The sequence below is a fragment of the Stegodyphus dumicola genome, chromosome X1, assembly GCF_044657685.1.
Source record: "Stegodyphus dumicola isolate Sdum_Otavi_A_Nest chromosome X1, ASM4465768v1".
Taxonomy (NCBI): Eukaryota; Metazoa; Arthropoda; class Arachnida; order Araneae; family Eresidae; genus Stegodyphus; species Stegodyphus dumicola.
The window spans coordinates 216084719-216228897 of record NC_140780.1 but is presented as its reverse complement, the minus strand read 5'-3'; the positions used below and the strand labels follow the sequence as shown (position 1 = coordinate 216228897).

The 144179-nt window shown below is 32.2% G+C and overlaps 1 protein-coding gene across 1 annotated transcript; it reads left to right on the top strand.

Moving 5' to 3' along the window:
• Window positions 1-23681: 23681 nt before the first annotated feature.
• Window positions 23682-141982, top strand: Axs (Abnormal X segregation). Its single transcript, XM_085808460.1, has 15 exons — window positions 23682-23887; window positions 32733-32930; window positions 56155-56290; window positions 65709-65846; window positions 72867-72974; window positions 75662-76008; window positions 81818-82037; window positions 86913-86968; window positions 92129-92203; window positions 95052-95219; window positions 103077-103268; window positions 110238-110369; window positions 121706-121822; window positions 124843-124924; window positions 131424-141982. Exons 2-14 carry the CDS (start codon window positions 32733-32735, stop codon window positions 124906-124908), a joined length of 1953 nt encoding a protein of 650 aa, XP_085664586.1. The 5' UTR covers window positions 23682-23887; the 3' UTR covers window positions 124909-124924; window positions 131424-141982.
• The last annotated feature ends 2197 nt before the right edge of the window (window positions 141983-144179 follow it).

The window sequence follows — 144179 nt, the reverse complement described above, 5'->3', positions numbered from 1 at the left end:
CTGAATTTATTTTTACTTTAGGGAAAATTTTCGGGCTGTACTTGAGTTACCTCCTCAAACATTTTTCTTCTTAATTTTTAATTGTAATGCTTCAGTGTTAAAGATTTTCGAAATACTACAGTTATTATTGCACACTATATCCTAAATATATTATCAGTTATAACACGTTTTATTTCAAAGCATAATGGAAACAGATTTGTACAATCCTCAGTTATAGCCTAATTGCACTTTAGTATAAGCTGAGGTGTTTGATAATCTAAAAAATTTTATTAACTAGATCAAATTTTCTCTCTTAGTCTAGATAATCGGCATTCTGCAATAAAGACGGAATTCAACTAATTTTTTTAATTATTTCACACAACTTGATAATGAGAGCTTCGGAAAAGCTATTACTTATTTACTGAAAATAAAATAATATGCAATGTAACTTAAAATATGTGATATACTAGTTTTTAAAAATACAAAAATTAATAAACAGTTTGTTTTACAGTTAAGATATTTTCTGAAATTCCGTCCCGAAAATGTTTTCCTAGGTAATGACCAATGACATAGCAGAAGTTTGAAAAATTACGGCCATCTCTCTTCGTCTTAAGAATTAGATTAGAAAAAATATATGTAAGTTCATTATCAACAGATTTACATGAAATGTTGGCAATAAGCTTCAGAGCTGCCTAATAAATTCTTACTTTGAATATAATTAAACGTAAGTTAAGGTGTCCAACTGCCATACATTTTTTACCTGTTTTTCTGTTTCGTGCAAGTTTGGTACTCTAAATCTCAAAACAGAAGAGATATGACTCTATACTACTTTAATATTAATGGAATATTTTTGTGCCATTCTCTTATACTGTGAATTAAAGTAGAAAATCTCTTTTCATGTGAAAGAATGAAATAGGGGGAATATTTGGAAGTAACAACTATGTCAAACTGTAAATTAAGAAGTAAAAAAAAAATGAGATGCAACCTCTGATTTCTGATTTTAAAATAAAACAAACAAATTATGTTCTCGAATCAAATGCACAGACGGATTTTTTATCTAATCATTGCCAGAATATTAAGAAACGATTATGATTACTAACAAAGGGCATTAAATCATTTTGACAGTATTTCGTAAAAAAAAATGACTATTATATTGCATTCTGTCTGATAAAAACGTTTACAAACGAACAAAAATCTCTTGCCATAAAATAATACTTAAATTGAAGTGTGTGTATTATAGTATAATAAAATACTATAAATACAAATAAGTATTACGTAAGGCTATCTACTTTCTACTGTGTAAGTGAATACAAGCCAGTTTGCTTCTAAAAGTCCTTCACGAAGGCATTCCTTCCCTTAGGCGCCCACGAGCGGCTGAGTGCTAAAGCCGCTAAATACTGGTAGTTCGGTCCGTGGTTTGAATCCTGGCGAACGGGCTGGCTGCATGGATCATTTCGTGGTTTTCCGCCTGTGTAACTTCTGTACGAGATAGTTCCGCTAAGAAAATCCTCCACAAAAGTGTCCCTTCCCTTAGGCCGATAGTCATCGAATGCTTTGCCGTAATCAAAAGAAACTGAACAAAACCTTCCCATAGGCAGATAGGCCTCGTGTACTTTGCCACAATCTAAATAATCTAATCCAGTTTAACCCATCCGGTTCTGTAATAAAAAGTATCGGGGGGGGGCTGGGATGGGTCAAAAGACAAAATTACATGCCTTAAACCTTTTCATCTGCAGAGAAGCCATTTAAATCAGTGATAATGAAAATCTGAATTATACTAAGCAGGAAACAATTTTTAATTTTAACATTTCAGCAAATGTAAATTTGAAATCCATACTTACGATTTCCTAGCATAAAGGTGTATTTCAAAAAATTGCATTAAATTACCTCAACTTGTTACTATTATAAATTATCTTAAGCTTCGAATCATTGTGATCGTATGACAATGTATCTTTTCTTTTTAACCTAGTTCGGATTCAAAAACAGATTTCTTATTGACATTTCTTTTTTATACGGTTAAGAGTAAAAACCAAGCCCCCCCCCACACACACACACAAAGCTGAATCATACTACTAGAATTATCTATAGTGTGAAATCACATTTCATTTATTTCACTTACTTGAATCAATACCGCAGTCTACGGTCACACATTCATAAGATATTTAATCATGCAAACATTTTATAACACTTTTTGCAGGTTTCCTTAAACTTATTTGCGGCTAAATGTTCTGCCTACACTAGGTGGTTAAAAATATCTGGAAACTAGAATGCAGTTACTGTGAATAAACATGCCTTTATAGTAGGATTTATTTGAGGAGTGGAATCTCCTTTTGCTGCAATAATAGCTGTCACTCTCTAAGGAACACTATTCGGTTACTCTCTAGATTTTGTTTTGTTGTTGCTAGAATACTTCTGGATCTCTCAGAAAATCTATAGTCGAATGAAAGAGATAAGATTTTTTTTTCCTCCTGAAAAAGAGGTTCTCGTGTTTGATCTCCCACTAAATCTATAACGTTTCATTCAAAATCTATGCTAAAGTTTTTTTTCCCCTCCCTAATTTTCAAAAAGTAGTAGTAATTTCTGTCAGCGAATTTGGGACCTTGTGGCTTGGTTCGTAAGTGGCGTTTCAGCTCATATCATAAACAATCTGTAGGATTTACATCGTAGCTCTGATTCGGCCAGTTCGTTTCTACAACATCCATATAAAAAAAAATTATATTAACAGCATGTGTTGAATGACCGCAGCCTAATCGAACTGAAACAGAAATGGCTCTATAACCAGAAAGTGTCCAGAGAATAAGTAGTTCTGAGTTGTTTTAAGTATTAAGATAAGTTCTAGGCTCAAATGTTTCTTCAAAAGAACCAGGGATCAGGATTATCCTACGGAAAAAATAACATTAACAAACACCCATTTTATTTGAAGAATAAATATATTCTCATAAATGTCGTTCGCTTGGCATTCTTCGTGCCTAAATAAGGTCATTGGACTTCCAAGAAATGTAACAGGATGTTTTTGTTGGATATAACAGGTCATCATTTATCCAAGCTCAAGTTACATTTCGCTTAACATCGTGTTAAGCGATGCTTGGCGTTAGCTGAGTTAAAACACGAATTTTACGGTTGTAGATGAAATACTATTGTGCTGACTATACGAAGCATTGCGCACTTTTTCACTTATGCTTCCACTGCTTCTATGCTGTTATGTTTCACGACTTCAAGAAACATTCTTCGGCTCATATCTGTGAAACCACGTGTCTAACCTGGTGTTTATTGAACAAATATAACTCCTTAAGCTTTTCACTTCGCAATACTATCATTCATTTCTGAATGTGAACCATGAACATAGTCGAAATTTTACAAACGTGTTTTTCACGCTAAAAACAGAATATCTTTTATCATATTTCAAAATTGTTGAGCTGATATTTCCCACTCATTTCGCATTTTAAAATTTGCTTTGATGTCTCTGAAAGTGACTGCTTCCATTTATATCCACTGTTACATCCGTGGGCAGATCTACTGCTCCCCAAGGCTGTCCAGATACTATTTTTGATCATGTAGTGCATGTGTACACATTATACCTAGAGGATATGTATATCCTTTCGTATGTCTATGTACTCTAAAATTTCACTTCAGCTGCTTTCAAGTTTAACTAGTTAAACTGGTTTAAGAACTATTCTTGGTAACTAATCCCCTTTTTTCTAAGTATTTATAAACTTGTAGGGTTTATATTTATTTTAACTAACATTTATTTTAAGTTTAAACTATCTTTCCTGTCAAGCCTTACTTTCCCATGGAATTGCCAATGCCAGAGTATGTAAATTTTAGTAGAACGCGCAAGGATTCAAAATAGTCAGCGGAAGTTTCTGAGTTAAATAGAAGGGAAACGAGTTCGAAGGTGTGCTTTCTTGCTTCACGAGCGTGGAGGTGGCTAGTTAGAAATTGAAGAACCACGCGTTTCGGCCTGTGTGCTTGCCTCGGCAGATTGTTAATCTTTCAACGTAATATTCAGAAGTTTGCTGAATTATCAGCGGTATCTTAGAACGCGGTGAGGTTAGTTACGTTTAGACAGCCTCGTACTTAGTCACTTGTTATTATCTCTTTTCAGTTTCTTATTTTTATTTTACCGCCGGGTCGGCGTATTTTGTGAGCGTCAAGTGCACGCATGTGAATAAAAAGGGATTTAATCCCTTCTCAAGACTTTGTCTACTTTCCAGTTCTTAGCAGTCACCACTATTGTTGCGTGCAGGTTGGAAGCGCGCAACATTACATTGGCGCCCGAACACTTGTCGAACTGAAATGGCCGAAAATTGGATGGAAGTTGCTGGACAACAACAAGAAATGGCAAGCCAATTGGAAGGATTTGGATACCTGGTCCAGACGATGAGAGCGTCAATCAAGCCAAACGTCCATTTCGACGGAAAAAATTCGGTGGCGATATTTCTAGAAGGCCTCGACAATCATTACCAGCTCTACCCTGTGCCTGAAAGACAAAATGTTGCCATCGCCACATCTGCACTAAGAAGACAGGCCGCGCTATGGTGGAAGAATATAGGCAAATTTTTATTAGGGGAATTCGGAGGCCAGACATATACATTTGAAAATTTCAAAAAATCGTTATTAAAGGCCTTCCCCATAGTGAAAGATCGAGCAAGGCTAGAAGCCGAACTATATAGTTTTTATCAACGGAATATAGAAGTGTTGACGGACTTTATTCTGTGAAAAATTAAGCTGACGGATATGCTGTATGGGAAGAAACCCGACGCGGAGATTATTGAAATAATCTTACCAAAATTGTTACCTGCTGTTCAAGACTACTTCGAAATTAGAAACCCAAGCACATTGCAGGAGCTCTTCGAATTGGCAGTCAAGTTTCAAAATCGCAGAATAGCGGAAAAAGCTAGAGGAGCATCGTATTCTCAAAGTATCCGAAGGCAATCTTCAAATGAGCAGACCAGAAATGCAAACCGCTCTTATGGGAGAAAGATCTATCAAGCTAACTAATCGAAGCTCGAAGGTCAAGGCCCAAAAAGGAAATTTGAAAACAACCGTCCGCGTACCCAGAAGGCAGAAGTTGAAAGGAAAGCTTTAAACGAGTAGAGGGGCCTGTGAAAGCGAGGGTTCAGACCCCGGAAGTTTTGAAAAAACCCTCAAAAAGATACTTAAATACGGTCATCGTAAAGAACTCACAGTTACCAATTATACAAGTCCTGGTTGGCGATGTATCAGTAGAAGCCCCCATCGATACAGCAGCAGAAGGTAATTTTATGAGTGATATTTTTTTTAAGAAGAACATTAATAAGTTTCGATTATTTAAAAATAAAAACACAGAAATCATAGCAGCGCAAGGACAAACTTGTCAATGTATCGGAAAACTATCTTTAAAGATACAGGTCCAAAATGAAAGCTTTAAAGTATTAATTTTTGTAGTAAAAAATTTGCAAAGTCCACTTATTTTAGGTATGGAGTTTTTAAAAGCCGCGAAGGCCAAACTGAATTTTCAGGACAGTTCTATTGTGCTGGCGATGGACCGGAGGGTGGTGGAACCAGTGGAACAACCGCAAGTCGACCTTAGCCATTTGAATGGCCATGAAAGTCAAGCCATCCACCAAGTGGTGAGTACTTTTTCAAACTTGTTTTCAGAACGGCCTGGTAGCTGTCAAATAGTTACGCATGAGATACAGTTAGCTGCCGACAAACCCTGTAGGACTAAACCTTATAGCTATGATAAACAGAAAGAGCTAATCATAGAAGAACATATTCAGGAAATGTTAAAGAACAATAACGAAAAATTCAGGAAATGTTAAAGAACAAAATAATAACGCCCATAAATAGTGAGTACGCGAGTCCAGTCGTACTATGTAGGAAAAAGAACGAGTTTCCTCCTTCGGATAAAAGGGCTTGGAGGTTTGCTATCGATTACAGAAAACTTAATAGTATTACTAAATTCCCAGTTTACCCTTTGCCGGTTATAGAGGAAATTATTAGAAAGATTAAATCTACAAGATACATGACTACTTTGGACTTAACGTCTGCCTACTATCAAATAGCTATGAGACCCGAAGACATGCATAAAACCGCGTTTATAACAAAATCGGGCACTTATGCATTTTTACGCATGCGCTTTGGGTTGTGTGGGGCCCCATCAACATTCCAGAGAGCTATGGACATTGTTCTAAAGCCTGTCCTAGGAAAATCGACTTTAATCTATCTAGATGATATAATTATAACGAGTAGTACGTTGAAACAACATATTAAAGATCTAGAAGAAGTTTTTAAATTATTAAAAGAGGCCGGTCTTACAATTAACGCCTCAAAATGCAAGTTCGCAACTAAAGAACTTAAATATCTGGGTTATAAAATTTCGCAAAAGGGTATAGAAACTCAAGATTCAAAAATAAAAGCAATCAAGAATTTCCCACCTCCCAACACCGCCAAGAAACTTTCTTCTTTCCTTGGGCTATGTTCTTATTATCGGTCATTCATAAAAGATTTTGCTAATATTGTTGAACCCTTGTTAGTAATTAAAAGAAAGAAAAGTAAATTCACGTGGACAGCAGAAGCAAATACCGCATTCGAAAGGTTAAAAGAAGCGCTTATCAATGCACCTGTTTTGAAATTCCCGGAGGGGGACGAAAACCTGGAAATTGCAGCAGATGCGTCGGACTATGCTGTGGGTGCGGTTCTTATGCAAAATGGCCATCCTTTGGCATTTTTTAGTAAAACGTTGAATCATACACAAAGGAATTATACAGCTACAAAGAGAGAATCATTAGCCGTATTAATGGCTGTACACAAATTTCGAGTTTATTTCGGCAAAGCGCCAGTAATAGTCTTTTCGGATCATGCGGCTGTTGGTAGACTTTACTCGGGGAAAAACCTAACGCCCAGGTTAATAAGATGGGCTTTAAAACTCCAAGAATATAATCTAATAATAAAATATTAACCGGGTAAGGAAAACAATGTAGCTGACGCACTTTCTCGTATAAAACTGGACGATGAAGGTAATGAACTTAAATACGCTGTGTTGACTTCAAAAATTTTAGATTCTAGAGATACAATTATTGCTGAATTGAAAGCTGATCCTGAATTTGGAAGTACCTATGCATATTTGAAAGACCCCGAAAGTTTTGAGCACACAGATATCGATGCGATAAGAAATAGAGCAGAAAACTATGAAATAATAGATAATTTATTATTTTATACGAAAACAACAAACGAAAATCTCGAGTACAAACCAGTCATCCCAGCCTCGCTTCGATTAAGCATTTTGAAGGAATTACACGACGCGAAAACAGCGGGTCATTTAGGGGTCAGAAAGACTTTAAAAAGGGTACGCGAGGCGGTATATTTCCCGCAATTATACAAAATAGTAACTGCGTATGTCAGGTCCTGCAATCAATGTCAGTTAATAAATGATATTAATTACAGCCCGGCCGGGTACTTAAATAGCATTCGCGCTACATTTCCGAATGAAATTTTAGGCATAGATCTTCTTGGTCCTTTTCCCCAGAGTTAGTTAAATAAAAATCGTTTTCTTTTAGTAATTGTAGATCATTTTTCAAAATGGACAGAAATTGTTCCACTTAAACGCGCGTCAGCCAAAACAGTCGCAGATGCATTCTTACACAGATACATTTTAAAATACGGTGCACCGATAAAAGTCATTAGCGATAATGGTAAACAATTCGTTAGTCAAATATTTGAAAACATATGCACTGGACTTGGCATACGCCATATCAAAATGGTTCCGTATAGACCACAGGCAAACATAGCAGAAAGAGTTAATAAAAACATTGTAAAAACAATTCGAAGTTATGTTAGCACACATCACAAGCGCTGGGATGGCTACATAAATGAGTTAGCTTATGCTTTAAGAACGGCAAATCACGATACTACGGGGAAAACCCCAGCAGAATTATTTTCAGGACGAAAGTTAATTACGCCATTAGATAAATTATTCTTTGTGCAAAAAAGAGAGCAAGAATTTAAACAGAAAGACGTGCAAAGACTTATTGACCAGGCGGTTTAAATCTCGGATACGGCAAGAAATAGACAAAAGTTATATTATGCTAGAAAACGCCGTGAAGCAGATTTTAAAGTTGGAGATAAAGTGTTGAAGCGGAAATTTTCTTTATCAAGTGCCCCAGACAATTTTACTGCAAAGTTAGCTCCAAAATTTGAAGTCCCCTATGTAATTCAGGAAATCAAGGGAGTCGTATTGTACCTTAAGAACGAAAGAGGGGAAATCTGTAAAGCAAGTCCCGACCAGGTGAAAAATATTATAATCAAAATGATTTTGAAATGCTTAAAAGTTTCTTGCAAGACTCAAGCGTAAAAGAAGTAGAAGGTCCAGAAGTAACGTCATCCGTTCCACCACCCAAGAAGCAGAGAACTGAAGAGAAACCTAGCCTTTCTACAACCCATGCGACGGTACCGAAAAGAAGAAATGAAAACTTTCAGACTCCAGCATTTAAGAAATACAAGAAAGCAAAGCCGCCGCGTAAAGAAACCTTGGTAAAGAGGAAAACACCACTTACAACGTATCGCAGTAAAAATTCTACATCGAGGAGAACGCTTCCAGGGCCAGAGAGTCAGGTGCAAACAAGGCCGCCGTTCCCGAGAACGAAAAGACAGCAGGAGGAACGAAAAGACCACCACCAACAGAAGAAATTCAAGCATGACTCCAGACCGGAGGACGCCAAGACCAGCCGTCCAGGGGAAAAACGGAAAAGACTGCAACCAGACGACTACCACTCCAAGAGGCCAGCATGCAGAGGGCGAAAAGAAAAAGCAACGTGGACGACACTCGGAGGACACTAAGGAGAAGACTGACGTCGATGAAACCTATAACGTGGGAGCAGTTCTGCCAGAAGAGGATGTCGGAGTTCCAATCATCGAAAACTTAAAGATGCTGGAAGAAGAGAACAGATTGATTGCTGAAGTCCAGGAAAGGTTGCTGTAAGAAGAGAGAATTAAATAAGTATCTACAGAAATTTATTCTACCTTTTGTGAGATAACAGATTTTTTTATGTAAACGAGGCTCTTAAAATTTAGTTCAGAATTGTGGAAACTTTTCAGCAGGTCGTTTCTAGGACCTGCTTCCAAGTTTACCAAATTCTGGCAGCGGCAAATGTAGGGTTTATATTTATTTTAACTAACATTTATTTTAAGTTTAAACTATCTTTCCTGTCAAGCCTTCAGTACCAGTACGGTCCCTACCGAGCCATACACCGTCCCGAGTAAACTCAGGCACAGCCTGTGAAGACTGATTTGTTACCCTCGTGGTTGAAGACTGTCTAAGTACAGATCCTAGCCAGTACTTCCCAGGAATCCAACAACAACCCCCGAGGGGAATGTGCAAAAGACAGGAATCAAATGTCAAATGTGAATAGATGGGTGGCATATAGGCGGAGGCTGAAATCATCTTCTATGAGTTCCTACTTAAAGTTATTGGCAAAGTGAACTGTGTCGTTGCTGAGCGCTTTGTTGAAAAAGTTATTGTTAATCTTTCCCATGTGAGTTTTGATATCTTCGATTTTTAGATCTTTGTGTAAATCCTTGTTACGTATGAACCACGGTGCGCCCGAGATTTTTCAAAGGAAGATATTTTGGAATATTTGGAGTTTTAGGAAATCAGACTTAGATGCAGTACACCAAGCCGGTGAAGCACACGTGAGCACAGGGCGAAGAATTGATGTATAAATACGCTTTTTCCGTGCGAGATCAAGTTTTGATGATGCATTGATGATCGAGTTGAGTTTGCGAGCAATACCAGTTGCTTTGCTGACAGCAGTTGATATATGGGGGTTCCAAGTGAGTGTTGTATTAAATCACAAACCTAAATAGGTTGCTTTGCTAACTTTCGGAATTTTATCATTAAATAGTATGAGTTCAGTGTGTACGTGTTTCCTTCTATGTCGTTCGATAAGCAAAAGCTGTGGTTTGGTGGCGTTGATACAGGCTCTCCAGGTACGACACCATTTCTCAATTTCTTGCATACGCCCCTGTATGCGTTTACTTTCATTGCCAGGATTTAAGGAACAGTACAGAATGGCTGTATCATCAGCATAACATGCTGTGATGCAGTTAATGTTATCGTCAAAAAGCGGGAAATCCATTGCATAAATCAGGTACAACAGAAGACCTAAAGCCCTGGGCGACGCCGGCCTGAATTTGTCTGAGGGAGGGAGTAGAAATTATTGTATCTGATAGCAAATGTGCGATTGGAGATAAAAGAATAAATTAATAGAATCATCTCTCGGGTGACATTGAGAAGAAGCATTTTATAAATAAGCCCATTATACCAGATGCGGTCAAAAGCTTTGGACACGTCTAGCATAAGAAATGCCGTCGTCTGATGTTTATGGATTGCAAAACTAATGAACTCCACTATCCTAACCAGCTGCATGGTGGTGGAGAGTCCTCTTCTAAATCCAAAGTGCTGATCAGGCAATGAGCTCAGTACTGAATCCAGACATTTATAAATAATTCTTTCGAAAATTTTGCCTAGTGTTGGTAACAGGCTAATCGGACGGTAGCTTTCTACCCGTGGTAAGATCTTTCCCGGGCTTAGGAATATAATCTTTGCATGTTTCCATGCATTCGGGAAGTAGCTCAAATACAGACAGGCGTTAAAAATCCCACATAATTTGGTGATGTAGCGACTCGGTAAATTTTTAATCTTTCTGTTTGAGATATTGTCCTTGGAGGGTGCTTTGTGATTATGCAATTTTGAAATAATGGTGTTTACTTCAGTGGGGACAGTGAAATTTGGGATGTTTCGAGTAGTGGGTTGGAGTAACCATCTTTCGATAGTGTTATTAACATGTTCTATGAACGTAGGATCGGAAGGGTTCGTGTTTGGCTTGAATTGCTCTGTGAAGTGGTCAGCAAAAGCATTTGCTTTTTCTTCGTCCGTGTATAAGTGCTCAGTGTTGTTGTTGTTTTTCAGTGGCATGTTTTTAATTTTGTTTGCTTTTTGTCTTCTAATGTATTTCCAAAATGCATCATCTTCGACGTTAAGATTGTCGATCGTGTGGTTCCAGGTGATGGCGCGGTGCTCGTCGATGAGTCTTTTAATCTGTCTGTTCGTTTATTGACCAATGATTTAACAGCTGGATCATGTGAATAGATGTAAATTTTACGGAGTCTGTTTCATTCTAGGATCATGTTTTTTATGTTGAAGGGGAGTTTTAAATAATTTTTATTTGTTTTTATTTCCACAGTAGCATTTTTGAAGACATCATTTATATGTTCAGTAATATTTTGTATGGCGTTATCAACATCCTCTGTGGTACTTAGGGAACACTTGCTTGGGATCTGAATGTTTACCAAATTTTTGAATTTATTCCAGTCTGTGCTTTTAGAAATGTGCTCCTCCTCCATCTTGTAGATTCCCAAGTGCGCCAGTACAGGAACATGAACATGGTCTGATGATAGATCGTCAATCACTTCCGTCGCTAGTGAAACATTTGTGGACGATAAAAATAAGTCCAGAATATCTGGATACTGTCTGGTATTAGTCGGTCGGAAGGTGAAGTCATTTGGGGGATGAATGTAGAATCTTCCTGAACATCAATTCGTACCCTAGTAAGTTTTAAGAAATGCAACTCTCAAAAATCTAGATTTCCTGCAAATTTCTGACCACGAAGAAAACTACGTTATGCTATTTATTCTTGCAAATCCAAAGTCACTCGCCCAACGCATTCACGGTGTTTTGCTTGCATTGTAATGACCTCAGTTCCTGTTACCATCACATAAGCTGTACTGGCCGAGCGGTAAAGTCGCTGAACTCTGCTATTTTGTTCTGGGTTTCGAATCTCGGCGAACAAGCTGGTTGCATGGACGTTATAAAGGTACCCCATGTGTAACGTGTTTACAAGCCAGTTTCCCTTAGAAAGTCCTCCACAAAGGAATCCCTTTCTTTAGACAGATAGCCTCTGAATGCTTTGCCATAATGAAATAAACCAAACTAATCAAGTAAGAGCACAAATTTTTTTTAAAATATTCGCGCAAAAATTTACTTTGCGATTCTGTGTCCAGTCAAACGGGTTTCCATTCAAGACTATTTGGATACTTGAAAATGAGCCGTTTTCTATTAATATCGCCTTTAACTGAGTCTGAGAGGATGTTTTTCTTTGGGGTGATTTGGATATTCCATCTTCTCTGACTTATAATACGGCTCACCAGCGGCCGATCGGTAAAGTCGCTGAACACTGGTAGTTTGGTCCGAGGTTCGAATCCCACGAACGGGCTGGCTGCATGGGCGTTTTCATGATTTTCTCCATGTGTAACGTATACGAGCCAGTTTTCCTTTAAACGTCCTCCCCGAAGGCATCCCTCCCCTTAGGCAGATAGCCCTCGAGGCTTAGCCATAATTATACAAACCAAAAACCTGACACATAACACCCCTACCTAGTTTAAAGGTTTCTGCTTATAAACAAGCGCTCTCCTTTCATCGAAACTTTGTTTAGATTTACTTTAGCGATCGCCATTAGTGAAAGAAAAATTCTGCCGGCCAATAAAACTGAAAGAGCTGTAATTTGCCACTGCTTTCATGTACAGACTTTTTAAAAGTTTACGATAAATCTTTTGTCAACGACCCACGTATACGTACTCACCGAAACACGCCGACTTTCATATTTCACAGCTACCTCAAAGAGTTATTCTAACGTACCAGGCTTTCTCAAGTCTAAAAGTCTTGGATATGCGTTGACAAGCTGGGCATTTCAATAACTTATAGGGAATTTTCCTATATGACAGATTTACTGCCTGGACGTTTCTCAGAATGAAATCAGTTAACTTATCCGCATTAGTCTGGTGTTTACCATACGGTTCTGATTCCAGTTTCGCCCAATATTTAATATCAGAAAAATTCTAAAACGCGGAGCTTTAATTACATCAATCTGATAACTCTCGTTGCCTAATTCACCTATTAAATATTTTCCACTACCAATTCAACGCTTAATCTCGTAATGTGGCGATTGCTGAAGCACCCTTCTGAAGTCTTGAAACCAGGTGTTATAAAAAGTGGGTTTCTAAGTTCCGATGAAATTCAAAACGGAGTTTCTGCCATCAAATTGCTGAATGGTTTCAATGATTTATGCATTGTGTTTAAAAAATAACTAAATCCTTCGCTTTGGTTTAAGATGCTGTAGAAACTCAGTCTTGCATAGGGCCAGGCTAAAAATTTAACTATCGCCAGGCATGTTCTTGAGAGATTTGAGCGCCAAATGTAGGGTTATAATTGTGTATAATTAAATCGGCATCCTTCAGATCCTTTTAGACTGCCGAGCAAGTTACATTAACATGCATTGCGTCAAAGAACGAAATTGAGCATTTGGCACACTTGAAAGTTCTTTTCGAAAGGAAGTCCTGTGGAGTTTAAAATAGCCTTTTTATTAAATCTTTAAATTAAAAACAAGTCACTACTAGCGCTTATAAAGAGAACTCCGCCATTTTCGGGTGTTTAAAATAACATAACTTCAAATTCAAATCAACCAGTTGAAGACTACGCACAAGTTACCTCAAATATTTTAATGGCGCTTTTTCAAGTCCGTTAGCGGAAGGAGCTAAAGACGGAATAATCTCTATCAAAGCTTGCGACAGGAAGTAAACTGTAGGCGAGGCTGCCATAAGCTCTAAAACATTCCAAACCTCAACTTACCCACGCAACTAATTCGCGTTCTGGTAAGACCGCGAAAAGAAGAATCTATAGTAAAGATTTAAATCATAATAATTGGTTAATTAAAAGGTTAAAAAGGCCCAATGAATATCTTTCACAAATGCTTCTGACAGTGTCTTCAGCTTTGTGTTGTTTTAGAAATTCATATTTTTGCTCTAATGATTTCTCTAATGTTTCTTTACTTCTTGGATGGCGTGTTGGTTAGCATATTCCATGTAAACTTTAGTCTTCTCTTCAAAAATATACAGTCATCAATTTGGCGGATCATGTTTACTCTATCATAATTTGTACAAAAATAAACAAAGTAAAAACAAAGTAGTGAAGATACCGAGATATGAGCACTAACTGTTCAATATTCATATCGCATACCTGCAATATTATTTGGCGTCAGAAGAAACAAGATAGGTTCCAGCTATTAAGAAAGCTATACGATGTTAATCTGTTCAGTAAAGGGGTGTTGAAGCTGTTGTCTTTCTCAGCAGACAGATTAAGTATTGCTTTATAATTATTGGTTAGTGAAAGTATTTATCTGAATGCTATTGGATAAATGGTTTTACCTTTCCTTTCCCGTTGAGTAAAATCGTACGTATCCTGAATGATATAAGAATCATACGAGAACTATTTATTTTGAATGACAACCTTCAGAAACATTTACTAAAATTACTTTTTATTACATTCCGATTAGAAAAGGAAGTAGCTAAATTAAAAAGAGACTGCACTGGAAAAGGAGACGAGTTGTCACAAATAAAAATTTAAACTTTATTGGGTGCGTCTGTTGTGTGTGTATATATGTTTATTTTTATAAAAATAATCTTGAATTACCATGAATAAAAGCGAAGGTATCGGGAGACACTTACTCAAGTATCTTGTAAATTTTACTACCTAAATTGGCTTTTCCCTCAAACTTTCTAAAGAATTAGCGAAAATGCTTCATTCAGAATGAGTTCTTTGATACTCTACTTTAGCTATAAATCCCATCAGTTCACGGAACTACAACTTTGGCCTAACTTAATTTACCAGTTTGGCATCATCATTCTTACTTGAGTAAAAGACGAAACACCTTCGCATTTATTAATTATTGTTCATTGAACGAGAGTTGGTTTGTTCCCCTTGAAAATTCAACTAATTTCCGATCAATAGCGATAATTACTTGTTTTTTAATTTTTAATTTCTTTTTAAAGTTTAAAATTTTGTTATTCGTGATTTAAATTCAAGTCAACTTAAAAAGTTTTTGCATGATTTGCATTCAAGTTCCTGTAAAAAAACAGTTTTCGGAATTAAACTTCCTACTTATGGGTTCCCTAATTTTGATACATTCTACTAAATTTATATTAGGAGATAATACACTCAATATTTCTTTAGTAAATAAATTATATATATATACACAAAGAGAGAGGAAAAAAAATCCTATATATAATTTTTCATTTTTATATCTTTTACATTTACACGTCAGATTTCCTCTCTAATGATTTATTCCTTTCCGTGTTAACTGTAAAATATTTCGTTTACTTCACGTATAGCTTTGGTCATACGTCGTTTATCACCCCTTTCTTATTAACCCCTTCTTGTTCAGATATTTCTTTCAAATTTCTGACCCAAAAAAGAATTTTTTTATTGCTGAAAATTAATATATAGTCTATCCTAAATTCCAAAATGCAAAATACTTTTGATAGTAAGCAGTTTTTGATGGACCTACGGGTGGTAAAGTATGTGATATCCCGCTCACTGATCACCAGTTTTCCCTGCAATGCAACCAAGTTTCAAGTTTAAAAAATAAAATGTGATACTATATTTATTAACTCTATTGTTTATGTGTTTAATATAAATATATACATAAAAATAATTATTAAAATTACGTAAAAATGCTTTAGAAAATGGATTTCCAACTTTACCGTTAAAACAGCTTTACAACCTGCCTTTTACATAAGAGCATAAACACATTTATCACAAAACCAAAATCATTAATTTAAACAAGAAAAATATTTTTTGGCTTACTTTACAAAGAAATTGGCTATAAATATAAAAAAATATCTTGAATGCTTTTTCAGTTGAAATTCTAACAGATATCATGCGGATATTCAATAACAGATATTCAAGGCAGAAAATTGCACTTCGAAAATTATAAAGAAACTAGGACTAGTCGCTCTATCTCTCAGCAATATTCAGAAATACAAAAATAATCGCGGAATTTAAAGCGACGTATGAGTAGCGCGAATTCAGTTTCAAAAATGGAATTTTCACTTCCTTCATGTTTCATTTAGTATGCGTCTCCGACCTTACGAGCACAAAAACGCCGAACGTGCGAGATGCGACGCCGACCAAGAAGGGCTTAAACATCTGTTCATAACATTTCAAATATCTTTCTGGAAAGTATGCTTTTCCTTCGAAAGTACTTGGAAAGTGCACATGAGTATATTACTACTACGCTATTAATCTTAAAGTGCCACTTGATGCATTATTAATCACTGAAGATTGTCAGACAAGTTTCTCATGATATGCGATTTGCATTCAACCCAATTTGATCAACTAAGTTATCTGGAATCAAATTAGCAAAAGCATTCATTTGTATTTATGGCCAAATCCACTTGAGATGTTAAAAAGGAATGACACTACCCTTTGGAAAATATATTTGGAATGACCCCACAGTTTTTGAAACCAAGCAGTTTATTGCTGCTATCGCTCAATTTGCGTGTATTTCTACAGCTCATTTATGGCGGAGAAATTTCATTTACAACTATCCCGAAATAATTTTCAGAGGTGTGTATTTGTAAAATATGTGTATTTAATATAACCTGCCTATGCGAACTTTACCTATGATTATATATGTGTAATTTTATTTTAATGTGCGTCCGAATTTCCATCGCATAAATCCTGTTAAAGCGGAAGATTTTAATTTCTAGAAATAGAAAGTTTGATATGAAAACGGCAGATGCATTAAAATTATCTTTAGTTCATAATAAATAAGATTCTTGTGCAGATGATGCGAAACTAAATATCAAGCATCTAGATAAATTTTGCCAAAGAAGCAACTGAATGATGAACAACTAGAAGACTGAAATATAATCTGTGGTAAGCCACGTTCTCGTCATTCGTTCCACTCCTTTGGTTAAGTGAATTAATTGTTTGCTCCCTCTTCCTCGAGTATACTTTCAAGAATGTTTGGTGAAGAATTATCAGCACTTAAAATTCAGAGTTGGAATTTAGAAGTAAATTGCAAAAACATTTTTTGAAAATAAAAACTCCCAAAAAAGCAAGATCACAATTATTAAGAGCAAAATTATCACTCCCAAATATCAAGGAGGTTAGAATAGAAGGGAGGGTTCGCAGTTTCTTTCACTATCGGGGAATGAAACCCTACCTAACAAGCGGCGTCCCTGTTTGTTCTGTCAATACATTGCATTACGGCAGGGAAATGTACGGGTTCCTAAGCTGTTTCGTCCATGTATTTTCCACTAAAAATATGTTAAATTTATAATGAAATCCTTCACTATTGTTCAATTTTTGTTTTAAAGTAATAATGATATCCATAATTTACTATGTACAGAAAATTATTAAGAAATAGTTCGAAATCTAAATGCATGTGTATAACATTAAAGCCTTTAAAAATGATGTTTCTGCATATTTCAAGGATTTGTTTTGGTTTTATTAGCAACCTGTTTAGTGTACTTTTGCAATTTTTCCTTTAAGAAGTGATATTTCTGATTTATTCACAATATTATCATAATTTATGAAAGAATCATTTTATATACATAGTTTAAGAGATAGGAAAGAAAGTTATTTTATTTAAGTATGCTTAAATACTTCAGATTTAAGTTGCAATACACTAAAACAGAAATTCGCATATTTAAGCAATAATTATCTAAAAAATAGTCACAGGTTGCATTTTTTTAAATGAAAGTTTTAAATATATCCTTTTCAGAACCAACAACCTTATAACAACATGAAAATAAATATTAATAAAATAAAACAGATTTATGTGAATTTAATGATATCAGTTTATCCGTGTTTCATATTTATGAATCTCAAAGAAATTGCCTTGAATTAAGCTGAATTACAGAAATATACCTATATAAATTTTTGTATACGTCTTTCCCACATGTTCAATTGTGTTAATATTTTACTTACTCTTATATCGCTATACTGCCAGAAATTTGTAAGTTTATATAAACAATTTTTAACAACGGAACAGTTTATCTTGATCAAATGCACAAATTATATTCATAACAGTTCACGAAACTTAAAAATGAATAATAATTAATAAAGAAAGAAAATTAGTACTTTATTTAACACCATTACAATTCATAAAAATAGTAACAATTGATTTTTTACTCTTCATGGAAATTATAAAACGAATTCCTAAAACGTTCAAATTATACAGTTATAATCGTAGCATACATCATTGCATGTTAAGGAACGAAGATACCAGCTATAAACATTGAAATGTATTTAACATATTTTGATCAAGTCCTGTTTTTTCACATCTGGAAAGAAAATAGCATGACATTGCAATATGTATCAACATATTTATCAAATTATATAAAAAAATTAATACTTACGCGTGAAAAATAATCCCAGGAATCTTTTTTGAAAATAGATTTGTGCATCCTTATGCAACACAAGATGACATTCTTCAGAAAGGAAAAGAGTTACAATGACAGATTTCCTTGCACAAGTCACAGCGACAATAGTAACATGGCCACCAGGATTCACGGTTTAATGATGAAGATCGTATTTTATTCTCGAGTGTCAAACCTTCCGTCCTTCTATTCTAACCTGCTTGCCAAACATGGAAGTATGTACCGCCCTCTAGTGGGCGTAAAACATCGCCATCATCGTCGTCTTCCCAAAACCGCATCAAAATTCAACGTTTCGATAGAACTACCGGTCAATCAGCCTTCTCAGTCAACTTTCCAAAGTAGCTGAAAAAATTATTCTATATCATCTTAATCAAATTACTCCACAGAGCTCCTACATTCCAGAACAGTTTGGCTTCCCTCATCTTCACAGTTCTAAACACCAGCTGCTTCGTGTCATCAACTACATTACTGACAGTTTCAATTGTAAGTTCCCTACCGGAGCCATTTTCCTTGATATTGTGAAAGCTTTTGATAGGGTATGGCACCGGGGACTTATATACGAAATTATCAAGTTAGACTTCCCCGATCATTGTATTAGACTTATTGCTTCCTATCTCCAAGACAGCATCTTTGCAATGAATATTGGCAGTTATGTTTCTACCAAGAGAAAAATTTTCGCTTATGCCCTAAGGATCTGTACTTTCACCATATTTATATAACATTTGCATTTACGATATTCCTAAAGACCCACAAATTACCTTTGCACTTTTCGCTGATGATACTGCAATTATGACCCAAGCTTCTATTGTTGCTGTTGTCCAGCTTCTTCTTCAACATTACCTCAATCATCTAGAAAATTGACTCACTCTTTGGAGGATTGCAGTTAATACTGAAAATCAAAAGAAATAATTTTTCACAAAGGACAAACAAATTTAACACCACCTAGACCTCTTCTGTTCGATGAAGAAATTGACTGGGTTGACGAAGTTAAATATCTAGGAGTCATTCTTGATAGAAAATTGCCTTTTCAGAAACATCTCAGAGAAACTGAAAAAATGAATATCACGCTTGCAACTATGCACCCACTTCTTGGCAGAAGAAGTCATATACCCGCTTCTAATAAACTCCTCTTATATAAATGTATACTTCGACCAGCATTACTCTATGCTAGCCCTGCCTGGGGCCACGCTGCCAAAACTCCCCTTCAGCACATCCAAGTTCTTCAAAACAAAGCGCTCAGAGAGATTATCGACGCGCCATGGTTCATTCCAAATTAGTATATTCACCGTGATCTCAAAGTAGAAACAATTCAAGATTATATTCAAAAACTTGCCAGAAATTTCTTCTATTCAGTTCTCACTCATCCTAATAACTGCATCAACTCTCTTAGATGTTCTCCATTTTACACAGAAAAGCACAAGTATCAATCTGACATTCTCCATCCTTAACATTTTTTACTCATACTAGATTCTTCAGTTCACTGATTTAGACCTTCGACCAGAAACTCACCTTATCCCAGTGGCGTAGCGAGGGGGGCAAGGGGGTGTATGATGCACCAGACGCCGCTCGCAGAGGAGCGCCAAATGGTCTCCAAACAAGATTTTCATCATATCACTGTTTTTTTCGGGATAGGGGGGCGCAAAAATGGTATTTTGCCCCCGGCGACAGTTATGCTCGCTACGCCACTGCCTTATTCGTCGACTGATGGCGGCCACTTGACTTTTACTTTCGTCTTTTTGTTTTACCGATGTTCTTCACGCAGTGGCTAATCGCACCGACGGTGCGAATAGCCAAGAAGCTATTCACACCACCTACGTGCGCGCATGCGCAGAATCAGCCCAGGTACCAGCATTTTACGCCGATTTCCGTAAGGTAGGCGGTAGCGAGATGAAGATTGTTAATCCAGCAATAGAAAGGGTTGTTAATTGTTCACCAGCAAGAGAATAATTTGCAAATAATAATTATCGGTTACAAAGACGAAGTCAATCTATATACATGATAATATTCAGCAAATGATTAGATGAAAAAGGGATTTAATGATGGTTCTATTTGCAAGAGAGGATGTGTAATTAGTTAAAAAATCTTTAATGTATTGACAAAAAGTCTGCAGAAATTACTTAAATTCTTTTATTTAACAGAGAAATTTTTATGCAAACTTAGACCCTAGTCTTATAGCACTGGACTGTCAGAATTATTATTCAATAAGAAAACTTAGTGATAATTACAATATTCTTATATATTCATCACTTTTTCAGTATCCACTCATGTTTATAGGTTAAAATGCAATATTCAAAATCAAAGTTATTTATGAAATAAAACCTTATAAAATCTCATAAATCATTTGTGTGTGCAAATTTTTAAATCTAAAACTCTTACATTAAATTATTTCTGTCTTTTAAATTACATATCATTATTTGGTTGATCTTTAAATTATGGTAACTTGGCGATTTTTTGGCGAAAATTTGGCGACCAACTCTGCTACAGCAACCCTGTATTTTTTTTTCGCCGCCATTTTGTCTTCACGAAGTAAAGACATGTTTCTTTTCTTTTTATTTACTGAACACTTTTTCCAATAATCTACTAGCCGAATTACACTTATGCTAGAAATTTTATGTAACAAAACTGCTTAATCATAACAAATATTAACTGCAAAATTGGGAAAAAGTGCACAATCGCAAACTCCTTGCGCGTTTTTCAGAATAGCACATACACATAAACCATTTACACGTCGACTTATTTTTACTTAAAAAAATCCCAGAATTGCACAAAAATGGCATTGCACACACTTTTAACTTTATCCATCTACACTGCTATTTTCTCATAAATTACAAAAATTTGCATGGAAATGCAAAAAAAATCTGTGAATCTTTAAACTCGGTAAAAAGCACATATATGAAATTACCTGATCACGAAAAAGTATATACCCTTTCCAAGGATGAACATTTCCACGTATAAAATAAATAAAATATCCAAAAACTTTTACCTCTAAATTATCTATTATATTATAAACGTCACCAACGAATTCATACCGCAAACATTACAAATGGTTACAAATACTTAGTGTCAAATATTTAAATTATTTCCATACACGTTTACTTCAACTGAAACGTATACCAAATTCCTACAAATATAAAATTCACAAAATAACTATCATTTAATTAAAATATCACTAAACCATGTACACGTCGACTTATTTTTACTTATAAAAACATCCCAGAATTGCACAAAAATGGCATTGCGCACACTCTTCACTATATCCATGTACACTGCTTTTTTCTCATAAATTAGAAAAATTTCACGAAAATGCATGAAAATGCTCAACGTATTCTACTCAAACGTATTCCAAAATACTACAAACATATAACTCACAAAATCACGATCATTAAATTAAATTATAATTAAATTAAAAAACACTACTTAAAATATAAATAAGCACATACATGAAATTAATACAAATTAGATTACAATCCTAATTACTTTAAACTAAATCATTGCTAATAACAATTTCAAACAATATCATATTAATTTATTTACTCCTTACATTTAGAACAGTGCATAAAAATAATATTCTCAAATGATTAAAAATACTAACTTACCTAATCTTCAGAATCTTCATTACGTGGCACGCACACTTCCACTATTTTACACAACACACAATGAAGCTTAATACAAAATAATACAGTTTTCCAAATTCCCCCCTTTTCCGATTAAAGAACTGTAATTTGTCCATTAATGTCACATGACATATCTCATGATCTCTCATTTCCCTCACACAAAATAATGCGTAATCGGAACTAAGTACTTCTCACATTATTACCAAAGTCCTAGGTAGTAACCTTTATCGCCTCCAAAATGTCGCCAAACTACCAGTTACCATATTCCAAAGATCAGCCCATTATTTATTTCAATTTAATTTATTAATGTCTTTGTACTAATATTTTAAAATTCTTTGAAGTACCTTTTAGTGTCCTGAAAATGCCAAGTGCTTCTATAAAAAAATAAGCAGGTATACAGAATTGTCAATAACCAGTATTATATGATTCATGTATTAGTTGATTTAATCGCTTTTAAGTCATTTCATGTCTAAATTTTCTACACAGAAATCCTCTGTCTAATTTTTATTATCTTTCCTCGGACGAAAATTTTCAAAGAAGAATGAATTAAAGTCTTGAATGCGCAAAACACATCTTTAAAGCTAAATGTATTCTAAGAAGTACAAAAAATGTAAACAAGATCCCCCCTCCCACTAATCAGTCATTTAAACTATTCCAACCGTTCAGGAAAACGATAAACATTGCGAACATAAAAATCTACTCTTTTTATATATACTTTAATAAAAAGAAATGTTTCTTCTTTTTATGAGAAAAGGAACCCATTTTCCTTTCTAAACATTTGAAAGTCGCCAACGCTTAAAAAATGATAAACTACGCCAAAGTAGTAACCCGCCTTGAAAAAAAGTTTCTAGCAGTTCACGTACCTGTAATCCGTTACGGATCTGACAATTCAGTGCGCATGCGTGGTTAATGGTGGTGCCAATAGCTTAAGCGGCTAATCGCACCACTGGTGCGAATAGCATCGGCCTGTTCTTCACCTGATACAGAGTAAAAGGAGGCGGTGTTTTCTGAAACTCAAATTCACTATATGTTCTTAGTATCAACTTCATATGTTTTTTTAAGTTTTTTAAATCGCAACATAGTAATAAAAAAATATATTGTCATGTTTTACAATTTGACGTTAGTTTTATATTATTAAAATTAGCATAAATCGGTTAATAATATGGCTACTAAAAACAGAATTACAATACTATTATCTTCAACAAACATAAAAAAATCTGTTCTTTCTTGAAACTGTTTTAAAGACGCTATGAAGCAAATTAAATGGATTTATGAAAGAAAAAAGTAAATGGTAGGAAAAGAAATGAATTTTAACTTTCGAATGGAACTCAAACTACACTAAACATTTCGGATAGCTGGACACATGCGATTGCAGCGCCATGTAGTGAAATGTTGGAATTAAGTTACGAGAAAAAAAAAAAAAAAAAAAGAGAGAGAGAGAGAGAGTGAGAGCCGATAATTTCACTATGTCTTCTAGTACTCTGTAGCCTCGCAGAGTCTTAGTTATTTGGCTACATTAGGTCTATTTAAAGAGAAAAATATCGCTATGTTCGAATATTATTTCACTGACCTTGTACGTTTACTATTAAATCGATATAGAACAAGCTAGATCCTTGTGAAATATATATTTTTTTAAACTATACTAATTCGTCTTAGTTTATGCAGTTCTCATGCAAATTTTTCAAGGAAATGTCTTCACATAACTGGTTAAAACTATTTACCTTAGCGTAAGTATACTATAAAGGTTAATATTAAAGTCTGCACAGCAGACCTACAACTACTCCACTTACATTATTATATGAGTTTCGCATTGGTAGCACGTTTTAAATTGCCGTGTAAGCAGACGGAATATCACGTTGGATGTATGTAAATAATGTGAAGCTGAACAAGCCCAGAAATTGTAAATTAAGAAGTTACGTAGTAGATAACATGTTATGTATATTACATCAGCTATTAAAGTCAAACTAGGATCCAAAATTAATTCTTTTAGATAATTAAGCCTGTGCATTTCATTTCGTATATAAAAACGTGAGGTACGTTTGATTATTTCAGATGCTAATTTCTTTTCTGTTTTCTCAAAATAATCAAACATTTTCTTGTATTTTAGAAAAATGAGCCTGTGTATTTTAATTAGCTCATAAAATCTCGCTGCATGCCGTTATGTGAAGAACATTGCAATATCCTCAAAACGTTGTTCACACATATCTTCGACATAATATATCTGCTTAAGTCAGAGACGTTTTCTATCATCAACAGATATATAGATTGCATTTATACTTATTAATCATGTTAAATTCAGGGTTTCTTTATGAAATAGTAAAACATTCAAATTACAGCAAATCTATAAGTAACATTTTCATTATATTAAAATATATATGTTACATCTACATTGTTATCCTGTTAGATTATGTATCAAAGAAGCATCTTTAATTATTAGTTAGCTTAAGTATAATACATTGTCTTTTTTTGTTTTATAATTTTATTTATTTTAGATATGAAACTATGATTATAGAAATATTGAATATTTGTGAAAAATATGCTAAAATTTAATGAACATGGTGCCTTAGAATAGTAATAGCTCTTTAATATTGTACTAATATAAAATCATTTCATTTTTATGGTTATTACTTTTTAGGTGAATGTAAAGGCAGGCAGAAGTTGATCACCTGAATTTTATTATTATTGGTTGATCTTTACATTATGGTAACTTGGCGATTTTTTGGTGAAAATTTGGCGACCAACTCTCCTACAGCAACCCTCTATTTTTTTTTCCCCGCCGCCATTTTGTCTTCACGAAGTAAAGACATGTTTCTTTTCTTTTTATCTCCTGAACACTTCTTCCAACAATCTACTAGCCGAATTACACTTATGCTAGAAATTTTATGAAACAAAACTGCTTAATCATGACAAATATTCACTGCAAAATTAGGAAAAACTGCACAATACCATCCTCCTTACGCATTTTTAAAATAACACATACACATAAACCATGTACACGCCGACTTAATTTTACTTAAAAAAACATCCCAGAATTGCACAAAAATGGCATTGCGCACACTCTTCACTATATCCATGTACACTGCTTTTTTCTCATAAATTCGAAAAATTTCACGAAAATACATGACAATTTTCTCAATCTTTAAACCCGGTAAAAAGAACATATGTGAAATTACCTGATCGCGAAAAAGTATTTACCCTTTACAAATATGAACATTTCCACATATAAAATAAATAAAATATCCAAAAATTTTTACCTCTAAATCATCTATTACATTATACACGTCACCAACGAATTCATACATGAAGCATTACAAATATTTAGTATCAAATATTTAAATTATTTCCATGCACGTTTATTTCAACTTAAACGTAAACCAAATTCCTACAAGCATAAAATTCACAAAATAACTATCATTTCATTAAAATATCACTGAACCATGTACACGTCGACTTATTTTTACTTAAAAAAACATCTCAGAATTGCACAAAAATGGCATTGCGCACACTCTTCACTATATCCATGTACACTGCTTTTATCTCATAAATTAAAAAAATTTCACGAAAATACATGACAATTTTCTCAATCTTTAAACCCGGTAAAAAGAACATATATGAAATTACATGATCGCGAAAAAGTATTTACCCTTTACAAATATGAACATTTCCACATATAAAATAAATAAAATATCCAAAAACTTTTACCTCTAAATCATCTATTACATTATACACGTCACCAATGAATTCATACATGAAGCATTACAAATATTTATTATCAAATATTTAAATTGTTTCCATGCACATTTATTTCAACTTAAACATACACCAAATTCCTACAAGTATAAAATTCACAAAATAACTATCATTTCATTAAAATATAATTAAATTCAAAAACACCACTTAAAATATACATGAGCACATACATTCAATTAATAAAAATTATCTTACAATCCTAATTACTTTAAACTAAATCATTGCTAATAACAATTTTCCCAATAATACCAAATTCCTTTCCACCTTACATTTCCAACAATGCATAAAAATAATTAAAAATACTAACTTACCTAATCTCCTTCAGAATCTTCATTACGTGGCGGATACACTTTTCTTCATTCTCTTTCAGAATCTTTAAAATCATACTTATCTTTCAAAGCAAGATACCACGTAAAATAAATAACATAATAAAACATGTTTATTTCTCTCTCACACAACCTTAAAAAACATTTCTTACTATCCTTTTCAATACCACTAAATACCCATTTCGAATTCACTTTACTTACGGCCATGGGATCCAAAAATTCACAAACACTATTTCACACAACACAGAATAAAGCCAAATACAAAATTCCCAGATTTTTCTCCATTAAAGAACAGTAATTCGTCCATTAAAATCACATGACATATCCCATGATCTCTTCCGATTAAAGAACTGTAATTCGTCCATTAATATCACATGACATATCCCATGATCTCTCATTTCCCCCACACAAAATAATGCGTAATCGGAACTCAGTACTGCTCACATTATTACCAAAGTCCCAGGTAGTAACCTTTATCGCCTCCAAAATGTCGCCAAACTACCAGTTACCGTAATGTAAAGATCAACCTTATTATTATTTTGAAACCTTATTCTATGAAATGGAACTGATGTAAGATATTAAAAGTAACAGCTATTGTTCTGTTTTATTTCTTGATTAGTTATATGCTAGCTTTGTTAGAGAATGAATGCATATCATTATGAATAAATAGCTTTGCAGCTTTTGCAAAATTTACACCTTGACATGGGTGAAGTGCAGAATCGCCCACTTATATGCCGCGTATTGATGTGTACATGGACAAAGTCAATGGAGTGCGCACTGTCAAGTTTGTGCAATTCTCTGATGTTTTGAATTGAAAATAGGTTGATGTGTACATGGATACCAAGTATGAGCAGTTCTTTGATTTATTTTCAAGTTAATGCAAAATTGTCCATTTATATGGCACGTATCAATGTGTACATGGACAAAGGAGTGTGCAGTGCCAAGTTTTTTTTTTTTTTTTTTTTTAAAGTAAAAATAGGTCGATGTGCAATTCTTTGACTTGTTATTTTCAAGTTGGTGATTTTGAGAAATGCGCAAAGCAGTGAGTGATTCTGCACTTTCCCCCTTCACACAATTCTGGTGCAAGATGAATTCTGTTGATAAGTTTTGCTTATAAATACTTTCTTTGCTTTTCCACCATCGACGGAACAGCTGGCCCACTGGGTTAGGTGCTTTTCAGCCTGTTGGATCCCGGCAATGGAATTAAAAATAAATGTAAATAAAAAGCTTAGTACTGTGTCCTCTGGTTATCGATTACATTTAGACCTTAGTGCTGTGTCCTCCAGGAATTGGCCACCCTAAACGACCAACATGGAAAGAAGGCATATGGTGGGGACTGCTGAGGCTAAGGGGAGCGCTTTTCACTATTATGGTACATGTTAGGCATAAAGTTATATTAATGATATGGTATAGACTCAGGTACAGGTGAACAAAATGCATGCTTATAAATACTGTGATTATACTTTTAATGGCACATTTAAAGTAAAATTTCAGCCCACCAGTGGCCATGGATATGAAACTGCTGAAAATTAATATTTGCATATGTGTGCAAAGCTGGGCTTGTGTAGTTTTTCCAATGTGTAGCATGATACAGTCAAAAGTCGTTAATTCGGACACCCATAATTCGGAATGATCTATAATCCGGACCTCAAAACTAAAAACTTTCTGCGCATGCGCCGCGCTAACACATGCGCATAGGCGTTTACGCGTGCGCGTAAGACCTTTTACGACTGCGCATATGAGTGTGTGCAAGTGCAGAATACGTTTTCGCGTGCGCGTTTTATGTATAATAGACGTATAAGCTAAAATTATCTAATTATCTATTTCAGTTAATGTTGATGATTGCGTTGTTCCTTAATTTTCGAATTGGATCCGGCTTATTATTTTTTGCAGACTGTAAGAGCAATTTTATAAAAGTAAGCTTAAACTTTCGATTATATCAAATAGAATTTCCGATATATATTTGTTAATATATAAAGGATCTAAAGCGAAAGTATGTTTTGAAATCCGAAATCTGTTTATCAATTTCACGCTGCTCGGCGGGGGGAACGCAGCGGCGGGCGCGTAATGAATTGGAAGTTGATTTGTCAGTACTATCCTTATCTTCAGCGCAGATGTTTTTATTTTATTTGGCTTATAATTCCTTACCAAATGTAGTATTTCATCTCGATATGCTCCGTCTTTGATATGATTTAAAACAAGTTTCTCGTCATTATAATTCGCTTCCGATAGCGAAGAAAAGTAACAGAGGTTATTGAAAACGAAAAAATTTCGATTGACAAATTAGTCGGTGTTCTTGACACAGCAATTATAGGACTTGAACAGCGGAACTTTGTAACTGAACAAGAAATTATGTTTGTTTAATAGAATTAAAGAGAAAGTATTATCACATGAAACGAAGCAAAACTTAAACAACTTACATTGAAAGAAATGTTTAATAAAGTAAACAAATAAATATTAAGCTTTTTCTTTTTGCAAATTTTGATACCCTTTAGATCATAATTGTTCTTTATTTCATAAATTACGGTTTCATATTTTTAATTTTAGAATTTCTGCATGCCATCTTACGAGATTTAAACTGATGATCTATAATCCGGAAAAATCGATAATCCGGAATCGCCGAAGTCCCGACGAGTCCGGATTAATGACTTTTGACTGTACAAGCTAGTTTCCCATAAGTAAAGACATCTCTCCTTATAGGCAGCCAGCCCTAGTATGTTTTGCTTTAATCTATTAAATCCAAAATCTGAACTGAAGTTTTGTTTAAAAAGCCTATTTTGTTATTGTTGTTGTGACTAATTTCATTTGTCTGAGCTCATCAGAACAAGCCCATGAAATTTATTGTGTCAAGATGTACAAGATTTCATTTGTCATTGGCAAGAGCCTTGGACACCACATAGGTGACAATACAATTCAGCCCGATTCTATCCCAATTTTGAGAGAGAGCATTCCAAGGGTCTCCCACTCCTCTTCCCCTACCACCAAACCACATGAGAGGACTTTTGACTCATCATATATTTAGAGTGCCTACATGCCACACAGACTTTAAACACTTACAAACACCCATGTCTTCCCCGAGATTCGAACCTGAGCCCTTCGGTATAGTAGTCCGAGTCGATAACCAATATCCTATTTGTTCATCAGGTCCTTTTCTAAGATATCTCAGGGCTGGTAGCTCTCACCTACTTTTTTGCAATTACTTGCCTCTCCAAGTCATTCTATGGTAAAAGTATAGTTTAGGGTACCCCTTGGTGAAACTTCGTGATTTTTGGCGGTACATAGATACCGATTTTGTGCAATTCTTTGACTCGTTATTTAGGCTTGTGAAGCAGCGATTTTTGCCCCAAAAATCGCCACTACACAAAACCAAAATAACAAGACAAACAATTGCACAAACTCAGTATCCATGTACACATCGACTTATTTTCACTTTAAAAAAAATCCCCCAATTGCACAAAAATTGCATTGCGCACTCCTTTGACTTTATCCATGTACACGTCGACCTATTTTCACTTTAAAAAAATCCCTGAATTGCACAAAAATGGCATCGTGCACTCTTTTAACTTTATCCATGTACACGTTGACCTATTTTCACTTTAAAAAAAATCCCAGAATTGCACAAGCTTGCATTGCGTACTCCCTTTACTTTGTGTGTACACAACAATATATTTTCACTTAAAAAGTCAAAGGACCACCAAATTCTACAATATAGGCAAACAAAAAATACATAATCTCAATAAAATACATTTTAAACCAAACAATAAAATAACATAAAAAAAGGAAAAACATGTTATACATTTAAGCACTACCAAAAGCAAATATTCACTTACCATGATTTTCGAATTCACTTAGTACACGCAGAGCCACATAAAAATCAAAATATCAATCATACTCAAATGACTTTTTTTCAAACCAGGTACTCTTTCTGATCGAACGCTTCACATAGTGACCATCTGAACCTTTCTTCCTACAAACCCATTCAAATCCATCTAAACGGTTTTTACATTCAACTAGATGCATATCCTTCCTAAATACAGGACACTTATAATGGCTACGAAGTAAACCTTCATTTACACACCAGTCAATTAAAGCTCTTTTCCCCTTTTGCTCCAAATCGTACAGAAACTTCAAATTAATCTTACTATATTCGGCCATTCTACCTTCTAAAGAATCAAACCAACACACACCACAAAAACGCTTAAGAAACATCCCATGATTCAAAATTTCCCAGAATCACGCACCCGATTACGTCACAATAGGGTTTCCATAACATTCAACTACTCAGACTACCATAAATGAAACAACAACTTGGCGATAAATCAAACAACAACATCGCCATGATACAAGGGGTACCTTAAAGTCTACTCTACCCCATTCTATTATACTAATTCAGAAGTCAAACAACAAAAATCAGCATTACATTTTCAAATTTTCACAGGACTAGTTTTGATGGTTTTACCGAACCACCATTCTCAGCTGCAATAGCGCAAATGAACGAAATAGGATATAATGATAAGATAAGAAAGCCTGTACAGAAAATAAACTAGTGGTGCCATCTGTTGATGAAACCAGAACTAAAACATAATTTCTTTAAAAGCCGAAGGCAAAGATGGATTGGAATTAGGATCGTTAACTAGAACAAAGTTGTTTTTTTTAATGTGAAATGCCTCTAGAAAATCCAGTTCTCCAATGAAAGATGTTTTTTTGAATAATTTTGGCAGCAGAAAAATTTTAAATGTGATTTTCGGACCAACAACATTGGGCAACAGAAGACTTTTGTGTTTCCTTTTTTCTAACATATGACTCATGTTCCTTGACGCAAAATTTTAAAGCTCTGTTAGTTTGGCCAATGTAAATTAAACCACACTGGCAAGGAATCCTATAAATACACCAGGAATTCATATCCGGAATAGGGTCCTTGAGTATGGAACTTGGAATTTTATTGATGTGAGAATAAACGATCCGAAAGTTAAATTTCTGCAAAATATATGCAACTTTATAGCTAATTGATGGAAAGAAGGGAATGACAACAGAATTTTTATAATCTCCTAAAACAAGAGTGTGCCTTTTAGTGTGTTGAGATGAGAATTTTTTAACTGCTTGATTAATAATGGATGAAAAGCCAGTGTCAATAGCTATTGCTTTTAAATAATTTAGTTTTCATCAAGGGATAGTTTGGAGGAGCAAACTTGAAGAGCACGAAAAACATAGGAATAAAATGAAGCTAACTTTTGTTTAGTCAGATGACATGATTTAAAGTGTGGTGGAAGGCAAATTGCTGAAGGTTTACGGTAAACCGTAGTACTGAAGTTGGATGTGTTATGTGTGACCAGAATGTCGAGAAACGGAAGAGAATTGCAAGTCTCAAGTTCAAAAGTGGACTGAGTTGAAAGAACTTCATTTAAATCATCTTTATTACCTTCAAATAGGGTAAAAGTATCGTCTACATAGCGGAACCATACCGGGAAGTTTAAAGTTTCAAACAATTTTGATTCAAAATAATGCATGTAGATATCAGCCAGGATGGGACTGAGGGGGCTTCCCATGGCTAATCCCTCAGTTTGCTTGTAATATTTATTTTGGAAAACAAAATGTATTTGTTTCAAACAGAGTGAGAGAAATTAGCTCATCAATTTCGATGCAAGAGAAATGAAATTCGCGAAGTCCGGTTTCTAGACATCTTAATGCACCATCCACTGGAACATTGATGAGTAATGATTTTACATCAAAAGAAACCATGAGTAAATTTCTAGGAGGAATGTTTTTAACCTTTTTTACAAACTCTATTGAATTTTTTATGGTGTAAATATTATTGTCTAATACAGATTAAAATCTAGAAACTAAATATTTAGCTAATGGATATGAGGCAGTACCTAAATTTGATACAATAGGGCAGAAAATAATGCCACCTTTATGAATTTTGGGAAGAGCATATAATCTGGCACAATTTACAACAGATGGGAAATTCTGTTATGTCAAAGCATTCACGGAACAAATTCATTTTTTGATCTAGAATTATATATATATATTTTATATATTTCTTTTTAAGAATTGCTGTATGAGCAATATTAATGGTTTTGTTTGGTTTATTTAAATATGGCAAAGCACACTAGGGCTATCTGCCTAAGGGGAGGGATGCCTTTGTGGAAGACTTTCTAAAGGAAACTGGCTCATATACACGTTACACATGGGGAAACCACGAAAACGCCCATGCAGCCAGCCCGTTCACGGGATTCAAACCTCGGACCGAACTACCAGTGTTCAGCGACATTACCGCTCGGCTGCTGGTGGGCAGGAATATTAATGAAAGTACATGTCCAGTTATCTGCTCTTTATCTCTTTTTAATGAATTTCATTTATGGTTTAGTAATAACTTTTATAAAAAGAAGTTGTTGCTCTATAACAGTTTGTCATCATAGTTACTTTGTAAATTTTATTTAAATGGTGAAAGGATGTTACATTTCCTGCAGTATTGCTCTTTGATATGTATCGTTACTTTTCCTTGTCTATTCATACATCCCTTAATATAATTACATCTTGAATGGTAAATGTTTTAATAAAATAGTTTGGCTTTTTTTTTTTTTTTTTTTTGTCTTAACATCTTTCTTAATATAATAGCGATCTAATGGAAACAGTGTCGAATAAAATTGTTGGCAATTCATATATAAATTTTACTTTAAACTAAGTGTTGATTTAGTATGCATTAAAATTGCTTTTCATATAAATACCAGTTTTGTTTATTGCTTACACTTTATTGTTTGTGATAAATATGGTTTTTAATTGATTTGCCTTAATCTTTTAGATGGTGCTGCGAGAAAGAAAAGTGACAGTTAATGCTAAAGATGATAAAGTTGAGAATGATTTCAAAGCACTGTATATTATAATTTTTGCTAGTTCTGCCATTTCAGAAACAATAACATGGATTTTAGATCTCTTAACTCGTTCACAGCATGATGGTGGTGCTGAACTGCTTGTGCGAGTTACAAAAGTGGAAGGTGAAGTAAGTGTTCTTGCAAATTAAATTTCATTTTTTCCCAAGCATTTAGACTTGTTACTACATGTTTAATATGTAACTGCAAACTGTTTTTCATTTTATGTTTAAAACTGTAATTCATTCCTAAAAAATCTGTTGTATACACCACATGACTTCCTTGTACGGAATATTAAATTATATGCTTTTTTTCTTGCATTTCATTTAAACTTATTGGATTGAATTAAGTCTACTTCGTCGATAGTGCATAAACCACATTAGAATAAATGCACTCTTTAAAATTCACTATATTTTTTTACCGTAGTGATACTCTGGCGCTAGGTTCACTTAACAGCGTTATATTTTGTTCATATTATAACCCAGAATGCACAAAATTTATATCATTTGAAGAATTATCTCATCTTTGTGACATGTTCTATTCAAATGCTATAATAAATCTAGAACGATGTATAAAAAAAATTAAGCAAACAAAAAAAGAAACAGTTTTTCACAGACGATTTAGTATTTCTCATTCAATTAATTCATTTCTCATTTTGCGATAAGGCAAAAATACAGGAAAACTCAAAATATCTATATTAAAAATTATGAAGAATCTTAAACGCTTATTTCCTCGAAAAAATTCCAGAAAGGATTAAGCGAGATTTAATTCGCAATAATAAATGAAGGCGTTATCTTTGTTGTTGCGAAGCTTAGTCTCTCTAGATCGGCAACAAATCTACTGTTCTGCTGTTTCAAGTGTTAACAAACATGTCTGCCGTGTTATTTAAAAATAGGCTTAACTGCACTTAAATAGCTTTTAAATTGTTGATAATTCTACAAATATTGCTTGCAGATTTCCTAAAAGCATAAAAACTTTAACCGTAAGATAAGAACAACATAATTTTATCATTTTTAAAGCAAAAAATGCACAATTTACAAACATATAAGAGTAAAGAAACTGAAATCACTGAGCTGGGTAACAGTGTGGATATATATATAAATATATAAGTTTGGTGCGGCTGATTGCAACCAAAATACGAGGTGCACATCTACATGTTATAGCAGTCCTATATGCAAAATTTCAGTGTTCTGAGGCTACTCGTTTTCGAGTTATGCGAGATACGTACGTACGGACGGACGCCACAAAAAATTCTCTTTAGAATTCATTTTAAAACAGTTTTATAATTTTTTTGGAAGAAAAGAGTCGTTTATTCTATCCTTACATACAGATGTCACGCAAAAACATCATTAAATTGTATTCAATAGGCGTCAAAACAAATATTTTCGTTGAAATATCCTGCCTGAAACTTTTCGCTATTACAGTACTTCCTTTTTACTTTGTACAAGGAAGTAAAAATAGGAAGAACTCATAAACTGATGTAAAAGTAAGAGGGAATTAAATGGTAAAAATGTAGTGCATTTTGAATCCCTCAGTATAAAAGGGAGTACTTTATTCACAGATTCTAAAATTTTACCTGACTAATTTGTAAATGATAAAGTTTGATTAGTCTTCTGTATAGATACGTAAGTGATTTCTCCTTAAACTTTTTATGACTATGTCATAGCTTTGTCAGTCCAATTATGTTATCGTATGGTGTAGGATTCAAAAGTTCGCAGACTGAGTCTATAAAGTAAAACTTTTTGCAGTATGCAACTACAAGAAGTTTTTGTGTTACTACATTCTTTCCCTTTTCTAAAAGTAGTTTGCCCCAAATCACGTGGTCAGAAGCATTTTTATATAGGCAGGTGCATTTAGTAACCGGCAATAGAAACAAATGGCGTCAGTTGAGCAGAGAATCAATATCAAATTTTGTATTCATTTGAGAAAGAGTGCTACGGAGACTTTCGAAATGTTGAAGCACGTGTGCGGAAGTGAAACATTGAGTCCGCAAGCTTTTGAGCGGCATTGTCATTTCAGAGAAGGCAGGGAAAGGGCCAAAGATGACAAATGCTGTGGCTGTCAATTCGCACACCGATGAAAACATTGAAAAGGTGTCTGCAGGGGTACATGCGAACAGGAAGCACAACAATTTACCAAATAGCAGAAGCAGCTGGGATATCAGAGGCCACATGTCAGCGGATACTGACTAAGGATCTTAACATTCGTAGGATGTGTCAACACATTGTTCTCCGCATGTTAAACGTAGACCAAAAGGGAATTCGAATGGAAATGGCAGGAGACTTAATCTCGGCTGTTGACAAAGGTCCTTCCATACTTTTCAGAATCGTTACTGGAGACAAGAAATGGCGTTTTTTGTATGACCTGCAAACCAAGAGAGCATCGGCAACCTGGAAATCACCACAATCTCCACGGAAGCAGAAATTCCGCAAAGATCGCTCTAAAGGAAAGATCATGCGAGAGGTATTCTTCAATATCCAGGGCATTGTGTATCTGGAATTTATCCCTAAAGGATGGGCTGTGAACAAAGAACTCTACTTCGAAATCCTATGTCATTTGCGCGAGTCGGTCCGGAAGAAGAGACCAAAAATGTGGGTTGAGCAGTCATGGGTGCTCTTGCATGACGATGCTCCTGCTCACCGATCCCTACACATCAATGACTTTCTTGCGAAAATGAAAACAATTGTTTTGCCTCATCCTCCTTACTCACCTGATCTCACATCCTACGATTTCTTCCCATTTCCTGAACTGGCAAGATGCTTGCACGTTCATTGATTTTAATCTTCAGATGAAGTTAAATGTGCATCACAGACTGAATTAAAGGACATGGCCAAAAATGGATTCCAGACATTCTTCAATGAACTTTACAGGTGCTGGCAAAAGTCTGTTGTTGCATAAGGGTCTTATTTCGGAGGAAGATGTGTTTCTGCAATTTAATTCATATTATTTTTTACATTAGAGACCCAGTCCAAGAACTTTTGAATCCTACCTCGTATACATACATGGAAGCAAACAGTGCATTGCAGTATCAGATCTTTAACACTAGAACAGCGGGAAAATCTTACCTACTGGAATGGCGGTAAGGAGACATTTTGACCCTTCAATGAAAGTACTGAAGTAACAATGGTAAAACAATTTTAAATGCCATATATTGGCACAAATATGTACTTTATATGTATTTCATAATTTATATTTAATATCGCATAATAATTTATTGAATTTTTTAAAATACTGTAAATGTATCGAGTACATGGCAATCAATTGAATCATACTAAAATTACTCAAGTAACTCATTAATTTGATTTCAAATAAATGTTTTCACAAATTAAAACTAATGTTAACTAAAATAAAACACAATTTATGTAATAATATTTTTTTATGTACCTACTCGGAGGATGATTCACTCTCTAAATCCAGAAATGAGAAAAAAGCTCTCTGATGTTTGAAAATATTGGATCACGCAGCTTTGAACAGCTTTGACCCAAAAAATGTACAGGCCATCGTCTAGAAGCCAATTTAACCGAATATTTTAGGCACGTCTGATCACGAATATTCACACCATACTTTGTTGCATTGTAAAATGCTATTGAATTGAGCAACTTCTTGAGACTGTCTTCAGTTTTTACAGTAGAATGTAATGAGATCAGTAGAAAAACGCCTTTATTTCTTTTGCCTTGATAGATGGTTAAGTATGATATCATGTTCCACTATTGTCGATGAATAAAGATTGCTAAGCATATTTTTCAAAGATATAGGAATTTCTCTTTTGTTCTTTTACATTATGTCAACCATAGTTGTATTTTTTTATTTTAGCATTTCTGCTAATTTAATGCTAGTAAAATAGTTATCCGTGGTAATATTCCTCCCTTTGTTTAGATGTGGCTCCATTAATTTTATGATAACATTTTCAGCCAAACGTAATTGAGGATTTGCTGTTTTATCTTTTCCTAGATAAGGAAATCCTTTCAAGAGGTATTTAGTATCAACATCGACAAATAACCAAGATTTTATTCCAAATTTGTCAGGTTTATTAGGCATATATTGTGTAAATCTACACCTAGTTTTAGATGGGAATAATTGTTCATCAACTGTAATATTGTCCTGGCCGGTAGTATGATTTGCTGTTTTCAATAAATTTGTTCCACATGTCTGATGCAAGAGCAAATTTATCAGTCTATAATCGAGTAGATCTTGTTGTCTTTTCATAGAATCTTAAAAATCATTTTAGTTCTTTGAATCTATCTCTTGATATAGTTTCTTCGCAAAATGGTATTCTCCACGCTTCGGACCACAAGGAATATAAATCTAAGCCCTTTGCTCGTATTACCCTTCGAACATACAATATAGCGACAAAAGCATCTAACACAGCCAGAGATAATTTCCAGTCTTTATTTCCAAGTTGCCGATGAACTTCGGATTCTGTACATTTCTTTATATGCAGCAAGATATCATCATCAATACAAAGCTTGTCCTCGGAAACATGACTCTTTGCAAAAGATGTTGGTCCTGCTGTTTCTTTTAGAACATTATAAGCAGGAACACGGCAGACGACTGAATTTTTGTAATTTATTTCATTCCATATAGTGTTATCAGGAGCTGTAAAAACAGTTTTGCAAATACCCTAATCTGTTTTTGCCCATTTATTTCTGCTGAGTTCTTCTTTGTTTACTTTGCTGTCCTCGGATTCATTAATAGTTTGTGTCTGGAATTCATCTTCAGTTCCTACAGAAAAATTTTCAATTTCACCTCCGTCAGACTCATTTTTAGATAGCTACTGCAACAATTTTTTAATTTGTTCATCCGCAAGGCCTCTTTTCCGCGTATTAGACATATTTTGTAAAAGTTGAGGGAAGTAAAAAAATATCAGACTATCAGAAAACGATAGGGAATATATTTTAGCATATGATTCTCACAGCGTAAAGGAAAGGTGATAATGAACTTGACGGCAGAATTCATATGTACTGAAATACTTATTTGGGATTACCAAGAAAACATCTGTCCTAACTGTTATCACCTGCAGTAAGTAAGCTGAACTAACAAACGAGAAAATACATCTGTAAAATAAACTATTTCTGAAAAGAAATGTAAGCATGAAAAACCCTGCATCTACCTTCCTTGCAGCATTTTCTTCAAATGAATAGATAATTGCAAAGAAAGGAATAACAACTTATGTAGACATTACAAAGTAGTGAGACCACCCAGGTTTTTATCCCTCTGGGAGATAATATGAATGCAATCGAAAAATCCTTATCAATAAATGTTTTTCATGGGTTATTTGACAACGCCTCGAGCAGAAAGATGGATAAAAGTAAAGGGGTCAAAATGACCCCATCTACCGTTCTAGGAATACATACCAGTATTTCAAAAACTAACAAACCTAGAATACTGAAAAATTTTTTACAAATATTTGTCATCTATTTAGGAAAAGTCAAACAATTCCAAATGATTTCTTCCAATAAAGCAAAAGTAATCAACAATCAAAAGTGTTCAGGGGTCAAAATAACCCCTACTGCCTTTATAGTGTTAATGTCTTTCCTACCTGTTATCTGTTCATATTCTAATTACAAAATGTATTGGTTAGAGAAGGGTACCCCCAGAGTCGTAGCTAGGGTTTTCAGCGCCCAGGGACAACTGAAGATTTCGCGCCCCTTACTGCCTGCCAAGGATGGAAAACATTTAATTCTAAAATGTTGTAACATCAGTTTGACGCCCCTTAGATTCTGTGCCCGAGGACAGATGTCCCCCTTGCCCCCCTCTAGCTATGCTCCTGGGTACCCCTTGTATTATTGCGAAGTTGTTATTTCAAGTTGTTGTTTCATTTATGGTAGCCTGAGTAGTTGAGTGTTATGGAAACCCAATTACTATGATGCAATCGGTTGCATGATTGCGGTAAATTCGTAAGGGCTTGGGGGGGTGTTGATTAGGAAGTATATAGCTTGTTTTTGTTTTGTGGTTTAGATGGTAAAATGGCTGAATGTGTTAAGATTAATTTAAAGTTTCTGGATTTTACGATTTGGACAGAAAAGGGAAGAAAGCATTACTTGACTGGCGTGTAAATGAAGATTTACTTAGTAGCCATTATAAAGTGTCCTGTTTGTAGGAAGGAAATGCGTATGGTCGAACGTTGGACGATAACAGCACTACGGAGGATATTTTTGACACATATTTTGTGGATTTATGTGGCAACCCCGGTACGCAGATTCTAGTTCAGATAATTTTAGGAAGTTTTTGGATGCTGTTAAGGAATTTTTTTGACTGAAAACATGTTAATTTGTAAATAAGGACATTTCATTGTGTAGTGCAAAGATGAATTTCCTTTTTTATGTTATTTCATTGCTTGATTTAAAATATATATTGAGATTATATATTTTTTGGCTGCTCCTTTGACTTTCTAAGTGAATGTAGTACAGTAGTACCTCACGATACGATGGGTTCACGATACGATGTGTTCAAGCTATGAAGTGGAATATCGCAAATATTCGTGCTCGTGAAACGATACGTTTTTGCGATGCGATCCCAATATTTTTTGCCGCTTGAAATTGTTTTGAAGTTGGCGCGCTACGGGCAAACCTCACGCATCACTAAGCAAGCCTCAGCAAGCCTCAATACGTCACTATTCAAGCTGTTCTGGTATTGGTCAACGTGACGTCATCTTCCTTTCTCTATAAATCCTGTTCTCCTATTGGTCGGCATCACGGCATCGTAGGATACCGAGTCCACACAAAGCGTCGATGTGATATCGTTCTCTTCTTCTCGAGACTGCATGGCGTTCATACAGTTCATACGATATTCTTGTGATTGTGTGATCGTAGTATTATTTTGTGATAAACTTTATTCGACATGGGTCCTAAATGTGCTTCTAGTGCTGGTGGTGATACGGGGAAAAGAAAGTCATCGATAACCATGGAAGTGAAGTTGGAAATTATAAAAAAATACGAAAGTGGCATGTGCATCATGGCTATTGCTAATGCATATGGACGAAACCAATCGACGATTAGTACCATTATAAAGAATAAAGAAGCCATTAAAGCCAGCAAGTCTGCAAAGGGTTACCACCTTCTCATACAATAGAACTGCCCTTAATGACGAGATGGAGACTCTTCTTCTTATTTGGATAAAAGAGAAGGAAATTGCTGGTGATACGATAACACAAGCTGCTATATGCCATAAAGCCACTGCGATCTTTGAAGACCTCGCAAAAGCCCAGAGAGACGAAGGAGGCGAAGGGACATCAACACAAGAGGCCCCAACGTTCAAAGCATCTCATGGGTGGTTTGGACGATTCAAGAAGAGATCGGGGATACATAACGTGATCAGGCATGGGGAAGCTGCCAGCGCCGATGAAAAAGCAGTGCAAGAATTTATCGAGGCCTTCAAAAAGTTAATCCTCGATGAAGGCTACATCCCTCAACAAGTCTTCAACTGTGATGAAACGGGGCTTTTCTGGAAGAAAATGCCCCGTCGTACATACATCACAGAAGAAGAAAAGAAACTTCCTGGACACAAACCCATGAAGGATAGGCTTACTCTTGCCCTATGTGCGAATCCCAGTTGGGATTTAAAAATAAAACCCCTACTGGTATACCACTCAGAAAATCCTCGTGCGTGCCTTCAAGGCACATAATGTGTCGAAGGATAAGCTCGCCGTCTTTTGGAGGTCCAACGCCAAAGCCTAGGTCATGAGGCTTTTATTTGTTGAGTGGGTTAATTGCTGCTTCAGACCTGTAGTGAAAAAATATTTAGAGGAGAATGGTCTTCCTCTAAAATGCCTCCTTGTGCTCAATAATGCACCTGCTCATCCTTCTGGCCTTGAAGAACAGATACATCCCGACTTCGACTTCATCAAAGTGCTCTATCTGCCACCGAACACCACTTCCATCCTCCAGCCTATGGACCAGCAAGTCATTGCTAATTTTAAGAAGCTTTACAGTTCGGTTATGAACTGTAAAGCACACGAAGCACTTTTTCATTACACGAAGCACTTTTTCAAACGATACTTCGAAGTGACAGAGAGCACGCAACTCACACTCCGTGAGTTTTGGAATAGTCACTACGACATTGTCCATTGCTTAAAAATCATAGAAAAGGCATGGGGTGAGGTCTCAAGGCGCACCTTGAACTCAGCATGGAGGAAACTCTGGGCAGCTGTGGTTGCAGAACGAGACTTTGAGGGTTTCGAAATCCCTACTGAAGAAGAAGCTGTGGATGATCCTGCTCCATTGGAGGAGATTATTTCTCTGTCAAAGTCTTTGGGGCTTGTTGTCGATGAGGCTGACATTGACAACCTACTCGACGAGCACAAGGAGGAGCTCATCACTGACAACTTGAAGGCATTGGAGGCGATGCAAATCAGCGATCTTCAAGAGGAACATCATTCGAGTGTTGAGGAGGAGGTGGAGGTGGCACTGACATCTACGGAAATACGGGAAGCCATCGGTTGGTTTGAAAACTTAAACAGTTTTATTGAAAAAAAGCACCCAGAAAAAATGCGTACAGCTTGTGCAATGGACAATGTGAAGGACATTTGTATGAGTCATTTTCGAAACATTTTGAGGAGCCATCAGAAACAGGCTTCTTTAGATAGATATTTTACAAAGAGATGAACAAAGTGAAGAAGCGAGTGTTTCTAGTAAGAAAACTAGAAAGGAAAGTGAAGACGATACCGTCGATGATGTAGACGATGATGTATCACCTCAAATTTAAGTTCAGTTAGTTAAAAAAAAAGAAAAGCAAAAAAAAAAAAAAAAAAAATTACAAAAGATAAAAATTATAAAAAAAAAAATTGATTTTAAGTTTTCATTACTGTGTCTGTAATTTTACATAAGAAATTTAATTTTAAAAGAAATTTAATTTAATTTTAAGTTTTCATTACTGTGTCTAAGTTTTATAAATGCTGTGCGCAATTTATCAGTGTCGTAATAAAAACTAGCCCTCGCTGACAGTACTTTACGGTAAGTGAAATTAATTTTTCTTTTTATTTTTTATTTATTTATAAGGTTATTTTAATTTATAAATGTGGTATAAATGTTTATTGTGTGTATGTGGTACTTAATATACTATTTTGTGACTAATTATTATTACGTATAGACGATTTTGGTGTTTATATATGGGGCGTTGCATGAATTAATTAAATTACATAAGATTACATTGTTCGTTATACGATTTTTTTTTACGATACGATCCCGGTCCAGGAACGGATTAAGATCGTATCGCGAGGTACCACTGTACTTCGATGTGTGTAGGGACAAAGTCAAGGGAGTGTACAATGCATAGTTTGTGCAATTCTCTGATGTTTTTACTTTGTCATATGAAGTGAAAAGGAAGTATTGTAATAGCAAAAAACTTCAGGCATCATATTTCAATGAAAATATCTATTTTGACTGCTATCAAATGCAATTTAACGATATTTTTGCATGACATCCATCCGTAAGGACAGAATAAAGGACTCTTTTACCCCCCAAAAATTATAAAACCGATTTAAAATGAATTCTGAAGAGAAATTTTTGTGGTGTCTGTGCATACATACGTATCTCACATAACTCAAGAATGAGTAGCATCGAAATTTTGTCTATAGAATCACTATATAGATGTGCACCTATTTTTGGTTGCAATTGGCTGCACCAAAAGTATATAAATATATGTATATCCACTCTCTTACTCGGCTCAGTAATCTCAGTTTCTTTATTCTTATATGTTTGTAAATTGTGCACTTTTTGCTTTAGAAATGATTGAATTATGTTGTCCTTCCGATTAACGTTTTTTATGTAATCTAACGTAAATCTACATGCGATATTTTTAGAATTATTAACAATTTAAAAGTTGTTTAAGTCCCACTAATCCTAATTATTTTTGCAATGGCGCCTATATTTGTTTACATTTGAAACAGCAGAATAGTTGATTCGTTGCTTATCTAGAGAAAGTAAGCTTCACAAAAACAAAGATAACGCCTTCTTTTATAATTGTGAATTAAATCATGCTTAATCTATTCTGGAATTTATTCTAGGAAATAAGTGTTTAAGATTCACTTCATAATTTAAATACAGATATTTTGAGTTTTTATGTATTTTTGCCTTGTCAAGAAGTGAAAACTGAATTAATTGATTGAGAAATATTGAATCATCCGTAAAAAACTGTTTCTTTTTTGTTGTGGTTGTTGTTTGCTTAATTTCTTTTATACATCGTTTTAGATTTATTATAGTATGTGAATAGAATATGTGGCAATGATTACATAATTCTTAAGATATAAATTTTGTTCATCCTGAGTTAAAAAAAATGAATGAAATTTAATGCTGTTAAGTAAACCTAGGGCCAGAATGTCACTATGCTAAACAAATATAGTGAATTTTAAAGAGTGCATTTATTCTATTGTTGTTTATGCATCATGAATGAAAGAAATTTAATTCAATCCAATAAGTTTAAATGAAATGCAAGAAAAAATGCATATGATTTAATATTATGTACAAGGAAGTAATATGGTAACGGGACATACAAGCAAGGAAGTCATGTGGTGCAATGATGTACAAGGAGGTCATCAGATTTATTTTAAGTGAAAATAGGTCGATGTATACATGGATAAACTCAAGGATGTGCGCAATGCCAAGTTTGTGGAATTCTCTAATTTTTTTTTCAAGTCAAAATAGTTCGATATGTATATGGATACCGTGTAAATAGTTTGATATGTGCATGGATATGTATAGTCTACACAAGCCAAAATAACGAGTCAATGAATTGCACAAACTTGGGATCCATGCACCGCCAAAAATCACCAATTTTCGCGAAGGGATACCCATATATGTATATTTGCCAATGTTCCTGTATCTATACATAGAACTATCCCAGGAAAAAGTAATCAACTTGCCTAATCATTTGAAATTTTTTATTTGCAATAAATACTTTGTTCCATATAATATAAAACTGAAGGGAGATTAGGTATGATGGAAAATAGCTTATCATTATGATCCCATCACAAAACCAGTGCTAACTGGTGTGTCTGTACCAGGAGACAAAATTCTCAATGCATGAAGTAGCAAAATTTAAGGATGGTAAAAAATGTATTGCAGGCTCTAACCAGCCACATTTGAAACTCGAAGAATACTTTTTTAACTCGCATTTTGTGAGAAAAATTGGAAATGTTGTTGGCATATAGATAGAATATTTCTCTTAGAAGCAAAAACTATTCTTTTCCTATTTTATGTTTCAATTCTTAAGTGCATTCAGATTTTTAAAAAAGGAGCATTTTTCATTTAACAGAGACAGCAGACATCGTCAGACATAAATGTTGGTATGAAATATGGCCAGAATTGTATTGGCAACCCTGTCAATGCATTCAAGATGTATCATTGCTCAGAAATGCAATCACACATGAATATTTGAGAGAAATGCTGCAAAGTTTTATAAGATTACTTTTTTCCCGAAAGAATTTAATAATAAAGTAATATCATTAAGCAACTGCCATGTCATAAAATCCATCTCTGCTCCTTCATCAAAAATCAGCCTTAAGTAAAATCTCTCACACAAAAAGACAAATCTAGATGAAAAATTTATCAGTCAGAGAGTTTAGCATGATTATGAATGCAAAATTAGTATTGCTGACATGCTTGTATGCATTTTGACTGCTGTCATATCAATGAAATTAGAAAAATATTTAAATTTTAAAGTATTTTCAGAGTAACAAATTTCAGTAAACAAATAAAAAGCCGGGGACTCCTTCAGCTGTGAAATCACTGAAGTTCACTCTAGTCACTCATAATGGTGTTTTCGCTTTGCCTTTTGAGATATTTTCTGTATTTCCTTGGAAAAATAAAAATTCGAATATCTGAAGTTGAAACATATCTACTTCAAGTAATTTTTTACTATGTAGAATGAGTCTTAATTATGAAAATTTTCCCCAGTAATGTATTACTTCACCAAAAATCTTCCAAACTTCATTACAGAATTTGTCATTCAAGATTTAGCTATTTCTAAAATTCCTCATTTTTGCTTGGGTAAAAATGAGTTTTGTAAGAATTGGAAATGATGTATGTAGTATAGCAATATTTAGATTTTTAAATAGAGGAAATTCAAATTAAGGCTATTTATTCTGTACCTAACTCTCTGTCCAGTACTGAAAGCTGTAACAACTTGCCCCTAACGTTTGGAATATAATTCAGCTGAGATTTAAATTTATTTGTTTGCTAGAATTGTATTTCGACCATATCACTTCTGCTATACTTGTTTCATGCAGAAGTATTAGTAATTATTGCCTTGTTCATTTGTTCAGATTAACTCCCATCGCTTCTTTTTGTCATATATGAAAAATTTAATGGTAGATCCAAACAGAAATTGCATAAAATGTTGAGTTGTTAGATTAAAGAAAGTTTGTAGTTTCTTTGTGTTATCAGTTAAGTAGTAATAGTATTTAAGTAGTATATGATATAAAAATATTAGGTATTTATGGTTTTGATGCAAGTTTTATTTATCAATCTTTACATGTATTTACTGTACTTGAAATATAGTGTTATTGGCATTTACTGGACTAGTATTTTATTGCCCCTGGCCATGGCTTTGATGGAAATAGAATCATCCACTGAAAGGCACCAGACCTTTTTGGCTCACATTATGTAGCCATGGCCAGGAGTTTCATCAGTGGTGAAAGGATCTTACTTGATTTGTAGCCCTTTATAATACTGGTTATTTAATATGATTTACAACAAGGTTCAGAATGTTATTCTGTTCATTACCCTGTAACTCGAAATTCCTGTTTCTTATCTGTATGACAGAAAAGAACTTTTAAACACCTACAAAAAATTGATAGTCAAGTGAAAAATCCAAAAGAGAAATGAAGAGAAATTCTACCATAATTAAAACCAAAACTGCAGACAAATCAAATAACATCTGCAAATCCTTTTACATTAGCAAAACAGTAATATGGAAGACAGAGAACAATAAGTTAGAATAATTATTTGAGTGCTTCTGTTCTCTATTGCATTATTGTCTTTCTAAAGTTATAATTAATTATTACAACTGAATATTCAGTAAAATTATTTTAAGGTGTAAATGTGCAAAATACTGTAATAGCTGTGATAAATATTTGAAGCATTTCTAATACTAATTTTTTGCAAAACATGTCTTAGAATATATAAATATAAGAAAAATAATTTCATGAATAGTTATACTGCTGGTGTATTATGTGTAATGTAATATGATAAATAATTAACTGAAATGGATTAAAAGACATTTTCAGTAACTTGTCCAACTTTGTGCTTTGAGAAGTAATTAAAACATTTAAATAAAGTTTCCCTGAAACTAAATAAAGCAGACATGCATATCTGATATATGATAACTCAAATATCCTTGCAGAGAAGAAACATGAATCCATTTACCAAAAATACGAATGAAATTTGACTTTATTACGCAGTATTCTATACTGAGTCATTTTCATAACTTAAGTTCTCAATTTCACTTCTGTCTCTCTGCTGTTCATAATTAATTACATATAAATGAATACACAGAAGCTTTTACATACATGAATGAATAAGACATCTGCAAAATTAATTTATGTAACCTGAAAATTCAAAATTAGTTGGACCACTACTATTTAAACATTAAACCAAATTAGTACATACTGTACAGTTCTATACATAATACAGTCAAAAGTCGTTAATTCGGACACCCATAATTCGGAATGATCTATAATCCGGACCTCAAAACTAAAAACTTTCTGCGCATGCGCCGCGCTAACACATGCGCATAGGCGTTTACGCGTGCGCGTAAGACCTTTTACGACTGCGCATATGAGTGTGCGCAAGTGCAGAATACGTTTTCGCGTGCGCGTTTTATGTATAATAGACGTATAAGCTAAAATTATCTAATTATCTATTTCAGTTAATGTTGATGATTGCGTTGTTCCTTAATTTTCGAATTGGATCCGGCTTATTATTTTTTGCAGACTGTAAGAGCAATTTTATAAAAGTAAGCTTAAACTTTCGATTATATCAAATAGAATTTCCGATATATATTTGTTAATATGTAAAGGATCTAAAGCGAAAGTATGTTTTGAAATCCGAAATCTGTTTATCAATTTCACGCTGCTCGGCGGGGGGAACGCAGCGGCGGGCGCGTAATGAATTGGAAGTTGATTTGTCAGCACTATCCTTATCTTCAGCGCAGATGTTTTTATTTTATTTGGCTTATAATTCCTTAGCAAATGTAGTATTTCATCTCGATATGCTCCGTCTTTGATATGATTTAAAACAAGTTTCTCGTCATTATAATTCGCTTCCGATAGCGAAGAAAAGTAACAGAGGTTATTGAAAACGAAAAAATTTCGATTGACAAATTAGTCGGTGTTCTTGACACAGCAATTATAGGACTTGAACAGCGGAACTTTGTAACTGAACAAGAAATTATGTTTGTTTAATAGAATTAAAGAGAAAGTATTATCACATGAAACGAAGCAAAACTTAAACAACTTACATTGAAAGAAATGTTTAATAAAGTAAACAAATAAATATTAAGCTTTTTCTTTTTGCAAATTTTGATACCCTTTAGATCATAATTGTTCTTTATTTCATAAATTACGGTTTCATATTTTTAATTTTAGAATCTCTGCATGCCATCTTACGAGATTTAAACTGATGATCTATAATCCGGAAAAATCGATAATCCGGAATCGCCGAAGTCCCGACGAGTCCGGATTAACGACTTTTGACTGTACTGTGAAATGATATGCTTTGCTGATTAATTTTTGTTTTGCCTTAATTATTGATGTATAAAGTCATCACACAATGCATACCAACCATTATTTTATAATAATTTTAGTAATATTTGTTCTAGAAAGTAGACAAATTAATTTTCCCATGCCCATAAAAAATTACTTGAGCTCAAATCAATGGAGAAGCCTATGTTATTCTGGGAGAGTATAGAGAGCGAAAACGCATTTTCATTTATTTATCCAAGTGAGGTAACCTGTTCGTGTATAGATCTTGACTTTTACCAACATTTTAGAAATACTTATTGGATGTAAGGTAATATTAAACTGATGTTTTTATATATCAAATGATATCAAATTATGTTAAACATCATAATTTTGTAATCTTGAAAGTAATGTATGTTAACATTCTGAATATTAAGTTTTCTGAATATTACTAAATTCTGAATATTACTAAAATGCTTATTTTGTTTCAAGCACTTAATTTTCTTTTTTATTACAAAGCAAAGCCATATGTATCACAATAACAAGTAGAGAAGTTTTTAGTTTCATGTTTCATAGCCAGTAACATTAAAAAAAAAAAAAAAAAAAAGATCGATTAAAATATAAGGCATCACAAATTGGCTCATTTGCATAGCAACCTAAAAACTCATGTTTAAACACTTTCAGGACAGATGTGTCATATATGCATCAGCCGCCAACTGAATCTCACATCCACGTGTGTCATATATGAATCACCATTTAAATTGACTCTTAGTATGGGTATACCACATATGAATTTTTAGATATAATTTTTAATTAGATCTCTTTATGCCTCTAGTTATAGCCCTTATTTTTGGTGTTATGTTTTGGAATCAAAATGGAAACATGGGCTGAAAAAAATAACAGAGCTGGCCATTAACTGTATCATTTAATGCTTCTGAATACTTATTTTTATTATTTTTTCAGTAACGGTATATATATATATATATATATGTCCTGATATTTTAAAAGTTTCATTCATTCCTTTTAGAGTTTGGATTGTGAATATTTTGTGTATCATTTAGCAAAACATTTTTCATATTTCAAATGGCAAAGAAAATATAATGGTAAAGTTTTAAAATTCTGAGAATTACTAGAGTGCTTCTCTGATAATATGCCAAAAAATTGGAGCAAAATTTGTGGAAATTTTTTTCTGAAGTGAGACAATCACAATAAATTGCTCATCACAATAAGACAGTGCATCTGATTAGCATGTCGTCCCAAGAGAGAGTTTGATAACTAAGATGCCCATCACAAAAGGGTTAAATATTCTTTCTTTCAATATTAAGGTGTGCCATAGCATATACTACATATGCTGTATGAATTGCTTAATGTCAAAACAGGCTTTTGACATTAAGCAATGATGTCAAGAGCCTTGATGACTAGACATTTCTGTTAATGGGATATTCAGTATTTATGAATCAAAGAATCAATTATGTATTGCTTTGCCTTAACTATATGCCATAACCTTCATTATATGGCTAATTATTATATGAAATGACTCATATAATAATTGACAGAAAATTAATGTTAACAGTTTATCTATATTTACAAGCAGTTTAACCTGGAGAATAAGTTGATTTGATTACATAAATTAAATTGCTATTCATAACAAAACAAAAAATTCTAGAAATAGTTAAGGGATAAACATTATTGGATGAAGACATGAATTTATAAAAAGTAGTAAAGAACAATATTTGCAGGACAACTTGAACATTGTCATTGAGATGAAACTCGCATAGAAAAGTTAGCTAGAACTTTTTCGTTTTTGGCAGAGTGCAAATAACATCTACTATCACTACTGCTATCCTGAACACTTTTTTATCCTTTCTATATTAACTATAGAAAATTTGGTTTATGCTGATGCTTTGTCACAATAATTTTTCTGTCATTCCATATTAAACGAACTTAACTTTTTTTGATACATTCTGATTATCCACCCTTTCTCCACTACTGAAAAGTCACTAATTATTATCCATTTAATTTTTTGGCTGTGCCAGAGGCAACACCAATGTTTCAGCAAACTAATGCATGAAAGACAACAGCCATTTTCAAAATGGTGGAATACTAAGAATTCCATATAGGAGCAGTCAATCAATAAAATTTGAAAAAACAAGAAACATTAATAATGAAACAATTACCTTTTTCAAGAAAATCTTTTTTTTTTTTTTTTTTATTTTTATTTATTTATTTTTTTCATTGATGTTCTCTCCATGTGTACATTGATCTATTTTTCTGTAAAAAAAAATCAGATAATACACAAACTCAGCATCATAGTGTTGTGCATCACTTAACAGATGATATGTTTTGCACAAACCTGGGTTCCTACATAAATACTTTTTCGTGATGCTGTCCCAATAAAATATTTTGGCAACATACTGCTTCATCTTTATTCGTGATCTTCCAGTGAGGTGTGGATAATCAAAAAGTACTCCTTATTTTAGAGAGGTTAGTTAATCTTCACTTTTTTAATTAGTAGTTGACTTATTGCAGTTAATAAGATTACAAAACTTTCGAATCAAAGCTTCTCAATACCACTGTGCTAAATGGTTGACATAACTTGTGTCCACATCCATGTGTTATTGAAACAGATTATGATTGTGGTGACTTCTGGATTTTTATTGAATCCAATAAAGGCCAAAGCTAAAGAATTGCTTCATAATGTAAAGAAAAGCTGAAAAATGAGCAAGTATCTCAAGATGATGACACTGTGGATTAAATAAAAAATTAGAATGAGCTTATCTTATCCACCATTAGGAAATAACTGATGATGAAATCATTGATCCAAATTTAGGGCCAGAATATTCTGATCATGGTGATGATATAAAAGATATAATGATATAAATAATGATATAAAAGAGCACTAAATGAATGCCATATGATTTGGCATTAGAGAAATTTTAGAATAAAGTTCTGTAACTTATCAGGAAATATTGGCTGGCTGTAAATTTCCAAAAGAAATTCAATTTACAACATTCTGAGATTTTAAATCAAACTACTTAAAAATACCTGCTTGGAAAATGTAAAAAATAATGTTTTTATATCACTTTATATACTTTTTATCATTATCTTCCTTGGTACTTTCCGATTATCCACACCCCTGGTTTCATCATTAAATTGTCTTATATAAAAATGCATTATTAATGGTAAAAATGTGTACTTGAGGGTCATTTAAATGTTTTATAGTAATTATGAAAAAGGTTATATTTGTGTAGACAGTTAAATATAATAAATCAAATGTTATGGTTATTGAATGTATATCATCAAAGATAACGATATTATGCAACTAGTATATCAAATTCGTTTTCTAAATGAAATTTTTAGCATTGTGAAAACTTGTGTGAAGACTATAGAGGAACAGTCCACTGACTGGAAAAAATACTTGGGACTGAGGAAGAGGGGAGATGCCTTCCCCTTTTTTCTTTATTTGAGTTTGAGCTTTAGACCAATTCCAAAGAGCATATATCTGTACTTCATCATTTTCTGATAACTCCTTTCCCCTGAAAACTTCTTGCAGCAATGTTTATTAATCTTCTGGAATGTTTGCTGCATTTTACATCATGCATTTTCTAGATTTGCAAAGAAATAAAGTAGAAGCATCCCATTATTTCCAGCCTTATATTATCTTGCTGAAAAATCATGAAGGTTCCAGTTTTTGTTCAATGAAACTGTAGATAATGGAAGATATGCGATGAAAATATAATGCCAACAACAGCTGACAGCGTGTTAGATGAAGAATTGGGAAGTAGCTCAAGAGAAGTCACTTACCTTTCTATTTAGCTGAGTTCATATGGAGATAGAGATAACATGCAGAGAACAGCTAATAGATGCGATTGTTAAATGATACATATTGGATATAAAAAATAAATAAATAGGACTGGTTTTATTAATCTGTTGACTTTCAAAACATGTTTCATTGCCAAAAATTGACAGTAAATTGATAGTGTTATGTCAGCAGGTGCTAGTTAATGTACAAGTACTTTAATTATTTTACTGTGCTTTCCTTAATTTGTTTTTATTAATTCTTCTTTTTCTGGTTTAAATTGCGTAATTTTTCTTTTAGGTTAATCAATAGTTCTGTACAGCATTACGTTTTCTAAACTTTGGTTTTATAGAAGATAAAATATTTAAAAACATTTAAGAATTATATTCTAAAAATTAGCACAAAAGGTAGCAGTTTATCTCCCTTAATGATCAGTTGTATATTTTTGATGTTACATTTTGTTGATAAAATTTTAACATTTTCAAGATGTATTGACTTTTGTGTTAACAATTTTTAAATTATGAGATTGAGGTTAAATTAGGTTATATGAATATAGCAAAGCACACAAGAACTATCTGCCTAAGGAGAGGGATGCCTACATAGAGATTTTTCTGTAGCTTGTTCACCTAGATTCTAACTTGCATCAAACTGCTTTTAACTAGCTGACAATTTGACTACTTGTGAGACCTATGGGATTTATGTACTATTAGAAGGGTTTTGGTTTTGGATTTTTTAACCCTTTCACCATCCTCTCCAGTCCGCGAAAATTTTTCCCCAGCAGCCCTTTGCATTTTGCAGCGTGTAATGTTGTTTTCTCTGTACATACATAACTTTCCATGCATAACTTTCATAGCGGATGAATGTAAATGAATATTAAGTAAAATTATAAGGAAATAAAGCATAATAGAAGAAGAAGAATATCTCTGATTATTTCTAACAGGAGGATTAATTTGGTAACATCTGATCCAGGCGATCCACTCCTCCCATTTTGTTGTAATCTCTTACAATAATTTTTTTTTTTTTTTTTAAATTCTTTTCTGTGTTTCAACTTTAATCGTAGAGTTATTATGGACTGTACTCATCAAACGTATATCCTTCTTGTCTTTCCAATTCACAACCTCATTTTTTCTCTTTTTCTGCTGAACAGACGTTGAAGATTTCTCACTGTCTTGTATCTTATGTAAAATGGCGTGAATATTCATAAAACCCGGGAGGAAATTCAATTAGAAATAGAATGCCTGATTAATACTGCCCTCTAGGAGGTATTAGAAACAAACAAAGATAAAAATTCAAACAAGTAAACATTTAGAAAGCTTTTTAAACATTTAAAAGTTTTAAAATGTAGAAGAACGCTTGAAGCGCATTACCGCCGCCCTGCAGAAGTTTCACTTGAACATGCTAGATGTGTTACGAACGACGAAGAGGTTAATGTAGCAGTTTAGGATTTATAGAATGGGACATTATTGACCCACTAGACTTATGCAGTAGGACACATTTTCTCTCTAGTCATTATATATTAGTTTTACTTTTATTAAATTTATTTTGGAATGTTTGTTTATTAAGAACAGTGCAAAAATATTTTATGTGTCTCTCATATATTTTGTGGGGTTCAACCCTTTTATCTAACAGCTAAATGTGGAGGAACCTAATGAACAGTTAAGAGAATAATTGCTTTAGTTCAGGAACAGACACATAAACTTGAGAAGGGTTAATTACCCTTTATTGCTCAAAATAAGAGTTTAACAGATGTTCCCTTTCTCAGGGCGAACAGCAAAGCCACCACTTGGGCTTGAACTTAGAATAATAAGAAATAATGCTTAACTAAAGCGTTTTAGCTGAAACTATCAAAATTCTAAGTAGTTGGCCCCTAATTATCGAATAAGCTAGCGAAGCTATCAAGGGCCTGTAATATGGCCGAGCGTAGTAACAACTTAGAGAGTCGTAGCCAAAAGGTAAACTTGCGCTAGTCAGAAACTCTGAGGCTCTCTCTCGAAGTCAGTGGAACTTCGACTTAAATACTACTCTTTTAAACATGAATCTAAAAACACATTCTGGTAGGAAATTGTAAGCTGAAAATAGGGTGGACAGGAAAGTAGCTTTAACTTAATAACTGTTAAGAACTTAGGATAAACTTTACAATTTAAAATTGAAAAATCAGAGGTCTGTACTTTCCTGCTGAGAAAATTCCTTAAATATTTATGTATTCTATTGGAACATTCATATGTAATATAGGTTACATAACTACTTGCAAGATAAGCAATGATGAACTGCATGCATTGCAAATTAATATTGCTTATTTTTTTTTTTTTTATCCTGAATATGTCAGATCTTCCTTCTGTTGGCATGTAATATCATAATTTGAAAAGAAATTGCCATTTTATAGGTCTTTCTATTCCTCAACTCCTTGCCTGGATTTTTTTTTTTTTTTTTTTTTTTTTTTTTTTCTTTCTTTCTGGTACCCAGCTTCGTGCAATAAAAGTGCAACACTTCCGTTTCATCAATAAATGACTCACTTTAACCTGACAATATATTTATTGAATAAGGATAATTTCACCAAAAGAAATCCCTATTCCAACTGTCTGTTTCTATCACTGCTCTTTAGTAATGTCCTTCCCCTCTTTCTTTTTTCTTTTTGGGTTTTCTTGAAGCTGACGTCCTGCCAGTTGACTCTGAGCAAAGAGAGGAAAATTTTGACAGACTGTAAGAAATCATTACAATTCTAATCATACAGTTATTTATTTAATTTTCTTGCTAGCCAGATTACATGAATACATTGAACAGCATACACACTTAAGTAAATACATATCTAGGTATCTTGAAATATAATACTAAGATACTAAGAATTAAAAACAATTAAGATGCTAAGTATATCAGAAAAAATGGGGGAAGGAAAAAACCATATTTAGCGGCAGTAGCATTTTATAATTATAATTAAGGAAATATCTCTGTCTCATGGTTTCTTTGGAAAATTTGGGATTTTAAAGCCAAGCCATGAGCTATTTAGGAGGATAATACATGTAATTGGAAACTTTCTATGTCATGAAAATTATACCTTTTCCATTATGTGTTTTCACAACTTAATAATCTAATAATTAATAAACATAATAACCTTCCCGTATATGTTTAGTTTCCCTTCCACTTTTGGGGCATCTATCCTTGACTTAATTACATTTTAAACATAGAAAAAGCATATTTTTTCTGAAAGTGTTATGACAGTAAAAAAATTTCAAAGCACAAAGTTGCTTTATGATGTGTAGTGTTTTCTGCAAGTTTTGTCAAACAATTCCTTTTCTCAAGAAGTCTTGAAAATAATCCAAACTAAAGATACATTTGTTTTCATATTTACCAATGTTATTTTAGACATAATATACTTTTTGTTATAAAATAAGGGATACAAAATATTATAAATTTCAGCAAATATATGCTTAAACGCAACTCATGCCATCTAGGATTCCCCACTGAAGCCGGTAGTTTTTGAACGGTAGATGAAGTCTGGTTATGAAGTTAAGAGTGCAGACAGAACTATTAAATATTATAGAAATTTCAGAAATATTCAGTAATGACTGTTTTTAGAATAAATTTGAAAGCAAATATGTGATTTACTGCCTAATAGCACAAATGCTATTCATGCTTTAAACTTATTGGGCAAATGTGAATCACAAAATAAAAGTTTTAAATTACACAGAATAAAAAAATCATGAAATAAAAATAGCATTTATACTTAAACATTATGGCAACGACATTCTAAATCACTAGTGTCAATAAGATAGGGTAAATTAAGTTTATAAGGGCTGCATCTTGTCTGCTTGGCCTTTTTTATGTGTGCTGTATTAACCTTTTAATACAAAAGCAGGTTAACCAGCCTTGCCATTAGATACATGGACATTGGCATCAGACTTTCATTGCCGTTTTTAATGTTTCCTTTATATGCACCATGTTACCCTTTTGTTAATGAATTTAAAATGAATGCGGGCCCACCGTCGGCTGAGTAGTAAAAGTCACTGAATACTTTTAGTTCTGACTTGGGTTCGATTCCAGGCAAACGGGCTGGCTGAATGGGTGTTTTCTTGGTTTTCCCCATGTGTTTACATGTATACTAGCCAGTTTCCCTGATGTCCTTACCCTTTGCCAGATAGCCTTAGTGTGCTATGCTGTAATCTCAATAAATCATGGCTTAAAATGAATCCTGCTACCAACCACATTTATCTGGAAAAAAGTAATAATCATTTGCATGTGGCCAACCAGCGGCCGAGCGGTAAAGTCGCTGAACTCTGGTAGTTCGGTCCGAGGTTTGAATCCTGCAAACGGGCTGGCTGCATGGGTGTTTTTGTGGTTTTCCCCATGTGTAACGTGTATACGAGCCAGTTTCCCTTAGAAAGTCTTCCATGAAGGCATCCCTCCCTTTAGGCAGATAGCTCTTGAGGCTTTGCCATGATCACACACACACATTTGCATGCACATTTAATGCAAAACTAATTCTACGTACAGTACTGCTTTATTATATTGCCGACAGTTTGCATTTGTGCTTCTTACATGGCAAAAAGCTTATCATTACGTGCAGGTCAATCAGTGGCTGATTGGCTAAAATGACTGAAGGCTGGTAGTTCAGCCTGGATTTTGCTTCTGATGATTGGGCTGGCATGATTTTTCGTGTTTTCCCCATGTATAGTATAAGTAAATGCATCCCTGAAGTGTTTTTTGTAATTAGTTAACATGTTTTGCATTCTGTCACTAGGATAGTTATGAGATCAGTGCATTACATCATTTGTCTTCTAAATTTTCTTTTGATGTGTTTATAATTTTTTTTTTTTTTAAATTTTAGATTTAAGCATTTATGTTTCAACTAATAAATCACTTTTCACCTTTTTACAATTGATTTTAGGGAAATATTGTTGAAATTGGTGCAAATGAGATCAGATTACTGGAAGCGGCTGAAGTTTTAGAAATTACTAAAGAGGATAAAAATGGAAATATCAGGGAGTTTATTTTTAGTAGCCTTGACTTGTTTCTCAAACCAGGTATTTAATTTTTAAGTGCTTTATATTTTATATAAGGGAGAAAATATAAACATTGCTCATTCTTTTTATTTCAGTGAGTTAATGCAAACTTTTTGCATAGCTTCTAAGGTAATTACTGTACCTGCCCCCGATAAAATCACTTCTGTTTTGAACATAATTGGGTTTATTAAGTGGCTGAGTTTAATAAATGGCATTATATGTTCTGCAAACCGAGATATCAGTTTTTAACCTTTTCAAGTACAATAATAATTCACAATTAATTTATTAAGTAATCTTAAAATACTAATAAAAATTAATGCTAAAACTAAGCTATTTATACAAATTTCATATTCATTTAAAATTTTTATAAAAATATAATTAATTTTTTGAATAAATTTTTATCTCTTACAGACAACTATTCTATTTGTGTTTGTTTCATGTTGTTCGTCTCAATTTTGTAAAATTGCTGATAGCTTTTTTGATCAGCACCTTTCAGTTCAAGAAATTTTCTTTGATTTCAAGATTTGATGGATGAAAGCACATCATCGCCTTTTTTTTTTCTGTATCACTTTTGTTGTCAGTTTCTGCTGCTCTTTAAACACATTTATCGTTAGTTTTCATGTATGTTATCTCAATATTGTTATGAACTGATACCTATTCTAAAAGTGAATCATCATATATCTGAAACCTCACTTATATCTGAAACATTAGCTATAGTTTGCAATCTCTCTAAGGCTTCTTCCACATAAAAGCCATAGTTTCAAAAACAGGTTTTTAACAGATTTTTAAGAGATTAACCCCTGCATTCGCTATAATGTGCAGGGCTTCTAGCAAAAATATAAGCTTGCTTATCTCTTTCAAAGTGCTTGCATCCTCAGAAAATTCAGTTATGTTTATCATTTACTGAACATCTTTTTTGTAATGGCATTTAAAAGCTTTTATAATACCCTAAAATTAAAGGATGAATGTTAGAATTTGTAGCTAAAGTCTTTTCACTTGACATTTTGACGTGTTACAAGTTAAGCATGCAGCAGTTTAAAAAATGTTTCTTCCAATGATCAATTCAAACTTCAAAATTTACTTTTCTAGTCAGCATAAATATTGCCCTTTGTTTGCTTAGTCCTTCTGCCACTTCATAATTAAAAGCATGACCATTTGTTTTTCCTTCTGCAGTTACCAGTTACCTGTATCAAAGAGATGATTTTGAAGGTGAAAATCTTTAAAAGATAGAATACAGAAGCTGTACTTCCACCTTCTATCAGTTGGTATTCAAAAAGGAACCCTCACTCATTTACAACATTTCTGTGAGACTGTTTTTGTTAACCTTAAGGTATGGAAATTCTGCTCCTCAAAAATCCCATATCCCATATGGGCAAAGAAATCTTAAAACAGTGTCTTGCAAGTACAGGAACTGGGGGTAGGAAAATTTCAATCAGGCCCATTTTGTTGAAGCATTGCATACCTGAATGATAAAGCCACAGTCCACACTATATTAAATGGATGAACTAAAAGCTTTGATAGGTATAAGTAAAATACTCTAGTATTAAAGAAACAGTCTTTCGCCAACCTGAGTTTAATAAATGGCAGTTTTTCTATTGTTTGCATGTATTTGTTTTGGTTCTTGGAAATTTAAATGTAATAAGTGGCTGAGTTTATTAAACAGTGCATTTAGTTTAATATAAATTTGATGTATAGTTATCTAGAAATTTTAATTTTGATTAGCTTCTTTAAATCTCACATGCCAATTCACTAAGCAGTGTTCTTACGAGTTACTCCTAGTAATCAGGTATACTTGAATGGCTAAAGTCATACAATACTGGTAGATAAATGAGTCAACAACATGTATAGATAGATGAGTCAGCAACATGTAATTTTCATTAGTTTTCCCCCATTGTAATGTAAATACTTAACAGGTTTCCTTTAAAAAAAATACCATGATGCTATCTGTCCAATGAAGAAGATCAGTTTACGTCTGAAGAAGATGAGTCTGGATATTTTTTAAATATACAATACATACATACAAGCACAAGTATAATAATCTTCTTATCTAAAAGTGTGCAGCGATTAAAAAATCAACTGCACAAGCAAATAAAATTTGTAAAATGTAACAGTATTTTGTGATGCAGTAATTTTTATGCTTTTCCAGAAATTAAAAATAGTATTTCTTAGGTGCTTAAATGGTTGATCCTCAAAATGGAAATTTAAAGTAATAAACATTTTAAGTATTTTATTTATTAATTATGGTTTGTATTATATTTGTTTTTAGTCGATATTTCTCCACACATTTATGACAGTTTATAGGAGAAGATATGTAGACTTTCTATCAGTATGATTTAACTTAATGATGCTAAAGCAAGAAGAAATTTTAAGGTTTTACCAAAGCAGCCAGAATTCAGTGAATTTCGGAAAATCATCTTGTGATAAGAAGTTCCTTTATACTGTAGATTTCTTGTCTGAAAGCAATATATGTTTCATATGATGATTAGTACTCTGTTTACGAATTTAATCCATACTACTCATGAGGTACAATGACAAAATGATCAAACTACTGATATCTTTTACAACTGCTTTATTAATTAAGTTGAATAAAAGCACAAATTATGTAGGACATTTTGAGAACAGTGAAAAATTGCAGTTTTGTATAAAGTGTAGGGCAACTGTGACTACAAACTGCTTTTGTGTAAATGCATTGTAACTAATAAGGAATCATTAATTTGAGTAAAGCATGTATAATTTGATGACTTTCAATTATTTACACTTAGATACAAGCCTTAAAGTAAAGATTGAAAATTTGATGGTACATTAAAGAAGTGTTTTTAATGAACCTTTAAGTCGGGGTTAGGTTGGGTTAGTGGATTTTCCAATGCATAATCTGAAAGGTTAAAAAAAAAACATATGAAACAAATATGTGGGCTAAACATATTGTCAGCCTATCCCATTTTGTGTAAAACTGAAATTATTTGCATGAATGAAAATTTCATGAATTGCATGAAAATGTACGAAAGTTGCGAACAATGCCCCTCATTTAGTTCAAAATGTTTAAAAAACCCAGCTGCAAAATTAGAATAAGTTGTGTGATTAAAGATATATAAATTTAACTAAATGTGATGATGCAGCACTGTTTTGAAGCTTTTTAAAATTTTAAACTGTCAAATTTAGTAAGAAACTTGTTTCTGGTAATAAAGAGTTCATAATTTGTCACTTTTTATTTATTATCCATAGCAGCTTATTTTAAATAGTATAATTTTGTTTTAGTGTAGAGAATCATCCCTATTTTTCAAACTCATCTTGAGTTGAAGGGTGGAGACATCTTTTGCAAGCAGAGTCTATAGCAGATTAACCTACAAGAAAACTTACTAATCCTGTATGCCAATAATGAAAATATTCCAAAATCTAGAATTTATACTATTTTGTAAAATAGTCCAAAAATTCAGAGATTCTATATGAAGGTATTAAGAAAGGAAATTTATCTCTGGTGTTCATCAATACCAGTGAATTTTCATATTATTCATTTATTTCCTCTGATATATGATATTACATATAAATGACACTATCATCATTTATAAATTATGTGGCCAGATTTCTACTAAATATCAAAATAATAGTATATATAGGATTTGACAGAAATACATATATTGTCTTAATTGCTGTACACTTGCTCGAAAACATTCAATACAAATGTCTGAATGCATCAGTCATTCATTAGTCAGGGTAGTCATCTTATCACTAAGCAGGGCACCTGGCATGCACCACAAGAGATAGACTGGTATTGTACCATTAAGAAAAGGGAAAAGACATATACAAATAAGCCTTACATAAAATTGGATTCACATCTCTTGGTTTTGGGCTAGTAGTCAAGCTCCCCTAATTGTGTAATGTAACGTTTGATGTTAATAAAATCATACCAAAAGCAAACAACTGCATTTTGTTTGTTGTTCTGTACATCAGAAAACAATTACAGGAGTACCATTAGGTACTCCTATAAAGCCTATAAAGTCAGTGTTTGAACATGAGTGCTTTCAAATAATGGCTTCTCTTCATTGTTGGTTTGGGATTGGCATATAAATGATATTCTTTTAAAATTATCTACTTATACTAAAAACACATTATAGTAGTAATATATAAAAAGAATGTTAAATAAAATTAGTCATAAGATACCTTACTGCATCCTACAAAACCATAACAAACTCTCTCTAGATGCCAGATACATGTTTTAACTCATTCTTTTACAATTTAAGAAAACATCAATGTTGCCAAAATATTAAAACTTAAATATTAAATTATTATTAAAACTTAAATATTAAGTTTTAATATATTAATTTAATATTAAAACTTAAATATTAAATTAATAACAAATACTTTATGAACAAATACTATCATTCACTGCACATTCTTAAAAGCAATGTTGAAAGCTGCCCATTACTTGCCATTATATATTGCTTGGAATATTGATGATGTCAGCTGTGATGTGGTCTTTCATTTTGAATTTTGTGGTGAACGTGTTTAGAAAACTTCTTGCTTTAGATACCTGTAAAAGAAATATTGGTACTTTCTGATTATCCATACCCCCCCCAAATATTCATGAAGCAAAGCAGTATATGTCATAAATAGTTATGGGGTAACTCACAATATCACCAAAAAGTATTTATGGGGCATCTGAGGTAGATCACATGTCTGTTTTGACCAGTGTACTAGGTGAAAGTTCTACAGAGCCTCAGATCGTGGTGTAAATGGAGACAACAATAGCACAAAATGTAGAATTTCATTTAAAAAATAAATGTTTCATTACTGATGTTTTTCTGCTTTTTAAATTTTATTGATTGGTTGCTCTTATGTAGAATTCGTAGCATGGTACTATTTTGAAAATGACCATTGCCTTTCTGTCATTAGCTTATCTAAAAATGAGTAGCCAGTGAGTTCGTGAGTACTCTATAAAGCCACCAATAAGTTTGTGACCTTTCGGGTTGGGTGTGGGTAATCAGAAAATTATAAAATAATGGGTATGTGTTATTTTGAGCATTAGGATTTTCAAAGAATGATATCATAAAACAATTAATCTGTATGGAAATGGCTGTCACCAAAATTCTGTGAACACATTGGCTGTGTATTTGATCAACCCATCTTAATGGAACCGTCAGTAGTCTACAGCTATATTCAGCAACCATTAGTGCCATCACCACTATCCCTGACAATATGTTACAATGAGTAGTGGACAGCTTTGAGTGCTGCTTGGAAGAATACTTAGTGCCGCTGGGCTATTAGTTGTCAAAAGTATCATTCAAATAATGATAAATGTCATTTCTGTAACTGCTGTTTGACTTTGAAAGCAATAAATAAAAAGCAGTTATTTTTTTAATGGCAGTACTTCCCAACTGATGAGCTTTCGGTGTGGCATACTAGTCTGCCACACAAAACTTGACCCCCAAAATCCTGATTATGGTGTGATGGTATCAGAGGGCTAGGCTACCAGGTAGTTGCCTTTTAGCTTTATTATGCTTCTTCAGATATGCATATATATTGGCAGTTTATCAGAATGCCATAGCTCCCAATCCCCCCTTTCTCACATTTTGCGAGTTCACCAGTAGTTGAATGGCTAACACTGGTAGTTCAACCTAGGTTCATATCTTGGTAAATGGTCTAACTGAACTTGGATATGATCTAGTTCCTCTTAAAACTTCATCTATGAAAGCATCCCTTCCTCTGAGGGTATCTAGTGAGTTATTTGTGAATGGAAATGTTTTTGGTACAAATTAGATCATACTAGAAGTACCCAATGCCAGTTAAGTTAGATTGACAGTAATGTATTATTTTATTCATAACATCATTTGAATACACGTTATAAGGAATATGATGATTTATTGTAATTCATAAAAAATGCCATGGAAACAAAGTAATATTCAATACATGTACCACAACTGACTACATAATCATAGAATCATATGGTATACATACTCATATGCTATATGGAATTGCCATTTGGGTCATCAAAAATAAGAACAAATACATCATTATTTTGAGCAAAATGAATTATTCTGAGTGATATAGAACCCACATAAAAATTTCTATAGAAAAGTAAACTAATTCTCTCTTATTATATCAGCAACAATGGCTGCGTGCCATTGTTGCTGATATATCACTGTTGCCAATGTTGCTGATACCAGCACTGTTGCAACTCAAAAAAATGAGTGCGAAAATTTGAGTTTTAAGAGTTTTTAATTAATATCGCCTGGAAAAAAGTGGGTGTTGACCTTTTCCAGGACCCAGAAAAGAACTATAGAGAGTTTGGTGATGATAGCTATAGTAGTGACTGAGTTATTAGCAAAAAAACACAGACTTTCTTCTTTGTATATAAAAGTGAAAGGACAATCCATTTACTTGAAGAGAAGTTGGAGGAAACTGAAAATAAGGCAAGTGAAATTGTAAAATTTATGGCTTATTGCTTTTCTGATGTTTAAATAAAGAGAAAATATTAACAGTAATATTTTAAATCAGTTTAACTCTGAACATGAAAGGAAAACATTATATGAAATATTTTAAATAACTTCTGTTTATAACCATTTTTAGAGTGCCTAAACTGTTTAGAAAGTGATGACAAAAGAAAACATAGAATTCTTCCTCTTCAGAATTATTCACCATTTTTCAAAAAATATTCATTTGAAAGCAATTTTTGGTATATCAGAATCACTTACAAAACTGCATATTGTTACGGAATGTCTAGCTGCAGTAAGATAGCTTCCTCACAAAGCGGGTTTAGAGTTGCTAGAAAATGGCAAGGAAAGGCAGGGTTGCCATATTTGACGAGAAACCTCCCATTTGGCAACAAAATTGGCAATATACCGTAGACGGATGGAGAACCTTCTAGAACGAATTCTTACCGGTTTGGACCAAAATTTTCTCGAAGGCAGCCCAGAAGCTCTGTAAACCTTGCTTGCATGCAGAGTCAATTAATAGTAGTGAGTGAGTCAGTTAAGACAAAGTGAGAATTTAACCTAGTCAGTCAGTCAGTGTCTCATCAGAGTCTCTTAGTCGATCGCGAGTCTATTTGAGTTGATCGTCGACAGTATCGCAAGTTGGTGCATTGTTGAGGCTATCGAGTGCATCGTGATTTGTAGCATTGACAGTATGTAGAATTCCGAGAATGACCGAACCAAATCGGGATCTGTACTCTGGTGCTTTGCCGTGAAGCTGTCTGCGCCGTTATAGCCTGATAGTCTCAAGATTGTGTTGCTGATTGTTTCAACGCATTTGTTGTAGTTTTTCAATGCCTGTAAACTTGTTTAGGAGCTGTCCTGAAAAATATCGGCTAATAAATTGTGTTTTGATACTTCATCAAGTGTTGTCGTCAATCGCTCCAAATCCATGAAGCCGTACCAAAATGTAACAATAATAATGTAGTCGTTTTAACACCATAGAAGATTCATTAGCTTTCCTCCCTCATGCTGTGCAAGCATACTTCTAGTACTAATAATATACTTTATGGCTTAAAATTGCAATTGTATTTAAATTAATTTGTCATACTTTTAGAGTTAGTAAATTTTGTCTCGTATTGTTTTAAATGCATTGATTTATAATTTTGTAAATACTTTATTATACCTTTTCAAAAATTCATAATATTGTTCCTAATTAAGCACATAACATTTCATTGCATGTATAGCCACATACTAGTCAATAAGCAGAACTGCTAAATTATATTTATTTTACTTCCGCTAATTAATGCAGCTACTTCAATATTTAATGCTTTATTTAGCAATATTTAGCTACTTAAGGAATTTGGAATTATAGTGTGAAATTTTTCTTGTGTATACAAAACTTTATTGGGATTTAATAAGTAGGTAGATAATATGAACTGGATGTGTGCAGAAAGAATCTCCGTCACCCAGGTATCTCAAATCTACTATGATAATGTAATGGCAAGACAGTCGAAAGAAAAACATATTGAGAATATTTAATGGCAGATATGTGTATTTTATGAGCTGAAATGTATATGTTCATATGTAAATATGTTCTTTATGTTCTGGCCTATGTTTAATAGCATGTTTCATGTCATTTGAAGTACAATTATAATTCATTAGAGAACGTTAATTACTTGATGTACTAAAGAATTACGCTATTTTTAAAACTAGCTATGCTTGATGTTAGACGCTCCTTCTAACTAGTATTAGAACATTAACTGTGCTTTTTAAGAAATGAGATCAATTAATTTTCATTAACCCCTTCTCGCCGACTGTCACGTATACGTGCCAGCAACGAACACACTTACCTACCGGCTGACACGCAGGCGTGCCAGAGCATTTTTGTGTTTACTACCAACTGTCACGTATTTGTGCCAGTACCCTGGAACGTTTTCCAAACTATAATTTCTGCCACAAGATGGCACTGTATGTCCATATGGTTTCAGATGCATGTACATTAGACCTTCTACTCGAAATGAGAGAAGCATGACTCACATACACGTGTTTTTGATTATATAAACAAACGGGGAACTAAATCTTTCCGAATGGCGTGATTTATGACGTCTATTTAAATCGCACTTTATTCGCACGTGGTAGTTTTTTATTGTAAGTAGAAGTTTTATATGTGCTAAAGCGTTGAGTATTTCAGTTTACAGTTCAGTTTTTAGAAAATAATTAGATCTTGTTAGACGTGAATTCTTTCTGTTTTTACCGTTTCAATGTCGAAGCATCGAAAATGTTTAACAGAGCATGAAATAGCAGAAATGATACAAAATATTTCAGATATTGATTCTGAAATTTTGATATTCTGATATTCTGATATTGATTCTGGAAGATTAACTGAAAGACTGATATTGATTCTGAAAAATTGATGACATGATATTGATGAAGACTGATATTGATTCCAAAACTTTATTCAGAAGAGACTGATAAAAAAAATGAGACGATGATGCTTCGTTTGTTCACATTCCCGGAAAAATCCTCCAAAACGGCAAATGAGTTATTACGAGTTCAAGGAATGTAACGTAGGACTGTGTGTAGATCCCTGTTTTCAAATTTTTCATAGGAAAAGAGAATTTTAAGTAATATATTTAGTTTTCAGTTGTATAATGTTAAAAGTCATAAAATGGTGAGTAATTAAAATAAAATGTGTAAAATATGCATTTAAACAAGAAATAAGGTAATTAAAGTATATATATAAAAATATCTATAAAGCATAAGCCGTTTAAATACTCTATAGAGTATTATTAAACAATGCGTTGATACTTCGGAAATTTCATGGATTTAGGCTTAGTAGCAAAAAAGCCCCTGGCCCTGGAGAGACTGCAGGCCTCCACGATAAGCACGCGTTTTCGCTGCCCGGCTCAAAGGGGTTAATGAACTGACATATCTTTATGCATTTTTTATAACTTTGTTTTATTTCTGTATTTTGGAGTTTACTGTAGACCATCTTCTAACCTCGTACACTAATTATCTTTTCTTGGAAGGTATGGATATGAATAATTTATTGAGTACTTCTGAAAAACAGAGAATTGTTTTGGAGGAAATTATGGGAATCAGATCTATGGATAAAAAGATTTTAACTGGATATCCAAATATTCAACTATATCCTGGTCAATCGATCAGTAAGTTAATCTTTGACTTTTTTCAGGTTTTTCCCCTTTTTTATTTATTACTGATAATAATTTTGAAGTATTTATGCAGAAATTAAAGAAGGGTGTTTGAATTCTTAACAATACTTAAAATGTGCATAATAACTCTATATTAAAAAAATAGATGCACCAAGAAGGAATCATCCGATTGCTTTGAAATTTCGCATGCATAAATGTTTTGACCAAATATGCAAATGATTAAAATTTGGTGTCTAATGAGTGAATAGTGCAATCTCCAGAGCATCAGAACTGTGCATCCAGCAGATGTATATAAGGAGCTGTTCTTCAACTGTTGTTAAAAATTTCTGTTGCACTGCGATTTAGGATACCTTTCAATGACTGAAAAAATGCCTCGCCGCAGGGTTTGAGCTCATTACAAGCAACTGTCAGAGTTTGAAAGAGGTCATATAATTAGATTGAAAGAGGCAGGTTGGGGAAATGGGAGAATCACTCGTCATATGAGTCGAAGCAATGCGTCGATTAGAACACGCTGGCAAAAATAGGTGGACAATGGCAGATTTTAGCATCATGATGGTAGCGGTCAGCCTAGGGCCACAACAGATCGGGAAGACATAGTGATTGTCAGATAAGCTGTTACAGCACCTGATTTATCCACTATCAACCATCAGACGTGCAACCCGCATACAAGTGTTCATGTCCATTCACAGAGGGCTGATAGAATGAAATCTACACTCGTACCAACTGTTATGCCACCTGCCACTCATGCCTACGCACTCTACTTTACTACTACTACTCTAGATTACAGTGGTGCTTGCTCGATCAGGTTGGAATGTTGCTGACTAGGGACGTATAGTCTTTAGCGACAAATCCTGCTTCCGTGTTGTGATGATCATCGAAGACGCGTTTGGAGACACCCAGAGCAGCGTGCCAATCCTGTTTTCAGCATTACATGCTACACAGGCCCTTAACCAGGAGTTATGATCTGGGGTGCCATTTCCCTTGATAACTGGACCCCTTTTGTCATCATTATAGGCACACTTACAGCACAGTGGTACGTCAACAACATTCTGAGACCTGTTTTGCTGCCATTCCTTTTTCATTATTCTAGCCTTATTTTTCAGCAAGATTATACCAGACCACATACAGCACGTGTTGCTATTAACTGTCATACAGCTTGTCAAACGCTTCCATGGCCAGCCAGATCTCTTTACAATCGAGCATATCAGGGATATGATGGAAAGGCAACTGCATCCACGAGGGAATGTTGATGGCTTAGCCCAAAAATTGGAGCAAATTTGGCAAGAAATACTGCAGAAGACCATCCAGGAACTTTATCAGTCTGTGCTATGCCGTGTGGCAGCTTGCATCCAGGCTAGAGGTAGGTCAACATCTTACTGAGCTTGTTACTTTGTAACTATGTAACTCTGAAATAAATCATTCAATTTTTCTGAAATTTTAATCATTTTCTATTTTGTACATAATCTTCTTGTCCTTGAATTTTTGTCTCCATCAGACAACTCCTTCTTGGTGCATCTATTTTTTGGTATATAGCAGCGGTTCTCAACCTTTTGACTAATGCGTACCACCTAAACATAAATTGAAAACCTATATTACCACCACTACAATGTACTACTACCACTCTTCAACATACGTACAGTTGTACAATTACTCAAACAATCATAAATTTATACGATCTTAGCAACTCAGATCGTATAAATTTACGATTGTTACAGAAAAAACTCAATTAGGACGTTGGGGTTTTAATTTTTGAATTTAATAGTTAAAAATACTTTTCTTCTTTGTGTACCACTACTTTTCCCTTGCGTACTACCGGTTGAGAACTCCTGGTATAGAGTGTATTTTATAATTATAAATGCAACTTATATCTATTGAAATAATATTTGTACATACAGTTTTGACCCCAATTTCTGCAGATAAAAACTATTAAAAGTCAATTAAAGTCATAAAAAAGTCAATTAAAAGTCAATTAAAGTCATAAAAAACAGGAAAAGAAAGAAAGTAAGTATGTATATATTATTTCATCAAAATAAAAACATAGACATTTACATTGCAAATCTGAGCTACTGGATAAATAAGGGAATTTTTAACGATAGTTTGAGATTAGTATTTATACTGTGTATTTTCCAAATTATTGTATATAATAAGAGTTGATATTTCTTCTCATAGGTCTCCAAAGTGTACATTATCCATTAAATAATGAATAATTATAATATTCTAATTTTATTAATTAGATAATTATCTGATTTTCCCCTGGCCTATTCCTGGTATTAGAGCATAATGTACAAGTGCTTCTGTGGTTTCTCCACATTTAACTTAACTTTATTTTTGCTTTAATTTCTTGAACAAAGGCATTCCATCCTAAGGATATACTCCTGTGTAATGATTTGACTAATTACTTATGCATTCACTGTAAGTTATCAGTTCTAGCTCATGCAATCACTGGTTAATTAGCTGTTGTTTGTTTGGGAGAAATCTGAGCAAAATGAAAAAGATCAGGACTTTGTTTACAGGGCCATGTCATTGAACTGGAACATTAACAAAATGGGAAGTGCTTTAACAAGCTATTTCACACTTTCCAATACCTGAAAAACTGTAATTTTTAAGGGTAGGTAATTAGCATTAATCTTATGCTTATATATCCAAATGTTTCTACTGTGATATACCTCTCTGAGATAGAGAAAATTTTGATATTTTATTTTTCATAAATATAATCTCCTTGTGCCTTGATCCACTCTTCACATCATTTAATGAGTGACCCAGTGCCTTAAAAAAGCAATGAACATTTCTCCTCTAATTCCATAACTATTCCATAACTGCTGTTATCATCACCATTAAATCTGTTTTTGTTATCATCATTAAATCTCTTTTCATCAAGGTCAGATTTCAGTTTCAATAATAATTATTTGAGTTAAGTTTGGGCTGTAAATGGAATGGTCAAACTACAGTTTTTTAATTGCTGAAAGAAGCTGGGGTATTCATCATGCAAAGGTTTAGATCATAGAATATTTTCATTTAGAATGTGCAACATAATTGTTTTAGATACATCCAATCTGCTGCTGTCTCCTTGACTTGTAGTCTGTTATGACTCAATATTTCCAATTGATGAGCAATATTTTCTGATGTCAATACCTCCTTTGTTCTACTTTGAATTCTATCTTCACAAAAATTGTCACCAGATTCTCGGCCTATGTCAAATTCTTTTCCCATTCTTTCACTGTAAATCAGAAAGGAGATATATATAAATAGAAAGGAGCATACATACGATCCAAGCATTGTTTTATTTCTTTGATATTAAAATCTTCTTGAGTCAGAAAATATTTCAGAACAAATTAGCAGTTCAATAAATTAGCTTCTTCCGGTAGACAGTCCTAAAATATTGCCTAACAAAAGCTACAGTTTTTGGGTCAGAAAACAGAGTTCCAGTTAAGAGTCCAAAAATATTGGCTAACAAAAGCTACAGTTCTTGAGTCAGAAAACATTTCAGAACAAATTAGCAGTCCAATAAATTAGCTTCTTCCTGTAAACAGTCCAAAAATATTGGCTAGCAAAAGCAGGCCTGGAAGGACTGCACTTACTGGTAGATTCCATCCAGATGGAGATGCAGTTCAACAATTCATTGATTATAATCAACATCTACAAATATACAAACATATAACCTGTGGAAAAATTAGAATTAGAAATATATTATACATAGTTGGTACAAAGAATAAAATATTTTCACAATGAAACAACTTTATTGCACATCAAGTGAAGCCAGAGATTGAAAAGTTTGAAAATTCTGAAATTTTGTACTATGCCTGTGCCATTGTGTTCTGAATTGCTGTGAAGACTTTGGTTTATTTTGAAAACTTATGCTATATTTGCAGAAAACTGATCCTTACGAGTTAATGATAATTTGTGTAATTTTAACCGTTTATGATCGTATGTCTACTCTCAGCCACCAAATTGTTTTTACCATTCCAGCCATGTATCTTCTGTCATCCACCATTTCTTTCCCCTTCCAGTAATACGTTTTCTGTCAGCCACCAAAGTTTTTTTACCATTCCAGTCATATGTCTGCTGTCAACCACCACAGCAAAGAACCATGCTGATCTTATATTATATTAAGTTGGCAAGCTTCATAATCTTGCATGTTATATATTACTGTTCATTCAACAGATATAAATTCAATATGACCTCAAAAGGTTGAAAACTTATGCTAATGGCAGTTCGTTGCTCGGTTTTGAAATATAAAGAAAAAAAAGGTACTTTTATATTAGCATGTCAAGTATGAAACTTAGCAGAGATCCTGCCGAAATTATTTGCTCCATTGTTTCTGTTGGAAATTGGAGGGAACAGATTGCCCCTTATTTACTTAGACAGTAGCAGATTTGAACTATTAGAATTCAGTAATCAATAGATACGAGCTAGAAAGATGGCATGTAAAAACTTAAATAACTGTGAGCTTAGACTTTGAAATTATTGGTTTTCTGACAACTCATGCCAGCGATATCAACATTCAGTAGAATTACCATATGTTTAACGTATTTTGGAATATATACTTCATAGAGACTATCCAATGCATGCATGTTTGAGTGCTCATGGATTTACATGCTTTATATTTAATTGCTATTTCACCAAATGGTAGACACCTGTTGTAAACATGCAAATTTTGGCCATACAGATTTTTTCTTAGATCCATGGCTTCTTGCTTCCTATAAAATATTTCTTTTTCGTGTTTGTGAATAGAAGAGCATTTGTGAGCCATATAGTCAAATCAAATGTTTCTTTAATGTCAAATTTCATCAGTCAAAAGCCCTAATGGGATATAACAACAAAACTGTCACTTGCTTTACAAACTTGATAGCACATAAATTCATTTAAATATGAATCTAAGTGGTGTTGTGGTTGTTTTATGTTGCACCATTTTACAGCAGTCCAAAGCAAAGATTTTATGAGTGCATTGTGACATCATTCTTATCTATTATTGGCGATAAATTGGCATTGTCAAAAATGGTTGACAGACTTATACATTGTGCACTAATCAACAAAATAAACTAAAATATATTTCAAACAATTCAAAAAAACAACAATAATGACAGAAATTCATACTAAAAAAACAATTAACATAACATTCTACTAAATAAGAACAAAAATAAAACAAAATGCACTTACCATAAATAAATGCTTCTTTGGACAGCAGAAATACCAATTTCATGCATCACCAAAACAATTTCACCACAAATTTGTTAAAAGCATCTTCTCCCATTTCAGAACAACGATGGAAAAATATATAAACCACCAAATAAAACTCCAAATTGCATTTCCGATTATAAGTCGGCAACATCGCTTTAACACACCGCCACGTAATCTCTATTATATTTATATGACAGCCACACTCACTATCCACAAAATTAATACTATGTTTCACAAATAAATGTTCAAAACCTTCTTCTATGTACTTGTAAAATTTCCAGCCACCCGAAAAAATAGTTGTACCAATCACTCGACTAAAATTTTGCCAACACATCATAAATCACTTAATTACCACATGAACCAACTAGCAAATCCAAGTTTCCACATAAAAAGGGTTGCCATAGAAACCAACATCACCCCCCAAAACCATCACAGAACAGAACACAGAATCGCACCAAAAACCAGCACACAACGCATATTGCCGCATTTGGCAACTTTAGGGCACATATAAGAATAGAGTCAATTTTTGTTATATTATTTTTTTGTATTATTGCTATTTTTAATTTTAGACATATAAAGTTTTCAAGAGCAAAACTGCAAATTCTAATTGCAAGAAAGTTCAGTTTTAATTAATGCGATTGCTGCACTGGATGTATCAATGCAATTTTTTTAATTTTTAGCATGAAACTGATTCTCAAATCGCCTCGTTAAAAAGTATTCAACCTATTTCTTGTTTTTTTATCGTAAATTATTGACTTAACTAAAGCCTGCTTCTACTAAGTAAGAAGAGGGAAAAGTCAATAATGTTCTTCAGTAACCACTTTTATTTCCGGATATTTCTCACGGATGACTTTGATTTCAAAATGTAGCGTATGCATGTTTTGAATAAAACTCATGCTTGAACAACTTCTTTCAATGGAATAAATTCTCCTTGCATCATAATATCAAGATCAAATATATCACACTTCGATGGGTCTATGAGCCACATTGACACATTAATATTTCCAATATCTTGGATACAAACATTGAAATCTTTTAAATTTTGCAAACGGCTTGTATATAACAATATATCTTCTGAGGAAATTCTGCATTTTCTGAGTTGTGTTTTTTTATATTACATTAATGCATAGAAAAATTATATATTAAAAACATATTACTGATTTAATAAATAAATTGAGTAACTTTTTTGTGTATTTTCTCCTTATATTTGTGTTATATGATTTTTTCCCTTACTACATGATACAGCTTTATATCAATAAAAATAGTCTATTTTATAATATTAATAGTTTTTTACCATCAGTGGGATCTTCATCATTCCAGTCAACTGCCCTTACATATTTAGCTGTCAACCCCTTGATCTTGATGACCCCCTTTAAAAAGGGTCGATGAAGTTACCATGCATTGTCGATGCGTACATCCCAGAGGTCCATGCTAACTCTATTGGGATCTGATGCCTTAGACAGATATCTCTTATGTGCTTTTCCATATTCAAATGATCTATCCTGTTTTACCAAGAGTATTAATTTGTTGTTTTCTATATTTGGTCTTTAACATTAGTTTTCTAAACTTTTAAACCCTGCTGATATGCCTAGTATTTATTATCCTACATATTGGATGTTGAGTAACTTATGGCTTAAAGAGGTGACTTTCTGACAGACATTATATATCGCTATATTTTGGTGTTTTATTAGATCATAATTAATATTTTAAAAGATGATAATTTTTAGTTTCTTGCAGCTTTTAATTTATATGCTTTAAGTCATTTTGTACTTTATATTATAATGCCAGAATGTAAATTTTGTCTTCAGTACCACTAAGGTTAGTTTTCTTTTTCAGTTCAAGTTTGTAGAGATAATGGAATTATTTCCTATATTTTCCCTTTGCATGAACCAGAAGAATTAAAAACATTAAAAAAAGTCTGGTCACTTACTTCCGTACCACTTGGTAATTATTTCTGTTTTATAACATTTTTTTTTTATATTATAATTGAAGCAAATAAATTCTGGATTTTCTATGTGTATTCTTAAGTGAAATTGAAGGAAGAAAAAATAATGTAGTATTAAATATACTCAGAGAAAATTTACCTTACGTTACGATATTTTATTCCGTTCTAGGATGCCTGTAACTATCAGACATCTGCAAGGTCTATGAAATTCTTAATTTGTTCTGCTACAGATACTTCTTATCAGTCAATATTAATACAGGAAACTAGGAACCAATCAGAAGAGTCTTGTTGTAAGTAGTAGAGCAGCCACCATACTGCGATCTATTGAGACTAGTCCTCTGACTGGATATGGTCAACTGATGATTACAAATGATGACCATGAATAGCTTTATGTTGTATGATTTAAACAAATTTGAATTTAATTTAATGCCTCGAAACTGTGTTTTACCTTTTATCATTAACATTACTTTAATTTGTAGAGACCTTAGGTTATTTCAAAACAGGAGACATGAAAAATTAACAATGCCCAAACCGGGACTCGAACTTTGGACCTCTTGAATACGTTCCGAGTGTGCTGGCCATTAAACCACGAAGGCATGCTAAAAAGGTGGGAGAAATACCTTATATACTTCCCTTTTTAAATGGCGACTGGGGATTAAGAGACACAGTCGTCAAATCCTGGTGATGGAGAATCATCCACCACCACCCTTTTTAGTTTGGGTGCCATTGTAGAGATATTAAGGTTTCTTTTATAACAGAAGACAGGAAAAATATACAATGCCCTTGCTGGGACTCGAACCTTGGACCCCTCGAATGTGCTTTAAGCGTGCTGTCCATTACACCACGAAGGTATGATAAGAAGGTGGGAGAAATACCTTATAAATGTTATTTCAGTATAATAATGTCTTTAAATTATATCTGACTTCCATTATTTTCATGTTGATAGTTTTCATGATACTGATTGCTCCAAAAATTAAAATGTATGCATATGTGTTTGCACATTATCAAGTTATGCAAATAAGGTAAAAATTATTCTCTAATTATCTATATTATATTTAAATTATTATATGACTTTTCATATAAAATTTCAAGTCTACATTTTGCAACATGTAAATATTTGTTGAATACATCTCTGAGAGATCAGCTGCCATTTTATTGGTTTACATAATTTTGAAAAAGTGATCAACATTCCAGTGCCTGTATTACATGTCTAATGTTAACAGTGGTATTCTATATTACTGTCTCATTAATTAATGGTAATATTAGAGTTCACATATTGTGCATATTTATTGGTTAAACTTTAATGTAATTATGTGTCTTGCATACAATTTCATAAATGTTCTAATATAGACTAATTATCTAATATCCATATTAATTGCATTATCCAATATATATGTATATCTACTAGACATATATATATACTTCCTTATATATATTTATGTAAGGGAGTAAATGGAGATTATTTTATATTTTTATTATCCTGTATATTTTTTCCCTTTTGCATTTCCATTTTTATCTTTAGTGTTTGCAATACTATGATTTCTTATTTTAATTTTGATGTGCTTTGGATATTATGTTAAACCTCTTATGCACAGTTGCAATTATTAATATTGTTGAGGAGTTGTCTTGCTTTGACTCCAAATTACTTTTAACTTTAGATGCTTTAAGTTTACATATACATGTATTAGACATATATATATATATATATATATATATATATATATAAGTAATTATCTAATATATATGTATAAAGTAATGGTGTAATCTTATAGGTTTTCATGATTGTCTGTGATTTCACATGCTTCCTGTAAGCTATAGGATGTATGAAGGAGATGCTGTTCTCTGTGTTGAGTAGAATGACCACATTTCCCAGTACAGAAAGCTGTCATGTTTAACCATGTTTCCTCCTTATAAATTTCTAGGATACATTAGCTTTCTTCTTTATTCAATAAATATGTATTAGATACTTTATGTTAATTTGCATAGATGCTGAAATATCTCAGCTGTATTGTGGTTTATGGTTTTGAGAATTCATTGCATTATTTTGCTTTCCATTCAGATGTTGAAATGAATTTCCAAAACTTAAATTTTCCAATTCCACTCAAATATTAAATTGTGAAACTCAAACATTAAATAATTCTTCAACACATCAAGAAGTGTGAATTTTTGCTATGAAACAAGTTCCAGTTATTTCTTTTGTATTGCATTGGCCTTCTGGTGCTGACTGGATGAAACCAGTAGTTTGTCTACAGTTTAATTCTGGATTTAATTTCCAGGGAAGTAGTTTGGTTGCTTTATGATTTTTATAGTTTTTCCCTGTGCTTTAAGCAGACATGAGTTATTTCTTTTCTGAAGTTCCTTATCAAAGATAATCTTTTTTTAAAAGCAAATAGTCTGACTTATTTTATCATTAGCAAATCAGGTATCTAACTCAAAAATCATATTTTTTGATGATGAAGTTAGTTACTTCAGTATATTATAATTATATTATCCTTTTGATAAGTAGTTTAATGAATTTATAGTTATGCTTTAGCATTTTTGTAAATTTGTGATTTTATATTTGATACAGTTAAAAACCAATTGTATTATAATCTGGAATTTAAATTTATATGTTGTGTAATTATTGAAATTTACTGTTATGCAATTTAAAGCTGATTGCAAGTAAATATGCCATTTTTCTTTTCAGGTCATATCCGTAACTACTTCGGGGAATCTGTTGCATTCTACTTTGCATTTATTTGCTTTTACACTTGGGCGCTGTTTCCCCCTGCCGTTGTTGGTATAATTCAAACTATAATTTCATTTGACATATCTCATTCACATGTATTCTTTGCTGTGTTTAAAATGATCTGGCTTACTCTCTTCCTTGAATGCTGGAAACGAAAAAGTAATGAATTGGCTTATCAATGGGGTACACTGAGACTGGTTACCATACCGAAACTTCATCCAACTTTCCGTGGAAAGTATATGGGGATTGATCCTGTTACCAAGCAGCACATTCCCATATACCCTGGGTACAGACGACATTTCAAAGTGAAGTATAACTGTTAACTACATCAATCAACATAATATGTAATATTTGACTAAATATTAAGAGTGAAAGAAATTTTTATGTGGGTGTGTACATGTGTGTATATATTTATGTTTGTGTCTTTGCATATAATAAGTAATTTCTCTCTATATCTGGATGCATATATTTATTAGAGAAAGAGACATTTTGTAAGTTGTACTATTTAATTTCTATATGTTTTACTCATACGTATCGGGTGATTATAAAAAGTAAGCTGAATGTTAAGTAATTATCACCAGTAATAATGCATTGCCCTATTTGATGAACCACTAACCAGTTTTGAACCTACCCTTTTATAGATGTATTTTTCTTGCTGTCCAAAGCAGTTTGATGCAGCCATCTTCCTCTTACTGTATTATTAGAATCAGCATGCTTTCAATGTTGTTTTCTTATTGATATTGGATTGAAAATGTTATAAAAAACTCTCATTACATGGGGTCATGATTTCTGCTTCATCAACTTAACAATGTGACGGAAGGCATTTATCATGTAGTAGGATTACACTTTTATGCAGGTTACCTGGTCATTCATTTTTAATAACGCATCACAACTGTTTATCATGGTGTCATTTTAAAAGTACATGATGGAACTTTTGTGTTCAAAAACATGTACATGAATGTGAGTTATATTCCTTAAAACATCCTTCATGAAACACATCCCTCTCCTTCAGAGCAGATAGTTGTCATGTGTATAACCATAATCAAGTAATCCAATCCAGTATTTTCAAAATGGTCATGCGTTGTCTCATTTTAGATGCAAATTGTAGCAGCAATTCCATATATTTGCCATAGTTCTGTACTTAAGGCTAAGTTCAGTGAATATCTTACTTATTCAAATACTTGGTCACTGCTGTATTTTATTAGTTGACCTTGGACATGATATGGGTTATGTCTAAAGTGAATCCATATAAAGGCCGTTATAAAGCTATCTGACTGCAGTGCTTAATTGACCTGTTTAATTTTTATTTTATTTATTTATTTATTTATTCTTTTTCAAATTTGAGCCACTTTTGTTACTGTATGTTGGGATAATTTCCAGTTGTCACAACATACAATAACAAAAGTGGCTCAATTTAAGTCAATTAGCAACCAATGGAAAAATTATAGTTTCATACTTATTATTTGCAATTAAAATATAAAATATATTTGCATGTTGTAAAATTTGGTGTTGGTCTCAAATATGCAAAAGAAATTTATATAAATTGTAAGCTTGCATTTGAATCAAAGCACTTTTAACTGGTAGTTAATTCCCATTTACGCTTAAAATTTATGAAGTTTGAGTGATGTTAGAAATGTTAGATAGCCATATGGTAAGCAAAGGTACATTTGAATGAGAGAGGTAGAAAGCTAGAGGAAAGAAAGAAGCTAATTGCAGAGGGATGTGGTAACAAAAAATGCATTACAGCTTCACATTCTGACTTTTGAGTCATTTCCAAAGGTATGAAAGAGTTTCCATCAGCTATAGATTTGTCAGAGGATTATGATGAAGTTTCTTACTCTAAAATCAGCCTGGCATTCGAATTCAGACCTTTCTGCTCCCATGGGGAGATCAGTATGTTGACTAGCTGTTTGTTTCATCAGTATTATGAGGGTGAATTGTGTGTCTCTGCCAAGCAAATCAGGCATGGTGCTAGTAAATTTAGGTAGATCAATACTACAGCCTGAATCTGAATCAGTAAAGTCAAATCCTTTTGACTGATAAGTCATGATCTGATCTCTTAATCACTGATAGCAACTTTTTCATTGTAGAAAACCTAGATTCCTGTACAAAGTATTAAATAAGCATCTTAAGTGAAAGTGACTGTAATAGGTGAGATGTTTTCTTAATCATGACAGGTATAGTAATAAATGGGTGCAGAGCTTTAGTGTGTAAGCACTGCAAAGCATTTATTGCTGTCCAGTATCACGGCAAAATTGCACAGCCATATAGTCTCAGATGTTTGTCTTTTTTTCCGAGGGCTCTAGTCACAGATTCCATACTTTGGGAGGATAATCTGTATCGTCACAAAACACATTTGCTTCAAAGATACCTTTACACTCAAAGAATGTTTCATTTGTAATGATATGTTAGAGGATCGGAACTGAATTCCATATGTCATGTATGAGACATATATAAAAATATATACATCCTTGCAAGTTGTAGCTCATTGCTGCATATTCTGAGTTTCAGTCATCTAATTTTCAAGTATGGAGGTTATTACCATAAAATATTATAAATGTCATCATTGTAAGCATTTGTTATTATTACAAAATCTGCATTTTACATCTGTTTCATCATACATTCTGTCAGACTATAGTTACCACTGAAACTTTCAGTCCTATGTTTTGGCCTAATAGAATAAAATAGAATAAAACAAATTTTCTTGTAATCATTTTATGTTTCGGTATAGATTAGGTAATATATCCATACTAATGTCATGTAAATCCATAGAAAAGTGTTTTTTAATTCGCTATAAAATATGTATTGTTTATTTTTTGAGAAATATTTAAATAACTTGCTGGAAAATCCCATGATTTGTCAGTCAGTCATTTAAATAAAAACTATATTCTGGGCAATTTAGTTTATTACTATTCTAATATAATGGTAGCATTTCTATATCAATGTAACTTCTTTATGGCACTTCTGCACAGCAAAAAAACACAATTCAGCAGTATAAACAAAATGCTATGGATAGAGTACCTCTTTATGCTTCAGTATGGGGATTTTACTAGGTACTTCAAGATACCTGGACAGCTATTATCTTACTATATTTTTAAAAGACTAAAACAAACCTGTTTCCTAAACAAATGGAGTGCATAATTTTCATACTTACGAAATAAATGCGAACAAATGCAAAATTTACCAGTACAGTACAAAGTCCGTAATCTGGACGTCCATTATCCGGAATGATCTGTAATCCGGACCTCAAAGCCACAAACTTCTTTTTTTTTTTGTATGCTTTATGCATGCGCGTAATGTGTTTACAATGCGTTGGGAGGATGTGTCTCCAGATACGTTAAAAAATGCTTTTCATAATTTTTGGCCAGCTACCATATTTCATGGTGAGGACGGTGAAGATGATAGCCGTGAATTTGAAGGTTTTCGTACATCGCAAACTAAAGGTGAAATTTTCCAGTTATTGGATTTTGTAAAGAAATGTGGAGAAGCGATAATAAATGAAGATGATATAACAGAAGTTTTTCATTGTAACGACAATGCCCCAATCATCAATCAATTAACTTAGGGCGAAATCTGTAGTATGGTTCTAGATCCAGAAAATACCGCTTCCGATAGTGAAGAAAGTGACAGAGAGTCTATTGAAAACAAAAAATTTTTGATTGACAAGTTAGTCGGTATTCTCGACACAGCAATTACAGGACTTGAACAGTGGAACTTCGTAGCTGAACAAGAAATCATGTCTGTTTATAGAATTAAAGAGAAAGTATTAGCACAAAAAATGAAACAACTTAAACAACTTACATTGAAAGAAATGTTTAATAAAGTAAACAAATAAATATTAAGCTTTTTTTTTTTTTTTTTTTTTTTTGTAAATTTTGATACCCTTTAGATGATAATTGCTCTTTATTTCATAAATTACGGTTTCATATTTTTAATTCTATAATTTCTGCATGACATGTTAAATTGATGATCTATAATCTGGAAAAAACCCTAATCCGGAATCGCCGAAGTCCAGATGAGTCCGGATTACGGACGTTGTACTGTATTAGTAATAAATGACTACTATTGTTTATGAATTCTTTTGAATGAAAATTTGTTCTTGGTGCATAGCTGTTGTTTATTTGGATGTGTATATGGGCCATATTGCTGCTGTTTTCAATGAATATGAAGACCCAGCTCAAGGATTGGCTTCTTAAAGAAATGTCATGAAAATAAAAGTGTCTCATAAAATACATTGAAATAGCTTTCATTTCTGAATTCTGTCCAAAAATTTTGAAACTGATTCAGAATTTAGAAGAATAAAACTATGCATTTGTTTACCCATAGAGTGAGAGTAATGAGTTAAATTATTTAGAGCTTTCTCTTGAGTACCAAAGTGGTGGCTGTTTTGGAGATAAGAGAGAATTCATTTTGTAAAGCGAAAAGGTGAAGTTGGTTACTAACATAAAATGATGTTGGTTGCAGCATCAGAGAGAGAATAAAATGCAAACAGTCAATTTATTTAATATATTGGCTGTTCGCATTTTATTCAGTACAGCAATGAATTCAATAAACTTATATGCAGATTATTTTGCCCATCTGTAGTCCCAAGCATTCCTACATCAGCTTTAAAGCAATTTGTGATTGGAAAATTTCTCTAAAATGCCATTCTTTTTTTGAAAAATTGTAAATGACGAGCTCGCTGATGGGTAGATGCATTTTCATAAACAACTTAGTGGTCAATCGCAACACACAAATCAAATGTCATACAGATTCTCAGTACTACAACAATCTGTCATATAGCTTTGCAAAGGCAGCTGTTTTACATCTTTACAGTTACATTATAGCACTGATGCTCAAAGATATTTTAGTATCTATAAAATCGTAGCTACAGACAGAAAACAGAGTTAAGGAAAAGAATATTGAGGATGTGATATTCTCTTCCTTAATGCTGTCTTCAATCTGTAAATACAATTTTATAAGCACTAAAATCACTCTTTGTCTGCTCTTTGCAAAAGTCATTATTTGTCTGCTCTTTGCTGTTACTGCCACGCTTGCATACTTTCGCATTGAAAAAATGGTTTTAAGTTCATATGTTGATGGAAGATTTCTTGGCTAGTTTCTTTCACAAATTCCTGGCATAGTCTATGCCATTATAGTTGATATTGGCTTTCCATTCCCCCACATATTATTGCAGTAGTTGATTTTATTACGGTAAACAATGATTTGCTTTTTTTTTTTTTTTTTTTTTAAGAACAAATGGAAAATCTCCATTTTGGACTTTTTAGTTTTGCAAAATTGCCTTTATTTAATGCAAAAGTTATGAATCTGTATGTACATGGTTTTGTTCTCTTTTTTGCTTTGAATCATTATCTCTTTTAAGACTACTTAGCTACTTTGCGATAAAATCCTGTCTGTGCACTCTAATCTAGGATTCAGTCTTTTTCTCCTCTTCAGTTTGTTATTTATCAAATTGCAAATGTCCAATTTTATAAAATTCCTCATGTTTACTAATTAGCTTTCAACTTGCATATGCCTACTTTTACACTTTTTTCTCTTTCTTCTGTGTTTATATTTGCTAAATATTAATGTAGTATGATAGGATTTCTATGTTCAGTGTGCAATAATCATTTTTCATGTTAAAGATTTTTTGTAGCAACAGCAATGTATCTCTTGAGAGAGCTTTTGGTTATGATTTCAAATTCAAAAGAGAGAATAATCACGTCGTCTTTGATCATAATGGATTTGAGTTTTTCCTCGGATATTCTTTTTTTTTTTTTTTTATTTTTTATTTTCTGGTTTATTATGATTTGAGCTGGTCCGATAAAAGAAGAGTCACTTTTGAAGCATAGTATTGGTACTGTAACTTGTTTAAGAAGTTTTCTGTTAATTACATATAACTAATTTTATGAACATTAATTGCAACTTATTTTACAATTATCTCTATTTGCATATGATGACATTCATATTTTTGAATTTTCTATTTTGAAAGGTGTTTGAAATGGATGGAAATAATTATTTGTATTATGTATAATTACTTGTAGTTTTATTATTTCTCTAATTCTGTAAATGTTTGAATTATTTAATACATTTTTAATAATATATGCTAAACATTTTTTTGGCTTATCTTTATAGGTTTACTGTGTGTCTTTACCACTAGTCATTCTTTGTCTGCTTTTTGCTGTTATTGTCATGCTTGCATACTTTCACATTGAAAAAATGGTAATAAGTTTATATGATGATGGAAGCTTTCTTGGCTGGGTTCTTTCACAAATTCCTGGCATAGTCTATGCCATTATAGTTTATATTATGAATGTTGTATATGCTTACATCGCAAATGTTCTTACAGAATGGGGTGCGTATGTCTTTCATTTTTAATTCTGTTAATATGCAGGTTGTCCAAAAAATAATGGTGGGATTTTGTATTAGTTTGTGTGGTAATACAAATGACACAGTATTCTATGAAATTTTCTTACATAGTTATCTATCTAACTTTGATTTTGAAACACATAGGTTTGGTTTTTATAGGTATATGTTAAGAACATGGCATACATCAAAAAAGTATTCAAATTTTGAAATATACTTGAGCTAGGATATGCAGACTAACGCGTGTGTGTAATTGCTGCAGTGATTATTTATTTCAGACTGTTGAGATTCTGAATATTTTTAGCTGAAAATCGACATTTTCATATTACACCAAAGGAAGAAATCGATGAGAAACAGTCCAGGCTTCATGGATGCAACAGAATAGCCTTATTTTGCCTAGTCTTTTGGGCTTGAGGAATTGTCATTTAATGTCTGTTGCACAATTGTAAAATCACTGTAAATTGTCCGATGTGTTACTTTGATGTTTATTGTCCCACTTAGCAGCTGTTTCATGTTATACTAACTGTCCGCATATGCAGCAAGCTGCTGTCTCTGAATTTTTTGCTCTATTTAATGCTCAAAATATGCTAAACTGTTGTACTTACTCTGCTTCATAACAATAGGACAAAATGCTGCCATTATTTTTTGGATGCTCATTATAGATTGTTTGCTTAATATTTGCATTATTTTTTATGTAAATAATGCAGCCTACCAGTGGCTGATTGCATAAGATAATTGACTGTTGGTAGTTTGACCTGGGACCGAATTTCTGCATGTTTTCATGGTTTTTCCATATGTGTAACATAGCTACGAGTCAATTTCGTGTAGGAAGGACGGATTGGAAGAATCTGTTTTGCCAGATACCATGCATATGGTTTGTCATATTCACTTAAATTAACTGTAATTGAGCTCTAATTTATATTTTTTATTAAAATTCTGTTCTAAATAATATAAGTCATCTATATTAGAACTTTTTAATCAGTTTATTTGCAACATATTTAGAGTGTCCGAGAAAATTTTTACCAGCCTTAGGTAGCATACTTAAAAGCTTAGAAGAAACAAAATGCTGTTGGAATGGTTTTGGTACAGATCTTCTGTCAGGAGGTATGCAACTTTAAAATTTCATGATGTCATATTCAGCTGGAGAAAAGGATGGACACTCATGTCTTCTCTTTATCTGTTGATCACCTGACTTGATATCAGTCAATTTCTTTGTATGTAGCTATGTGAAATGAATTCGTTTCCAGTAGATTTTGATCATTTGAAAAGAGCCAGCTCATTGTACACATTCAGTTAACCTTAAGAAGCAATTACTTGAGAACTTTACAGTTACTACTGGCATAAGCAGAACTTCATTTCTAGGAAACTAGATCTTGCTATATCACAGAAATTGGTACAAGTATTTTTCCTAAATATTCAGCTTTATTAATGATTTGAGAGCTGACCAAACATAGTAAATCAAGCAAGTGAAAGACCTTTTAACAAATTCACTCATGTGCAAGTTTACTTGCTGAGATTGGCTTTCTGAGATTTACTTTTTGAGAAGTATTAGATCCTGATCAACAGGTGTGAATAAAGCTGTCGACTTTTATACCATATGACTATGACGATTGTGATGCTTGAGCCTCATGTGAACATTCTCTTCAATTACAATTGGATGATGTTAATTGTCTGTAATTCTGTCAGGCAGTCCGTAATTCAAGGATGCAGTGCCGCACATATCGACAGAATGGTTGACAATTTCAATATTTACTATGAAGTATAGCTAACACTATGAAGAGGGGAGATGGAGGACCAATTGTCTGTTCCTGCTTCAAACCACCTTTGCCTAAATAAAAACTCAAGAAACTTCACTCGGGCCTCGATTCTGTTTTTGCACATAAAGTTCACATTTTTAAGTAATTAGCAAGTAAAAAATCTAATAAGCTATATTTTTCAAACATGTCCAATTTCCTTGTAATGGTTTTTATCACTTCTTTCATTTGCCTTTGATATTTACCTTTTATAGGTTTTAGTAGTAGCTTTTTTGTTTTTATATCTGCACTCTAATTTCTTTTGTTGGCAGTTCTGCGTACTCCTTTGAAATGAACACTTGAGCATATGAAACCAAGAGATACAACATGAAAACAATTTTAAAAAGGTTTAGTAACTTAAGAATAAGTATTACAGGTTTTTTTAAATTTTGTATTAATTTTCTTGAAAGCAAATATTTTGTGCTCTTTGCTGATGTATTTTATTTTATTTTTTATCTGTGCTTTTCATTTCATGTAATTTTATTTACCCTGGTATATTTGACCACTTTTTAAAGCTTCTGCATTATCATCTAAGTGGGTATGATTACACATAGAAATTTTTCATTTGTGTTTATTCATATCTTAATGCTTTTTTTTTTTAATTTGTTCCTTTGCCTACATGTCTTTTTAGATTCTTCCACTACGTTAGAAAGTGTGATTAAAAAGCATGTGACCTTAATCCCTAAAACATTATGTAAATATTAAAAAAAAAAAACTCAGAATTTTTATTGAATAACAGTATTTTTGAATGAAATAATTCGTGATAATTGCACTTCAGTGAATTTGGGTTTAAATTTATAATGCCAAAAATAGCAAGTACTGTATTGTGCTTAGGAACTGAACTAAAATTTTCAGATGTATAATATACAGCATTAGTATAATATTTTCGTATAGTGCAGGTGAACTGATATCTCTTTATATCTGATATGAGATCTAGGAAAGTTTCTTAAACTTGATTCCATGGCTTTGAGGAAACCTGTTCATACAGAGAAAATAGTAGTGAGAATCTGAATTTTAAAAAAAATTCTAAGAAAATGTTCAGAATTGAATGAGTATTACCTAGTTAATGTGTTGCATAGTTTTTAAAATATACAAAAACCTAATGATCCATGTAAGCATTTTCTTAGATGCATTTGCTTCATACTTTACAGGAAAGATCATATGCAAATATTGATATGGCTTTAGTAGAGGAGAAAATAGCATCCTTTGCTGTGTTCATCATGTTGCATCAATCTCGTTCCTTCTATCTTAGGAAGTAGAGGAAAGAACTGAAAATAGGTTTGAGACCACTAGTTGTTCAGAAATGAAATAGATGGGTACTTGGATATAAATTATGCCCTTTTGACTGAATCAAATGCAAGATGTTCACTGTGCTGGACTGATCTGCTAATTATTGGACTATGATAGCAAATGAAGGAAAATCTTTCAGTTCCTTGATATAACTGGATCAAATACTATATTTTAAAAATCAAGAATGTTGAAATGCCATTTCTTGGCTCGTGTTACCTGGCCTTTGCATAATCAGTTCAGAAGATCCAGTGACTATGCAAAGAAACCAGTAATTGCTACTCTGGGATCTACCATTCTCAGGCTAGGAGGAATGCTTGTCTTAAATTCTGGAAGAGGGCCAAGTATGATGAACTCTGAATTCTGCCATTGCAGGTTTTTCTACAAGTGCACAAATGGTACAGATGTAATTGCCTAACTCAAGACTATGATGTTGTTACTTTGTCTATTGTATCTTGGCAGTATTATGAACTCACTATACTTGTCCCGTTTTACCTTCGATATCAGAAGAATTATGATGGAAAATGAGTATACAATCAATTATCCAATGAAAGACATCTCGTCACAACACAAACAGTTTAATATTACGATTCTATTTACAAGTCTAATTAAGTGTTAGTTTTAGCTTTGACACCTCAAAGCAATACTCAGAACATAAATGGCATAAAATATTACTCATCAGTTTTTAAATACTCATGAAAAACATCTCAAAAAGTCATTTTTCTCATTACTTAAAACGAAAAGTAAACAATAGAACAAACTCGAAAACGTAGATGTAAAAACTCAACTGTTGCCAATGGCGATTTACTAAATTACATCAAAATAAAGATAATAATCTGGTGGAGGTTCAACTTCACATCCTCCCACCTAAGTTAATATTTTTACCTCAAAAATTTAACTTACAAAAGAAAATTGTGAATATTTTATAATTACAAAAAGAAAATTATAAGTAGTTCATAAGTCCAGTCTTTTAGGTACTTTGATTGTACGACCTGCTCTAGTCTTTTGAATCTGAGGTTCAAGTCCACACACGTTATCAAAGGAAGAATTGGCACAGGTTTCACCCCCCACCTTCGCGGTTCAAAATTTCTCAATAATGGGATCATCGTTGGAAACTTCAAGTGGATACGATCTTTGAATTGGTCTTAGCAAGTGTCCATTAGCTGTTTTAAGCTTGACAAGTCTTGTAATTCCATCTTTTCCTGGAAGAATCTGAATTATTTTACCTAATTGCCAATTGATTCGCTTGGTGTTATCACTTCTTATCAATACAATATCACCAATATTCACTTTCACAGATTTTTTGTTTCCTGCTTTTTGAATAAGTGCTCCTAAATATTCAGACCTAAACCTGTTTCTCAAATCCTTTTGCAAGTTTTTTCTATAGCCATATATCTCAGTTCCTGGCAATTTTAATTTTGCTTCATATTGTTATATGTGTGTTTTTGCTTCATATTGTTATATGTATTATTATTTTTATGAGTTTTAATAAATTATTAAGCTATGTAGGTAACATTATTTTTTCCAATTAAATACAAAAGTATCTGTTCTAGTTGCTGGAGAAACTGCTTTAAAGTTTGAAATTTATATCTTTTTGGATGAAATGATTTGTCTTGTATGCTGGCTGCCTGACTTTTGCAATAATAATTTAAACTTATTAAACAGAACAGTTTTATTTCACAGGATTTTTAGTCTTGTCTTTATTTTCCTTTATTATATTAAATAATAAAGTTAGTGGTTGAGTATACTTATATGTGTCTGATACATTTTTATATAATCTACAGAAAATCACAAGACTCAAGAATCATTTGATAACCATCGCATTGTAAAATTGCTTTTGGTGAGTATCAAGTAAAATATATGAATTATATACATAACATATACAGTACAAAGTCCATAATCCGGACTCGTCGGGACTTCGGCGATTCCGGATTAGGGGTCTTTTTGGATTATAGATCATCAATTTAAATCTGATAAGATGGCATGCAGAAATCATACAATTAAAAATATGAAACTAATTTATGAAATAAAGAGCAATTATGATAGGGTATCAAAATTTACAAAAAAAAAAGCTTAATATTTATTTGTTTACTTTATTAAACATTTCTTTCAATGTAAGTTGTTTAAGATGCTGCCACAAAAAAATTCAAAATGTTCCTTTTTCTTTTTTCTTATGTCATATACAGTTGACTTTCCAATGTCATACTCCTTGCATAATTTTGAGACGGATATGCCTTTAACCATTTTTTGCAGCAATTCTACTTTTTGTTTGATAGACATCGAAACATGCTTTTGCTTTGTAGATATTTTGGCAGCTCCAGAATTGGAAACTCTTTTTGACATAATTGAAAGTTCAAGCTTAATTTTTATAAAATTGCTCTAACAGTCTGCAAAAAATAATAAGTCGGATCCAATTAGAAGATTAAGGAACAGCGCAATATGCAACATTAACTGAAATGCCTTAGAATCAGTAAAGATAATTTTAGCCTAGCGTATACCATCCATTATACATTAAACGCGCATTCGTAAATGCATTACGCACATGCGTAAAGCATACAAAAAAAAGTTTGTGGTTTCGAGGTCCGGATTATAGATCATTCCGGATAATGGACATGTGGACTACAGACTTTGTACTGTATTTTCTTTAAATAACACAATAAAGTATATTTTATCTGTAGCATAATATTTCATGATTATATTTAACTCCTTAAATCTTAAGTGTTATAACACAATAATGACAAAGCAACTGAAGCTATGAAATTTTTATGGCAGCTTAAGGTTCCTGTCACTCTTGCACGTGTACTAGAATTAAATGCCGGAATTCCTTTCAAATATTCTTTTGTAAAGGCACCTGTTCCCTTTAGCATATGGCCTGTATGTATTTTTCTGTAATTTATCAGTCAAACTTATTTGTTTTAAATGTGGTTCTATTTTTCTTTATTACTTGATGGAGTGTAATTAAAATATGTATCTTAAGTTAATTAGAAGAATTTTAAAATCTCGCATGTCATATGCATATATAGCCTGTTAAAAATAACACAGTAAAAAGTCCGAAATCCAGACCTCTATAGATTACCAGCAACTTTTTTTAAGAAGTGTTTTTGCATGCTTTACCCATTTGCATTTGTTATTTTTTCATAATTAAACCTGGAGAGTCCTGATTTTTAATTTCACTTCGACACTAAATAAAATACCTCCATATTGAAGGAACAATCGCTTATTAGCATAAATCTGTATGATCAATAATTAGGCTCTGTAGCCACCTTTTTGCTTGGCATACATCTCAAATTGAAACATTCTACATCATTGATTTTACACCTGCTGAATAATTTACATCCCTAATGCCAACCTAGCGAATCATTTATTTATCATTTTTTTGAGTTCATCATCACATAACTATTAACACATCACTGCAGCTTGAAAAATGGCTTACGCAACAATGTCCAAATAATTTTTTTTTAATATTTATAAATGAAAACCAAAGAACAAGGTTAAATTTTATGTTGGCATTAGGCTTGGCCATGATTACAGACTTCAGAGACCTGCGCTGTGAAGTGTCGCACGTGTTGACGAGGAGAAATTTAACAGAAAATTTTTTCATGTGCAACATTTCTCTTTATTTATGTGCAAAAATCGATTTCGTAAATGTAAATTTACCACGATTTTCATTAAATTAGTCATAGGCCAAAAGATTACATATAGTGTTGTTTGAATTGAGAATAACTGATTTGTTATTCAGATAAGGCGAGGACGGGCACCAGAGCTGCAGAATTTAAATAAATAAAGCATAATTCTTTAGAATTTCGAAAAGCACCTACCAATATATAAAGGGGTGGCAAAATCTTTAGGATTTAGTGCCACTGGGATTAAAAATTTGGGAGATGACAGAATTTTAGAATTTAGGGAGGAGTTTGGTAACAGAATATATGTCATACAGAGACTGCACTGGGCCACAAAATGCCTAGCGCCGGTCCTGGATAAGCCTTAAGTCATATGCAAATTTATTTATCCGGAGTTCATAAGAGCATTTGCGGGAAATAGGCATTAAGTATAATAAATAACTTAACTAGTATAATACAGGCTTAACATCATCAGTGTGTGATAGAAGCAAAACAAGATTTTGCAAATAAACATGTCTTTAGTCGCCAGTCTCATGATGCATCCCCATTAGTGTATGCTATCCAAACTTAATGATGACAGCCGCGAAATTGAAAGTTTTCAGATATTGCAAATAAAAAAGCGAAATTTTTAAAAAAGTGTAGAGAAGTGGTAATAAATGAAAGTGTTTTATTGTGATGACAATGCCTCAATCATCAGTCAACTAACATATGGCGAAATCTGTAGTATGATTATAAATCCAGAAAATATCGGTACCAATAAGCAAATAAAGTGACAGACAAGTTCATGAGAAGGAAAAACGTTTGAATGACGATTAAGTGGGAATCCTCGACATGGTAGTTACAGTACTTGAACATGGAACTGTAAATGAACAAGAAATTATGTCTAAATTAAAGAGAAAATATTATCACAAAAAAAAAAAGAAGGAATTTAAACAACTTACACTATCAGAAATGTTTAATAAAGCAAAAAAATAAATATTGTAATGAATTTTGTGTATATGTAAATAATTTAATTGAAATTACAGTATTTTTTTGTGTAATGTAACATGAAAATCAAAGGAAGCGAAGCTTTCCCGGGAAAGTAAAAATACATTGGTGAGGTATCGCCAAGCTGCTGATAGTATTAGCGAATAATTTTTGTCGACGAAGTTGATGAAAAATCGCCAAATTTGGCAACATTTGGGTCTAGTCTCTGTGTGAGTATTGTAATTGAATAACTAATTGATGCCATTTTAGCTGCATCTGGCCCTCATATGCCTTCTAGTAATTTCAAGAAGTGGAATGTACTAGAAATCTCTTGGTGGCTGGGAGAAAGCTATATAAGACCGGGGAGAGCATCAGTTTCTGAGTTGTTTCTTGGCTCTGCATGAATTCGGAGCATTAACATATTTCCGTGTGAGCTTCACTCTTTAGATACGCTTTGTATTGCAATGCATCTAACATTTTTAGTAATTGAGGTGTAATTATTGATTGTACTCTGTGATACTGTGAAGAGGTGTATGGGTATATTTATGGATATTTCCAGAACTGTTAAGTGCTCCTTTTGGTAAAGTAAATTTTATCAACCTATCAGCAATTCAATCATGTGTGCATTCTATTTTTGGTATCAAATGGGACTAAATGCCAGTGACAAGTGTGACGTTAAGCCAGCTAGTGGCAGAATTCTCTTCATCCAAAGAAGAGATGTGTGTGTGATTATGGCAAAGCCTCGGTGGTTATCTGCGTAAGGGGAGGGATGCCTTCGTGGAGGACTTTCTAAGGGAAACTGGCTCATATACATGTTACACATGGGGGAAAATCACAAAAACGCCCATGCAGCCAGCTCGTTCGTGGGATTCAAACCTCGGACCAAACTACCAGTGCTCCGTGACTTTATCGCTCGGCCGCTGGTGGGCCTCGAAGAAGAGTTGAAAGCAGTACAAAAATCCATTAAAAAAGTGATGAAAGCGGGCCGAGAAAGATTGAAGCAGGTTAAGAAGAAATGAAAAGAGAAATTACCTGCATAATAGAAAACAAATTCGAGACTATGGAAGGCAGAATAGACATAGTTGAACACAAAGTTGGAGAAATTCAAGAAAGGCTTTCTGCTGTCAGTTTGTAGATTTCCACTTTTTCAACTGCATGATTGATAGTATCATTACTTACTGGTTTGTATTAGTCAACATTTACAGTAATTATTTGAGGAATCCTCCCTGCTTTTTTACTTGGAGTTAAAACCGTCATTTGTTGCTTCAAGTTGGATAATCTCCATCTGTTCATGACATGAGAGCATACTGTGTTTTTTGTTGAAATGCTTTGTGTTGCATCATGACTAGATGTGCATCTGTAAGTTTTTATCAGTAGATAAATCCATCTTTTGAATGTTTCTGGCTATTTTTACTTTTTAATCTGGTGTTAGTAGATCGTCTTCTTCTATTAGGTGTATTTTATGATGAATTTTGCATTGAAATCTTTTAGCTACATTATTTGCGTCCGTAATCAGCTCTAGTTCTCTGTTTTCAAGGTGATTAATTTTTTCACTTATCCAATACAGAGTATATTTGAGTTTCTGTAGATCATTTCCACTTATGGTAAATCCAGAAAAAAAAATTGGTTCTAGTTCATTTCCTGTCCATCGTCAATAGGAATGCTGCAAGCTAACATCCCACTAATCCCTTAACTAACAAACCACTAAACCACAAGATTATCTTTCTGTAGATGTGTTGGCTGGAAAATCGCAGATGTCCCTGACCAATGCCTGAAGCGGAGGCTTGGATTCTGTAATTTATCAAAATCCTCAAAAACATAAAAAATGTGTGAGTCTAATGAATTTAGCATAACAAGTGCTGCTTCAGAAGGTCGTATTAGTGAAAAGCAATCAATAGTCTAAATAGTTCATAACAATAGCATTCAACATAATCTTGAGGCCATTTGGTGAAGTTAGCAGCAGCATTGAACGACCGACCATCTCCAACAAAGATCAGTGCCAAATGGTATATGTGCACACACTGTTGTTCAGAAGTATTTATACCTGTACCAACAAATAGCTAGTTACATCATCTCATTTCTGATATGGTAATGTAGATTGTAAATGTTTTGCATTATAAAGTTGTTGATTGGAGCAAACTTAAAATTTGCCTCTATTATCTTATTGTGAGATATATTTTAACTATTTAAATAGCTATGAAAAAGTGCATGCATAATAATTTTATTCTGTTTATATTATTTATTACAGACATTTTCTTTGATAAGATATTAAATATTTTAGCAAATTCCATAAAGCATTCTATAAATTCTATAATAATTTTATGTAGATTTATCAGTTTGTACCTAATAATGCGAGAATATATAATTCAAGCATATTTTGTTTTAGCTAATAAGTGCTGTTGTGTATGTTACAGTTTGAATTCGTAAATAACTTCATTGCCATGGGATACATAGCTTTTTATGAGAGGGATCTGAATATGTTAAAATGGGTAAGATTTTTGATTTACTTTGTATTGCATTATTTAATAGCATTAAAAAGTTGATCTCCTCGTATTCCAACATGAATTAAATTTAGTTGCTCAAGAATTTATGCTCTTTTGTAGTGCATCTTTATTAAATGATTTAGTCATTGAATAGATTGCCTTTTTATTTTCCACTTTAAAAGCATGATACTCACATATTATTAATTTTGTATTTTATATTTATAATTTATAGTTTGTATGTAAATGACTTCTCAAAATTCAGACAAGACCCTAATATTATGTTAGCATGCTACACGGATGACACCACCATCATCGCGAAGTCCAGATGGCACGCCTTGGAAAAGATTCAGCAGATTATTCCTTATATTGAAGCATGGTGTCAACAATGGAAAATTAAGATCAACCCGGAGAAGTCAAAAGTTTTAGTTATCAGAAAATTCAAAACCACAGAACCCCCTCACTTGTAATGTTACGCTCTTCGGGAAAATAGTCCCTACTGTAAGTACAGCAAAATACCTAGGAGTCATTTTAAATTGATCGTTTACCTGGAATGCATACATAAACAGTGTGTGTGGAAAAGCTTACGGCATTGTAAAAAAGCTTTACCCACTACTTTCTAAGGACTCTGGATTAAACCTTGAACGCAAAAGAAGGCTTTACACTGCAATTGTCAGGCTTGTTATCACATATGCCTCCCTGGCTTGAGCAATTGCAAAGTGCAAGTGAAATTCACCGGCTGCAAGTTTGCAAAATAATATTCTGAGAACCATTATGAACGCCCCATACTATATTAGAAATGAAGATTTACATCGCAACCTTCATATGGATTATATCAAAGACTACTTATCCAAGATAAATGGAAAATTTTCAAGAAAACAAAGACCAAGAGTACAGCTAACTTTGAGTACATTCTGAGCTATGAAATCATCCCGGATGATTTGCTCATCCGAGCCTATGCTGCATGCTTAATTAGGCAAGCCAATAATTAATTGGTACTCGTCAGTACTCTGTGCTGACGCTCCGTGTGCATCTTTCTACATCATCTTATCTAACAAAGATTTCAATCTAAATTTCGACCAATCACAGTGAAGCACCAGCAGGCTACGAGCATTTTATGGACTTTTAGGAGTAATTACTTTGGACTTGTTTTTGTTTGGACCAGTGTTGTAAATAGCTCGCGTCAGATCCTGAGCTGTATTCCCTTTTCTCCCTGTTATTTCTCCCTTCAGAGGAAACTCAATCAGGAATTTTCTAATAACAGGCTCCACATGGAACTCTTTGCATGACTGGGAAGTATTGCTCCGGCAATAGAAACTCAGTACAGTACAGTATCCTTGTCAGATAAGATGTCAGTGGAATGTGTTAATGCAAAGAATTTCTTACACTTTTCAAGCATTCTGAGCTTTTATAATTAGCAGATTAGATAACTGCAATTCAGATGGAAAAACCATTGTAAGTCCCAAATATTTATATAACTGAATTACCTATACCAGTTCACAGGCATTTTTATATCTGTATTTACCATAATTCCTGCAACTTGCTGTACTGAATATTATTATCTAGGCTATGAACACACTATCTATGGAATCAGGGATGTTAAAAAGTAGAACTGGAATATTTAAATCCTGCAACTCTTTAAAGATTAAAAAAAACAACATTTTTGTGTTTATTTCATCATTTGATCCTTTTTATCTTTACCTGAATTTTTTTAAAGTTTTAATCCAAAACTGTAAGTAATTTTGTAGGGGTCTAGTAAAGGGTTTCTTTTAAGGTGCGAACTGCAACTGTAGCCTTATGTCATATTTGCCCTGAGTGCTACGTTGTTTCAAAATGCCATGTAATTTTTTTTAATTTTCTTAAATTTCTTGAGAGAATTTCATTTTTTCAGGTTAAGTGTTTGTATTAACTCTTGAAATATTCATCTCTTATCTATGATTGTTTGATTTAAAGTTATTCTGGAAAAATATTAAAACATTTGAGCTATTACTCAAATATTTTTGGTCAAATTATATTCAGAGAATGAGCTTCAAGGTTCAAGATGTCTTAATTTTATATTTATTTACTAAATTCCATTTGTATTTTAATAATGCAAATATATTTTAGAACTATATTAAATTTGTTTTTTATTAAACGCAGATTCCAAATTTTGCTGTAATTAAAATCCTTTAATGTTAATTAATTTTTCTTTTTTCATCTTATTATTCTTATATGAAGGATGAGTTTCAAAAACCTTTTAGCATGCAAATTAGATTCAAGAAAATATAGCATTTGTTCCATGTCTGTTAGAAGTAAATTTGAATATATATAGTATTGCAAAAGCTGTAGTAGGATGGATACCTATGGAAGTACTTTAACAAGATAATCTCTAAGGACTGGGAAGGGGGGATATTTTAGGTTTACAAATAATAAATAATTGTCTATTTTCCATTATATGATAGTTTCCCCCTTGTATTGAGTTTCATAAGCCAATGAATATGGGCACCTTGTAATTTGTGAATAAAAATTGTATAGTAATAACTTTAAATAATTAAACAGGTTATTAATACAAGCTTCCTAACAGCAAAGAACTGTGATACACTATGCCTGTGGATTCTCATACAAACTCATACATGCTCTTGATACTTTTTAGCTCAATATCTGGTGTAATGTTTTTAATGCTTTCTGCACATATTCTTCTATTATGCTTAGATATATTGAATACTGAACTTTGCCACTCCATGGCCCAAACTGCTAATTAATAAGAACATAAATTATTTTGTATAAGAGACTAATTTATATGCCTTTGTTTCTAATCGAATATCTTGTATTGATTACAAAACATGTAGCATACCACTTATCATTTGTTCATTTTCAGCAAATAGCAGTTATGATGGTTGTAAATCAACTTTTTAATCAATTCCAAGAGGCTGTGCTACCATTTTTATTGCATAAATTTCGTCAAAGATGGAAAGCTAAATCCTTATCTATGATTTTACCGAGAATAAAGGATATCTTAGAGCAGCGTGAAATGTGGACATATGAAGTAAGCAGTTTACTTTTATGATTAAGCGTACAGTACTTTACATTAAAAATTTGCTATTTCAAAGAGTTTTATTATATATGCTAGAATAATTAAACTGATGAGATAAGAAAAGATTTGGGTCAGCATTTTCATAATTGCAGTTTTTCCTATGAAGTAGATCCACAAAGTCATGCATTGTGTGTGGTAGGCTTTGCCACAGTTAAAAAAATCCAGTCTGTCACACTAAGAAACTGCTTAAAATTTCCTCAGAACTATTTCAAGAATAAGTGCTTATAATGAGATAAGTAAATAAAAAATACTTGGGGCGATGGAAAGTTTTCTGTGCTGTAAAATTACAAAAAAGTAGTTTGTTTTTTTCTGATTTTAGCAGTTTAGTTATATATTTAAATTTTAATAAACATAGACTAATACTTATCAGCATACACTTATTATAAGCATAAGAGGAGTGTTAACTCCATATCATTTCAATTTAGTCTGCTGCTTAGTCATTTTCATATACAAAATAAGCAGTTTTGTTACCTTTGAACTGCACTGTGAATAAGTTAGTATAATGGAAATTTTGGTGACAAGTAATTAGTTTCAGTAGAAGACTGTCATTTTCACTGGAAGTTTATGCCGGCATTAGTAATTTAAGAACATGCAGTCTACAGCTTTCTAGGGAATGGATTAATGTGAAAACTAAAACTAGATAGAGTTATTTCTAGATTTCCCCTCTCTTATCGCTTTGGAAACTTTATGCTAAGAATCTGTTATGTGTGTATGTATGTGTGTACATGGAAACTTATTAAAGTCAACCAGCAGACAAGCTACTGAATGCTGGTTGTTTGGTCCAGGGTTCAAATCCTAGCGGATGGATGGCTGCACGGCCATTTTCATGGTTTTCTCCATGTTTCAAAGGAAATATGAGAAAGATGGGATTGAATATTGTTAGTGTATATCTATATAGTTTGTAGAATACTGTTAGAGTAGTATTGTGCATGCACTGTAAGTAATGATGCTGCAGAATTTTCTAAAGCAAACTGATCAGAATCTTATTAATTTGATAAATGCAGATTCTTTATTTGTAGTATTGAAATTAACTGGAATTGATACCAATATATAGAAATGAAAATGCAATAAAACAGTGCAAAGACAACATTAGAGTAGGAAATATGCTCCCATTTCAATCAAACTTGAATGGAAATATCATCAGACAGCAGATATAATTACATCTAAAATTCAGTCAGGACTTGACTTTTTGTTCCTACAATAAAAGTCAGTTATAAAGAAAGTAATGAGTAATTTAATCTGCAGATCTTGTAATCGATAAATTCTCAGTATATCCAAACTAATTGAGTTTGTGGTAGCAAATTAAATCTTGAATGAAAATTAAGAAAAATTTCAATAATTCTGAATTTAATGTCATGATAACGATGAAATTTTGAAATAATTAAAAAAGCTGCCATGCATCAGTAAATATTCAAAATTATATGTATTTTACTCTTGCCCATATTAAAATATCTTAATTGTACTTAGAATATTGAATACATTCTTGATATTAAACTTAACATAAACTTCTTGGGATCTAAAACTTGACTCTCTTTATTTTCTGTTAATCACTTACCTTTACTTGAACTTTCTGGAGCAATTTAATCAATTTTTATCAAAATATTTTCATTTGGAAAAATTTTCACACGTGCATTTATTGTTATTGTGAGCTCAGATATTAGCAAATGTTTTCAATATTTATTAACCCATTAGCCGCTGGTGTTGCGTTGACACAACGGTCAAAATAAATGCGTATATAAATATAACTACCTAAAGATATTTTATACCAGCAGAGGATTTTGTGTAGGGAATATTATGAAGATTGTAAAAAAATATTTGCCTTCAACAATCATTTTATTTATAATAATTAATCTCATACTTTAAGCAAAATTTTTGACCAGGTATTTTTGCCGAAAATATTTAACGAAAGAATCGCCGTCTTTATGAGTGATCTATTTTTAGTCAAGTTCACCATTTATCAAAACATTACATCAATCAGATGTTTATATTTGTGATGGGAAGGAAAAGAAAACAGGTGTTGCACTGACGCAACGTCAGCAGGAAACGGGTAATCTTTTTTTTTTTTTTTTTTTACTCATTCCTTTCGATGTCCTGGTTCATGTTCTGGCTGCTTTAAAAATGTCTATAACGAGGTATCTTACATTAAAAGAAGCCTTTTAAAGATTTTTTGATGAAGAAACAGATGATGATAATGTTAATAATGACCAGGATGAAACTGATATTGTTGTTGTTCCCCCAGTAATTGCAGGAGCTAGTGATGAAGAAGAAGGGAATGACAATGTTTTAAACAATGATAATGATATTTTACCATATGATATTGCTGGGGAAATTGGAATTCACATAAGAAATAAGTTTCAGCCTTCTAAAAGCAGTGGTAGTCATACGAAAAAGTTTAAAAAGCAGAAAACTGAAAACTTGAACTTGATAAAAAAGGAACCGTCAGTTATGTTTCAGGAAGAGAGATAGAAGAGAAACTACAAAAGACAAAATAGAAGGTAAAACTAGTGGAGAGATTTTCGATTTTCGTTTTGGTTTAGACATTTACTCTCTTCTCGTTGAACAGACAAATATATACGCTAAGCAAAAAAATCTCCCAGAATTTTATTGCATTTGAAGCCTATATGGAAAGATTTATTGGAATATTATTGCTTACAGGATATCCTTCTTTACCTCAAGAAGAAATATATTGGTCTCCTGATAAGGACATTTCTGTTCCTATTGTATGAGAATCGATATCACGTTTGTAGTACAGGAATATGAAGCAGAATTAGCATTTAGCTGACAATAGTCAAACTGACAATACTGATAAATTATATAAGGTGAGACCGTAGCTAAATATCACGACTTTCTACTACTGGAAATAAAAAGTCTCTTTTAGATTTCAGGCGTGAGATTGCATTATTCCCTTTGCAAACTCCTATTGAGAGTGTAGAATTAGCCAGAAATAAATCAGCAACAGGAAAACCTAGTAAATTCAGTATTCAAAAACCACTGCATGGAGATGGCAGACATTTTATCGTGAAGTTCGATGATAACAAAAGACTTTGTAGTAAAGAGTGCCATAGCCAGACTGTTTATAGATATAACATGTTTATAGATTTATTTACATCATGATTGTAGTGAAGCTTTTCATGCTTGAATCTTTCAATTGAAATAATCTGTATTTGTAAAAGAAATATAATGTATATTTTAATATTAAATATATTACAAGTAAAGTGATTTGTAGATTTAAAACGTTATACAGCTAAAAGGTAATCTAGTGCTCCACTCAAAGGAAACATTGCATAAGTTCGATATTATTCACTAAACATCCGTAGTCTTATTCCGCTGACGTTGCGCGAATGCAACACTTGCTTTTTCTGCAGGTAAGAGCATTTTTTTAAAATTCTCCATGTAAGTGTATGTTATAAATGCTTAATTTAATATTTGTTATTATTTTCATGAGAAAAAAAAATCATTCCTTGTAGTTGTGGCGGTTAATGGGTTGACAGATAATTGTGAATTAACTCAAGAAGCATTCATTTCAGTTTGCTTGATGTTTTGGCTATTTAACACATATACAGGTTGTGCCGTAAATGTTGTGACAAACTTTTATAGGAGCTAGGGCATATCATAAAGATTGAGAATTGCATAGGAAAACTTATTCCCGGAAATGTCAGGGGTAGAAGATGGGAAAGGAAACAAGACAATGATTAATTTTAAACATTTATTGGTCATGAATACAAATTGTGTTTCGACAGCTTGAATGTTACAACAGATGCTCAAAGTTTGCACCATCAGATGCCAAACATGCCTGACACCGATGAACAAATTATTGCCAAACATGTTCAAACACACCGGGAGTTTCTTTGATTGTAACAGCTGCACAGGCAAGTCTTGCCATGAGGTCCATGTCAGACACAATAGGATCGTGATACATGACATTTTTTTATGGCTCCCCACAAAAAGAAATCAAGGCTTGACAAATCCTGTGAGCGTGGAGGAGGGCAGAGAACCGGTTCTACCACACCCAAGCCATCGATGCAGGAAGTGATCTGTTCAAATGGCTATGAACATCCAGTCCAAAACGAGCAGGTGCCCCATCATGTTGGAATCACATGTTGTGCCTCACATTTTGTGAACACCATCAAGCAAGTTGGGAAGAACCTGCTCCAGAAAGATAAAATAATTCGCAGCATTCAAATGGTCCGGTTGGTGTCAGGCATGTTTGGCGTCTGATGGTGCAAACATCGAGCATCTGTTATAACATTCAAGCTGCTGTACACCATTTGTATTCATGTCCAATAAATGTTTCAAATTAATCACTCTTTTCCCATCTTCTTCTACTTCTGCTACCACTTACCCTTGACATTTCGGGGCATGGGTTCCTATGCAATTCTTAATCCTTATGATGTTCCCTACCTCCCCTAGAAGTTTGTTGCAACATTTACGGTACACCCTGTGTAGGAAGCCTTAAGCACCTCTTTTCCCATACTAGTTACTAGTTAGACTGCACTAAAAGTACTGAAAGGAAAATCAAATTTTTAAACGCAGGTAACACACTGGTGAACATACCAGTAGTGGGCATCATATGCAAAATCCGGCATTCCAGTACAAGCAGCATGTTGCACCTTCTGTCTTGTCTGATCTTTTGTCGATTGAGCACATCTGGATGGAAGCTGACATGGCCAGCAGAGACTGCAACAGAAAACTGTGGTATTTTTTAACGTTTATTTCAATAGATATATATATATCTGAGGTTCGAATCCCGCGAACGGGCTGGCTGCATGGGCGTTTTCGTGGTTTTCCCCATGTGTAACGTGTATACGAGCCAGTTTCCCTTAGAAAGTCCTCCACGAAAGGCATCCCTCCCTTTAGGCAGATAGCCCTCGTGTGCTTTGCCATAATTAAATACACCAATTCAATAGATATATATCCTCGATATTGTTTATCCTAAGCTTGTTTAGACAGATGCTGCTAGATATTGCTGAAACACCTGAAAATGAGGTTCAAATTTTATTAGAAAAACTTTTTGAAATCTTATTCTCTTATATAAAATTGAATTAATATTTTGTGGAAATTTGTAATTTCTAATTATTGTTTCTGAGTTTAGTATCCTACTGTGGATCCTTCACTATTCATTCCAGATTTTTTTTTCTTTCATTCCCTCTGGGTGAAAGAAATTTGTTTTTGTGGGTATGTTATTCCCAGTAATGGCACTTTTTGCAAAAGGATTCTGTCATAAGAAAATAAAAGAAAGGAATTTGTGTTACAATCAAGATTTGTTTATCTTTTTATATGTGTTTTGCTCTATGAGAAACTGCTTAACACATTTTATTTATTTATTTCTTTTCGCTTTTAGAGAGCATAGAAATTTTTGTAGGGTTTTCTAATTATTTGCAAATTTACTGATGAAATGTAGCTTTTAACAGTTATAACATTTACTAGCAAATATACCTTTTATCTGCTAAGAACAAAATTCCGGAAAAAGTATTCAAATCATTGTAAAGATAATGTGTAACTTTGGTTTGTTTCTTGTTTACATTTAAGAGTTGTGTGCCTTCAGTTCACATAATAAACTTGCTATTTATATAATATATTTGCTATATAAAGTTTTTGCCAATACCGAATTTGGGTGAAATCAGTGTTTTCAAGTTGTTGTGTTTCCACTACTGATAGGAAATTGCTGAGCTAGAACTATATTCACTGAATCATCTGCACAGATACAAGTCATTTTTTATGCGTAGAAAAAATTCAGTTAAATGTTCTTTGCAGTTTCTTCGGTATTTATATGCAATGAAGAAAAATTCCATTTTACCACCACTGAAAGCCATCCCATGAAATTTTTCAAGGCAATTTTTTTCAGAAAACGTTGTCTTTAAAAGCTCCTAATCTAGGTTAAGGTATTGAAAGGCCATGTTCATTCATTTATGTAGTTCAGCAGAGGTATTTAAGACTTAGTTGATAGGAAAAAGTGATGGTGGTCTTAAAATGAATTTCTGAATTTTTTTATCACAAAAACACATATTTTTATTATACCCCACTGTAAATAAAGTGTTTTAAAATAGCAAACAAAAAAATTATTAATTTTCATCAATTCCTGGGTCAAGTACAGACATTAGTATAGGTATATGTAATTACTGAAAACATAAACCTTAATGTTTTCAAAAAAGGTCATTACTTATGTGGTTAAAAATTGATTAAATTTTAATATTTTGAAATGGGAAATAATCACTTTTTTTGGTTGAAAACGCATTATCTTTCATTCTACACTGCTCACTTAAAAAATCTCTAATATATGTAAAAGAAATATAAAAATTCGCAAATATTAAATTGTAGTTTTTTTGTTGGGGGGTGCAGTAATTAAGTGATAGCGAATTACATATTACAACAAATGTGCCCATATTCCTAGGATTTAAATGCATTTTAGAGTTTGTAGAGCAGGGGTCTCCAAACTTTTCAGCCACGGCCATATTGGCTCTTTCATGAAGCTTCGAGGACCAAGATTCATTTAATTCATTAAACCACAGCATTGCGACTATGATGAAGAGGATACATGTTTTTAACCAAGGTAGTGATATTTTTGTGATTGGATTTATAGCCTATGATCTTACGAACAGCCTTGTTTTTTTAGACTTTCGTGTAGTTTCTCCTAACATAAATTTCTTAAAGCTGTTTTTAAACATTTGTAAAAATATATTTTTGTCCCAGAATATTAGAGATTTCTTCAGTTTATGTACTTTACTTTTCAATGGATCTACCTCCTCGTTGTCATAAGGGGACTTAACTATGTTTACATATTGATCAGGTGCAAACTTTCGCTCATTTCATATTCTGGGCAAGTTTTGTGTGAAACAAAATCTCCAAAATTAAAATTAATTACAACATATGCAGAACAAAAATTAAGATTTAAATAAAATCACTACTGAAAATTTCTATGAACCAATTTAGAAAACTACTATGAAAGTAGGAAAGATAACAAATGAAACCTTTATTCTTGTAAAAAGTACATTGAGAATTTTTTACTTCTTAGTACAAAGTAAAGAATTATAATCTAAAAAAAAATTCAGATATCATATTTTAACAAAAACATCCATCTTGACCGCTCTTGAATCCATTTGAACGATTTTTTGGGGGCATGACATCTATACTTACGGACAGAATACAGGACTCTTTTTTTTTTTTTTTCCAAAACGTAATGTAAAATGGGTTTAAAATGCATTCAGGAGAGTTTTTTTTTACGTCTGTATGTACATATGTATGTATGTATCTCGCATAACTCAAAAACAAGCAGCCTCAAAACATTGAAATTTTGTATATAGGACTACTATAACACATAGCTGTGCACCTCCCTTCTTGGTAGCAATCAGCTGCATCAGAAGTCAAAATATGTGTGTAATTTAAAGGACGTATGAAGAAGTCGTGTGTTCACATGAGATTTTTTATACAGAGTGTTACTGTATTTCACTGATTTTAAATGTAGAAACGGTTGTATAGTGTTTATAATATATTTTATAAACAAGATGCATGATTGACAATGCATTTCTAGATTAGCTATTATATAAAATAGTTAAAGTGTATTATTTGTTACTTTAAATTTTATTAAATTACTTTAATGAAACCTCTGGCAGGCTAGATCGTTAGTGCTCATGGGCCAAATTTAGCCCTCGGGCTGTAGTTTGGAGACCCCTGTTCTAGAGTATAGAAATCTTACACAGTGTGTTCTATTTGTCTAATAATAAAGTTTTAAGTATGTATTATTTCCATTCATTTTTCACTCCTCTCTTGTTTGATTGTTCTGGTGTATGTGATATCGTTTTCTATTTATAGGGAACATATGATGACTATTTAGAAATGTTTACACAGTTTGGATATGTGTTTCTATTTTCTTCTGTTTTCCCTCTTGCTGCTACTCTTGCAATACTAAATAATATTGTTGAAATATGGATGGATGGTTTCAAGCTTTGTTATTCTTACCAGCGACCTCAAGCTCGTCCTATTAAAGGAATTGGTGTTTGGCAGGTTTGTTTAATTTATAATATTTCTTTAAAATTTTTTCTTAAAGAATTTTTGAAATCCTCAAGAATATTTTTAATATTGGAATAATGGAAATGTCTTATTTTTGCTAATTACATTATTTTAAACTTGATAATTAAAAACTGCAGTTTCATTCAAATGAACTGGCATGTTGACTGATTCAAAAATGTAGAATGTCCATTACAGCAATATTTTGCTGTCATTAATTTAAAAAATATAATATCCATTTTTTTCATTAACTGTTTTCACGGCCCTTTAAGAATTTTTAAGCTAACATGGTAATTTAGCATAAATTATAAGCAGGGTTGGGTATAATTCAGTTACAGTGTAACTGATTAATAACTGAATTGCAGTTATAAGTAATTCAATAACAGTGTAACTCAGTTGCATTGTAATTGAACTGTTAATATTTGTAATTACAGTGTAGCTTCAGCTGCAATTACAATTAAAACAGTTACAATGTAATTGGAATTTGAAATCTTTCAATTAAAGTGTAGTTGTAATTCTAAACCATGCAATTACAATTTATTAAAATACTGTGTAATTAATTGTATTATAATCGTACCTTTACACTGTAATTGTAATTGCATTTAATTTGATTACAATGCACAGTACCCACCACTTATTAAAATAATTTCTGTTCTAAACATATTTGAATTTATTATGGTCTGATTTTAATAAATGGCAGTTTGTATATTGGAAACAGTGATATCTGTTTTCAAGCAAAATAACTAACACATAATTCATTAATTAATCCTAAAATAATAATTAAAAATTAATACAAAATTAAACTGTTTATGCAATTTTGAAATTCTTTTTTTAACAGTTTATTAAAATAATTTTATAGCGTACTTGAGGAAATTTTTAACTTTTGCAAATAATTGTTCTATCCGTGCTTGTTTTGAACAGTTCATCAATAGTTTTTTAATTGTATTTTCAATTTCATACACTTGTTAGTAGCATTTTTGATAAGCACTTTATAGTTAAAATGTTTTTCTTAGAATATCTTGTACTTTTCTAGATTTGTTTGACACTGGCATGTTATCATTTTTTCTGTAGCACTTTCACTCTCAGTTTCTGTCTGCAGTTCTTTTAACCCTTTGTGACACGCATATTTAAAATATATTTTAATCTTTAAAGAAATGCGTTAGAATAAGTCAAATGGACTTAAGTGCCATTCAAGCTTGAAAAAAATTCTGCGCTTTTATTTTTTAAGGAGGAAGGTGGGATACCATTTGTCCCACCATACAACTAGCACGTCTTATAGCATAGTGGTGTATAGCAGGAAAAAAATCATATGTGGAATGAATAAACAAAATAAAGCATGCATTCTAAAATATTGATAATAAACACATTAAAATGCATTTTCTACAATATTTTTAAATTTTAGGAACAAAAGAAAATATTTTCTTGGATATTATTTTAAGATAAAAATTTGATACTCGTACATATGATACTAAATAAAATATTAAAATTGGCACTTTATTCAAAAACATTTATATATGATTAAAATTGAAAAAAGTTATTTTTCATGAAACTTTGAAAAACATATTGCTTCATTCTTTTGTAAGCATAGAGGCACTTCACGTGTTTCACACAACCAAAATGTTCGTCATTCTTCTTTCGATGTGCTGCAATATGCACATCTTCTCCTGCTCGTTCTCTTTGGCATGTGACTTACATTTTTTAGTCTCTTTTCAGCTTGTACAAACAGTTTTTTAATTTTTATTTGAACTGGAGATTTCAGTTTTCTTTTCAGCTCTTTCTTGCCTCCAAGTGCCATTAGACCTTCTATAACTGAGAGACGAAAATCTTTCATTGTTTTTACATCATGATCGGGTTTACCGAACAAACTTAAATAGAATAAATGCGTTTACTATACTCGCATCTAAAAAGTAAAAAAGAGATCCTGTGCCACCATATATTGCTTTTGCGGTCTATTTCATATAGTAATTTCAGTTGATGAAATAAGTCGACATATTTCATATTCTTATTATATGAAATAATGCTGTTTGGGCACAGTACTATTTTTGTTTTCCATCTCGTTCTTTTCTATTAATTTCTTTCATTTCAGTTGCCTTTTCCAAGCAAGACAGGATAGGAACGGATCTTTTATCCTTCCATTTTATGCAATAAATTGAATCATCGCTAACTGAAAAGTATATATCTTCTCTCGACAAAAATTTGTCTTCTTTTAAATTTTTGGGTAGATACTTCCGATTCATATTTAGTGCCACATGCATAGATGTTCTGTGTTTTTAAAAAGCGAAACAAATTATAACTACTTCCCTTTCTTCTTCAGTAATAACATCAACCTCAGTTATTCTCTCCTGGATTTCAATTTCATCTGAATCAGAACTGACATCTGAAGCATTTGAGTCGCAATCAGATGGCAATTCAGCAAAAAGATCCAAAGCTTCCTGAGTTGTTAATTTTTTTCTAGACATTTTAGCACATCAGAGCATACAACGGATGTAAAAACATGCGCAATCACGAAAAAAGTACATGCAGAAAAGAAAAGAAAACTATCGTGAGTGCTGCCATCTATTGAGCAGAAATTCAAGTGTGTGGTGGGACAAATTTTAACCCACTTATTTCAACTGCAAAATTTATGTTATAAAATGTTAAATCCAATTAAGATTTTTGAAAATAAAATATCTTTGAATATTAAAAAGAATCATACATATTCTAAATTGTATACCAAAATTTTTAAAATATTTCAAATGCGAGATACCTGGATATCACTCTTGTCATCCTATTTTGGATATTTGAATATTTTGAATATATGAATGAAGTCTATTTCATTTTCAACGAATATTCTATTTGTACATAATATATTTTCTAGTTTATTTTAGAAAGAGTAATCTTTCATGTTTTCAAAAGAATAAGGACATACTGGGTATTGACACTTACAATGTAGTAAATCTGTTTTTCATATTTCTTTTAGTAATGAAAACGATTACCCTGGAATATTTTTAAAGCAAAATTAAGAAAACCGTTTACGCCAAATTTTGCATAAAGTGTATATTTTTATTTAAAGTGTGAAATTTTCTCTTTGAAAGTATAAAAAATCATGAATGTAGCAAAATTAATTCATGAGAAATAACTTTGAAATTCAATAATTCCATTGTAATATGAAATAGTGGAGAAAAGTTCAGTACAGTTTTTTTATTCATAAATAATCTCCTGATATGCATAATTTGTGGACTGTCGATTGAAAAATATAGGTTAGTAAATTAAACCGGTTATTTCAATACTTTTTCTTTATCAGTTTTTTTTTATGGGCCCTTCAGTAGAGCAGTAAAGGTGGCTGAACATTTGTAGCTCACTCGGGTTTGAATCCAGGCTAAAGAGTTGGATTCATGGTTTTTGTGTAACGTAAATGCAAGCCAGCTTCCCTTAGAAAGTCCTCTGCGAAGGCATCCCTCCCCTTATACAGGTAATTGTTGTGTGCTTTGATGTAATTCAGTAAGCGAACAAAATTAATCCAATCAAACCCGAAGAACGGGTTGATTACATGCGGAATTTTCAACCAGGAACGTAAATGTGAGCAATTTTCTCTTAAAAAAGGTTTACACGAAAGCATCCATCACCTTAAGCAGATAACGTTTGCGTGCTTTTCCGTAATCCAATCCTAATTCTCATACATTTAATAGTAAGTTGACATACACCTTATCACAGACAAAATAGCAAGCTTTTTTAAAGATCTTTTTTTTATTAACTTGTCTGAATTCCTTTTATCTCTTGAAAAGTATAAGAATTTCAGCAAATAAAGCTGGCCAAAATTTTATGCAATGTAACTGATGTTTTGATTCAATTTAGAAGTAACGTGACCTTTACTGATATTTAAACACTTTTTGACATATCTCATTCTAAAAGAGGGTTTAAAGATAAATTGATTTTATTTAATTTACAATCAATGTAAATCATTGAAAGCAATCATTGAATGAAATCATTGAATGAATGAAAATCACAAAAACTATTATGCATTCAATTGTCTCATATTTATCTCTTGATAAATCAGACAAAATTGCCTATATAATAGAAGCACTTTGAAAGAGTTAACAGTTCTTAAGGGTTTTATGCACTCCCAAAAAAATTTCAAAATAAAATCTTATTATTCATAAGTATAAAAATGAAGTAACGAAAAAACAGTTTTAGCTATTTTTTAGAAGGGCAATAAATCTAAAAAAATTAATCTCTTCTTATTTGCTATGATTAAAAAGCATTAAATCTGGTAAGCTTAAACAGCGCGCAAAATCGCTGACGTTTTAATCATAGCAAGAGTCAGTACTAAAAAAATTAGAGATGGCCTCTATTTGATTTTCAAGTATATTGGCGCGAAATGAAACCTGTGGTTTTTGCCAAAATGTAGCCAAACTGATAAGAAGAGGGAAATAATGCGTAGCCAGCAGCTATTCTGAGCAGAGACAATGGACCCCCTGAGATCTACAGATAGGCGATTCTCTAAAATAGGGAGGGAATGGGTGGTACGACAGTTGTACCAGAGCCGGTGTTAAGGAAGGTCATTTTCCTGGTACAACTGCTGTACCAGCCGGCTTCAGAAAGTTAAATCTCTGCAAATGGACTGGCTGGATGAGCCTTTTCATGATTTTCCCCTCTGTAATGTGAATACCTGCTCTTGTTCCTTAGAAAGACTTCCACAAAATCATCTCTCACCTTTGGTAAATAACCTTTGTGTACTATGCCATAATCCATATAACCTAACTTTCTGGTGGAATACATCTACAGTGCACTTAACAAAATTGTGCTAGTTTATTTTTACCTGAAGATCTGAAAAATAGATCATACAGGTAAATTTACTTATACGCAAATGTTTTTTTTTAACTATTTATTGAAAATATGTTGTGTTTAATAATAAACTACATCACAGTCAGTACTGTTACTGAAAATTTTAGTACACGTAGCAGTTAAGCAGTATGATGATGCATCAGTCATTTTCTACCAACTAAGGCCAACAAAAATTCATTTAGATAAGGTTATGAAACTTAACCCTGTTATGCATTCATTGTTAAAATGGGAAAAAGGAATCAAGTTTTCATGATTTGTTTCCTGTGTAATATTTAAAAGAAAGTCCAGTTTCCTTAACAGTTTTTCCCAAAGGCCTTCCTTTCCATAGGCATGTGGTCTTTCGCTTAATCCATATAACTGCTGGCGAACATTTACATATGTAGTGAAAAAATGTCTAGTATTTAACAAAGGATAAGTTAATAATTTTTATTGTTGTTACAAGCTGCAGTAGATGCAGAAGCTAAGCAGAATGATTCCAGATGGAAAGTACTAATATTTTTCTCGTAGGCGATTTTCCCATTGTATTGTTAAAAATTAAAAAACTCATTTTCTTGGTAAACTCTCATATACTGTAATTTTCATTTATGATCATGATTTCCCTAAGCTATGTAGCAGAAATTATCAGGGGCAATTACTTTCCTAATTATTTAATTATAATTACTTACTGCAGTTAAAATTATGATTGCAATTACAATCACAGTTACATTGTAACTGTAATTAGATTATATAACTGCAATGTAATTAGATTATATAATTAATTTTTAACTGTAATTAGATTTCACAATTACTCTGTAATTGGATTATGCAATTGTTTTGTTTTTAATTGCAATGTGATAGCAGTTACTTTATAATTGTAGTTAAATTTAACAATTATTATGTAATTATGATTACTGTTTAACTGCTATTACATTGTAATTACAAAGTAATTGCATAATCTAATTACAATTACAATGTAATTGCAGTTGCATGCTTGAGTTACAATTACAGTGTGCTCAACTCTCATTATAAGAAAATGCATTTGCACAGTGTATGTTCCAAATATTTTCATGATCAATTAGTTTTGAAGTATACATTTTTATTTTGGTGTCATGTTAATCCATTTATCATTGCTGTATCTCACTGATACATATTTAGCATTTTCCATGTAAGGTTTTATTGTTTTTAACATGTTTTTCTTTTTCGTATGCAACCTTTGGCCTAAATTATTCCATTACATGCACTCAAAAACTTTAGTAAATTTTGCAGTTTTGAGTGAAATTTAAGTTATATTTGTAATCAAATAACTGTGGCTTTTCTTTTAAAATATACAGAAGAAAAATTATAAGTTTAATATGTAATCACTTATAAACTAAAGCTGCATTTTATCTATCAGCTATGATAAAAAAACTTTCTGTAGATTTCTATATGTAGCTTTCAGTAAGATATATATTATACCTCAAAAATATGAATCATATCAATGTTGTATACACATTAATTGATAATATATTGGAAAAATTTAAGTTTAAAGCTGTAATTAAGGGTAAAAGATAAAGAACACAAAAGATGTGCATGACTGTATTTTATGTATGTTAAGTCCATAAAATACAGTTATTATTTTATGTATGACTGTATTTTGAGTCCACAGTTAGATTAGAAAGAATGTTAGACTGTACACTAAATAGCCAAAAGTGTCCAGGCACTATGTATTGAGGTTTTCTAAGGGTAAAGCTGTTTGATTTAATAGGAATCAGTCTTAGTTTACTGTTATAATAACTAGTCTCCTATGAAATTCAGGTCAAATTAATTCATGATTTGAGTGCTATCCTTACTTTACAAAGATAGTACTTCATCATAACATAGCTTCCTATTCTTCTGATTTGATTTTTAAGTGGTATATGTTCAGTGTATTTAACATAATTGAACTAGGGTATTAGTTCAGAATAATGTTAATATTTTAAGCTGAATAAATTAGTATATGGCACAAATGCTTTCCCCATATGAAACTTATATTTTAACTCTGATTTTAATATTTATGATTGTAATCCTTAGAAATTTGTATTTTTCTAATTATTAATTTATATTCTTTATTAAAATTTTCATTTGTTCTCTTATTTTTTTAATAAATTTAGTGATGATAATGATTCCTTTAATGCATTTTTATAGGTTGCCTTTGAGGTGCTAAGTTTACTAGCTGTGATGAGTAATTGTGCCCTAATCAGTATGTCACCAATTATTAGATCTTATGCTCCAGATATGTCACTTTCATCATGGTTATTAGTTGCAGTTGCTGTAGAGGTTGGTACTTTTAAGATTTGTTATTTTTAACAACTTGTTATTTGCTGATGTTAATTCAAAAATCAAGCAGTTTTGTCATAAAATATACTCTTATAAAGACACTTTTATTACATATGCATCCCATGTGCAAAATTGCAAATGTAATTTCTCCACCCCTTTTTTACAAAAATATATGTTTGATAATCATTTTGCAACCCTTGAGTTTGGCCACCCATGTGCTGTGCACCATCTTTTCCTTCACTAGGATCAGCCCTGGTTATATCCAATAATAAATATAATCAAACATAAAATCAATTTTGATAAGTGAATTGAAATGATCTTTCTTTTCTTTATCAACAAAACAGGATAACTGCAATAAATTGAATTGAGATGTTTGGTTTTGGCAAGCACAGATCAAGATGTAACAACACTACTTGAGTTTAAGCATGGCAAGAGACTTGACAGAATGGTTTGAATGTAATTTTTTTCTCTGAACCTAATGACATCTGAAGGATGTAGATTTGAAAATTAATCACATCACTTTGAAGAACTGAATAGATACTTCAAAGGTTCACAATCTGTCAACTTTATTCTTTGTAATGATAACTTTAGATGTGGCTCATATAGAACTTGCTAGAGTTTATGTATATGGATGCATAAAAGTCTAGCTTCAATCATGACTGGTCGAACACTTCTTTACTCTTTATAAAAATGTTCTTAATATTTACCATTAAACTGACATAATATGCTTACCCATTCTTCAATAATTTTGTACTTTTGCATATTTATATCAATATGTTTAAAGTAAGCATGAGAAGCACTGGAGCACATGTTAACAAGACAGGGAAGTAACCAAATTAAAAATGAGGCTTAAAAGGATATGCAAATATAAGTTAGTTTAAATTTAAACTAATTAAATTTAAATTTTAACAAACACGTATAAAAATAAAAAAGCAAATTTAAAGCTAAAAAAAATTTAAAAAATGTGCAAACATATAAAAGATTTAAAAGATTTAATTCTCGAACTAATCTACAAGATCATTTAAATTCAGAAGCATAAGCAAATCAAGTGCAAAACCAATCCATGAAAATAAATTAACTAATTTAGCAAATTAAAATTAATCCAAACAATTTTTTTTTTTTAAATGCATAAGTGAATGACTGTTGAGCAGGCAGGAGACAGACTTATCAAGGGGAAGTTGCCTCCAAACCTAACTCTCCAATCATTCAATTCGTGTTTCGTCATTCATGCAGGCAAGGGTAAAAGTCAAAACCAAAAGTAAAAAGTGAAGAATGTCCAAAAAGATATACCAATAAAGTGGTACCCTTAGAAATTAGCATTTAAGAATTAAAGTTTTAAAAATGAAGTCTTTAAGCAAGTAAAGTCAAGTATTAAATTAAACTTTAAAAAAAAATTAAATTTTTTAAAAAATTAATTTTTTATAAAAAATAATCTAGAAACTAATGTATTTTAGAAACCCTTGTCTACAGAAACCTCCCCGACACGAATATGCATATCAATAAAAAGAAACTAACAAAGAACTAGACATAATCCATATAAACCAATAAGAAACATAAAGAACTAATTCACAATTTTTTAAAAAACAAATGTATATTTAAAAATATAATTTCATATCTAGAAAATACTAAAAATACTACATAAAAAATTTAAAAAAAAAAAATACTTAAAGCAAGTAAATAGTAAGTTTTAATTCTAACTTACCTACTAAATGAGTGTTGGGGTCTGCAAAAGTGTTTTTAAAAAGAAGTAAGTGTGTTCTTCAAATTAATTATATAGATGGCGCTTATGTAGGTAAAGTTGAGTGCCAAGCTGCTAACTTTGTTATGTTAAAAATTTTTTGCAAACATTAATATTAAAATATATAAAAATAAATCTAGAAAAAAATTAAAAATTAAAAATCCTAAAGGTATGTAATTCAAGTTTTAATTTTAATGATAAATTATTTAGGGAGTTAAGCCAATCAAGAGAGGTAAGTTTGCTTGAAGTAAAAATAGAGTTAAGTGGTATTGTGAATTAATAAATATAAACTGTTTGTAATGTGAAATGTGTGTTCTGTTAAAAAATTGTGTAAATATTGCAAGGCAAATAATTAAAGTAATTAAGTAAAAATGAAATGTTTTAAAATTTAAGTTTTAAAGCAAAATTTTAAATGTCAAAAAATTTTCCAAAATTTTGTAAAACGAAGTCCTTAAAAAACCTCTAAAAAATGCTCAGTAATTTCCTATATTCTTTATATATACATATATATTTAAAAAAGGAATTATTCAACTTTGTTTAAATGTATTAAAAATGAAAGAATAAGTAACTGAAGTAACTGCAGATTTAGCAAAAGTTTTCCTGTTATCAGATGTGCCCAGTCACAAATGACCAGAAACTAGGGGACATTAAGACCTTAGTGGGAAGGAAATAGAAGCTGTCATTTAAATTAGCACCTTAGTGGGAAGGAAACAAAAGCTGTCATTTGAATAATAACAGTGAATTAAAGCTTCCTACTTTCCACCAAATGTGCATATTTCTGGTGCAACTGAATTTTCAGAATAGTTAGAAAGTGCTAGTAACAGTAGACTAATAGAATAGAAAAGTAGTAAATATTAATAGAAAAGTAACAAAAGGAAACCTAATTATCAGAAAAATTACTGAAACCATACACATACAAACCGCAAAAATGAAAGAAGAGTCTTAGCACCTTTAAAAGCTGGTAATTAGATCTTTCTGTTCATTACTTAATAATTATACAGGGTGATCCAAAAGTTATGCAAATAAAACTTTCAAATATTGGGTAAATTCCAAAATGGATATTGATGGCGAATAGTTTATACATCACACCCATATAATCTTGAAATAAGTAATATATGTCTCTTGAATTTTCAGTAGATGTTTATACTGTGGCTTCAAAAACCATTTATTTGGTACAAGATGGAGGTGAGTTTTTGACAAGCCGAATGAATTTTTGTAACTGAACGTTACTTCACATCGTATTTGTCTGGAAAAGTTGTTGAAGCATTTAAAGGAACCTTTCCTAATGTTTGTGAACCTAACAAAATGATTCTCTGCTTGATATCTTGATTTCAAGAGACTAAAAACATTCACAATAAGAAATTAAATGGCCAATTGTTTCTTTTGAGTTTTGATAAAAAGGAAGAAGTCGAAATAAAATATTATAGTCACCAATGAGAAAGATAGAGCAATAAAATTTATGTGCTGCGAATTAATGCTTGATCATTAACATTCATCCTGCTTGGGGACAATTCATCTCCATATTGCACCTGATGAGTGCTTTTTAAAGCTAGCAGCATAAACTGCAATTGAAATTTGAAGTGATATGTTACTTGTATATAAAAAGGTATCATCTGTTGAAAAATTTGCCATTAATATCCATTTTGAAATTTCCCCAGTTTTTTAAGTTTTGATGTGCAGGATAGACAATATTTGAACTTGCATACAGTTTATTGTTCACTGTGTGATGTCACTGTGTGTTCACTGTTGTTAGAAACAGCCAGCTTTATGTTTTGCTATGTGATAAGGATATTTTAGAAGGTAACAAAGATTTTGAAGTATTTGGTGTCCCATTAGATGAAGGGCTTCTCAGAAAGGAAGCGAGATGACTCCTATACTGGAAAAGCGATGTAAGCAACAACAAACCAGCATTGTAAGCAAACTTTGAAATTAAAACAATTCATTTTCATAAAACTAACTCATTTAATTTAATTTTTTCATAAAGTTGAAAAATAAAAATTTGCAATATTTAGTGATTTATCAGTCCCACTCGGCTAACAGAAAAGTACATGTGTTTTTACAACACTAGCAGATCTGTGTATAAGCCGGCCCCCATAATTTAGCTTTAAGAAAAAGCTCCGAAAATCCTCGGCATATACACGGAAATACACTGTATTTGTGAAAATGGCATGAATGAATGCACTGTGAAGTGTTGGTTCCATATGTTCGGGTCAGGTAATGAACCCCACAGTGGGCAACCGCATGTGTTGGATGAGAAGGCCCTGAAGGCAGTAGAACAGCAATGAAATGTTATGTGAGCTTGCTGAACACTTCCGGGTTTCCAAGGAAATTGTCGGATTTCACCTGCACCATACAGAGTTTAGTAAGCTGGAACCCCACTAATTATCAGGAGCCAACAAGGAACAATGAATGACAGCCGGTTTGTCATTGCTGTCTCGGCACTACAACTCACCATATTTGGTTGAGTGCTCATAAATGACATGAAATGGGTCCATTTTGATACACCCTAGCATACCTGTTGAACTGTTTATTCCTCTTTTTTTTTTTTTTTTTTTTTTTTTTTCAGTTCGTGTTTGTTTTGTCAAGCTGGCCTCTAAAGGCTTTATGGCTGAATCATCAACTGGGGAAGTTGAGTCGCCTTCCCCAGTTGCCCTTGTAGTAACATAGTAACACCCTAGCATACCAGACATTGGCTGTCTCCCTGTGACTCTGCACCTCATGCATCAAGATCACCTCTGCACCCATGCAAAATTGTGATCTGAGTCTGGTGAACTAGTCGTCATTTCGAGCTACTACCGCTAGGTCACATCATTTTTGAAGATCCTTATTTGCAGCAGTTGAAACAGAAGCAGAATTGCTGCAGTAGAAGGTGCTAACACTGGTTAATTGTAAGAGTGTGCTGTACCTACATGACAGTGTAAGACCATACCTAGCAAGGGTGAGCTATGATACCATTAAGCGACTTGTCTGGGAGACACTGCACTCGTCATGCCTACAAATTACTACCTACCACAAAATACCACCTAGATGATCACCTTCATGGGAAATCCATTGGCAATGAGAAAGACCTACAGTATTCACTCATGGACTTGATTGCATCCAAGATCCTGAGTTTGATCAATTGGGTATTCATTACACAGCTGCATAATGTTTGAAAATTGTACTGTTTGTAGATGGAAATTACCTCGAGATCTAATGCTGAGTACTATGCTGTTGTATGTCTGTTTTTGACAATCACAAATGACGAGAACTTTGGTTACCTTATTTTACTAAGGGTTATTTATAAACAGCAGAATTATTTTAATTGCTCATTTTAAAAAACAAAAGCTATTTCTAAAGCAGAAGTGTGTATATTTTGTGGAACTGGGATTGAAAGTACTGTTAAAGGTTTCATTTGAAATACTTGAAAATGGAGCTGGGCTTGGAAATGTGAGCATTTTTGTATTTTCTTCTTTCATGGAATTCATTAACACATAAAATTTAATGTGCTTCACCAAAACATAAAGTGTGATATATTTAAGTAATTTTAATGACTGAAAGATTCAGAAATTACAGTAATATGTACGATTAAAATTTAGTATAGCACTATTTGAGTGAACCATTAAATAAATATTATTAAACATACCATATTTCAGAAATCTGAAACAGAAGTATCTTAATTTAATAAAGCTATGCACACCATGTACAGCATTTAGGCAGATCATTTGCTTTTGAATTATTATCACTATAAAATCTTACTATTACACAGAATTTCCACAAAGTCCCTGAACAACATTAACGTTTTGTTGTTTGAGGATAGAGCAACTTATACCTTTAGTCCTTTTCACACTTTTACAAGCAAGGTTCAAATTTTTTGTGACAAGTGGCACAAGTTACACAACCTCAATATGTGACAAACTGACTTCTAGTAGATGGTCCTCCAACTTTAGGCTATGTAATTAACCCTTCAGGGGTTTTGGGCATAAAATTCCATACTTAAAGATGGCTTTCCAATTCATTAAATATGAAAATTTCTGTCCACTTCCGAATTATCCCATTTAAAGTTTGATATTGGAAGAAACGTAGTAAGAATTATAGCCAAGAGGCTTTGATATGAAGTAAAGTAGTAAGAGTTATGACCAGTTATTCATGTTACTTGGGGGAATTTTGAGTAAGGTGAAGTTGTTCACGGACTTTGTGGACACCCTGCATATTTTCAAGATAAGTGATGCTCTTTAGTGTCACCTGACATGTGAATACAATTTGCTGTATTTCAGTTTGGCAGTAGAATTTCACTGTGTTAAGGTGTTAGTGCACTAGTCAGTATCATCTCTCATAAAACCTATAACAAGCTAAAAGCATGTTTTCCAACAAGAATTACTCTTTTTCAAAGAAATTGTACCAAAAGGATTAAACTGTTGTGACTATAACAGTTAGTCTTTGATTATACAATTAATCATCATTGTGAGAATTTAAGATCTTGTCAATGCTGTGTCATGTCATATTGTTTCTATGCAGAACAATTTTGAGCACTTTTGCAAAGAACATCTTGCAAATACTATACTATTATTTCATTGATAAGTGACTTTCTCGACAGATAACTTTCTCATTCCTTAGTTGATGGTAGTGCAGTAGAATTCCAGAAATCTGCAAAGCTTGGGACCAGAGGTTGTGCGGATTTAAAGTTTGATATTGATTTTGCATATTTGAGTTGATTTTGCAGATTTCAGGACAGAAAAGATAAAGCATAATATTCAGACTAAAAGTGCAAAATGAATAAGGCGTATTAGATACATTTAATTAAATTATTATATACATTATTGCAATAATTTATTATATGCATAAAACTATTATTACGTATATAAATTGATTATATTATTCATTGTATTACATGTACACAGCATCGAGGTTTGCCGATTTCGCCTCATGCAAAGATTTCCAGTTTTGGATTCCGGTGTTAGAATCACTATTGTTGTAAAATTTCAACAGCTTTTCTTTATTTTTCAAAATTATTTATTTTTTTCTTTATTTGCAAAATATCATACACAATCGTGTCACAATTCCATACCATTCTGCTATAAATTGAGGAGTAGCACCTGCTTCCATCCTTTGCAGAATTTGCACTTTTTGCATTACCACCAATGCAATGTGTTTACATTTTTCAACGTTGCAAGCAGTAAAATCACAAGTGCAGTTCTTATCTGTCATTGTATTAAAAGGGGCTGAAGTTTAAAATATTCTTAGTTTATCCACAAAATACCTTGATTAAAAAAAAAGGCAGCACTAAACAATCTCGTGAAATGAAATAACAAAGCTCAGAAAATACAACATGAATTGTGAACTTGAACAAAGAGTTGAGTGAATCGTTTTCTTTTTTTACTTTGATGCAGATTAGAGGGAAAAAAACTTATTTATTTTATCGTATTTTTTTAACACTTTATGTCAATAATTTGGTATTTCCGTTTTGACTTATTATTATTCCGTAATTATGATGTCATTATTCGGTAAGGATTTTTTTCTTCGATATTTCGTACTCAATGTTGCTGTTTCCAGAACCTATAAACTGAATGTTTATATTCTGAGAGGCTACGCGGATTTCAGGAGTTGGTGGATTTTTGGTATTTGACTGTATTGCAGTTGCTAATTTTGGGAAATCCTAAGTATGCCAAAAGTTGCATTTGTCGTCACAGTGAATGAGTATTTCAGCAGAAATATTTTTAATGACCAAAATATAAGAGACATGTCCTGTTTAGCATGTCTTATCTGACTTTGCCAAGAATAAATATTAACTTGTACCTACTGTTATATGAATCAATATATGCCGGAGGATTCCCCTTACAAACTTGCTTTACTTACTATCTACGATATGATCCATGATGTTGACTATAATGTTTTATTCAGCTGTACTTCAGAGAAAGTCCTTAAGATTGTGAGAAGAGGGTGAATGAGAATTTTGAAATTACAGTCAAAAGTCGTTAATCTGGACTCGTCGGGACTTCGGCGATTCTGTATTATCGATTTTTCCGGATTATAGATCATCAGTTTAAATCTCGTAAGATGGCATGCAGAAATTCTAAAATTAAAAATATGAAACCATAATTTATGAAATAAAGAACAATTATGATCTAAAGGGTATCAAAATTTTTTAAAAAAAAAAGCTTAATATTTATTTGTTTACTTTATTAAACATTTCTTTCAATGTAAGTTGTTTAAGTTGCTTCGTTTTATGTGATAATACTTTCACTTTAATTCTATAAACAGACATAATTTCTTGTTCAGTTACAAAGTTCTGCTGTTCAAGTCCCGTAATTGCTGTGCCGAGAATACCGACTAATTTGTCAATCGAAATTTTTTCGTTTTCACTAACCTCTCTGTCACCTTCTTCATGTCTTTATCCATTTTTTTGCAGCAATTCCACTTTTTGTTTGATGGACATCAAAACATACTTCCGTTTTGTAGATCCTTTGGGAGCTCCAGCATCGGAAATTCTATTTGACATAATCGAAAGTTCAAGTTTACTTTTATAAAATTGCTCTAACAGTGTGCAAAAAATAATAAGCCGGATCTAATTAGAAGATTAAGGAACAACGCAATCATCAACATTAACTGAAATAGATAATTAGATAATTTTAGCTTACACCTCCGTTATACATAAAACGCGCACGCGAAAACATATTCTGCACTTGCGCACACGCATATGCGCAGTCGTAAAGGTCTTACGCGTACCCGTAAACACCAATGCGCATGTGTCAACGCGGTGCATGCGCAGAAAGTTTTTAGCTTTGAGGTCCGGATTATGGGTGTCCGAATTAACGACTTTTGACTGTACTAGATGAAGCAGACAGAAAAGAGGTGAGTGTTCCTCAAGCCTTTCCTGGGTGATATTAAGTTGGGACAGCAGTGTGATGCATTGTCCTGCATAAACCATGTTTTTCAGATTGAACAAATGCCATAAAAACGTTCAACAAGCACATTTTGGGAATGAGTGCACATGTCTCATAAAGGGCCTTCTGGACCATCATCAGCTTCAGCAAGGTCTATCAGGCATACTATATTAGTATGTTTCTATTAACATCATTCAGCATTAAAAAATCATCTCTGTTGTACTTTTTGATATCTTTGTTAATTGTTAAGCATATGGTATTCCTATTTTCTATAAGTTATGTTTCAGTGTTTATTATATTAGTGTCACTGGATGAAAACTGCATGATTTATATAAATGTGTAAGAACTATAAGGTACACTATGAAAAAAAAGGACAGTTCTATATCTCCCGTTACTTGGCCGATTGACGAAATTCAAACTGCATTTTTTATGTCTCGAAAGCGTGACTTGGGATATATATTAGATTTATATATAGCATTCTTCTAATATAAGTATTTTGACACAGAATCAGACTTTTTCTGAAAATTCAGTTTTTTTCCATATTTCAATTCCGAAGCAAATTATGCCTAAATATTAAATTTTGTAAAATTTGGTGAGAAATTTACGGAGAAATTCAGAAATTTATCTCCATGCACTTTTTTTTCAGTTTGCTCCAAGAATACTTCACTTGCGATTTTTTTTTAATTTATAGCAAACTATTTTCCTTTCTTTTTTTTTTTTTTTTTTTTTTTTTTTTTTTTTTTTTTTTTTTTCCCCATTGTGAACGAGAGGAAAAAGGTCTCCATTCATTATTTCAAATAATTTTAACAAAGTGAATAAACCACATTTGGTGTTATTATTGCTTATAACAAATATGCCAAATTTCAAAATGGGCCAATATTTAAATTCATGTATATCCTAGGATATTTTGAATAAAAAACTCTTAATTTTTTGCAGGTATGTTTAGAAATAAATCTATTTTTTTGAGACGAAGGTAAAAATTTTATAGATTATAATTCAAAATTCTTTTCGAAAAATGTGTAAAATATTTGGAAATACAAATTTAAAAATAAATCACCAAAAATGGGTGAATCTATTTGGAATGAAACTAAGTTTTGAATTCCGGAAGAAGGAATCAAGTAAGTTTAATAAAAAAGTAGTAATAAATAGATAGTAATAAATATATATCAAATTCAATTAGCATTGACAAGCTAAAATTTTAGAGCTAATTTTTTAAAAACTACTTGCACGTTTTTTTACCAAACTTAGCATTTTGGCATAATTTGAATAATGTATGTGAACACTTAGTATTATAAAAAGAAATTTATGTTAACACTTTTCATATTATCGGAGTTCTAAATATGTTTATACAGTACAAAGTCCGTAATCCGGACTCGTCGGGATTTCGGCGATTCCGGATTAGGGGTTTTTCCGAATTATAGATCATCAGTTTAAATCTGGTAAGATGGCATGCGGAAATTATACAATTAAAAATATGAAATCATAATTTATGAAATAAAGAGCAATTATGATCTAAAGGGTATCAAAGTTTATAAAAAAGCTTAATATTTATTTGTTTACTTTATTAAACATTTTTTCAATGTAAGTTGTTTAAGTTGCTTTGTTTTTTGTGCTAATACTTTCTCTTTGATTCTATAAACAGACATAATTTCTTATTCAGTTACAAAGTTCCACTGTTCAAGTCCTGTAATTGCTGTGTCGAGAATACCGACTAACTTGTCAATCGAAATTTTTTCGTTTTCAATAACCTCTCTGTCACTATCAGAAGTGATATTTTCTGGATCTAGAACCATACTACAGATTTAGCCATCCATTAATTGATTGATGATTGGGGCATTGTCATCGCAATGAAAAATTTCTGTTATATCATCTTCATTTATTACCACTTCTCCACATTTCTTTGCAAAATCCAATAACTGGAAAATTTCACCTTTAGTTTGCGATGTCCAAAAACCTTCAAACTCGTGGCTCTCACCTTCCTCACCATGAAATATGGTAGCTGGACATAAATTATGCCAAGCATTTTTTAAACGTATCTGGAGACACATCCTCCCAATGCGCATGCATATGCGTAAACGCATTACGTGTATTCATAAGGCATAATAAAAAAAAAAAGTTTGTGGCTTTGAGGTCCAGATTATAGATCATTCCAGATAATGGACGTCTAGATTACGGGCTTTGTACTGTATTAAGATTAATAAATTGACACCTGCAATTACTTTTTATGCAAATTTCTAAGGGAAACTTTTATGCAAGTTTATGGAAGTCCGTTTGTGGATGGTTTGTATCGGGAATTCTTAAGATATGCTGCTTTTAAAAATTTTATGATTGTTAAGTTATTGATTTGTGAATCTGAAAGACCATATGCCTGAGGATATACTACAGTCGATGCAATATTTTAAAATCCAGGCATGACATTTGATGTGTGCATTACCACATATAATTATCATTGTTCATATGTCAGAGAATACAATAATAAAAAATGAATAGTGTTCGTAATTAACTTTGAGCCATAAAGTTTATAAACAAATTAGATTTTATTTACAAATAATCAACTAGAAATGATAGTCTACTTAAAGCTCTTTGTTATTCTGCCTGCCTTAACCTGGAATTGATGTATGCCATGCTGAGAACATCAGTGTTTTCTTATATTATATTTTAAATAGTATTTTATGGCAGTAACCATTTACTTTTTTGACATATCAGTACTTTTCATTAGCTGTAATTTATTTCAGCATATCATTATTGCTGTGAAAATGATTTTGTCTTATTTAATATCTGATGTACCTAAATGGGTTAAAGTTGCAATACAGAAAGCTCAGTATGAATCCTTACAAGCTCTCAAGTTGGAGGTATGTTTTTGAGTAATCAGCTAATTTGTTTTTGTGTTTCTGCTGTAGTTATGTGCCAAAAAAAAGAAAGAAGTAGCTTTATGTGATAAACTTGCTGTAGTTATGTGCCAAAAAAAAGAAGTAACTTTATGTTAATATTTTGTAAATATCTCATATTTCATTTATGCCTATTTATTTATTTTCTTCTTGCATGGAAAATAATTGTGATTTCAAATTAGATTCAATCTGAAAGCATGTACAGTATTTTAATATTTAGTTAATATTAATACTTGTGGAGTGGTCTAATACTGATTTTTATTTAAAACAAATATCTGATGGCAAATTCTTCATTGTTTTTTTTTTTTAATCTGAGAAAGGAAACGAAATGCATAATTGCAATAATGGAATCTGTACACATCATTGCTGAGATTCTGATTATTGCGCTTTTTTCATTTAAACTTTCTAATAACAGTAACATATATTAATGAGAATCTTGAATTTTCACCTTTGAAATAATGATTAAGATTTATGCGGATGTAAATATGAATTGTGTCTGTGTGAAGTTGTGTTACTGTCTAAATGTTGAACTTTCTGTTTTCATATTATCAGAGTTCTAAATATGTTTATACTAAAATTAATAAATTGATACCTGTAATTACTTTTTATGCAAATTCCTGAGGGAAACTTTTATGCAAGTTTATGGAACTTCGTTTGTGCACTGTTTGTAGCTACATGAAAATTTATTAGTAAATGTCTATATAAATATCACATAAAAGAGAAATGAGAATTTAAAAAAAAAAAAAAATTCCTAGTTAATTGCATAACAATAATGTATGCAATATGTTGGATACTAGATTTCTGCTGTTTTGAGTCTGGGTTTAAGCAATAATTTAAAGTTCATTGATGTAGTTGTTTTGTCTCAAAATCATCAAAACAAGAAATTAGTAAAAGCAATCGAATTAAAAAAATATGCTTCAAAGTAGTGGTCCATATTAGCGCTTAAAACTACTAAGTATTTATGCAATAAACATGCATACAGACCTTCATTACTTGGGTACTGTTACTAATGTTAATAATCATGATGATGAAAAGAATATTTCTATAAATGGTTCTGTATTTTACATCCAAGAATGGCATGGCTGTGAGATTATGGTCGATATTGGGAGTTTGACTGGGGTTCGATTCCAGGTGAATGGGCTGGTTGCATGGTCGATTTTTGCAGTTTTCTACATGTGTAACATGAATACAAGCCAGTTTCTTTTAGGAAGTCCTCTATGAAGGTATCACTGCTTAGGCAGGTGGCTGTAGTGTGTTTTGCCGGATTCCATTAACCTAACCTTCAGAGTGGAAGAGCTTCTGAAATACACAAGTATTGCATCATTACTGCTTTCGAAGAAAAACCAGTAAGAGCAAATGTATTGCATTTTGTAACAATGATGGTAATACCAATTTTGGAGAAGTATACAGGCTGTTAGAAACAATATGTTTTTGAAAAGGAAAAGTGAACTAAATGTATATCTGCTTAAAGTTGGCTGCCCTTTTCATATACTTTAGTATGCTAGAAAGGCAACTGCTGAAGTGTCAAGTGTTGATGTAGAAGATATAATCTTTAAACTATTCAAATTCCTCTTAATATCTCTGTCTATAAGAGGATTATATGAAAGAATTTTGTGAAAGTGGAGCATAAAAAATTATTGTCGCACACTAAAATCAAGATGTATTTTTATTTACGGTTGTAGAAAAGGTACTGAAATTCTATGGAGTGCTATAGGAAAGTACTGAATGCTATGGAGTGCTATTCTATGGAATATCTATAAAAGATTTAAATCTTTTTTCCTCTTGTATAAAAAAAGGCAATAAAATTTTTATTGTTCTGTGTCAGGATCTCTTGAGTGAGCCATATGTAAAATTTATGCATATTCAAGTGAGTGCATTTTTAAAGCAAATGCTTAAAAAGGCAAATAACAGTGTAATAGAAATTGTCGTAATTTTAGAGAACCCTTTTAAAGTGATACATTGGCATACGGCTTTTGCGGAAAATAATTGTTGACATCTTGACAAATTTCATAAATAAATTATCTGATGAAGTGGAAGGGTTTTGTGAGGCAGGTATAGATTATTTAAAGCAGTGAACTTTGTGAGGCAGGTATAGCTTATTTAAACTTTGTGAGGCAGGTATAGCTTATTTAAAGCAGAACAAAGCATAAAAACTACAATTAGGTGTATTGTTTCAATGCCTTTATTACCGCTACAAAACATTACTATGTTAAATTTTTTATAATTTTCTTTAATTTGGGATTGGTTAGTTATTCAAATACAGCATAGCACATGAGGGTGTCTGCTTAATGCTGTTGCGGTGGTCGTTCTAAGGGAAACTGGCTCCTATTCACATTACAAGTTGAGAAAACCATTAAAAAACCAATCATTCAGCTCACTCATTTGCATATATTCAAACTAAGGTCGAACTACTAGTTTTCAGTGGTCTTAACCTCTTGATCATGGGTGGGGCATAAATTTCGGGAGTAAAGCATGTCTTATTTTCTCACTACTACACTTGATGACAGTAATAAAATATGTGTCGTGTTTTGTCAGTAATCTAGACATGTCGGTCTTTGAACTAGTCTTCTCTGTGTAATCTTTGAGTCTACTATCAGCTAAAGTAAGATGATGGAAGTTTTTGAAGCACAACATTGTTAGTATCATAATGTATTACAATAAGTGTATAACATTCTTATTAATGACAAGTTATTGATACATTGCAACTGCGTTACTTCTACATGTCATGAATATGAAATTTGAATTTTCTGTGTTTTTTGTTTTAATAACTAATGTAATAGTTAATAATAAAAAATAGTGTAATTGAATGGGCAAAATAGCAGTAAAGGATAATTGGTCACTTCAGCTGCAGCAGATTTTAATAATTCTTGCAATGAAAGTCCTTGTTAAGTGATAGACCTAAATATATTACTAGAGCAAAATTATTTTTAAAATTTCTTGGTCATAAATACATATTTATGTTGCCTTCTCTTTTTTTTTAACAGCGCAAGAAGTTAACTAAAGATATGCTCAAGTCAATGAAGCTCAAAAGTTTTGAAAAAATCGAGTAACTGAAGAATTTTTCTTGTAAGTAGTTTAATTCTTCTAAAATTTTGCTCTAGTAATTAAAATGTTTGCACGCATTAAGTGTAGATCAAACAGTGTAAACATATTTTTGGTCTGTGTAATTTTCTGGACAGAAAGGAAATAGCTGATTTAATTTTTTTATAATATGTAATGCAAATAAAGTACTAGTTCCGTTAATCTGCACATCTTGGGATTAGGAATTTCATGGATTATAGATCATGTCATTCTGGGTTTTGTTTATATTTCTTCTCTTCTGATTTTTACATTAAATTAGGATCATTTGCACATTAGTAACTATGAAAAAAAAAAAATTCTTTACAGATTGCTTCATTAAGATTTATAGAATTTGTATCTATTATTTTTTCTTAAATGCAATTATGTGCAAAGAAAATAATAGCTGGCTGTTATGTAAAAATGAATCAGAATATTGTATATAAAAGTTTTTTTATAATTATGAGCAAAATTATTTTCAAATTAATTTTTATGCTTTTAAACAGGAAAAAGTAGATTCGGAAATAAATCTACTATTTACCCAAATCCTTGTAGTAAGTTTTCCCTAAATTAAATCCCCGCACTTACCCGCCTTTACATTCCATGCATGTGTGATTGGATTATTAATATATCCAGCCAATAATAAAAAAGTGCTGGACTTGGAATTTTTTGATTTATTAACATTAGCCCATTTTTTACCAGGTTGTCCATTGTTGACAGTAGTAATAATTGTTAATCGTGCTCTGCTAATCTGCACTACACGGATTGTTGACAAAAGAGAAAAACTTGTAAAATTTTTAATAATTCTACCCCTATTCGAAACAAATATAAACAAGCTGCCTGTGTGGAATGAAAACAAACTACATATGAGGTGCATTTAAGTTGAAACTGCCTGAAAAGTTGTATTTAGCAAAATCATTTATATATATCAACTACATAAGCCCAAAATTAATATTAAAGAGCAGTGAAATTTCTGACTCAAAATAGGTATCTATCCAAACTTTAAAAAAATCTATAGGGATTCATAAGATGTATTTACTCTAAAATGAACTCAGGTGTGCATGTAGCGAATGGTAAATAACTTGTGAAAAGAAAGAAATGCTAAAAGTCAATATGTGTAAAGTATTTTTTCCTATATTTAGTGTGAATACAAGCAAGTTTCCTTGTGAAATGCTCCATGAAGGCATCCCATTCTTTAAGCTGACAGTCCTAGAGAATGAATTTTAAGATGAGCTCTAGAGCTGTTTTTATGTATTAACTGATTTGCAATATTTCTTTTTCTAATGAAAGACATGATTGATAGCATGACAATTTCTGTCAGACTGATTCTTAATGACCTAAGGCTGGATTCTTGGATGTTTTCATGATTTCTTAGATGAGTAATGTGAATGCAATAAAGTTTCGCTTAGAAATTTCTCCACAAAGGCATGCCTTCCTGAGGGCAGATAGCACTAACATAGTCTGTCATAATCTATTAAACAAACTTAATGCCCTAAATCAAAGGCTACAAGGTAGGTGAATCTTAGCATTACTATATGACCTCTTATTTTGGAATATAGTCTTCTTTTGGGATCTTAAATTTCTATCTGACTAAATATTTGAAGTATTTGAATGTCCCTGATTTTGCTTTGCTCTATTTTATAGTAAATTAATATAGTAAAGCAGACAGAATTATATACAGGTTAAGACACAATAACACGCCGAATAAATACTAATTCAGAAGTCAAACAACAAAAATCAGCGTTATGTTTACAAAATTTTCACAGGACTAGTTTCGATGGTTTTACCGAACCACCATCTTCAGCTGCAAAACCGCAAATGAATGAAATTGCGGTTTTGTAGCTGAAGATGGTGGTTCGGTAAAACCATCGAAACTAGTCCTGTGAAAATTTTGTAAATATAACGCTGATTTTTGTTGTTTGACTTCTGAATTAGTATATACAGGTTATTTGAATTACATTTGTTAAAACTGCTACAGAGATCAACTTAAATTAGGAAAATTGCATGTACACTGTGCAAAAAAAAGGGGGGCACAGTTCTATAACTCCCATTCTATTGGGCCAATTGACGAAATTCAACTTGTGTTTTTTATGTCTCAAAAGCGTGACTTAGGGTATGTATTAGATTTATATATAGCATTGTTCTAATATAAGTACTTTGACACAGAATCGAACTTTTTCTGAAATGACATGCCAATTTTTTTCCATATTTCGATTCTATGACTCAAATTATGCCAAGCTGCCAAGTTTCGCAAAAATCCCACAAGTAGTTTTTAAAATATTAGCTCTCAAAATTTTAGCCCCTCAATGTTAATTAAATTTGATATATATTTAGTAATATCTATTTTTTTTATTAAACTTACTTAATTCCTTCTTCCAAAATTTGAAATTTAGGTTCATTCCAAATAAAATTTGCTCATTTTTGATGATTTTTTTTTAAATTTGTATTTTTAAATAACGTTTATAAATTTTTTTAAAAGAATTTTGAATTATAATCTATAAAATTTTTACCTTCGTCTCAAAAAAATAGATTTATTTCTAAACATACCTGCAAAAAATTAGAGTTTTTTATTTAAAATATCCTAGCATATACGTGAATTTGCACATTGGCACATTTTGAAATTTGGCATATTTGTTATAAGCGATAATAACGCCAAATGTGGTTTACGAACTTTGTTAAAATTACTTGAAATAATGAACGAAGATTTTTTTCCGCTCATTTACAATGAAAAAAAGGAAAGGAAAATAGTTTGCTGTAAATTAAAAAGTTCACGAGCGAATTATTCTTGGTGACTAACTTGTCAATCGAATTTTTTTTTTGTTTTCAGTAACTTCTCTGTCACTTTCCTCACTATCGGTAGCAGTATTTTCTGGATCTAGAACCATGCTACAGATTTCACCATTCATTAATTGATTGATGATTGAGAAGCATTGTCATCACTATGAAAAACTCATTTTATATCATCTTCATTTATTACCGCTTCTCCACATTTCTTTACAAAATCCGTTAATTGGAAAATTTCACCTTAGTTTTGCAATATGCGAAAACTTTTAAAATTATCTGCTGTCATCATCAAATTTAGCTATCCTTCACTATATTTGGCTATGCATTTTGAGCATGGCGACTAACGACAAGTTGTTCCGTTAAATTTTATTTTGCTTCAATCGCGCACCGAGACAATTAAGTCTGATTTATATTAGTTTAGTTATTTATTATACTTATGCCTATTTCTTGTACATGCTTAACCTTTTACATGCCAATGTTCCTTTTTTGGAACATCATGTTTAATATTTTTTAAAAATTAGACTAACTCATCTGACAATTTGAAAAAATACCGATTATTATAGAATCTATGACTGAATTTTTGACATAAAATTTATTTTTTAAATATAAATATTTTAGCGTAGAAAATTTTTTAAAAATCGGCTTTTTTTTATGATTTTTACAGTACTTAAGAAAGAAAATTCTATAAAATTCCTAAAAATTCAAATCTACCCAAACCTTTCTCCATCGTGCTTGAAAAGGACAACTTTAATGGGTAATAAAAGAAAATCAAATAATAACCAGAAATTTTTCTTCAAGACTGCGTAAAATTGCAATGTTAAAAAAAAGGAACATTGGCATGTAACAGTATACAAAAATCAGTGATATCACACATATATTTTTCTTTATTAGATTTTAAATACATTCAGTGCTCATATGTCATAAACATGCCCTTTTCTAAAGGCATTAATGGGTGTCATTTCTTTCTGTAGAAAGGAGGGGGCAGAGGACTACTAGGTGGTATGACCTTTGTCACCAAGGGTTGTGTATTTAGTTTCAGTTATATTACCCTGTTTTCAGCTCCGCTATCTCCTTGTTTCTTTTGTTAGAAATGACCACATCTGCTTCACAAGGATTTGTTTGTTTATATTAGATCTTTCGAAAAATGAAAATTTGCCTCTTTGATCAAAAGTTGTCTCTGAAGCATTATCTTTTATTGACAATCCAGAGAAACACAAAGTATTTTTCGATAACTTTTTTCATTGCACAGTCTGCTGACGGATTTGTCTAACAAAGGCTTTAAGGCAATTGACACATTATGAGCAAAAGAGATGCAAACAGCAGAACAGCAAAGGAGATGTGGAAATATCAACATGGAAAATTTGATTACCGATGCTATGGAGAAGTTTATATGTGCTGTTGGGACGACAGTTCTGTTCTAACTATTGCATCAAATTTTATCACTTACGAACCATTAGGAATATAAAAAAGATGTGTCCTATGTTAAAAAAAGAAAGTTAATGTTCTTCAACCTTACATTATAAAATTATATAATGAAGGAATGGGTGGAGTAGACCTGTCGGACAGACTTCTTGGAGTTATCGACCAAAATTTCGCAGCAAAAAATGGTACTAGAACTTATTTATCAACACATTGAATATAGTTGTGGCTGTTGCGTGGATCTTACACACTGATTTACGCAAAAACCCCACATTAGAAATGGCTCACCTGAATTTTAGAAGAGAAATTACTTTGAATTTCCTTCAAACGAAACATAAAATTCACATTATACCTGGACCGCGTACCCATCAGTCAACACCTGCAAGAAAATCAAATTTACATTATATAGTTACATCATCACAAAGGCATTGTGTAGTGTGGCACAAAAAAAAAATGCTACAAACATGTATTTTGAATGAAAAAAAAATGCTGCATGTATTAAGGATTACGAAAAATGAGTGTTTTTTAGAATGTTTAATATTTTTTGTGCTACTAGTTGAAATCCCATGTGCCTTCTAAAAGATAAAATGTTTTATTTTTTTATTGGTAAGGTATTTTACATTTTGAGAATTGCATTTATTCATATTATGTAATTGTTAGTCAAGCTTGTGTAAGTGTAAGTTTGTTTTCATTGTTTCTTTATACTTTTTGCATTGCATTTCTTATAAAATAGTATGCTAATTAAAAATTATGTAAATTTTAATGAGTTTTACATAAATTTTATTAATTTCACATCAGAATAGTCGGTAAGCTATTATTGCTGCATAAAATTTTAAAATATTCATCATTCAACGCTTTGTTTTCATGAAGTGAAAGAAAAAAGAAAAGACAGAGTTACATGCCAATGTTCCAAAAATTGAACATCCGGGAAATCGTAGACAGGAATTTTTTTATGCCAGGTGTTTTTTTTTTTTTTTTTTTTTTTAACTCTTTATGGATGTATTCTAATGAGAATTTGAAGAATCAGTTGTGACTTTTATTTCTGGATCGTAATGCAGAATGTAAAAAATTAAGGCTTATCAGAGTTCTGAGTAAATAAGTTCCCACATATATTTATTGAGGGCCGGCGCTAGATATCTTATCACTCTGTGGGTCCTAAATTCTGCGACTCAGTGCGGTCATACGACCTAGGCATTGGTTTTGGATGTATGTGAATAACAAATCAGTTATACTTAATTCAAATAGCACTAAATGTAATCTTTGGGTCTATGAGTGTCATCAACAAAATCAACTTTTAGCATATGGAAAGAAATTTTGTTAAATTTTTTCCTCTTCAACATGTGTTAGCGTATTTAACTTAAATCTGTAATCATCACCAAGCGTAATGTCAACATGAAAGGTTTCCATACCCCTTTATTATTCAAATGAGTCATTACTAATGAGTCCTCATGTTTTCATAAACATGCAGTGATGAAAGGAAAGTATAATAAATAATGATTCACCAGGTTGGCATCAGATCAACAATGTATCTATGTGGAATATTTCGGTTTGAGATGCGTGCCAAAGCAGATACACAACAATGGGGCCAAATTACTGATCGTACAAATGTATACCAAAATGATGTTTCTTCAATAACAAGGTATTTTATTTAGTTTCGACATGAAATTAAGAATTGGAGCTCTCCAGATGTTTTATTGTGCTTGCAGGGGGGAATCAAATGCACATGCACAAAGCCTATGAGAAAAACGTTGGTGGTTTTCAGGTCTGGATTTTAGATCATTCCAGATATTGGACGTCCAGATTTCAGACTTTACACTGTATTGTAATGAATTTGGCTGGTTAGCTGTCTAAGAGGTTCCTATGTGTTCCCTTATGCTGAGTACACAAATTTATATCCTTCCCATTTCTTTGTGACATTCTTTTCCATTTCATTATTGGAAAAACCATTTCCATTTGAAACTTTTCCATGTCATTATTTATTGGAGGTATAGGTAACCTCAGTGTATAGGAATATTTTGGAAGGAGTTAATGATTGAAGTAATGTTGTTATGTGCTATTTAAAGATTCTTTAACTGAAAGGCATGTCACTTGATTTATTAATTTTGGAATAAATTAAAATTTTATGAAATGACATTTTCAGCAACTTATAATTTTTTTTAATTTCTTTCACTATTTTTAATGCATGATTTTAAAAAATGTAGCTGTAATAAACATAGTGCATTATAACATAAACTATGAGAAATATTTTTAACTTAAAAAATTCTCATTAAATGTATTTAAGATTTTAATTCCTTCATCTGTGCAGGAAATAAAGTATATACATTCTGGGTGAAGATGAATATGTCAAGTGGTAACCTTTTTTGTATTGGAAAGCACATTTTTCTCTCAAGAGTACACTATGTACCATTTAAACATTTAACTTTCTGTGTAAATGCAACTTCTTCCTGTTTATATCAGAATAATGCAGTAGCTGCAGTATTTATGTCAAGAATGAGTATAATCTTAAATTTCTACCAAGATTATCAGTTTTTAATTTTTGAAAATAAACTTAGCAGCTTTTATGCATGCTGATGAAAATTCATCATTGTTTAAATATATAACTTCATTAAAATAGAGATGTCATCATTATAACTTTACTAAAATATAGATTATGTACATCTTAGTTTCATAAGTTTGATGTAAATGACATTCTAAATCAATACATTTGTAATAAGTACAGTTTTATGATTTATACATATATATTTATACTATTTCAGTGTGAAATGCAATTGCAGTGTGAAATGCAAATTTCAGTGTCTGCATTTGTATGTTGTATATATGCACAGTATTATTTTTAATTTATAAATAATTTTCTGTTTATCATGCACTTTTTAAATAATTGACCACAATTTCTGAAGTATTTTGTTCATTTCAAATTTAATAGTCTTTATAAGGTGTTCCCCCATTTTCTGTTGTATTTCCTTAGACTTAGTGCCCTCCCACTAACATAATGCTGCAGCTGAGGATGCTTCCCTCAAAAATGTAATTCTATAAATGTAAGTCATTTAACATATTTAATGTCAAAGTGCAGAATGAGGTGATAAATGTTAATGAAGCTAAAACATAAATTGTATTGTTCAGTGTAAAAGAAAATAGTATTTTAATATTCAAATAAAAACTTTCCTGTGTCCCTATTTAAGTGCCTATATAAAAATCAATCTCTTTAAGTAAAAACAGTTATCCAGAACTCATTATCTGAATTGTTTGGTCTTCCTTTATAGCTGGTTTAAACTGAGCTTTTTATTAATTAATTTTCACATTGTTATTTATTTTTATTTATTGTTTTTTTTTAAATAATGCAAAAGGATGAAAATGTATAGTGTATATGAATGTTTGTGTGAATATATAAATCAGTATATTATGAAAGCTTAAATAACATATAATGTAAAAATTATGGGAAAATGGACTTTCAAAACTAAAATCTAGCACTAACACAACTAAGATTAATTACATTTATTAACTAGAGAGCCTTTCCCCCCAGAAAAAGCAGAGTAATATTTGCATACTCTTTCATAGTATATTTGGGTGTTGTATGTTGTATCCAACATTAGGGTGATTTATCCAATATTATTACAGTATTTTTTTTTCCTTAGGAGTTGAAATTGTGTTGGGATATTTTCTTCATCTAATTAACAATAAAACTGACTTAAATTAACTTAATTGGACTAAAATAGTAATTTCACTTCTGTTAAATTTTCCACTGAAATAGACAGGGACGGTGAAACATGATTCAGATGTTCTTAACTGCTGGTTAGTATATAGAGAAAGTCCACCTTTTTCCATGGAATCAGCAATAAGTAATTTAATTAAAAAGTATTTCTGGAATGTATCTTTAATGACAATAACTTCTCTTGTTACAGTAACTTCTACTCTGCTTTTTTCAGGGGGCTATCTCTCTAGTTATTATATATGTATATAAAGAACTGTAAGTTAGATGAATAGGAGTGGCACATTTATTGGCTAAATTAATTGTAAGCTAATAAACATGCCATGTATATTTATTTCATCTATTTCAAAAGCATATTACCATGAATCATTTGAGAAGTACATAGTTCATAAATACTATTAAAAAGCAATTACATACCAATACCATATATAAAGCTTTCAGTGTTTTGTTTTCTCTGTAAATTAAGGTGTACCAAGTTTTTTTTTTTTTTTTTTTTTTTTTTTAACAGAAGGAATAATTATGAAGATGCTATTAAATCTAAATTTGTCTTATTATGCACAGATAAATATATATAATTTTAGATTTGTATAATTTTTGTTTAATTTTTAAGGAAAGTGTTATTTGTTTTTTAAGGATAAAATATTTATTCAAATAAATTCATGATTCTATTTAAATTAATAAAACAAAAGAAGTCCATTCTGCCGTTTGTTTAACAGAATTAGAAATATTCCAATATTTTCACTGTAGAATCTTTATTAAAGCATAATAATGGAAAAAGTTCCTTTATTTGCATTTCTGTAAATATACATTTGACCTTCTGAAGAAAGCAACTAAATTGTTAGAATTTTCTGAATATTTATGAATTATGGTCAATGTTAGGGAAGTTATTTGGAATTCTCCTGTATATCTTTTGTTTTATATCTAGTATGATTAAAGTACATCAGTTTATCTTTCTTTTAGGAATTCGTAAATATTTGTTTGAGGATTTTATAAACATTTTCACTGTTTCAGAATTATATAAAAATTTAATACAGTATCAGATTAAAAAATTTCCTGTACAACAAACTTTTAAACTACTTTCAGCAGTATCATTTGCTTTTTATGTTTCTAAATCACAGCAGTATAAATTAAACACATTTTCCTTGTTTATGAAGAAAATAGTTTTGTCTTACTATAAATGAATAAGGAATAGAATTGTCAGCATGTTCTCCTTGTTATGTCCTGGTGTGTATTCAATGAATATTGGGATGGAACATAGGAGATATGTGTTTTGCCTAAATTAAACAATCCAGTTTTTTTTTTTTTTTTTTTTTTTTTTTTTTTTTTTTTTTTTTCCTGTTATGTATTGGTAATATGCATAACAAATCGTATATTGAGTAGAGCAGGGAAAACTTTTTGCTGTGAAATTCTTTATGAATTTGAGTTGTGTAACATTTTTTTTTTTTACTCCAAAAAATGCTTATGTATTTTTAAGCTCTTCTTTGTGGAACTGGAAAAGTAATATTTATTATCTATAGACTTTCAAAATTTAAATTAAATATTAAATCCCTAATATTAGTTGCTCATTGCTTTGACTATGCAGGCTCATTACAGTTATTTATTTTAGATTATTCTAATGATTTTGTTGTAAATATAGTTTTCATTAAACTGAAAATAGTTTTTACAATTTATTGTGCATTATTTTAATCATAACTGAAAATAACTTTTGTAATTTACTATGCATTACTTTAATCACATATTTCTTTTTACTGCATTTCCATATTACACTTCCTTTTGCTGCATTTCTATTAATTTTGATCTGGAATATGCAATACAGGTATTCTTCTGCTTTGAGAATAAATGCTTCGTGTCACTTCAGTTTTATTAAAGATTTAAATTACTGTTTTTGGTTGGTGACTTAAGTGCAAAGAGGATCTTCATTTCTGTGTAAAAAAGACCAAATCAAAATTATCATTTCACTTCTGTTACATGCAGTTATTACAAAAAAGTATGATATTAATTATGGGAAAGCATTCCTATAATTCGGGAGAGAGATAGGTCTTATGGGAAAGCATTTTCCATAAGACAGTCTTACAGAATGTTATAGTTGCCTGAGAAGAATTATATACAATACCAAAAAAAAAAAAAAATGTGTCTTAGTTTTAGCAATCAGGCTTACTGCCTTACTTCAAACCTTTCACATCATCCAAAGCATGTGATAATCTTAACTTTAGAACATTGAAACAAGCATGCATGAAAACTGTAGGTGTAGTGACTTGATAAACACAAGAAATATTAAGGTATTACAGTCAGTCTTCATCTTGTCTTTAATATAATGTAGACACTGCCTGCCACACCTAAATCTCCAGCTATTCAATCTAGTACACCATATGTATAGTTAACCATTTGTAAATGCTCACTTTTGTCTCTCTCTCTTTTCAGTTTTAGAAGCTGAATTTTATTATTATTATTATTATGTGGTCAGTTCTTATGATCTCATTCTTTTTTAACAGAGTTCTTTGGGGTTATTTGATAAATTATTTGCAGACTTGAAACTTTTTTTATATGAATTATTCATAATTCCTTCTTTGCTTTATACCATTTTGACTTATGAAAGGCCTTAGAGAAATGCTGAACTTACATAGAGTAAGAGAAACCTGTATTCAGTTGATATACTGTTTATGTATGTATTTTTGTGAAATGTATGCATGTTTATAATTTTAAAGGAGTGTTGAATTTTAATAAGTCATTAGTTATTGATTTCTTTTATTGTAATTCATGTAATTGTTATTTTCATATAGTGCGACTTTTTGAGATTTGAATTATTTTGTCATCCACATTTCTGTAAAATAGGCATTTTATATGAAGTAAAAAGTTCTGGATAATTTTGGTCATCTTGTACATAAATGAGAAATCTATAATCTTAGTTCAAATGGAGACTTTCACCATACTTTTCCGATTCGTTTTTAAACAATGCATAGATTTAAAATTAGGACTATTATTAATTTATAGTAAAATCAAAATTTAAATAATTTATTTTATAGAAAGTTTCTATATAATAGGGAATCTTTTTGCATAAATAGCTTCTGAAAGCAGGAAATGTCATAAGAGGCGTGCTTGTATACCTTTCTTGAAAAGAACATGTCACTGTTCATTGCTAGATGAAATTAAAATGCAACAAAAGTTTCTATTCAGCTTAACTTTCATTGGTATAGTCTTAGAGTGTGGTGCCGTCTAATATAAAGTATGCTCGTGTATTTTGTCATTTGATTTCAGCATTTCAGATACAGCATTATAGTTATAATGTTATTCAAATTTCACCATAATCAGAATTGTATTACCAAATTTTTTTTAAAGAGTAATCTAAAATTCTTTCACTTTTATTAGTAGTTTTAGTTTTTATTATTTGTACAGCAAATCTCGTCTTGAGATAATCTGCCACATCAATAGAAGGAGGATTACTTTCATTTTATTTTAAAATTATTTTGGCCATTTATGTCCCTCTTTTATTACCTAGATTCCAAGTACGATATAAACATGCCATTAAAATTTCAGATTATCATCTTTTGTTTCAAATTAAAAGTTTAATTCACAAATCTAGTATTTAGCAATAGAATATTAGAAGACAGTAATGACAAAAGCTTTTCATTTTCATCATCTTTTTTTTTTTTTTTTCCCCAGATCGTATAGTTAAAATTGAAGAGTTTCTTATTTTGCATTGATAGAATTACCTCTCTATATTCTTATTTAAAACAGCTAAAGAAATATTGTGTGGATATAAAAAATATGCTTCTTTATTGCTTCTAGTCATAGCACTTTGCATGATGATTTTCACGTATGTCTCTTACATGCATTTTTATTCTCTAGTCAACTGCAGTGTTTTAATATTGTATACATTCATATTTCTAAGTTTCTTATATGGGAGTTCACTTTCATTGTTAAGACATGCTTCTTTTTAACAATGTCATTTAGGCTTTTCTGTGTACAAAGTTAGCCTTGTATTTTAGAATTAGATTCCTTTTATGCATTGTTATCTTGCAGTATATTAATGAGCTTGTGATATAATTGATTATCTGCATCTTTATGCATTAGAAAGCATAATCCCTTATATTGCATTATAAAGCAATTTTTAGCCCAAAATTTGAGGCGGCGTCATGTGAAGTATTGCATCTGAATTAACTTGTTATTTGAAACTGGACAAATTTTTTAAACAGTAATTTTAACAGACCTCATACTAAAAGGTAAATCTCAAGCTATTTTTCTGTGATCTTGGTAATATTGATCCTAATTTTTAGCTTAAGAGGAGAACCTGTTCTTCAGTTTTCCTAAAACACATATCAGCACTAGTACCTTTTTAAGAAATATACTTATGCGTATATTTTTACTTTTAATTATGTTGAGAAATTTATGCTTCCTTTTATTTCAGAACCAATGTTTAATACTTATGTTTGCTTATTGTAATAATTTTAATTTTTACTGAACTTCATTTCTGTATTGTATGGGAACAAAAAGAAAAAAAAAATTTTTTTTGAGTTGTTTGTAAAGTCCGAGACATCATACTGTAACATTAAAGCAGTAAAATGTTGCAAGTCTGTTCAACTTGATTTTAAATTTATAATGTTCTTGCCCATTTTTTCCTTTTAGTCTTAATACATGTTAAAAATTTATTTTAATTTTTAAAAATGTTATAATTGGGAATTTTTCTTCACTTATTCCTTATTTTGTTGTCAGTTTTTGATGGAAATAATTTATTATATTTTAGTATGTGGAACGTACTGAAAATATATATTAAAATATGCATTTTTGTAACACGTATCATATTTTAATGACAATATAAATAAACCATATTTACTCATGTATGCCCTGCCCCATCTTTTTAGCTCAAGGTTCTGAAATTTTTTCTAAATATTCATGCAATTTCCCCATTCCTCAAGACGTTAAGAAGGCGAGCTTCCCTAAATTGTTGAATTGGTAAATTCACATAGTGGTTATTTTCATCTTGCTATCCAAGACAACCCTTTGCAAATACCTGGGAACGTTACGCCAAAAATTCACTTTAAAAATAATGAGTACTTGCACGAAGACTTGTTATTTTTAACAAGTGAGGCACAGGTGGCATAAGCTAAACTTCGTTGCTAAGCAATCAAACCTAGCTACATCTACGAAATTGGCATAAAGTTGTCCAAATGTTCTAAGTGATGAACTTTATGCCAGCCTGATAGAAGAGCCAGTCAAAGCGAAGCAAACTTGAGCTGATATTTGTTCGACGATTTTGCCGATTCAGCTACACATTCTTGCTGTGCAACTTTACCTACCCTGAATGCCTTAACAGTACTTAATTTAAGATCCGAAATTTGAAGTTGGAAGAAATTTCATTTGAGGTGTGTGTGTGTGCAATGAGCACAGTCTACCGCACATTTTTAGAACCATGGTGAAAGAAAATAATTGTACTACATGGAAACATTTAAATTAGAAGTTTTAAAATTCTTTGAATTATTGGTGTCAAACCTTCCAGGAGATAGTTGTTTATTAGTTTATTAGTTAGATTAGTTTGATTCGATATTGGAGAAAACAAAAAGAGGCACCCATAAAAGACAGAAAAGCGAAGAGTTTTTCAGGGATTGAAAACCTGAAGCTTCCAGGAACTGCTAGTGAGCTGTATAGTGACATGCCGAATTCCGTGGCAGAACAAAGGAAGAATGATAAAGCTGTGCCATTTGAAATGATAAAAATGAAAGCGAGGGATGAAGTGAAGAAACGTGTTTTTACAGGCCAATACTTTAAAACGAGCACTGAGTGAACCATTTGTTTCATGAGATGACCTATTTGTTTAGGAAGGAGAACAGCGCTTGTACTACAGCTACCAGAGGATTGTGGTGAAAATATGTTAAAATTTCACATGTTCGTAATCCAGCGATGGAAAGATTATGACTGCTATTTTGGCCGTCTTAGGGAATGGAAATCCAACTGTTGTATATTTTTATATGTCTCATAACATCATTCAAAAGGGGGCATTTTTTGTGTTATTAAAAACTAGAGGAGCTGAAAAAGTGCACTGCACAGTAATGTTAGCAGTGACTGTGGATATTAAAAAGTTTCCATCTTTCGCAGTTTTCAAAGGGAAGACATTATCAAGGCAAAAATTCCCTAATGGTGTCATAGTTATGTACTAGAAATGCTGGGTGCCGTTCTTAATGAAAGAGCAGATCAAAATTGTATTGACTCGATGGCTTTGTTGTCATTTAGATTAGAAATGACTGCTACAGTCTGTAACTTTAAAATAGGCACTTCAAGCCCATTCTTCCCAGAGATAATGGTTACAATGGCTTTGGGAAAAAGGTCAAATTCTCTAATTTCCTAAAATCCCCTAATTCTCTCTTAAAGTGAACAGAACAAACACGTTCTTGTCATTATTTAAAGAGGATTTACATCACTTCTGCAACCATTGGACCTATCTGTAAAATAAGCCGTTCAAAAACTATCCCCGAAAGTTTTATAATGAATGGATGTCAGCAAGGTCGCAAATTTTACTAGAACCAGGAAAATTCGGGGACCTTTCATTAAATTAATTTGCTCGCGGACTTTGTGCAGATAGGCTGTGACTGATGAAGTAGTATTAGTTAGTTAAGAGGACTGACTCTGGCAGCTTGGCTATGAAGTGCCCCTGTGACAAAATTGGTTCATCCCCTCCTTCAGAAGCAATAATAATGAATAGCTTCAAGAAAACGGAGATTTCTAATGCTCTTGATGATTCTGAAGATCATTGCATGCACCAAATGGTGATAAAAGACGGCTTGCAATTTGACATGGACCACTGTTTCAGCAGCACTGATTGATTTGAGGCCTAGGGATTAGTAGTGAACAACAGTAAGAGCGAATGTAATTCAAGATGTAGGGAAGTTGAAATGAAATATATATTATTAGGTATTCTAATGTTAATATTATTATGTATTCTCTTTGGAATATGGGTTTCTTTTAAATAAATAATTATTGTGATAGTTATCAGTGATTTATCCATTAATACTTTTGATTTGTAATGTTCGTTTTGTAACCGCGTCCTTTGGAAATTAAATTATTTGCTTAATTTTCCCCTTTCGATTTTCGTACAATAAAATTAGTATAAAAAAGGGGGGGTACTTACGTGAGTAAATACGGTCTATACAGTATTTAAAGTTTTTGTTTTTAATCCAATGGCGGGCACTTGCCTATTCAGCATTGTCCACTCTAAGGCCACCATTGTCTTCTATGAAGGGATGGACAGTTATAACCATGCCTTCTCCGGAATTCGAGTGCAGGCTCTTTGGTACCACAGTAAGCTCCCCTAACCACTATACTGTCTCGGTGGCTGTATTTAAAGTACAAAGAATTTGTGGTTTTCTTACAGCATACAATTTGTTTTATAGTTTGTTGTCCCACTGGAAACATAATAATAATTTCTTAATTTAATCTCATCATATACCTCACATAAATAGATTTATTTCCTTAGAAACTAAAGCTAATCATATATTATCATTTTATAATGGCAGCTATGTACATTTAAAATGTATTTAAAGACGTGTTGGTAAACATTATTCATATGCAAAGAAGAATCAATAATGTCAATTGTTTATTTGCATTTATCAGTAATTAATTAATTTCAGTTAATTATCTATTAACAATAAGTCTTTTCATATGCTTCAAATAAAGTACACCATTTCTTATAGTTATATATCATCCATAATGTTCTACCTTTTTGTTGCATACATTTATTTTGAATGTTAATAAAAGATGAATTATTTTCGTAAACAAGTTTCGTGTCCTTTATAATATATGTATGTATTTATTACCTTAAATATGAAGAGGAGTTAGTGTTTTAATTTTCACATAATTTAAAAGAGAAGACGTTAGCTTCTATTTATATTAGAAATAAATAGATATATTTCGTGTCCTAAATAAAAATATACTCAAACCAAAAACAAAAAGTATGCTAATTTAATTTGAACCGAAATTGTTCAAAACCCTTACCTTTTTTAATTGTGGTTTGTTTTTTATAAGGTAATAATAGCGCTACAAAAATTTGTACAGTACATGAAGATGGCATCAAAACACTGAAACAAAGAATTTTGTCATGGAATCATATGCAAAGCATACTGCTTTAATATTTGTAGAGATAAATTTCAAGCTAAATTTAATGTTAGACTACCAACCAAGACCATTATGCACAAATTGTATTAATAAAAGTTGCATCAGACTATGCTAAAAACAAAAACTGATCTGTTCCTCCTGGAGGCCAGTTCCAACACCTATTGTAGTGATTCTGCAGTTACCTATGTCACAATGCACTATGTTACATGTATGTCCATTTGGCATTTAACTGAAATTCATTCAGGGTATACTTTTATTTGGGACACCCTATATTTAGTTATGAAATTTAATTAGCTAAATATGATGCAATTTAATTTCATTTGCAGCAGTAAATAAAGTTGCTTGAAACAAAATGATGTAAAGTAGAAAATGTGATAATCAACTATTTGCAGTCTACTTTCATTGTAGATCACTGTCTAAAATGTATGAAAAAGTAATTTAAGTTAATGGATTACAGAAGCCAGCTAATTACAGAAACTGACTAGATTTTATCAACTGTATATGTATTATAACTAAAGAAAGTACTTCTATCTAAACTACTGTATGCATTATTTTTATAATCAAAATGTTGTTTCATGAGTAAATTTTCTCCTTCTGAACATTTCCCAATGATTGGCTAATTTTGCATATACACAGAGTAATGTAACAGGAGCCTTGATTTGTAGCCTTAGGATTCTACTCTCTTCAGAAGACCTGGGTTTTCTCATAAGGTTCCTTCAAACATAAGATATGGGCATATTGAAAGTTTGATGACTTAAATGTATACTAAATGCAAATTTTAGTAATTTAACTAATTTTGGGTTGAACATTCATTTAAATGTGCTGTGTGTTAGAATTTCTGTCACAACAACTGTATAAAATAATTAAATATAATGTACTCATGAGATCCACTTTCAGATTTGCTCTGCATGTTAATCCTAATGTTAAGTACAATACAGTGTATTCTATTTTCTAAAATAAAGCATCTTAATTATGAGAAAATAATATATCTGTTGCATGGCAGTGTAACCTGTAATGCATAGGACATCAGCTAATACAATTAAACTACTACCAGTACAAAGGTATATGCACTGTTTGAATAGTATCTTATTTCTCAAACATGAAATAATAAGACACAATAAAACTTATGACTAGAGTAAATCATATCAGTTATAATTTAACAGTAAAAAATAGTAGTGATATACCATCTGACTTATAAAAAAACACGTTAATGGTATATATTCACTATCATCACAAAAAAATTGTATAAGTAGTTTGCAATAGTAAACATAATCCAACTTAAAATTAAAATTTCATTTGTTATAAGACAAAGCATAGCCCTTGTCTATTATTCTACGGAAAGGAGTCTTTAACCCTTTGCGGTCCGGTGTGGACACGCCTAAAAATTTCCTTCTGTACGCACAAAAAAATTGAATGAAAAAGGATTTATAGGTTACTCTGAACTTTCATTATTTATAGTAGATGGCAGCTCAACACAAACCAGTCCATATATTCTAGCCTTGTTTAGTTTTGTAAGACCCTCATTTTTCAAAGAAATCTTCCAGATTTTTTTTAGGGTATAAAAGGAATTGTTTGAAAAGAAATTTCTATGTTCTTTTTTTGGCTCTATGCTAATCTCCTTATTCTATATTCGCTTTAAATCTTTACCTTGAAATCTTGCCTAAAATCAAACGGCGAACCCTGGGTGTGCCCAGACCGGGCTCACCGATAATCTAGGACAACTGAGATTCTGTATTCTTTGTTTCTCCGCATCTCATAGGTCAGTTCATTGACAACAATGCTCGTTTCAGCACTCTTTTAGAAGCTGTATTCCAATCAGTGTGCCCACTTTGGGCACACCCACAGAATTAAAACGATAAGTGCTAGCTTCACAGAATTTTACTTGTGTACTCCTCGAAGCCTAATTAGACAGCTTACCTTTATATATATATATATATATATATCAAAATTCCAACTTTAAAAGGTAGCGTGCCGGAAAGGGTTAAATATCTGATAGTAGGTCTGTTTTTAGTTGAATCTTAGAAAATTCGAATTTTATATTTCCTTACATTGAAGGAATATATGTAGACGGTCTACAATCATTTGTTAAAAGGACATGCAGTATCTTAAAAAGGACATGCAGTACCTTTCCCAGGGGCGTAGCTAGAGGGGGGGCAAGGGGGACATCTGTCCCCGGGCGCAGAATCCAAGGGGCGCCAAACTGATGTTACGACATTTTAGAATTAAATGTTTTCCATCCTTGGCAAGCAGTAGGGGGCGCGAAATCTTCAGTTGTCCCTGGGCGCTGAAAACCCTAGCTACGACTCTGAACTTTCCTGTTTGAAAATCCAGAAATGGCACTATATCCAGCATAAATTTGATTTAGATAGTAATCGCTAGACAACCTCTTGAGCTCCGAAGTCAACAAAGCGATGTTAAAATGTTCCACTTTTGAACCAAATGTGGCCATCAATGTCGCAGCATTTTCAGGCTCAGCAGTATGTCCGAAGAGTGCAAGGGAAGCTTATATTTAATTAAAATTTCTCTGATATATTTACGTAGAATTCATTAATTTTGATAATGATTCTGTTATCACTGTTTTCATGTAGCGTTTATATTTTACCATTCTAGACATTTCACAGAAATAAATTTGGATCTTTTGTGGAAATTGTACCTGTACTGTGATAATTTATGTCCAGATATATATCCTCGAATGAAGATCATACAAAAATCAATTAGTCTTCCCATGTTAAATTTGTTATATTAAGTTTTACTTGCATTTTAAATAAAATGCAAGCACGAATACTATATTTTCGGAATCTTAACCATATTGTATCAAATCTCATGATAGTTGGTCAATAAAATGGGAGGAAGAGGAGTGAATAAACTTGAAAATCAGAAGCAAAATATCCAATTTGCATTCCTACAGTATATCAGGTTTAATATGTTCTTTCAAATGTAGTATCTGTTCATCGTACCTTGTTTTGAAAAATTTATGATATGCCATCAGTAATTAAATTTTGTGCAAAATATGTAAGCAAGTTCTCAGAATGACACATGATCGATCGCGCTTAACAGTCTCTGTTTAGTAGAAACGTTAATTGCTAAAAGAATCATGACCTGTTTCATATTTCATTCCTAAATTTGGTCCTCAAGTTTCTCTCCATTATAAACGATAAAAATGACTTAAGTTAGTAAATTCGTCCTCGAATATCTCGATGAATTTTGCACTTAATGTATGGAACGTTTAATATTAAATTTATGAGACTGTAA

Coding starts and splice junctions, on each gene's coding strand:
- Axs (XM_085808460.1), top strand. CDS start 32,733: ATGGTGCTGCGAGAAAGAAAAGTGACAGTTAATGCTAAAGATGATAAA. Junction 32,931..56,154: donor TTACAAAAGTGGAAGGTGAA/GTAAGTGTTCTT, acceptor AATTGATTTTAG/GGAAATATTGTTGAAATTGG. Junction 82,038..86,912: donor AAATGTTCTTACAGAATGGG/GTGCGTATGTCT, acceptor TATAATCTACAG/AAAATCACAAGACTCAAGAA.